We start from the raw sequence: 144,179 nt of genomic DNA, 5'->3' as shown, positions 1-144,179 counted from the left end.
TTGTACATTCAAGCAATTAGAAAAGGAAATTGCACGTTTGTTTTTATTGTAAGTGGTCTGGAGCAGATGAAGAAAGGTGTCCTGCTGCAATTGTACAGGAATGTATTGAGACCACATCTGCAAGACTGTTTACAGCTGTTGTCTCCACATTTGAGAAATGATAGAGTTGCATTGGAGGCGGTACAGATAAGGTTCACTAGATTGCCACGGGGAATGAGGAGGTTATTCCGTGAGGAGAGGCTGAGTGAATTAGGCTGAGAGACACTGGAGCTCAGAACAATCTGTAGATGCTGACTGAATGCTTCCATGACTGTCCTCTGGGCAGACGAGTCGCAGATAAAGTTCAAGTAAAGTAAAGCAAAGTAAAGTTTATTTATTTGTCACAAGTAAGGCTTGCATTGCCACTGCAATGAAGTTACTATGAAATTCTCCCGAGTCACCACACTCTGGCACACTCTGTGTGATGCTCTCTCTGTGACTCTCTCTGACTCTCTCTCTCACACACACACAATCTCTCTCTCTGACTCTCAGCTTTTCACTCTCTCTCTCTCGTTGACAACTGCAGACCTTTTGGTTGTGTTTGACAGAGGCTGTGCAGGAGGCTCACCAGTTGTAGTGACTCCTGGGCAGGGCTAATGGGGCCCTACTGCTGGAGCAGCCCATCAGGATTGACACCCATCTGGGCATCTTCTCCTCACTCACCAATTGGACACAGCTCGGCTGTGCTAAACCACGTGGCAACTTCGGCCTCTAGGCCACGAGAGGTTCCAGCAGCCGGCCTCACCCACTGAACTGTCCCTGTCCCCAACTGAGACACAACACATCCCACAATATACTCACCCAGCATTAACAACATGGCTCTGCTATTTACTGTCTGAGAGAGAGAGGGGGGGGGGGTGCAGAGAAAGAGAGAGAGAGGGGGGCAGAGAGAGGGGCATGCCGAGCGAGAGGGGGGCATGCAGAAAAAGGAGGCATAGAGAGAAATAGGGGGCATAGAGAGAGACAGGGGGACATGCAGAGAGAGGCCGGCAGAGAGGGAGGCAAAGAGGGGGCAGAGAGAGAGGGGGGGCTGCGAGAGAGAGGGGGCAGAGTGAGGGGGGACAGAGAGGGCGATGGGGCAGAGAGAGAAAGAGGGAAACAGAGATAAGGGTGCAGAAAGTGAGAGGGGGCAGAGAGAGAGAGAGCGGGGGCAGAGAGACAGAAAGGGGCAGAGAGTTAGAGAGTGAGGCAGGGAGAGAGACAGAGACTGTGAGGTCCTTCAGCAAATTGACAAAGGAAGGGATAAGGTTTAGGACATGTTGGAAGGCTTGCGTAGACAAGTCTCCAGGTCTGGATGATTGTGTCCCAAGATGCTATGGGAGGCAAGGGAGTAGATTGCAGAGTCTCTGACCCAAAGTTTGAATTCCTGTCTGACTACGGGGGAGCTGCCAAAGAACTGGAGAACAGGAAATGCACACACATACTCTCTCTCACACACACATGCTCTCACACATCTACTGTGGCACAATGGTTAACACTGCTGCCCCACAGCACCAGAGGGCCTGGTTCAATTCCAACCTTGGGTCTGTTGTGGGAAAAATCCAACAGTAGTCAGACTTCGAGATTCAGAAAATACGATTTATTAAACGGAGCTCCGTGGAGAAAAGCGCTATGTTCATAGAACACTTTTTCTCAATTGTATACCGGGAGCGGTTCAAATTTATACCCTTTACACAATGGGTTAGACCGGTCATTCGAAGATTATCACATTTACAAGTATTTAGCATTTCATGAATGGGTACATTTCCCCATATTTACAAGAATACAAACAGGTATAGACATTGAGCATTTTATGAATGGGTCTATCAATGGCTAGTTTCGTCTTGTGCGGGTGCTAATCGGTTCCCTCGCATTCATATTTTCCGCCTTCCTCTAGCATTAATCTAAGCTCTTTGTTTAGGGGTTTCCTTATCTTAAAGATGTTTCGACCCTTGGCTTTGGCTTCCTGAGGTGTTTGTTTGCTATGAGTCACTGTCTGTACTTTGTAAGTGGTTTGTCTGTCAGGATTCTGGCTTGACGTTATTTCTGAAAAGCGGGAGCCTGTGGCTGTTTTTCTGGCTTCTTTCAGTTAACCCTGTGTGTGCCAGGCAGCCATTTCAGAGTGTGCTTTCTTGTGCTGCCATTTTAAAGTGTGCCCCCCTTGTATTTTCCCCTTACAGGTCACTATCTGTGTGGAGTTTGCACGTTCTCCCCGTATCTAAGTGGGTGCCCTCCGGGTGCTCCAGTTTCCTCCCACACTCAAAGTCTGTGCAGGTGTAGTGGATTGGCCATGCTAAATTGTCCCGAACTGTCCATAGGCGTGTAGGTTAAGGAGATGGGTTTATGGGGATAGGGCCTGGGTGGGATTCTGGGTGCAGACTGAATTGGTTGCATGGCGTCCTTCTGCACTGTGGTGATTCTGCACACACTCAGAAACACACGTACTCTCCGAGACAGCGAGAGGGAGTGGAGCAGCGACATCGGCGGTGGGAAGGGAGAGTGACGGAGCGAGAGGGTGAGACAGCGACACCGGCGGTGGGAGGAGAGAGTGAGAGAGCGAGATGGAAAGCTGCAGCGACACCAGCGGTGGGAGGAGAGAGTGACGGAGCGAAAGGCAGAGAGGCAGCCGCACCAGCGGCGGGAGGAGAGAGTGAGGGAGCGAGAGGGAAAGCTGCAGCTACCCCAGTGGCGGGAGGAGAGAGTGACAGATCGAGAGGGAGAGACTGCGGCTTCTGCCCTGGGAGGCGGGAGTGACAGAGCGAGAGAGGGAGAGACAGCGACACCAGTGGTGGGAGGTGAGAGTGACATCTTGTTTTAAAGGTATAAGCCAATCAAACTTCCAATTCCTTCTCTCTGGTTCTCCGATTGCATCAAAGTGGGATTGACATGAGAGTGACCAATCCGAGCCTGACTTTAGCTGTAGCCTCACAAACCGCTCACAATGATTATTAATATAGATTAAGCTGACGGAATCTGTATTTGAGTTACAAAATTTATTTTGTTTCAACAGACAAATATTTGTCGGAATCAGAATAAATGTGACGCTTCCTCCAGAAGGTGCAGGGAAGAGTGTCGCCTGCTCTTTCTTAAACACAGTCCGTGCATTGTCACTGACAGAGTTCAGAGACACAGACGGCTCATCAGTTCCACAGTCTCACACAGCCGAAATAGTTGCAAAGTCGACAATTTTCAATCCATCAATCAAGCAGAGCAGGAGAGACAGATGTTGGGGCCATGTCACCCCCAAATCAGTACTATTGACAGGGGCATTCATTAAATCCCACTCCAGATTCTCACCCACGATCAGATAATCACAGTGTCAATCCCACAATAGAACAGACTTAGAGACTGACAGATGAGAGAATAATTCTCAAAAACAAGTTCAGTGTCAGGAGCTGAAAAATACAGACTGTCTGCTGCACTCACTCACAGGAGCTGAGTCTGAGTGATAGGGAATAAATCTGTCGCATCAGTTGTCACTGAGGGATTTAGAGAGAGTTCAAAGACACACACAGAGGGAAGCATACTCATGGAAGATAAGAGTGTGAGACTTGACAGAAAAGTATCAAATGAAACCGATAATTTCAAACAGCATCATAGACTTACACAGAGAATTAATTCCACTGACAGGTACAGAATGAACTTTGAGTTCCGCAAACAGCAGAAGGTCTCTTAAAATTGTATCTGACCGATGAATCTATATCATTGCCACACTCGGAATTACGCCCAGTCAAATTCAGACACAGAATTGTACCAGAGAAAGAAACCTTTGAAATGATTCCCACAATGACTGCGTCCTGGGCAGCCCATACATAAACGGATGCAGTGAACCATGAGGACAGAACCCACCATGTACACCACCAGGCAGCTCATTCCACCTTAATGTAATTCTGCAACGGGGCTGCACTGACCAAACAATCTCGATTGTGCTCAGAATTACACCGGCAATGTGACGAGAAGAACAGAGCATAAAAAATAAACATGTCCCATTTCAGACAGATGAGAAGGAATCTCTGCTCAGTACTTTTGTTGTGTTCATTCATGGGATTGGGCATCACTGGCTTGGGCAGAATTTATTGCCCATCCTTAATTGCCCTGGGAAAGGTGGTGCTGCGCTGTTTGCGTCAGCTGCTGCAGTCAGTAGGTACATGCACAATGTTGTCGGGAGGGAGGGGGAAAGTGGGAGGGTTAGGGTCAGAGAATAATAGAATCCCATTAGTGCAGAAGGAGGGCCTTCGACCCATCGAGTCTGCACCGACTACAGTCCCATCCAGGCTCTATCCCCACAACGCCACATATTTACCCTGCCAATCCCCCTGACATTAGGGTCAATTTAGCACTCCATCCGGATCTCGGATATATTCATGAAAGAAAAATAATTGAATCCCTACAGTGGCCAATCGACACTGCACCGAGTTCCCTGTAAACCTTTCAAAGCTGCCTTTACCGACATTGAACAAACAGATCAGCGGGAATCGCACACAACACTCAGTGAACATCGTCAGCTTAACATTGAGCGGTTGATAGTGAGCTGGTTCCACTTACTGTATTCAAACACACATCTGGTATAAGAAGTAGCCGTGTTCAGGATGTGATTCACAAACACTGTTTCTGCTCTGATATCAGATGCGTTCCTACTGGGACACGAGGTGTTTTTTTTTTAGAATTTAAATTATAAGGGACGTGCCTGTCACTGACACAGGAAGCATTTATTGTCCGAAATTAATTATCTTTGAGAATTTGACGGTCAATTCATTCTTGAATCACTGCAGTTTATGTACACACACAGTTTTGTTGTGGAGGGAGCTCCAGGATTGTTAGCCAGCCACAGAAACGGCTGGTTTACAATTATCAGGTCTGGATAGTGTGTGTCTCGGAGTGGAGTTTGCAGGTTGTCGTTGTTTCTCTGCACCTGTTGCCCTTGTGCTTCCAGGTGAGTGATTTCATGGGTTTGAATGGTGCCTGGTGCACCAAAAAGAATCGGTGTCAGGAGTGGGATTTGAACCGACATCTCCAGAGGAGACTGCGACCTGAACCCAGCGGCTTGATGTTCATGACATTTGAATCGCGATGTCCTTTTGCATTTTTCAACCCCAGCCAGATGCCTGTCTCTGAGTCCCATCCTTCCCCAAACCGCCGGTGGGTGAAGCGCTTCTCAGTGCTGCATTGTTCTGTTTGCTCAAATCAACAAAGACCCAATTCCAGCCCGACCTGTTCCTTACACGAAGATGTTGAGTGTGTAAGATCTGAGCAACGCGAATTATCCAATTGGAGAGTTACATTGACGCGACAGCAATATCTCACCACAGCTTCCTTTGGAGCTGCTGACTATTTCCAGAATTTCCTCTTTCTGATTTTGTGCTTTCAGAATAGGATTTCATTTACTGACAACACAAACTTGCCTCTAGTGCACAGCACCAGACACAGCTTTTCTGTGATTTTCTCGCAGACAAGTTCACTCTTCACTTTCCTGCACATATTTTAACTCTCAGCGCCTTGTGGCATTGCCTTCAACCCTCAGCCCACCCTCCATCCGCCCACCAGGCTCTCAGTGGTATAATTATTTCTGAGGAATTCACAAGGGCAAGGGGATCATAGTGTCAGTGTATGAATACAAGGGGTTTATTCACAGTCACAGGATAAAAATGTGTGAATCTCTATCACACACACACCCCACAAACCCCGACCCCCCCCACACACACATACACACAGACACACACAGACACACATGCACATGCAACCTCTCACAGACCAACACTCACACATCTCCTGCCACGGCAGAGGCGAAATTCGAAATCAATAAATACATCTGGAATAAATGACCTCGAATCGATTTTCGCAAAAAAAAAACAGTTCCATTACTAATGTTCTTCAGGAAGAAATTCCTACCTGGCCTGAGTTACATGTAACTCCCGACCAACAGCAATGTGGTTCCCGTCGTCGGTGGCCTCCCAAGCCACTCAATTCAGAAGAAATTTGGAGGCCTTGGCCTTGTGGTATTATCGCTGAAATCTGAAACTTAGCTATTATTCTGGGGGCCCTGATTCCAATCCCAGCACGGCAGCTTGTAGAATTCGAATTCAATTAAAAATAAAATCTGGAATTAAGAATCTCCTGATGACCACGAAACCTTTGTCGCTTGTCGTCCGAATCTATCTGGTCCGCCAGGGACAGAAATCTGCCGTTTTTCCCGGTCTGGTCTACATCTGACTCCAGAGCCACAGCAATGTGGTTGACTCTCAATTTCCCGCGGGCAACTAGAGTTGGTCAATAAATGCTGGTCAGCCGCATTTCACGTCCCATGAAATAATGAGAAAAAATATGCTGGCCCAGTCAGCGACGCTGAAAAAAAAATATCGGAGATTCAGAATGAGGAGATCCATCAACTCGTTTACAATCCCAGAGATTGCAAATGCAGAATGAATTCCAAACTAATTTACAGTTCCGAGAGCTGACTGCCAGTACAAATCCTTTGTACACGCACAGTTCCTCCAATAGAATCGGAAATATCCCAATTCTCAGACAGCAGCAGATAATGCAAAACACAGTCTGAGCCCGATACGGACATAAAGGTAAAGTCACCATAATCCCATCTGACAATCGGCTGTTCCTCATGTCAACAGGCAGAGCTTACTGGTGTTGAATTAGCCTCAGGATTGCCACACCTCAGGCTGAGATTATCTAATGTGCTATCTAATAGCACATCTGCATTTTCTTTGCAGTAAATTTGTATTAACTTCTTGCTTTCCGTTATAAAGCCGAGGATACTGTGTGTTTTATTAAAAGCTCTTATTACCGTCAATGGTTTATACACATGTCCATCCATTTCCCGCTGTTGCTACACACATTTTTGGAATGATATCCTTTATTTTATACTGTCCCTTTGTGTTCTACCCTCCAAAATGAATCAATTCATTCTTCATCAGCCACATGACCTCCCATTCCACCATCCTGTCTGTGCCCTGTCAGAGTTCTACTGGAATTTCTGTAGCTCTTTTCAGAGTAAGAAGTTTAACAACACCAGGTTAAAGTCCAACAGGTTTATTTGGTAGCAAAAGCCACACAAGCTTTCGAAGCTCTAAGCCCCTTCTTCAGGTGAGTGGGAATTCTGTTCACAAACAGAACTTATAAAGACACAGACTCAATTTACATGAATAATGGTTGGAATGCGAATACTTACAATTAATCAAGTCTTTAAGAAACAAAACAATGTGAATGGAGAGAGCATCAAGACAGGCTAAAAAGATGTGTATTGTCTCCAGACAAGACAGCCAGTGAAACTCTGCAGGTCCACGCAACTGTGGGAGTTACAAATAGTGTGACATGAACCCAATATCCCGGTTGAGGCCGTCCTTGTGTGTGCGGAACTTGGCTATCAGTTTCTGCTCAGCGACTCTGCGCTGTCGTGTGTCGCGAAGGCCGCCTTGGAGAACGCTTACCCGAATATCAGAGGCCGAATGCCCGTGACCGCTGACGTGCTCCCCAACAGGAAGAGAACAGTCTTGCCTGGTGATTGTCGAGCGGTGTTCATTCATCCGTTGTCGCAGCGTCTGCATAGTTTCCCCAATGTACCATGCCTCGGGACATCCTTTCTTGCAGCGTATCAGGTAGACAACGTTGGCCGAGTTGCAAGAGTAGGTACCGTGTACCTGGTGGATGGTGTTCTCACGTGAGATGATGGCATCTGTGTCGATGATCCGGCACGTCTTGCAGAGGTTGCTGTGGCAGGGTTGTGTGGTGTCTTGGTCACTGTTCTCCTGAAGGCTGGGTAGTTTGCTGCGGACAATGGTCTGTTTGAGGTTGTGCGGTTGTTTGAAGGCAAGAAGTGGGGGTGTGGGGATGGCCTTGGCGAGATGTTCGTCTTCATCAATGACATGTTGAAGGCTCCGGAGGAGATGCCGTAGCTTCTCCGCTCCGGGGAAGTACTGGACAACGAAGGGTACTCTGTCCACTGTGTCCCGTGTTTGTCTTCTGAGGAGGTCGGTGCGGTTTTTCGCTGTGGCGCGTTGGAACTGTTGATCAATGAGTCTAGCGCCATATCCTGTTCTTATGAGGGCATCTTTCAGCATCTGGAGGTGTCTGTTGCGATCCTCCTCATCCGAGCACATCCTGTGTATACGGAGGGCTTGAGAACCACAGGACGTTCCAAACTATTTTAATGCCGATAAAGTATTTTTGAAATGCAGTCACTGTCCAATTGCTGAACGTTTAAACTATCTGTTCGACGAAGTCAGAAATTCCCATCTGGGAATGGTGAATGAATGCTGCAGCTCTGTCTCTGTGGCGCCAAGATTGACATGTTGGACTGCTCGTCATTGTCTTGTGAGATGTTCAAAGGTTGTTGGTCCGAACCTTATCGGAGTCAGGTTTTCGGGAAAAATTTGAAGAAAGAAGGAACTGCTGTGTCAGTGTTCTCAGAGAAGTGAAACTGCCGCCTCGAACTTCATAAAACCCCACAGTGTGGAAGGAGAACACTCGGCCCCACGAGCCTGCACCGAGAAGAATCCCACCCAGCCCGTATCCCCGTAACCTCACATATTTACCGTGCTAATCCACCTGACACTACGTGCCAATTTAGCATGGCCAATCCAGGTAATACAGCAATAATTTTCATGGCTGACGATTCTGGAAAGATAAAATCTGCCACGATTGCCGCAAATGAAGCCGGTGTCTGCTTTGGAGCTTCTGAAACCACATGTGTTCAGAGTGACAAAATCCTGCCCAAAGCTGGTACCCTGATTTCAATTTTCATTTGATTGTCACATCGAGTTTCTCATGGGATTAGAATTATGGGAATATGGAATTGTGCTGGCCGACTCATCTCTCAAGACTTTGTGTCCATACTTCATCTTGGTCCCGTGAACTTCAAAACATTAAAGGAACCAACAGTTCACCCTCAATAAGGAGGCAAAGCAAATACACCACGCATGAGGTTGGGATTGTGCAGAAGACAATCGGTCAGCAGTCCATCGTTTTAACGACTCGGCCACCTCGTCACATGCACCGACCGCCATCATTTGTGATTTTAACACCCGTAAAAAAGAACAGATTACTCCAATAGGATAATGCTGTGTTTCTGCACTCTCGTTAATCTCTGTCTATCGCTGTTACTCTTCCATTCGATGTAAATCCACAGAATGTAAAGCGAAAGACAGTTCCCCTCTCTGGTGCCTATTTGATTTTGAATTCACTGAACATGGTAGTCGTGGTACACATTGGTACCAACGACAGAGGTAAGGAAGGGATGGGGATTCAAAACAGGAACTTCGGGAGCTGGGCTGGAAGCTGAGAGCCAAAACAAAACATGTGGTCATCTCTGGTACGTTACCGGTGCCACGTGATAGCGAGTTGAGGAACGGGGAGAGAGTGCAGTTAAACATGTGGTTGCAGGGATGGTGTAGGAGGGAGGGTTTCAGATACGTGGATAATTGGAACACATTCTGGGGCAGGTCGGACCTGTACAAACAGGACGTGGTGCACCTGAAACAGAGGGCACCAATATCCTGGGACGGAAATTTGATACGGCTCTTCAGGGGGGTTTAAACTAATTTGTCAGGGGAGTGGGAAAAGGAGTTGTACTCCAGTGGACAGTGTTGAGCGTGGTGAGGTATTGGGGAAGGTATCAATGTCAAGGGTGGGAACCGGGAGACAGGAAGGTGGGTTGAAGTGTGTCTACTTCAATGCAAGGAGCATTCGGAACAAGGTAAATGAACTTGGCGTGGATTGGTACTTGGGACTACGATGTTGTGGCCATTACGGAGACGTGGGTAGAACAAGGACAGGAATGGTTGTTGGACGTTCCGGGGAATAGATGTTTCAGTAAGTGTAGGGAAGCTGGTAAAAGAGGTGGAGGAGTAGCATTGTTAATCAAGGATAGTTTAACGGCTGCGGAAAGGCACTTCGAGGGGGATCTCCACACTGAGGTAATATGGGCTGAGGTTAGAAATAGGAAAGGAGCGTTCACGTTGTTAGGAGTTTACTATAGGCCCCCAAATAGTAATAGAGATGTGGAGGAAGAAATTGCTAAGCAGATTATGGATATGTGTGGGGGTCACAGGGTAGTTGTCATGGGGGACTTTAACTTTCCAAATATTGATTGGAACCTTTGTAGGTCAAATAGTTCGGTTGGGGCAGTTTTTGTGCAGTGCGTGCAGGAGGGTTTCCTGACACAATATGTGGATTGGCCGACAAGAGGTGAGGCCACATTGGATTTGGTACCGGGAAATGAACTGGGCCAAGTGTTAGATTTGGTTGTGGGAGAGCACTTTGGAGATAGTGACCACAATTGGGTGTCTTTTGTTATTGCAATGGAGAGGGATAGGGCCGTAAGGCAGGGCAAGGTTTAGAATGGGGGGAGAGGTAATTATGATGCGATTAGGCAAGAATTAGGGGGCATAAGATGGGAACAGAAACTGGCAGGGAAAGGCACGAATGAAAAGTGGAACTTTTTCAAGGAACAAATACTGGGTGTCCTTGATAGGTATGTCCCTGTCAGGCAGGGAGGAAATGACCGAGTGAGGGAACCATGGTTCACGAACGAGTTGGAATGTCTTGTGAAAAGGAAGAGGGAAGCTTATGTAGGAATGAGGAAACAAGGTTCATATGGCTCGATTGAGGGTTACAAGTTAGCAAGGAATGAGCTGAAAAAGGGGCTGAGGAGAGCTCGGAGGGGACATGAGAAGTCCTTGGCGGGTCGGATCAAGGAAAACCCCAAGGCTTTTTACTCTTCTGTGAGGAATAAAAGAATGACCAGGGTGAGGTTAGGGCCGGTCAAGGACAGAAGTGGGAACTTGTTTATGGAGTCAGTAGAGATAGGCGAGGTGATGAATGAATACTTTTCTTCAGTGTTCACCAAGGAGAGGGGCCATGGTTTTGAGGAATAGAAGGTGTTACAGGCTAATAGGCTGGAGGAAATAGATGTTCGGAGGGAGGATGTACTGGCAGTTTTGAATAAACTGAAGGTCAATATGTCCCCTGTGCCTGATGAAATATATCCTAGGATTCTTTGGGAGGCAAGGGATGAGATTGCAGAGCCTTTGGCTTTGATCTTTGGGTCCTCACTGTCCACGGGGATGGTGCCAGAAGACTGGAGAGTGGCGAATGTTGTTCCTCTGTTTAAGAAAGGGAATAGAAATTACCCTGGTAATTATAGACCGGTTAGTCTTATTTCGGTGGTTGGTAAATTGATGCAAAAGGTCCTTAGGGTTGGGATTTACGACCATTTAGAAATATGCAGGTTAATCCGGGATAGTCAGCACGGATTCGTGAAGGGCAAGTCGTGCCTCAGAAGTTTGATTGAATTTTTGAGGAGGTAACTAAGTGTGTTGATGAATGTAGGGCAGTTGATGTCATATACATGGATTTTAGTAAGGCGTTTGATAAGGTCCCCCATGGTCGGTTTATGATGAAAGTAAGGAGTTGTGGGATAGAGGGAAAGTTGGCCGATTGGATAGGTAACTGGCTATCTGATCGAAGACAGAGGGTGGTGGTGGATGGAAAGTGTTCGGACTGGAGGCAGGTTGCTAACGGAGTGCCACAGGGATCAGTGCTTGGTCCTCTGCTCTTTGTGATTTTTATTCATGACTTAGAGGAGGCGGCTGAAGGGTGGATCAGTAAATTTGCTGATGACACCAAGATTGGTGGAGTAGTGGATGAGGTGGAGGGCTGTTGTAGGCTGCAAAGAGACATAGATAGGATGCAAAGCTGGGCTGAAAAATGGCAAATGGAGTTTAACCCTGAGAAATGTGAGGTGATTCATTTTGGTAGGACTAATTTAAATGTGGATTACAGGGTCAAAGGTGGGGTTCTGAAGACTGTGGAGGAACAGAGAGATATTGGGGTCCATATCCACAGATCTCTAAAGGTTGCCACTCAAGTGGATAGAGCTGTGAAGAAGGCCTATAGTGTGTTAGCTTTTATTAACAGGGGGTTGGAGTTTAAGAGCCGTGGGGTTATGCTCCAATTATACAGGACCTTGGTGAGACCACATTTGGAATATTGTGTGCAGTTCTGGTCACCTCACCATAAGAAGGATGTGGAAGCGCTGGAAAGAGTGCATAGGAGATTTACCAGGATGCTGCCTGGTTTGGAGGGCAGGTCTTATGAGAAAAGGTTGAGGGAGCTAGGGCTGTTCTCTCTGGAGCGGAGGAGGCTGAGGGGAGACTTAATAGAGGTTTATAAAATGATGAAGTGGATAGATAGAGTGAACGTTCAAAGACTATTTCTTCGGGTGGATGGAGCTATTACAAGGGGGCATAACTATAGGGTTCGTATTGGGAGATATAGGAAGGATACCAGAGGTAGGTTCTTTACGCAGAGAGTGGTTGGGGTGTGGAATGGACTGCCTGCAGTGATAGTGGAGTCAGACACTTTAGGAACATTTAAGCGGTTATTGGATAGGCACATGGAGCACACCAGGATGATAGGGAGTGGGATAGCTTGATCTTGGTTTCAGATAAAGCACGGCACAACATCGTGGGCCGAAGGGTCTGTTCTGTGCTGTACTGCTCTATGTTCTATGTTCTAACATAACCCAGATGTAAAAGGCAGTAAGCATCGTGAGTTTTTGGCGGAACGACAGCGCGTCTGACTCCAAGATCAAAAGGTAACAGACAGAGAAAGACACACAGAAAAGGAGTAAGAGACTATCGGGACACACACACACAATGACAGACAGAAAAGGTGCCGAACAAACCAGCAAGATACTGAGATGGAAAAAACTGATTATTTGTGAAAAGATGTTTTCTATTACGCAAATACAGGCCCTGTTTTGAAATGTATTTTCTGCTGTGTAACCGTGCTCTCTGCTGTGTAATGTTCTCTCTGTTGTGGAACTGAGACTCTGCCGTTAAGAGATCTTCACTGTGATTGTGTTAAATTATTCCCTGTTGTGTTAATGTGTTCCCCGTTTTGTAAATATGATCCGTCTTGAGTGGAAGTTTTCTCGGCTCTGTAACGATGTTTTCTGTTGTGTCAAATGTTCTCTGTTGTTCTGTGAAGATGATTTCTATGGGAAAACATTCGACGGGAATTTCAATGCCGCCGTCATTGAAACTAGCTTAAAATTGCAGACTTATTTCGGCCGAATGGATAACTCCTGTTTCTATTTTATATCCATGTTTCTATGTATTAAATCAGTGAATTTAATTACATCAGCTGCCATCGTGGGATTTACTCCGCATCCCCGAAGATTAGTGCGGTCCTCTGGATTACCAGCCCAGTGACATAACCTTTCATCCCTGTCAACAAAAACAGTTCATTCAGCTAATTGTTACACCTCTTCCGAAGGAGATGGTAATTCCCTCCACAGAATTTCAATCAACCGATTGAATTAAAAAAAAGTTCTACTTAGGAACATCAATAATGTATCCCGATCAAACAGATATTGCGGAATTGTTGGCGCGGGGTGGTGGGTGGGGAGGAGGAGAAATACCGACATCTCTGAGAATTAAATTTACAAAATAACAAGGAAATACATTCTGAGAAAGAGCCCGGCAGTGCTTGGAGGAAAAGGTGTGTTTCAGCTGACGGGAAAGAACTCTGTTCCATGGGAGTTCCACCAGATTCCTGACACAAGCGACGGCGAGTGGACTCGAACCTGTAAACCATCACGAGAAAAATCGAAGTAAGACGCCTGATCCATCAGGGCACATGGTCAACGCATCGACTGCTAACCTGATGTTAGCACAATGTCATCAATGTAGTGATTATATATGTTTTTCAGTTCTATTCTTCGATCGCCCAGTTATTCCCAGATCCTCGAAAATACAAGGATAAGCTCCAGCTCCCGTAGGTAATGTTTTTCGATGTGGAAAAAGCCGTTTAATCTGCGAGTTGTGAAGACTCATGTAGCGGAAGGGATGGAGTATCAATGTATGATTGTAAGAGCAGGAAGATTCAGTTGGAGTTGGACAATGCTTTGGTGAGGCCACAGCTGGAGGATTGTGTGCATTTCTGGTCACATCGCTGTAATAAGGACATGATTGCACTGGAGAGCGTTTAGAAGCTATTCACTTGGATGTTGCCTGTTTGGAGAATATGAGCAACAAAGAGACATTGGATAGGCTCGGGTTGTTTTCTTTAGATCAGAGACGGCTGCGGGAAGACCTGACTGAGGTGTATAAGATTATGAGGCGTACGGACACGGTGGATAGGAAACAATTGTTCGCCTTACTTGCAGGCTCGACAACAAGGGGACAGAATATTGAGGTGAGGGTCAAAAAGTACAAAGCAGATTTGAGGGAACAATATTTTTTCATCCAGAGGACAGTGGGAGCCTGGATTGCACTGCTTGGGAAGATAGTAGAGGCCAGAAACAACAAAACTGTCATTACCGTCTGTAGCTTTGGATGTCGATCACCCAGTCGCAGTGTCTAAGTCAGTGCAGACAACCTCTCTAAAACCTAATTGTGTGAATTACTTCTGGACTGGAATGCCGAACAACATCAAAAAGTTCACTTCCTGCTCAGTAAAACCCCTCAGTTAGAATATAATCAATTCAATACCAAACTGCAACCTCGATTGGTTTACTGAGATAGGTTTACAGTCCGGTTACGTGGGAAAACATTCTTCAAACCTTTTCCACATTTTCTCCACGTGTGCAGTTTTGAGAAATACGCCGCAATGCGTGGCAGGTTCCAAAACCTAATCTCGAAATATGGAAACCCCGCGTCTGAAACGTAACATTTGTTTTCAAATAAACAATCGGCAGTTGGGACCAAAACTGGCAACAGGTCAGGGCTCTTCCCGGATTTGACTCTCCGACCTCTCGCACACTCATTCTCTGGGGAGACATGGCTTAAAGTTTATGTTAATTTATTAGTCATAAGAAGGACTTAAATTATCATTGCAAAGAAGTTACAGTGAAATTCCACCAGTCGCCACACTCCGGCGCCTTTTCAGGTCAATGCACCTCACCAGCACGTCCTTCAGACTGTGGGAGAAAATGTAAGCAGAAACGGGGAGAACGTGCGAACTCCGCACAGAGAGTGACCCAAGCACGGGAATCGAACCCAGCTCTCCTCGCGTTGTGAAGTAGCAGTGCTACCGTGAGGCTGCAGGTGGGAATTGAATATACCGGTGTATTCAATATTTAGGAAGGACAGAAATAAAGGAAAAAAGTGGTGGAGTGTCACTGCTGGTGAAAGAGGAAATTAGCACAATGGTGAGAAAGGATATTAGCTCTGAAGAAGGGGAAGGGTTAATTTTAATTTCGTACTCAATGTATTTTGTACCTAAAAGGTTGAACTTTGTACCTGGAATGTATCACAAATATTACCCTTCCTTATGGCTAGTTTCCCCTTTGTTTATATTGCTCCTGGGTTGTAGTATAAGCCGTTTGTTTATGTTTTTCATCTTCACCTTTTCGTAGTGTAGGCCATTTGTTCATGGTTCTCTCGCTTGTTGATATCATTCTGATAAAACGGGCAGTTAAATGTAGATATTGGGTTGTAAGTCTTGCTTTCCCGTAGGCTTGTGTATGATTTACACAAAGGAAGCAGCTGCCAAATGGTAGAGTGCGAGAATGGCCGTTTGAAGGAGGACTCCACTGGGACAGCTGCAATCGCACACAGTCACTTCAAAGGAAAGGCCGCGGGAAGAGCAGTGGACCAGAAGTTGCATCTTGATTACAACTACCAGGAGAATTGTGCTTTATGACCCAAGGACACCAGATAGTCTCTAACCATGATCCAGAGACTATCAGAAGCTGTTAAAGGAACTATAATTTATGATCAAGGACTGTTAACTTACAAATGAATGGATGTCCAACTGCAGCCAAAAACCAGCGTAAAGTGTTATTTAATTCACACTAAGCTTTCGATGGAAGATGGAAGAGGGGGGGGGGGGGTGGTGTGTGTGTAGTTAAATGTATAATGTACAAGCTAAAGCCATACAGACAGAGGGAAAATTGTGGACAGAGGTATTGCCCACTATACTGATGAGGCTGAGTTACCACAAACTGGACAACCGGATTAACCCCTTATGAATTAATGACAGAATGGGCGATGATGTAGATTCACTAAAAGATGAATTCAGGAGATATGTTTTGGAACTAAGCCCCCAACTTAAAGGGATGCGCAAATTGGTAAAAGATAATCCGGAACAAAGAGACACAGGGAGAGAGAGCTTGAAATGTTCCTTGATGGGCGGGATGTTGATTCCCAGTAAAAGCACTGCTTGACAAATCTGGGTTCGCCCCTAATTGGGAGGGCCCCTATGAGGTTAAAATTGTGTAGTATGCTTAATTCACAGATATGTGAGACAGTTGACCTCCAAGCAAGCTGAACGGGTTTGCGGGCAGTGGCGCGTGGGTGGTATAGCCTTTGGACCATTGTATAACGGTCGCGCGGGTTATTCGTTAAGTGATAGGATGATTTTCTTGCTGCTTCTCACGACCCTTGCCCTGCTAGTTACGGAGGGGAAGTATAGGTGGAATTGTATAGACTTGGGGATAGAGCATCGCAAGCATCTCTGTAACGATGATTCTGTCTATTGTAACCTTCCGACACATGGAATAAGTCCCTGGGAGGTTACCCGTAGGGACCGCTGCTCGGGATTCCTTAACCATGCCATGTTGCCAACTCTGTTGGAGGGGCGAGGTGATTGGGGTCTCCCATGCAATGTAACGTGGTGTAACTGGAATTTTTGGTGTTTAGCTGAGGGAACGGGATGGACCAGTACCCTGCATCAGCGGACGGCTCGGAAGGATGTGTACATCAACACGAGATTTGGTTGATCCAAGCGATCATTGTACCAATCCTCTAAAATCCGACCCTATCACATGAACACTTTCATGTATATGTCTCACTTGTATGTATTGCAGTCAAAATTTTGAGCAAGTGCTGGGTCTGCTTACATATTCCCATGCACGAAAGGAAGGGGGTGGGGGGAGTCCTTTATTCCCTATCCTTTTGACAACTCCGGGAATGGTAGAGGGGATTTCGAATCAGAATGGAACCCAAGATGGGACAAGGAAAGTGACATTTAAAACCCCATCAGGCATGTTGTGAAAACCCAACAAGGGGGGATCTATCTGCGTGGTAGGAAACGGAACCATACTTATTGGCCGTAGCTACTACACCCAGCAGGTTAATGTCACCAGTGGTGCCTGGGTTTGGTGCAACAGATTACAATTCATTGCCCCACGGCTGATGTCCTGGTCAGCCTCTCTTCTACTTACATGAACAGCATGATTGCATATAATGTTACCTATTTTGTATGGAAACAATGCCTACCCATGGCTTCCTTGGGATTGGGTAGGATCGTGTTATTTTGCATATGTGATACCCAATATTCACCATTAGTGAGACAGAACGGTTCTTTATGATAGCTTTCCCACTTTATGGGACAGCAAAAGCAGCACAGGAACTTGTACATATGGCCTCGACCTTGGAGAGAATTGCGAATGAAACTCGAGACGGGTTCGAGGAGGTGAGCACAGCCTTCTCTGAAGTATCAGCCGAGGTTGTAGCTATCCAGACTGTTGCTTTACAGAACCGATTGACACTTGATTATGTGTTGGCTTTCCAGGGAGGAACGTGCGCTATAATTGAACCCGAATGCTGCACATATATCCCAGATGATTAAAATATATCTCGTTTGGCAGACTATATCAAACGAGTAGCGAAGACAATACAAGATGAAGGGAGCCAATATCATAATTATAACCCTCCGGGTTGGCTGGGGCAATGGTTCGGGTCGTGGGGATCATACTTGATGCATGGGTTAATTGCATTAATTGTCATTGTTATATTTGTATTTGTATGGCATTATTGAACACTTGTTGTAAAACGGTAACAGCCTAGATTATGCCGACTGCAAGTGTGCAGGCAGAAAGGGCAGACTTCCTGACGAAAGGGGTAGACCCATATGCTGGTAACATTTGGCTCTAAATTGGTCATGAGGCCATGTTTGCACTTGGCCTCTGACCAAAAGGGGGGATTGAAGAAGGGGAAGCGTTAATTTTTTTTTGTAATCAATGTGTTTTGTACCAAAAAGGTTTAACTTTGTACCTGGAATGTATTACAAACATAACCCTTCCTGATGGATACTCTCCCCTTTGTTTATATTGCTCCTGGTAGTAGTATAAGCCATTTGTTCATGGTTCCCTCGCTTGTTTATATCATTCTGATAAAACGGACAGTTAAATGTAGATGTTGGGTTGTAAGTCTTGCTTTCCCGTCGGCTTGTGTATGATTTAAACAAAGGAAGCAGCTACCAAATGGTAGAGTGCGAGAATGGCCGTTTGAAGGAGGGCTCCCACTGGGACAGCTGCAATCGCACACAGTCACTTCAAAGGAAAGGCCGCGGGAAGAGCAGAGGACAAGAGTTTGCATCTTGACTACAACTACCAGGAGAATTGTGCTTCATGACCCAAGGATACCAGATAGTCCCAAATCATAAACCAGAGTGTATCAGTAGCTGTTAAAGGAACTATAAGTTATGATCAAAGACTGTTACCTGGACTTTGCTTCATGACTTGTATTGAGAACCCTGATGTATAAAGGTCAACGCTTCTTGTGTTCAGGGAGAACTTTGGCTTCTGCTTTCAAGGGGTCAGGTTCTCCTGCACTTTTGTGAGAATAAAGCCTGACTCTATTTTGACTCAGACCAGGCTCCGAAGTATTTTTACCTACTTCAAGTCCAAAACGTGGAGCCTGCGTGCGTAGAGTTCAGAAATACCAAGGGGCAAAAAGCATGAGTGAGTGTCATATATACACTCCCAAACTGCAGTGGTGATGTTTGGAATGATATTTAACACGAAATTAGAGATGCATGTGATAAGGGGATATCGTTGATCATGGGTGATTCTAATCTGCACATGGATTGCACAAATAAATTAGCTACAGTGCCATAGATGAAGAATTCCTGGAGCGTATACTGCATGGTTTTCTTGAAAAATATGTCGAGCAACCAACGAGAGAGCAAGTCATCTCAGACTGAGTACTGTGCAATGAGAAGGGAATCATTGCCAATCTAGCTGTACAAGCCCTTGGGGATGAGCGAACATAACATTCTGAATTTTTTTATCAAGGTGGATAGTGAAGTTGTTGGTTCGGAGACTATGGTGTTGAATCATAATAAAGGACACTATGAGGATATGAGGCTTGAGTTGGCCTTGATAGATTGGGGAGAGTTAATTAAAAGCATGTCAGGAAGGAGAGATTGCGGAGAGTTAATTAAACGGAAGACAATGACAAACATTGAAGGAACACATGGGGGAACTGTAGCAACTGATTGTTCATGTCCGGCACATAAGCAAAATGGCGAAGAGGGCCAATCCATGTCCTACAAAGGAAATTAGAGACAGTATCCAATCCAAAGAAGAAGCATACAGATTGGCCAAGAAAAATAGTAGGTCTGAGGATTAGGAGCAGTTTAGAATTCAGCAAAGAAGGACCAAGGGACTGATTAAGAAGGGGAAAATACAGTACGGAAGTAAGCTTGCAGGAAACATAAAGACTGACGCTGAGAGTTTCTAGAGATGCGTGAGGAGAAAGAGGTTGGTGAAGACAAATGTCGATCCTCTGCAGACAGAAATGGGGAATGTATAATAGGGGACAAAGAAATGGCCGAGCAACTGAATGCATACTTTGGTTCTGTCTTCACAAAAGAAGACATAAATCAAATGCCAGGAATGTTGGAGAATGCCAGATTTAGTGAGAGAGAAGAACTGAGGAAGATTAATATCAGTAGATAAATGGTGCTGGGAAAATTGAAGGGGTTAAAAGCAGATAAATCCCCCGGGCCTCATAATCTACATCCCAGAGTACTTACAGAAGTGGCTCTCGAAATAATGGATGCATTGGTGGTCATCTTCCAGGATTCTATAGATTCTGGAACAGTCCCTCTGATTGGAGGGAAGCGAATACCATTCCAATATTCAAAAAGGGAGGTAGAGAGAAAACAGGGAATTATGGAACAGGAAGCTGAACATCGAGATGTGGGGAAGATTTTCGATTCCATTATCAAGGACTTTATAACAGAGCATTTAGAAAGCAGTGGCAGGATCAGAAAGAGTCAGGATGAATTTATGAAGGGGAATTCATGCTTGACAAATCTGCTGACATTCTTTGAAGACGTAACTAGTAGAGTTGACAAAGGGGAACTAGTTGATGTGGTATATTTGAACTTTCAGTAAGCGTTTGACAAAGTGCTGCACGAGAGATTATCGTGAAAGATTAAAGCACATGGGACTCGGGGAATTATAGAACATAGAAAAAATACAGCATAAATAGGCCCTTCACGTTGCTCCGGTCACGTACCGAACTACCTTGGCTTATACAGAGGCTTCCCTAGAACCCTCAATCCTATTAAGTTCCATGTACTCATTCAGAAGTCACTTAAAAGACCCTATCGAGTTTGCCTCCACCACCACTGACGGCAGCCGATTCCACTCACCCACCACCCTCTGAGTGCAAAATCTACTCCTGACATCTCCTCTGTACCTACTCCCCAACACCTTAAACGTGTGTCCTCTCGTAGCAGCCATTTCAGCCCTCGGAAAAAGCCTCCGAGAATCCACCCGATCTATACCTCTCAACACATTGTTAACCTCTATCAGGTCACCTCTCATCCTTCGTCTCTCCAAGGAGAAAAGACCGAGCTCCCTCAACATATCCTCATAAGGCATGCCAACCAATCCAGGCAACATCCTTGGAAATCGTCTCTGCGCCCTTTCAATAATTCGCACATCCCTCCTGCAATGAGGCGACCAGAGCTGAGTACAGTACTCTAAGTGGGGTCTGACGAGGGTCTTATAAAGCTGCATCATTATCTCCCAACTCCTAAACTCAATCCCTCGATTGGTGAAGGGCAGCACACCATACGCCTTCTTAACCACCTCCTCTACCTGCGAGGCTGATTTAAGAGTCCTACGGACCCGGACCCCAAGGTCCTTCTGATCCTTTGCACTGCTAAGAATCTTACACTTGATACTATACTCCTTCATCCCATTTGACCTGCCAAAATGGACCACTACACATTTATCCGGATTGAAGTCCATCTCCCACTTCTCCGCCCAGCCTTGCATCCTATCTATGTCACGCTGCAGCTTCTGACATCGCTCCAAACTATCCACAACACCACCAACCTTCGTGTCGTCAGCAAACTTGCAAACCACTCCCTCCACTTCCTTATCCAGTTCAATTATGAAAATGACAAACATCAAGGGTCCCAGAACAGATCCCTGGCGCACTCCACTGGTGACTGACCTCCATTCAGAAAAAGATCCATTTACAACCACTCTCTGCGTTCTGCAGGCAAGCCAGTCCTGGATCCTCAAGGCAACAGCCCCTTGGATCCCATGCCCTCTCACTTTCTCGAGAAGTCTTGCATGGGGGACCTTATCGAACGGCTTGCTGAAGTCCATGTAAACCACATCTACCGCTTTTCCTTCGTCAATGTGTTTAGTCACATTTTCAAAGAACTCCACCAGGCTCGTGAGACACGATTTGCCTTTGACAAAGCCGTGCTGACTACTTTTGAGCATACTAAACTTCTCTAAATGTTCATACATCCTGTCCCTCAGGATCTTCTCCGTCAACTTACCAACCACTGAGGTTCGACTCACCGGTCGGTAATTTCCTGGGCTATCCCTATTCCCTTTCTTGAATAGAGGAACCACTTCCGCAATCCTCCAATCCTCCGGAACCTCTCCCGTCTCCATCGACGACACAAAGGTCATCTCTAGAGGCTCTGCAATCTCTTCCCTCGCCTCCCACTGTGCCCTGGGGTACATCCCATCCGGTCCCGGCGACTTATGTATCTTGATGCTACTCAAAATTTCCAACACATCCTCTTTCTTAATTTCCACATTCTCTATCTTTTCAGTCCACCGCAATCCTGTAGTACAACCACCCAGGTCTTTTGCACTGTGAATACCGAGGTAAAGTATACACTAAGCACCTCTGCTATTTCTTCCGGTTCTGTACATACTTTCTCACCTTCACATTTTATAGGTCCTATTTCTTCGCATCTCATCCATTTACTCTTCACATATTTATAGATCGCCTTAGGGTTCTCCTTAATCTTACCTGCCAAGGCCTTCTCGTGACCCCTGCTGGCTCTCCTAATTTCTATCTTAAGTCCCTTCCTACAAGCCGTACACTCATCTAGATCCCTATCATCTCCGAACTCTCTGAACCTTTTGTACGCTTTCCTTTTCTTTTTGACTAGGTTCAGCGCAGCTTTCATGCACCACGGTTCCCGTAACCGACCAAAACCTCCCTGTCTCATCGGAACGTTATCATGCAGAACTCCAGACAAACATTCCTTTTAAATCTGCCACCTTACTTCGGTACTTTTCCTCGAGAATACCTCGTTCCAATTTACGCCTCTAATTTCCTGCCTGATGGCTTCATATTTCCCCTTACTCCAGATAAACACTTTCCTTGCTTGCCTGATCCTATCTCTTTCTAATGCTCGCGTAAAGGAGATAGAGTTATGATCACTATCCCCAAGATGCTCCCCCACTGAGAGATCCGACACCTGTCCAGCTCATTAGCCAATACCAGATCGAGTACAGCCTCTCCTCTTGTAGGCTTATCCACATGCTGTGTCAGCAAATCCTCCTGAACACACCTAACAAACTCCTTCCCAACTAAACCCCTTACCTTCGGGATATTCCAATCGATGTTTGGGAAATTAAAGTCTCCCATCACGACAACCCTGTTATTACTACATCTCCCCAGGATCTGTTTCCCTATCTGCTCCTCAACATCCCTGTTACTATTGGGCGGCCTGCAGAAAACACCCAGCAAAGTTATCGACCCCTTCCCGCTCCGGACTTCCACCCACAGAGACTCCATAGACAATCCCTCCACGGCTTGCACCCTCTCTACAGCTGTGACACTATCCCTGATCGGCAGTGCCACTCCCCACCCCCTCTTTTGCTTCCCTCTTGTCCTTTCTGAAACATCTGAAACCTGGCACCTGAAGTATCCAGTCCTATCCCTGTCCCCAAGTTTCCGTAATTGCCGCCACATCACACTTCCAAGCACCAATCCACACTCTAAGCTCATCCACTTTATTCACTACACTCCTGGCGATAAAATAGACACATCTCAAACCTTCGGTCTGAGCTCTCCCCTTCTCCATCACCCGTCTATTCTCCCTCTTACAATGTTTACAATCCTTCTCTATTTGTGGGCTAACCTCCTCGCTCTCAGTCACCTCATCACGATTCCCTCCCCCCAACATTTGTAGTTTAAAGTCTCCCCAGTAGCCTTAGCCAACCTTCCTGCCAGGATATTGGTCCCCCTGGGATTCAAGTGCCACCCGTCTTTTTTGTAAATGTCACATTTGCCCCTAAAGAGTTCCCAATGATCCAGGAACTTAAATCCCTGCCTCCTACTCCAGTCCCTCAGCCACGCATTCATCCTCCACCTCACTCCATTCCTACTCTCACTTTCCTGTGGCACAGGCAGAAATCCTGAGATTACTACCTTTGCGTTCCTCCTTCCCAACTGTCTACCTAACTCCCTATATTCTCTTCTCATGACCCCTTCCCTCTTCCTACCTATGTCAGCGGTACCAATATGTACCACGACCTCTCGCACCTCTCCCTCCCACCTCAGGATTTCTCAATATTTCCATCTTGAGATTGATCGAAAACTGGTTGGCAGAGAGGAGACAAGGGGTAGGAACGAATGGGTGCTTTCCAAATTGGCAGGCAGTAGCTAATGGGGTGCCACAGGGATCGGCGCTGGGACCCCAGCTATTCGCAATAAATATCAATGGTTTGGATGAGGGAACAAATTGTAACACCTCAAAGTTTGCAGATGACACCAAGTTGTGTGGGAGGGTGACTGAAACAGACACTCATTTGATCACATCATGATTCGCATCACTCATACTTTAACCATGAGGCCACAGATGAAGTCAGGATGACTTCGAATTTCTACTAAAACTCACTGACTGGCAGAATGATATTACACACAGGACTGGTGATTCACAACCACAGGCCGACTTGGCGAGTGGTGAAAACAGATATCACTGCTTCTGACCTTCACCAGAACAGATAGTGAAATGAAACATTGTTCATTAACATCTCTGATGCGTTGAGAAAAGATAGTTGATAAACAATTGCGTTGTGAAAAGATATATGCTAAACTTTGGGATACATTGAAAAGTTGTTTTCAGTGTTTGGGTTACTGCGGGTGGCTCGTTGGTCTACGGGTATGACTCTCGCTTTGGGCGCAGCATGAAGATGCGAGAGGTCTCGGGTTCAAATCCCGGACGAGCCCCGAAAAGTTTGTTTTAAAGATAATTCTTTGCAATGCAGACGGCGACAATGAGCGAATGCCGAAGCAATGTTGAGCTCCCGTGAACACATTGCAGAGAAAATATCTCTGCAGACTCGAAAAACAACCATACAGTCTGACAGATCTGGGAATCCCACCGTCTGATTTTATTTTTTCCATGTATTAGCTTAAGTCCGGTGCTCTGAGTGAACCGCGAATACGGGTGCGTTTCAGCAGTCCTGTTGAGGAGAAATTTACAGTCAGGCGACGGACACATGAACAGAGGAAATAAGGGCAGAAGAAGGCCATTCGGCCCCACAAGACTGCCCCGCCATTCACTAAGATCATGGCTGATCTGTTTATGTTTCGATTTCCACATTTCCATCTGTCCCCGACAACCTTTGATTCTGTTGCCAAATAGGAATCATCTCCCTCCGGCTTAAAAATATTCAATATCCCCGCCTCCACCGCCTTCTGAGGCAGAGTTCCAAAGTCGCGCAACGCTCCGAGAGAACAGGATTCGCCGTCCGAAAAGAGGAAGCTCAGTTTTCTTTTAGTGCCCGTTGTTCTGCATTCACTCACACGAAGAGACATCATTTCCACGTGCAATTGTGAAGACCATTCAAGATCTGATAAGCTTTGAACAAGGTACCTCCGACTCGGAGTATCCCCGTTGCAAAGATGCCCTAACAGAGGAAATTCTTTCCTCTTCGCAATCTGGTAAATCTCCTCTGCATTGTCGAACTTTTCAAGTTATCAAACTGGTAATCTCTTCTGGACCGTTTGCAACGCATTTACATCCTTCATTAGATATGGATACCAAAACTTCAGACAATATTCGAGATACTTCACTAATGACCTAAACAACTGAAGCATAACAATATTTTCTTACATGGTTAGAATCATAGAAACCCTACAGTGCAGAAGGAGGCCATTCGGCCCATCGAGTCTGCACCGACCACAGTCCCACCCAGGCCCGACCCCCACATATTTACCCGCTAATCCCTCTAACCTATGCATCACAGGACTCTAAGGGGCAATTTTTAACCTGGCCAATCAACCTAACCCGCACATCTTTGGACTGTGGGAGGAAACCGGAGCAAACCCACGCAGACACGAGGAGAACGTGCAAACTCCACACAGACAGTGACCCGAGCCGGGAATCGAACCCGGGACCTTGGAGCTGTGAAGCAGCAGTGCTAACCACTGTGCTACCGTACCGCCCGAATTGGATTGGAGATGCCGTCATCTCCAATCCAAGTTAAATAAGAACATAAATAAGAAATAGGAGCAGGAGTAGGCCATCGAGCCCCTCGAGCCTGCCCCGCCATTCAATAAGATCATGGCTGATCTGACGTGGATCAGTACCACTTACCCGCCTGATCCCCATAACCCTTAATTCCCTTACCGATCAGGAATCCATCCATCCGCGCTTTAAACATATTCAGCGAGGTAGCCTCCACCACCTCAGTGGGCAGAGAATTCCAGAGATTCACCACCCTCTGGGAGAAGAAGTTCCTCCTCAACTCTGTCTTAAACCGACCCCCCTTTATTTTGAGGCTGTGTCCTCTAGTTTTAACTTCCTTACTAAGTGGAAAGAATCTCTCCGCCTCCACCCTATCCAGCCCCCGCATTATCTTATAAGTCTCCATAAGATCCCCCCTCATCCTTCTAAACTCCAACGAGTACAAACCCAATCTCCTCAGCCTCTCCTCATAATCCAAACCCCTCATCTCCGGTATCAACCTGGTGAACCTTCTCTGCACTCCCTCCAATGCCAATATATCCTTCCTCATATAAGGGGACCAATACTGCACACAGTATTCCAGCTGCGGCCTCACCAATGCCCTGTACAGGTGCATCAAGACATCCCTGCTTTTATATTCTATCCCCTTCGCAATATAGGCCAACATCCCATTTGCCTTCTTGATCACCTGTTGTACCTGCAGACTGGGCTTTTGCGCCTCATGCACAAGGACCCCCAGGTCCCTTTGCACGGTAGCATGTTTTAATTTGTTTCCATTGAGATAGTAATCCCATTTGTTATTATTTCCTCCAAAGTGTATAACCTCGCATTTCTCAACGTTATACTCCATTTGCCATATCCTCGCCCACTCACTCAGCCTGTCCAAATCTCTCTGCAGATCTTCTCCGTCCTCCACACGATTCACTTTTCCACTTATCTTTGTGTCGTCTGCAAACTTCGTTACCCTACACTCCGTCCCCTCCTCCAGATCATCTATATAAATGGTAAATAGTTGCGGCCCGAGTACCGATCCCTGCGGCACGCCACTAGTTACCTTCCTCCAACCGGAAAAACACCCATTTATTCCGACTCTTTGCTTCCTGTCGGATAGCCAGTCCCCAATCCACTTTAACACACTACCCCCAACTCCGTGTGCCCTAATCTTCTTCAGCAGCCTTTTATGGGGCACCTTATCAAACGCCTTTTGGAAATCCAAAAGCACCGCATCCACCGGTTCTCCTCCATCAACCGCCCTAGTCACATCTTCATAAAAATCCAACATGTTCGTCAAGCACGACTTTCCCCTCATGAATCCATGCTGCGTCTGATTGATCGAACCATTTCTATCCAGATGCCCTGCTATCTCCTCTTTAATAATGGATTCCAGCATTTTCCCTACTACAGACGTTAAGCTGACCGGCCTATAGTTACCCGCCTTTTGTCTCCTTCCTTTTTTAAACAGCGGCGTAACATTAGCCGTTTTCCAATCAACCGGCACTACCCCAGAATGCAACGAGTTTTGATAAATAATCACTAACGCATCCACTATTACCTCTGACATTTCTTTCAATACCCTGGGATGCATTCCATCCGGACCCGGGGACTTATCCACCTTCAGTCCCATTAGTCTACCCAGCACTGCCTCTCTGGTAACATTAATTGTATTAAGTATTTCTCCTGCTGCCAACCCTCTATCGTTAATATTTGGCAAACTATTTGTGTCCTCCACCGTGAAGACCGACACAAAAAACTTATTTAAAGACTCAGCCATATCCTCATTTCCCACTATTAACTCCCCCCTCTCGTCCTCCAAGGGTCCAACATTCACTCTAGCCACTCTATTCCTTTTTATATATTTATAAAAACTTTTACTATCATTTTTTATATTAATTGCTAGCCTAGCTTCATAGTCTATCCTTCCTTTCTTTATCGCTTTCTTAGTCTCTCTTTGTTGTTTCTTAAATTTTTCCCAATCACTTGTTTCTCCACTATTTTTGGCCACTCTGTACGCAGCTGTTTTTATTTTAATACTCTCCTTTATTTCCTTCGTTATCCACGGCTGGTTCTCCCTTTTCTTACAATCCTTGTTTTTTGGTGGAATATATTTTTGCTGAGAACTGAAAAGGATCTCCTTAAAAATCCTCCACTGTTCCTCAGCTATCCTACCTGCCAGCCTGCTCTCCCAGTCTACCTTAGCCAATTCATCCCTCATCCTATCATATTTCCCTCTGTTCAAACAGAGGACACTGGTTTGGGACCAAACTTTCTCCTCTTCCATCTGAATCAGAAATTCGACCATATTGTGGTCACTAGACCCAAGAGGGTCCTTCACAATAAGATCCTTAATTCTACCTACCTCGTTACACAATACCAGATCCAAAATGGTTAAATGCTTGTAACAAAGCAAACATTCCATTTACCATTTTTGTTACTTGCTATTCTCGCATACTAAATATTTGTGACTCGTACACTCGAACAACGAAATCCCTTTGCATCTGGGGAAGTTTGTAGCCCTTCTCGAATTCAGTAATAATCTGATTTTGTTCTCTTCCTGCCAAAGTGAATAACTTCACATATTCCAGTTGCCAGGTTTCTACACATGCACAAAACCTGTCTATAACTATCTCCAAGCTCCTTACCTCCTCTCCTCTCCACAAGTTACTTGACGACATATATTGTGGCTTCTGCAAATTTTGCTGTCGTGCTTTCAGCTGTGGGCTGCGATAGCTGAGCTTCTATGGAGATGACAACACCCAGACACAAAGTGTCCGATTATTTTTTCCTGCGCTGTAACTATTCTGTGTGTATGGATGTGAAAACCATTCTGTGTCCCTTGGTGTGTGATGCAGGAATTGAGAGTGGAATTCATTGTTTATCTGTCAGTCTCTGTGGGGTATATGAGTGGAAAATTTTAACAATACTAATGTTGGACGTGGTTTTTTATGATAGGTATTTTGTAACAAGCAGTTGTAATCGTTGCCTGTCCCTCGATTCAAGGATGACATCTATTCAGGGCCGTGAATTTCTGCTATGGGTCTTCATGTGAGTGAACAGGCCCATTCTCGGCCCACAGAGCTTTCTTCTCTGTTACTTTCTTCTCTGCCGCCATTTTGCCTCATAAAAGTATGCTGTAGATTGGCGGATATGTTTCGCCCATTTTCAAGCTCCTCCCAGTCATCGGCATGAATGTTACCTCGCTTCAATCTGGAGGATGTCGGGGAAGAATTACTTTTGGAATTTCCCTCACACTCTTAGGATGCGCTGATACACTGGTCGGATGTACATCATTGCCCTAAAACTACCAACCATCAATGGCATATATGAGTGAGATGCATTCTTATCTGCCCTTCTCTGGTCCCATTTGATCGAAATGATTTTTTTTCCAAATCTTTCCCTAATTTAAATCCCAGAATCAGGCCATTCCTCAGCCTTGTTATTAGAGGAGAAGAAGGGTCCAGTTTCTCAGTCCGTTACCAGGCCATTCTCTTTCCACTCAATGATTCTTCTTTTTATGGGCTGTTGGTATCGCCTGCAGGACCAGCATTTGTTGCCCTTCCCTAATTCCCCTTCAACTGAGAATGGCTTGTTTGACCATTTCAGAGGTCGAGTAAGAGTCACCCTGTTACTCTGGGTCTGGAGTCACATGTAGGCCAGACCAGTTAAGGAGGCCAGACTTATTTATCTGTAGTGCATCGGTGAATCAGATTATATTTTACAACAATCGACCGTAGTTTCAAGGCCGCCATTACTCAGACCAGCTTTCAATTCCAGATTGATTAAATAGTGATTTTAAATTTCAACAGCTGCCGTGGTGGGATTTACTCCGTGTCCCCAAAGATTAGTGCCAGCCTCTGGATTACCAGCCCCATCACCTTTCATCCCTGTAAACAGTTCACTCAGCTCATTATTAAACCTCTTCCTGAGGAGATTAGATTTTCCTCCACAGAATTTTATGAAACCATTTGCTGCAAAGCCTGTTGCTCCATTCGGGAGCATCAATAATTTATTAAGATCACACAAAAAATATTGATTTCTTGGGAGGAGAATAAAATAAAGAGATGAGAAAATTTAATGAACAGAACAAGAAGGAAATGCATTCAGAGAAAGCGCCCTGCAGTGTGTGCAAGACAATGCAGAACTTTCAGCTGAAGAAGGAAATCTCGGTTTGCCGTTCGTTCTCCCAGATTTCTGCATAAAACGACCGCGACAGGACTCGAACCTGCAATCTTCTGATATCATCAACGCATAGAACTACCGAAGTCAGACGCCTTATCCATTAGGCCACGCGGTCAACAGATGCCATGCCGTCCCAAATGTTAGCTCCATGTGAATAACTGCCGTGATTGTATTTATTTTCATTTGCGTTTTTGGATGCTTCTCTGATTCCCAGATGCCAAAAAATTGAAGGGGAATCCCCAGAGTTTGTAAACGGCCGGAAACTAAAGTCCACTTCTATCATTCTTGGCTGCCTGTTTGTGTGGAGTTTGCCCGTTCTCCCATGTCTGCGTGGGTTTCCTTCGGGTGCTCCGGTATCCTCTCATCTCCAACGATGTGCAGATTAGGTGGATTGACCAGGCAAAATTGACCCTTATTTTCAGGGGGATAAGCAGCGCAATTACGTGGGGTTACAGGGAGAGATTCTCTGTCGGAGAGTCGGTGCAGAATGTCTGGGCCGAATGGCCTCCTTCCGCACTGTCGGGATCCTATGCCTCCTCCACATCCTGTCTTAAATCTTTGATACTTGTCCCTGAATACTCCTGCTCGCAGCTAATGCAGCAACTTCCCCCTGTGTGCCTTAGTTCAATATGTTATAGTATTTTACACCTCTCGTACAGCACCACTCAATCCCGTTTGCTGCAAAGAGAGAAACTCCGAATTATCCAACATTACCTTGTAGGTATAATCCCTCATCGCTGGATCCAAAACAGTAAATCTCGTTTCCCCCCTCATAAGGACCCTCACGCACTTTCTAAGCTGTGCTTACCGCGTCTGGGTGCAATCCAGAAACAGCTGCAGTTGATCAGAACTTCATAAAGATTGAGCATAACTTCCCTGCTTTTATACTCAGTGCCTCGACTTACGAAGCCAATGATCCAATGCGCCTTCCTGACGACCCTTTCCATCAAAGGCATCTTTGAACCTCAGGTCCCCGTCAGCCTGCACACAGTCGAGAACTGGACCATTCCGTTTCTATTGCCTCTCCCCATCTCTTCTGTCAAAATGCAGCACTGTTCCTGAGTGTGGTATTAATACTGTGTCTCTGTTACAATATCACTGAGAGCTGAGGCTGCAGCTTTTGTTTCTCCAAGATAATCTTTCTGGAAAAAGCCGGAATTTACAAGGATTTTTGTAATTGAGACATTGTCTGGCCGTCTGTGTCTCACTGCCCTAACTCACTCTGTCTCTGTCTATCCCTCCACGCCCTCTCATCAACTTTATATGAAGGGGGGAATTTGTGGGTTAGTAACTGAGTGCACACAATCTGTACATTCATCTGATCAAATAGAATTCAGCTTGTGAACAAGATCATAATTTCAACCAGTTCTGGGTTCACCCAGGCACAGCTCTAATTGGCTGCAGCCCCCTGAATCTGGGGAACAGACACTGTGAGCATCGCCGGCCTCAGCGCTTTTAACAGTTACTGACCTGTGAAACTCCAACTAATGCCCGAGAATCCACAGCACAGAGCGAGGAGACGAAGTCCTGGGGCTGTCAATCTGAGACAGAGTTTGACCTGTCAATGTGCAGAGGTGAACATTGTGCCAGCGAGAGTGTGTTAAAGGGGCGGCTGGGTTAGACAAATGTTAGTGTTTGTGTGTCCGCACTCAGCTCCGGATTCTCCAGCCCTTCTTGTGTCAAATCGAAAGATTCTCTTGTCATTAGATCGTGCTGCTGTCCTGCTCAGACCTGAAGAAAGAAGTTAAGCGAAAGTTTTGGTCGATTTCAAGGTTTCAGTCGACAAACGAACTCTGAGTCAGCGCTCGACTGAGAGAGCGCGATCAATTCAGCAAAGAGACGTGTTGAAATGGAAATTGCTGCCCTGAATTCAGATGGAAATTTCTCAACGGGAAATTTTCAGATTTCAGTAATAGAAGTAGGACAGTCTGAGAATCTGGAGTGTCCAATTTTAATTGCAGTGGGAGAGTTTGTGAGGAGAGTGAAACACAGAGAGGCTGGAGGAGCCGGGAGCTGACAACAGCTTGTCTCTGCTCCGTTTGCTCTCTGCCTTTAAGCTGCTCTGTGCCGCCACCGCTAGTTTCATTTCGGATCCAGGTCTGACTCTCACAGACATTTTCCAGACATTCTTGGATATAATTTTGTCGGTCTGGGACATATTGTACCAGAAATATATCTTGTGCGTAAACAATACAACAACCGCTTTCTAAATGAGCTGCCCAGCTCGGTTCAATGTGTCAGAAATTATTGGACGATTTTAAAGCAACATCGATTTGGATGCAGAATTCTCTCATCTCTGAATATATTCCATCACTTTATCGCATGTGTTTGGAGTCCGGGGCAAAGTGACCACTTAATCCAAAGAGATTTTGAAATTAATTCAAACATGAAATTTCCTGATGTCTTCTGAATATCTATAATCCTCCTTTACTAACGGTCCGATATGATTATAATTCCCGATATTCGACATGTTCCTTCCATTCCCAAGCGATTTTAAGCAGGAATACTTAACGCCCAGTAGTGAACAGCTTGTAGCATTTTTTGAATGAACATGATATTTTATCATCGAAGCAGCACTTTGATATTCTCATTCATTCAATGTATTCTGATGAAGTGTATTTCCTACGCCGTGTGTGTCATTACATAAGAATGTTACTCTGAAATGAGACGTAGTTTTGTCCTTGTGTCCTGATTGTGCTCTTTTTCTTTCTTCCTCCGTCATGATTTTTCTCATGGAAGGGAGTTACAGCACAGACGCCATTCGGCCCATCTTGTCGATGCCAGCATAGTTCCCGATCATTATTGAAAAATACCACAGCAAATTACAACTCAATATCATGGGCTGCCCTGGAGAAGCCAATTAAACATTTCTCGTCTCAGTCACTGCGCGGACGGCTTGAACCTGCGCGTGGAAACGAGGGTTTCGAGTCGAACGCCTTAACCACTCAGCCACCGTAGCTGCCTATCTCTTAAAGTGATGTAATCGTCTCAGCAATGTTCATCTTAACTTCGTAAGAAGTCTCACAACACCCGTTTTAGTCCAACAGGTTTATTTGGCAGCAAAAGCCACTCGCTGGAGTCACATGATGAAGGAGCAGCGCTCCGAAAGCTAGTGGCTCTTGCTACCAAATAAACCTGTTGGACTTTAACCTGGTGTTGTGAGACTTCTTACTGTGTTTACCCCAGTCCAACGCCGGCATCTCCACATCATCTCAACTTCGTCAGGCACCAGGATTGTGTAGAGAACAGTGTGAGCTGAAATATGTTCCTCGTTTATTTGGTGTCCTATTCTTTGACTGAGAATTTATTTATTAGTTCAGACTTGTTCTTCTATTTCAATATTGTTTTCAGTATAAACAAATTGAAACCGATTTCTCCGTCCGAAAAAAATAAAATTAAAACGGGAAGTCCTTTTTATTTCGTTGCCGCCTATTGTTCTGTTCGAACTTTAGTTTATCCACATGCTTTGAAACGCAAGAGATGGTGGATACGGTCCGAAGTAAATTATCAAGGTGATGGCCGGGAAGCGCACTCGAGCCAACTGCTTGGAATGCAGCTATGCTCACCACTATCACACCATCTCCCGCTCTGTTTCATTAATTGTTATTTTCATTAGTTATAATTACGGAACTACCTTAGTTGCCGAATTCATCGGACACCAGGTGTATCGTAATGCAGTTTGTAGACTGAAATTGTTTACTCTCGTTTTTTGGACAGTTTAATATTGCACCTTTCTGGGGACTCAATTATTGGTTTTGAGGCCTGGTCTTTCACTTAAACAAAGTTTCCTACTGAAAGCAAATTTAGATTCCAAGTCAAGCGCCTGAACCACTCGGCCATCGCAGCTCCTTATTGGCCAGTCGATGCAACCACCGCAGTTCATATTGACTTCATCAGGATGATTGAGATCACAGTCAGGGAGGTCAACTGTGCTCGGTTCCCTTTGTTTTATATATTTATCTCTGACTGAGAATTCATTCATTAGATCAGAGACTTGTTCATCTATTTCAGTATTTGCTTTCAGTATAAAGAAACTGAAGCCGAATTTTCCGTCCGGAAAAATGAAATGCAAACGTGAAGTCCATTTTATGACATTGCCGTCAAATGCTGCGTTCTCGCTGTTTTTGTCCACATGATTTGAAACGCAAGAGACCGTGGATAAGATTCTAAAAAAAATGATGAATGCGATGGCTGGGAATCGAACCCGGGTCAACTGCTTGGAAGGCAGTTATGCTCACCACTATATCACCACCGCTTGCTCTGCTGATGGGCCCCTTATTTTCATTAGATATAATTACGCAACTTCCTGAGTTGCTGATTTCATCAGATACCAGGTGTGTCCATAGCACAGTTCATAAACTGAACTTGGCTTGTCTCCTTTTTCTGGACAGTTGAACTTACCTTTTTTTACTGTTGTTCCTGACTGAGAACTCATTGATTAGTTTTGAGATCTGTTCTTCCATTGAAACAAAGTTTACACTGAAAGCAAATTGAAGCTGGATTTTCCGTTCGTAACTCATTGATAATAAGAATATTCAGTGAATTTCATTTTAGGAGTGACCCTCTGCAGTTCTTACCTGCGATAGCTAATTAAATAAGTCACCACTGCGATGGTCAGGAACTGACTCTTGGTCAAATGCACGCACAGTCACCACTACACCACCATCGCTCACCTAAATCTGACACTCCCCGTGCATTTACGGAACGAATACACAAGCAACGAGGTGGCATAGAAATCAGAGATTAGAGAATCCTATAAACGACATTCCATTTCTGGGAGTTTTATATTTTCCGTAGATCGGGGTGTGCAGCATCGCTCAATCAGAAAATAGATCTCTGGAACATGGAATTTGGTTAATATCATTTTTTGCAATCATTTTAATTGGTAAGAATCATGTTGTTCTTCTTTCACTCCAATCCAAAAAGGTTCTGAATGAATGGCTGCCTTGTTGCACAACACGCGTTCAGCCAGCAGTGAACAATAATTTGGATTTGCTGTTTGTGTCAAGACATCGGGAACAGGAATGGAGTTGCTGCTGCCCGCGGAGCTGGGCCAAGCAAGAGGCACAGATACTGACCAACTGTACCCGCTCCAAATAGATTCACGAAATTAATGAACAAACGGAAAACAAGCGCAACTGATCTTCTAAGGAGCTACGACAGTCTCTGAAAGCATTATATTAACAACTCTTCAAGAATCAATTTGCTGTAACTACTTCAATATGAACCGTTTCAATGTCAGCCTTATTCATGGCCAGTTCACAAACAGGCATTGACTGGTTAGAAGTTTTAACGTTATCAGAAAACAGTTATCAATATTCTCAGAGAAGTGAAACAACCGCCCAAACTTCATAGAATCCCTATAGTACTGAAGAAGGCCAATCGGCCCATCGAGCCTGTGCCAACAACAATCCCATGCAGGCCCCATCCCCGTAACCTCACGTATTTAACATGCTAACGCTCCTGACCCGAAGGGGCTATTTTACATGACCATTGCACCTAACCCGGCACTAGTTTTCATGGCGGAACAGCCGATTCTGGAAAGAAAATACCTGCTACTAGGACCGCAAATGAAGCTGGCGTCTGCTTTGGAGCTTCTGAAACCACATGTTCTCATGCTGGCAAACTCCTGCCCAAAGCTTGTGTCCTGATTTAAATCGATTGCCAGCTCGAGTTTCTGATTTGGATGAAGAATATGGAATGGTGCTGGACGATTCACCCCTCAAACCTGTGGAACTCTGAGTCTTACCTTCACCTTGGTCCGTGAACCGCAAAATAAGTGTTCAGTTTACCCTCAATCAGTCAATGCGGAGGCAGAGATTTAAATGTAATAACAATAAAGATGGAATTTAAAAAATTTCGGCAGAGATTTTACAGCTTTCCCCGTGTAGTCAGAATGGCCGAGCTGTCTGAGGCCCTGCGTTCGGGTAGTAGTCTCCACTAGAGGTATGGGTTCAAATTCTGCTCCTGATGTTGGTTTTTCCTTCTCGAGGCGCACCCAAACCCAATAAATCTCTCACATGGCAGCACAAGGACAGCAGATGCAGAGAAACAACGACCACCTCTCAGTTCCATTCCGCGACGCACATCATCCTGACTTGAAAATATATCGCCGTTCCGATGGTTCGCAATCGTGGAAATCCCTCCCAAAGGGGCTTGCTTTATTTCTGCGTGAAATTGAAGATGGCTGATGAGAAGAAACAAACATCGAAACCAGTTCCCAAGAAGGAAGCGAAGAAAGTGATGAAGAAACCGGTAGCAAAGGGCGGGAAGAAGCGGCGAATGTCCAGGAAGGAGAGTTACTCCATCTACATCTACAAAGTGATGAAGCAGGTTCACCCCGACACCGGCATGTCCTCCAAGGCCATGAGCATCATGAACTCGTTCGTGAACGATATTTTCGAGCGCATCGCGGGTGAGGCTTCCCGCTTGGCCCATTGCAACAAGCGCAGCACCATCAGCTCCCGGGAGATCCAGACCGCCGAGCGCCTGCTGCTGCCCGGGGAACTGACCAAGAACGTCGTGTCGGAAGGGACAAAGGCGGTGACCAAGTACACCAATTAAAACTCCCCAATGGACTGAAAAGAACCCCAAACACAACGGCTCTTTTAAGAGCCACGCACAATCTCTGTGAAAAAGCTGTTCCATCTTTTCCCTTATTAAGTTAATGAGAGATCTATTTCTGGAGGATAGGGATTTGTCCCGTTACAGAATGCTGTGAATGGGACTTCAGACCCGCCCCTCACACACACTTTCACATTGATGGGACAATCAAACTGAACTGAGAGTGGATTATTAAACTCAGTCTGGGATTTGTGAGGGGCAATGAGGAGAAACACAATATTAGGAAGCCATTACTTAAATTTAATAATACCTATACTGAGAGCTTTAACAATTGGTGAATTAACTTCATAATACAATGATGTTTATTGATCTCTGGTGATCTCGGAGTCGCAGCCTGAACAGAAGAAAGGCGGGAATGAGGAGGTTCTTCTCGGGCTCATCTGTGTATTCCGCAGTTTTCTCAGAGGACGGAATCAGCGAGATTTGTGCACACTCAGGACCCTGAGCCCATCGTAGCGATCCCCCCCCCCTTTCCCTCCGCCCCCCCCCCCCCCACTCCCTGCAGCCCCGATTCTCCGGACACAATGCTGCCGATTCAACCGGCAGGATATGGCGGGGATTCTCTCCACACTTCCGATTGTAATATTCCCAGCCGCTTTCAGGGGAGAGGATCAGAAATCAGCCTTTCCCTCTGTCCCTGTGAAGCCTGTGTGAAGGAGTTGGCTGGGAATCTCTGTTTTTGCTTTTCCAGTGAGCTGAGATTTGCTCCGTTTTAAATTGCTGAACGGGGTCTTATTTCCGCTGGTGACAGATAACAGATTGAGAAAATCAAACTGTTCCTAAAATAGCGCCAGGATTCTGTGAGGGAAAATACAATAAACAGATTCTAAAGTGTGAGATTGAAATAGTTTCCTGAACATTCAGGCGTTCGGTTATTTTCTATTTTTCCTGCACTGAAATTGGCGGGCTTTTCCAATTTGGAAATGTAAACCAATCAAAACCTCCCATTTCTTCTCCTGGCTCTCAGATTGGTTACGAACCTGATTGAAATGATAGTGACCAATCAGAGCTGGAGTCTGGCTTCAGCCTCGCAAACCGCTCACAATGATTATTAATCGAGATTAAACTGACGGAATGTGTATTTGAGTTGTCAAATGTACTTTGTTCGCGCGGACAAATAATTGAAGGAACCGGAATAAATGTGATATTTCGTCCACGGAAGTTAAAGAGAAGAGTGTCGCCAGCTCCTTGTCACACATTCCGCATATTTTCACTGACAGAGAAGCAAACAGCTCATCAGTTCCACGTCTGAGACAGCAGAAATAAATCCAGAGGCGCATTTTCAATCCACTGCTCTAACAGCAGGAAAGCCAGATGTCGTGTTCACATCATGCCAAACTTTCGTATTAGGATGGCCGAGAGGTTAAGGCGTTGGATTTAAGATCCAATAGACATATGTCCTCGTGGGCTCGAACCCTACTCCTGGTTAATAGATTTTTTAACACGACATTCACGACACTGCTTCATTTCTCCTCCATGAACGGTATGCTTTGTCGAACCAGCATGCAAGAAACTGGAATTTTCACAGCAGAATAATACATGAGACAATAAGAAATCAAAACAAACTCAGTACAACTAACAGGGGGATTCATCAATCCCAGTCCAAATTCTCATCAATTATCAGATCATCGCTGTGTCAACCACACAATAGTGCAGCCTCAGCTCCAAATTAAATATCAGATAAAACTGACAGATGGTTTTCTGTTAAAAGTTACACAACCTGAATAATGTACTCTGAGATTCGAGTTAAATACCAGTCATATCACCAAATCAGGGGTTTAGAAGTGGTCGCAATAATCCCCACAGTCTGCCCTCACATACATTAGGTACACATTCAAATCTCAAATACATTCTCAGATTCGGATATTCTGAAAGCTAGGATACAAACACAAATGCCAGTTGAAAACTTACCCTGCTTATGAAACTAAAAGTTACAACATCAATTTGATGGCTACGAACTGAACTATAAATTATAAACTAACGCTAAATCCTCACTCACACTGTGCCAGGTGGAAGACACTACCAATTCCAGACTGGACTTCATTTTACATGCATGTCAAAATTCTTACACAGAATCAGGCTGAGTGTCACAGATCAAATCAATGTGAACAACCTGAGTGAAACTTGCATAGCAATCCAGTATCAGATTGAAGGATACATTATCTTTCACAATTGTGTTCACACTGACAGAGATTTATTGCTGGGCTGAAACTCACACACATTGTTTGCTTAGCACCTACCACATCAGTGGTCTGTTTCGGTGCTGGAAAGTTATTTGGAATTAATCCAAATTCATAAATAGTCCCAGAGACTGCAGATTATTTAATTAATCCCAAACTCATACTAAATACCAAAGATTGATAGATGAGATGATAGTTCTCACTCACATGCACTTTCAGGAGCTGAAAAATACAGGCTGCTTGCTGCACTCACTCAGAGGAGCTGTGCCTGAGTGATATGAAATAAATTGCTCACATCAATTGTATCACTGAGAGATTTAGAAACAATGCAAGACTCACACAGAGTAATGAATGCAAAAGGAAGAATAGCGAGAGAGAGAGATGTGTGACAGATAACAAATGAAACCCACAATTTTAAACAGCACCAGAGACTTACATACAGAATTATTTCCAATGATAGGACCAGCATAAAGCTGATGTTCCATAAACAGTACCACGGGAATTAACGCATATGTTCCAAAAACAGCGCCAGGGGACTTAAAATTATCGATGACCCCCACATTTATATGAAATTTACTGTTTATTCATGAGTCACAAGTACGCTTACATTAACATTGCAATGAAGTTACTGTGAAAATCGCAGAGTCGCCGCACTCTGGCACCTGTTCAGGTACACTGAAGGAGAGTTTAGTACGGCCAGTGCACCTAACCAGCGTGTCTTTGCCCTGTGGGAGGAAACCGGAGCACCCGGAGAAAATCCACGCAGACACAGTGAGAACATGCAAACTCCACGCAGACAGTGGCCCAAGCCGGGAATCAAACCCGGGTCCCCTGTGCTGTGAGGCAACAGTGCTAACTCCAGTACCACTGAGACACCCCACAGACATATCACAGAATAAAGAACCATTGACAGGTCCAGAATGATACCACACTCACACACTTTATAACAGTCCGAGACACTCACAGAAACAACACCAGACAAATTCAGATACGGAATGGTTCCAGATACTGAAAAAGGTGAACTGATTCCCACACTAATTGTGTGCCCTGGGCAGTCCATAGCTACAGGGATGCGGTGAATCACGGTGACAAATCCGACCATATACACCACCAGGCAGGTCACGACTGCATAATGTGATTCTGCAATGGGACAACACTTACTAAATAATCCTGATTGTGCTCAGAATTACACTGACAATGTGACCAGAAAAGCAGAGTTTTTTAAAAAGCAACCTCCCATTGAAGATGGAGGTGAGGAGGAACCTTTTTGATCAGTGGTTTTTTTTTTTACTTCGTCCATTCATGGGATTAGGGCATCGCTTGCTCAGCCAGGATTTATTGCCCGTCCATAATTGTCTTGGAGTACGCTGTGCTGAACTGCAATCTTCAACTGCTGCCATAAATGTCATGTAGGTACACCCACAGTGCGATTCGGGGGTGGGGGGTGGGAGGTGTTGGGGAGTGGGAAGTTTCTGGGTTCTGACCTACTGAAACTGAAGGAACGGCGATACATTTCCAAGTCCTGATGGTGAGTGCCTTGGAGGGAGATTCCCAGGTCGTATTGTTCTGATGCGTCTGCTGCCCTTTTCCTTCTCGGCCAAAGTCACGGTGGGTTTGGAAGGTGCTGCCAAATTAGCCTTTGTTAATTCAGGCAATGCATCTTGTGGATGGTACACACCGCTGCCGCTGTCTGCCAATGACAATGTAAGCCTATTTGTGACTCATAAATAAACTTTAATTTTTGGTGGAGGGAGTGAATATCTGTGGATGGGGAGCGAATGAAGGCAGATGCTTTGTACAGGATAGCGTCAAACTTTGACTGTTTATGGAGCTGCATTCACCCAGGTAAGTTACGTCTGGAAACCGAGTACTCCGGATTCCTTCCACAGTCCCAAAACGTGCCGGCTGGTTGGATTTGCCATGCTAGATTGCCTTTGGTGTGTTAAGAAGTGAAGGTAAGATAGATTAGTGGTCGGACAGACAGAGGGTAGTGGTCGAAGGGTCTTTTTCCGGCTGGAGGTCTGTGACCAGTGTTCCGCAGGGCTCTGTACTGGGGCCTCTGCTATTTGTGATATATATAAATGATTTGGAAGAAGGTGTAACTGGTGTAATCAGCAAGTTTGCGGATGACACGAAGGTGGCTGGACTTGCGGATAGCGAAGAGCATTGTCGGGCAATACAGCAGGATATCGATAGGCTGGAAAATTGGGCGGAGAGGTGGCAGATGGAGTTTAATCCGGATAAATGCAAAGTGATGCATTTTGGAAGAAATAATGTAGGAAGGAGTTATACAATAAACGGCAGAGTCATCAGGAGTATAGAAACACAGAGGGACCGAGGTGTGCAAGTCCACAAATCCTTGAAGGTGGCAATACAGGTGGAGAAGGTGGTGAAGAAGGCATATGGTATGCTTGCCTTTATAGGACGGGGTATAGAGTATAAAAGCTGGAGTCTGATGATGCAGCGGTATAGAACGCTGGTTCGGCCACATTTGGAGTACTGCGTCCAGTTCTGGTCGCCGCACTACCAGAAGGGCGTGGAGGCGTTAGCGAGAGTGCAGAGAAGGTTTACCAGGATGTTGCCTGGTATGGAGGGTCTTAGCTATGAGGAGAGATTGGGTAGACTGGGGTTGATCTCCTTGGAAAGACGGAGAATGAGGGGAGATCTAATAGAGGTGTACAACATTATGAAGGGTATAGATAAGGTGAACAGTGGGAAGCTTTTTCCCAGGTCGGAGGTGACGTTCACGAGGGGTCACGGGCTCAAGGTGAGAGGGGCGAAGTATAACTCAGATATCTGAGGGATGTTTTTTACACAGAGGGTGGTGGGGGCCTGGAATGCGCTGCCAAGTAGGGTGGTGGAGGCAGGCACGCTGACATCGTTTAAGACTTACCTGGATAGTCACATGAGCAGTCTGGGAATGGAGGGATACAAACGATTGGTCTAGTTGGACCAAGGAGCGGCACAGGCTTGGAGGGCCGAAGGGCCTGTTTCCTGTGCTGTACTGTTCTTTGTTCTTTGTTCTATTAGCGGGGTGAGTGCATGGTGCTATGGGTATAGGGCATGGATGGGATGCTCTGTCAGAGAGTCGGTGGAGACTCCATGGGCCGAATGGCCTTCAGCACTGTCGGGATTCTATGATTTTAATGCCTTTTGACTGTGTCAGAACTGCCCTGAGAAAAGGGGGAAAGCTGTGTTTGTAGCATTTACAGCAGAGAGCTCGTTGCAGCTTAAACTGTTGATTGCAAGCGAGAGTTGATGAAAATGACTGAATCCTGTAAAAGAATAGGTGAGATACTTGTGGGAAACAACCGAATGTTTTTTTTAAAAATCTGATATTGGAAACGGAAATAGCAGAAATTGGCACTGACCTATCGATCCCTGGGTTATGGGCCCAGAACGCTTCCGCTGCGCCACTCTGCTACACACTGGCGATATCGTACTTATTGTTGTCGTGCCATACAGGACAAAATTTCACTGTCGTTTACCAGGTGGATTCCTGGGATGGCAAGTCTGGCGTATGAGGAAAGATGAAGTCAGTTCGATTATATTCATTGGAACCAACAGCGAAAATGCTGGAAAATCTCAGCAGGTCTGGCAACATCCGTAAGGAGAGAAAAGAGCTGAGATTTTGAGTCCAGATGACCCTTTGTCAAAGCTAAAAGGCATAGAAAGTGGGAGATATTTACACTGCAGGGGGAGGGAATGAAAGATGAGTCCATGGAAACCAGGGGAAAAGACTGCTAATAGCTGTCCACAGAGAGAATAAAGGGTGTGAATGGCCAAACGGCAGAGAAGCTTTTATCCTGATGTTCTTTGGAGTTTAGAAGATTGAGAGGGGTCTCATAGGAACTTATAAAATTCTAACAGGACTAGAAATGGTAGATTCAGGTAGAATGTAACTGATATTCAAAGACTGAGGTGAGGAGAAATGTCTTCACCCAGAGAGTGGTGAATCTGTGAAAATAGCGAATGCAGAAAGTTAGTTGAGGCCAAAATGTGTGATGTCAAGAAGGAATTAGATATAGCTCTTGTGGCTAAAGGGATCAAGGGATATGGGTGGAAGGTGGGATCAGGAAGTCGAACTTGATCAGCCAGGATCATAATGAACGGTAGATCAGGCTCGATGGGCCGAAGGGCCTATTGCTTCTATTCGCTGTTTAAAGAGAACAAAGAAAAGTGCAGCAAAAGAATCGGCCCTTCGGCCCTCCAAGCCCGTGCCGAACATGGTGACCTAATTAAACTGAAGAAAAAACCTTCTGCCCTTCCTCAGTCCGTATCTCTCCATTCCCTCCGTAATCATGCACCCACCCTTACATGTTGCTAGTGTGCCTGCTTCGACCACCTCCTGTGGCAAACTGTTCCAGGCACCCACCACTCGCTGTGTGAAAAACCTCCCCCGCACATCTCTCTTAAACTTTCCCCCTCTCACCTTGAACATGTGCCCCCTTCCACCCCTGGGAGAAAGTCTGTTACTATTCACCTTGTCTTTGCCTCTCACAATTTTGATGATCTCTATCAGGTAACCCCTCAGCCTCTGTCTTTTCAGTGAAAACAATCCTAGTTCATGCAACCTCTTCTCCTCGCCAACAACCTCGAGACCAAGCAACAACTTTCTAAGCATGAAAGAGAGGAACCAGTGAGTGTGGAACAGAATCCACCCAGAGTCATCACCTTCAGGGGAAGGGAGACAGGAACCAGTGAGTGTGGAGCTGAACCCAATGAAAACCATTGCCTTGAGAGAAAGGGAGAGGAACCAGTGAGTGTAGAACTGAACTGCGCCAGCGCCAGCATCTTCGAGAGAGAGAGAGGAACCAGTGAGTGCATGACGGAATCCAGCCAGAGTCAGCACCTTCAGGAGAGTTGGAATAGTGAGGATAGGTAGTTGGGAAGACTGCATGGCTGCATGGATGGTACAGGAGGGAGGGCTATAGATTCCTGGGGCAGAGCGACCATTTCAGGCATAACTGGGAACGGTAAATTTGGACAGATTACATTTGAACAGGAAGAGGACCAACATCCTCCCTGGGAGCTTTGTGAGAGCTGTTGGGATGGATTTATACTAAACTGGTAAGGGGATAGGATCCTGACAGGTAGTGATAGAATCTTCAGATTTGCCAAGTGGTCACAGCCAGGACGGAGTGACTGCAGCTTAGGCAGCGAAGAGGACTCAGAGGGCAGCTGTGTCAGCCTCTACAACTAACCAATAGGTTTGAGGTTCTTCCAGCTTCTTTGGATAAGAGCGGGGGCTGTAGGATGGATGAGGTGACTGACCTTTGCACTGGAGTACGGATGCCATTCAAGTAGTGATAGAAGGGGTATAGTGAGGAGAAGTGAGACTGCTCTCTGTAGCAAGGAGCAAGAGTTCAGATGGCTGTGAGGAAGAATTCTGAGTATGAATATGAATCTGCAATTAAAAATCTAATTGTCCCTTGTCATAAAACCCTATCTGGTTTACTAATGCTCTTTAGGGAAGGAAGTCTATTGGGCAGGCGTGTGTCTGAATTGTCAAGTCTCGATGTAACAAAAGCATGGATGAGGATTTCAGGTGCGGGTGAGTTGACGTATAATCAACAATGCGTGATCTTGCACAGCTGGAAATAGGTGATCTTGGTGAAGGGACAATATGTGGTCAGAATCTCATTTCCGAGTCCAATGAGTTCCCAAGATTATGAGGGTTTGTTTCAACCTCAGACATTGACCAGTGGGAGAGATGGAGTCAGTGACTGGGAACGGAATTTGTGGTGGGAACTTTGGTTTTCCAAATATTTAATTGGGGGAATTCTCTGCTCAGCCAGTACTGGAGGTCAGAGAAGGATTCTATTAAATTAATAACAGAAGTTGGTTGTGAAGGGTGATGTTGAGGTAGAGCTGGGTGTTGTAAGCATGCACGTGAAAACGACCACTGTGCTTTGAGATAATGTCACCAAGGGGTAAGATGAGAAGTAGGACGGAGCCAAGGATAGATCCTTGGGGAATTTGGGTGGTAACAGCAGAGGAGTGGGGAGAGAAAACATTGCAGGTGATATTCTGCATATGACCAGAATGATAAGTTTGGAACCAGCTGATTGCAGTCTTACCCAACTGAACAATCCCTCCTCATCCTTCTCAACCTGTCCATGCCTTTGACATGGTTGACTGCACCATCCTAAACCAATACCTTCCCACTGTGAGGTCAGTGTTCACAGCAGATGACGGTGTTAACGTACCTGACATGCCAGGGAAACATGATGAAGAACGTCTGGGCCTCAGTAAACGAGTCAGGAGAAGGCTGGAGTTCTCAATCATCTTCGTCTCAGGCGGCAGCTCCTCCATCTCAATGTGTGGTGAGATAAGACCATTCTGCTCAGTCAGGAACACCCAGATTGACTGTCAGAGATAGAGGTTGTAATTATAACCAAACAATGTGTAACCAAGCCCCACCCAAACACAGAATCATAGAATCCCTACAGTGCAGAAGGAGGCCATTCGACCCATCATGTCTGCTCTGACCAAATTCCCACCCAGGCCCTTTCCCTCTAAACCCACATATTTACCCTGCTAATCCCACTAACACTTGGGTCAATTTAGCATGGCCAATCAACCCAAACCACATCTTTGGTATGGGAGGAAACCGGAGCACCCAGAGGAAACCCACGCAGAGACGGGGAGAACGTGCCAACTCTGCACAGACCAGTGACCCGGGGCCGGAATTGAACTTGGGTCCCTGGCGCTGTGAGGCAGCAATGCTAACCACTGTGACACCTTTCCTTTCCCAGAAAGCACCGAAGGATCCCAGTATCTCTCTCTGGCCGATGCAGATTGAGGTGCTCTAACCCGGTATGGCACTGAGCCCCACATGCAGAGCACTAGAAGATCCCAGTATCTCTCCCTGGCCTATGCAGAGTTAGGGGCTCTTACCTGGTGTGGCACTGAGCCCCACACATAGAGCACGGGAAGATCCCACTGTCTGTGCTTATTGGTCTGACTCCAGGTGGTTTGCAGCACCGTAACTGCTGAGACTGGGGAACTGCAGCGTGACAGGTTTACATAGCAAGCCGACATTGGAAGCCCTTAGCTGCGGATTGAGAGCCGGGCGGGACGGAATTCTCGATGCCAACACCCTTCACCCATCCAGAGCCCCTCCGCGGGCTCAGGATCCCGGCCCGGAGACTGAAACCACTGGCCGGACATTTGCTGCCGCTCCGTCCGGTGTCTGATGGGCCCAGGGTAAATTCCCGCCATCGACCTGTGACTGGCAGCTGGGAAAACCAATCAGAAATTGACGCATCACTGTTATTCAATGGACGGTCTGCGTCGACTGATTGACAGCTACTTTGTCCAACCTGTGAGCTCCATTCGACTGAATTAAGAAAATAATGAAAATGACGATCACGCTGCGAACAAAACACGGCCCTAATGTGATTGACATCTTCGTTAGCCAATCGCAACGCACTGACCAATCAGTGTGCGCCGAGTTTGCGCGACTCGCGGAGCGTCAATCCCAGCCCAGCGCTATTGCGTCATTCAATTCGATCCGGGGCTGATCCCAATGAGAAATCAGAGAGCCGGAGGCGGGAAGAATCCTTAAAGTGGAATCGCTCAGAGAATTATAGTTGTGCAACTATTATTTGCTGATGGCAATTGAAGAGTCAAAAGTCAGACTGTGCAAAAGATGAAACCCGCGGGAAAGGAAAGAGGAAATGAATGAACGGGAAGGAACGCAAGTGAGAAGCAGAGGCGTTTAGAGAGGGAATTCCAGAGCTGAATTTCCAGAGCTGAAAGCACGTCAATCACAGGTGGAGAGAATCAAATGAGGGTTGCTCACGAGGCCAGAATCAGATGAGCTCACACATTTCAAAGGATTCTTGGGCTGGAGGTGATGAATCATAGAAACATACAGTACAGAAAGAGGCCAATCGGCCCATCGAGTCTGCACCGACCACAATCCCATCCCAGGCTGTACCTCCATATATTTTACCCACTAATCCCTCTAATCTATGCATCCCAGGACACTAGGGGCAATTTTAGCAAAGCCAATCAACCTAACCCGCACATCTTTGAATTGTGGGTGGAAACCGGAGCTCCCGGGGAAAACCACGCAGACACGAGGAGAATGTGCAAACTCCACACAGACAGTGACCCAAGCCGGAGAATCGAACCCAAGTCCCTGGAGCTGTGAAGCAGCAGTGCTAACCACTGTGCTACCGTGCCGCCCACGGCATGAAAGGGAGGAAGAGCTGAGGACATGGAGGGATTTGGAAACAGGGATAAGAATTTTAACATTGAGGCATTACTTAACCACGAGTCAGTGTTTGTCAGTGAGCACAGGGTTGATGCATGAATGGTATTTGGAGTAAATTCTGATATGAGAAATCAATTAGCAGCTTTTTAGACCCAGCAGCACAATAAATCGGATCAGAAGTGGACCACATGGCCCCTCAAGCCTGCTGTTCCAGTAAATACGGTCATGTTTTAGATTCTCAAACCACGGAATATTTGCAATGTACTACAACCCTTTTGGCCCATCAAGTCCACACTGCCTCATTGAAACGGCATTCTACCGAATCCCACTCCCCCACCTCACAGCCCCAGAAACCCGGGTTTGTTTCTGGCCGTTGGTGACTGTGCAAAATCTGCACATTCTCCCCGTGGGTTTCCTGGGTGCTCTCGTTTACTCGCGTGGTTCCACGATGTGCAGGTTAGGTGGATTGGCCTTGCTATATGTACCTATAATGTCCAAAGTTGTATACATTCGGCATTGATTCGGTGCAATTGTGACACTCAGTTTGAAATTTTACATCTGGTTCTTGATGAACTCGGGAAGATGAAAACCTTGGTCATAATATCCCTAAAGTGCAGAAGGTGGACATTCGGCCCATTGAGTCTGCCCTGATTCTCTGACCTCTTCACGCAACCTCACATATTTACCCTGTTGATCTTTCTAAACTAAACATACTGGGACACATCAGGGAGAATTTAGCATGGTAAATTCACTTACCCTATCAATGGAGTGAGTGTGTGTGTGTGTGTGTGTGTGTCGGGGGGGGGGGGGGGGGGAGGCGGCGGGAGGAGGGGGGGGGGTTGATGGGGAGGGGGCAAGAGCACCCGGAGGAAAGCAATGTGGACACAAAGAATATGTGGAAATTGCAAACAGGCAGTCACCCAAGGCCTGAATTGAATCCGGGTCCCTGTCATTGTGCGGCAGCAGTGCTAACCACTGTGCCACTCTTCTTTTTCTTATAAAAGACCAAAAGACATAGGAGGGGAATTAGGCCACTCTGCCCATCGAGTCTGCTGCGCCATTCAATCATATATTTATCTCATTCCCATTCTCCTGTCTTTTTCCCATAACCACTGATCCCGTTATTAATCAAGAACCTATCTATCTCTGTCTGAAAAAACACTCAATCACCTCGCCTCCACAGCCTTCTGCGGCAATGAGTTCTACAGATTCACCACTTTCTCGCTGAAGAAATTCCTCCTCATCTCTGTGTTCAAGGAACGTCCCTTTAGCCTGAGGTTGTGCCCTCTGCTTCTAGTTTTTCCTACTCGTGGAAACATCCTCTCCATGTCCACTCTATCCTGGCCTCAGTTTCAATAAGATCCCCCCTCATCCTTCTAAACTCCAACGAGTGCAGACCCAGAATCCTCAACCGTTCCTCATATAACAAGCTCTTCATTCCAGGGATCATTCTTGTGACCCTCCTTTGGACTCATTCAAAAGGCCAGCACATCCTTCCTTAGATACGGGTCCCAAACTGCTCATAATACTCCAAATGGGGTCTGACCAGAGTCTTTGTCGGCCTCTGAAGTACATCCCTGTTCGTGTACTCTAACCGTCTCGACATTGCATTTGCCCTCCTAAATGCCGGCTGCACCTGCACATTAACCTTAAGAAAATCTTGAACTCGGTCTCCCAAGTCCCTTTGTGTTTCTGATTTCCGAAGCCTTTCCCCATTTAGAAAATAGTATATGCTTCTATTCCTCCTTCCATAGTGCATAACCTCACAGTTTTCCACATTGCATTCGATCTGCCACTTCTCTGCTCACACTCCTAGCCTGTCCAAGTCCTTCTGCAGCAGCCACCCACCACCCCCGCACCACCGCCCCCCCCACCCCCCCGCGCCCCACCCACCCCACGCCTGCTTCCTCAATGCCACCTGTCCCTCTACAGGTCCTCTCAGACTTATTTGCCTCATGAAAAATACCCAACTTCTCAAATCTATCTTCAATGCTGCAGGTCGTGATCAATAGAATCATTCATGGGAATCTCCTTTGCACTCTCTCCAATGTCTTCACAATCTTCTTCAATTGTGATGCCCAGAACTGGACTCACTGCTCCAGGTGAGGCCTGTCTAATGTACTTAAAAGCTCAACTTGACCTTCTTATTCATGTATTCGATCCTCCAAGAAAACGTATGATGCCATTTGCTTTATTCTCTGCTCTCTCAACATTCACAACCAACTTCAATTATTGTTGTACTTAGAAACCGAGATCCCTTTGTTCCTGCATTTCCTTAAGAGTTTCTCCCTTTCTTTCTCCACACTCTCAAAATGAATCAACTCACACTTCTGAGCATTGAACTTCATCTAATTAGGTGCATTGACGCGAACAGATCCTGGAGTATGGCGACTGGGGGAATTTCACATTAACTTCATTGCAGTATTTATTCGGCAAAATCCTTACTTATGACTAATATATAAACTTTATTTAAAGTTCACTTTACTTTACTTTTACTTTATCTGCCACTCGTCTGCCCAGAGGACAGGAATGGAAGCGTTGACTCAGCATTTACACTGAGATGTTCGCTGTTGTTGTGCAAGTGTTTCACTGTTTATACATATATTTCCTGCTGTGCTCTGTGATGTAGAGTGTTCCAGCATGGAAACAGGCCCTTCGGCCCAAAGTGTCCATGCCGCCCAGTTTTTTTTTACCTCGGAGCCATTCCCAATTAACCGCGTTTGGCCAATATCCCTCCAGACCCATCTTACCCAGGTAACTGTCTCAAATGTTGTTGAGAGCTTTTTTATCTGCTGTTGTGTAAAATCCTTCCCTGTTGTTGTGTTTCCGGCTCTGTAAATATTTTTTTCTTCTGTTCTGTTAATATTTCCCCTTCTCTTGCAAACGTATTCCCTGATGTGTAAAAAGATTCTCCGTGAAGATGTTTTTGTCAGTAAATCGTTGCGTGTTTGTTAAGATGTTCCCTCTTCTTCTGTAAAACGCTGGCTGCAGATCGAAGTTTTTTTGCGAGAAAGAGAAGCCAAATACCTGTCTTCGCCATGTTCAAGTCACAAATTATATGCGATTATCGTCATGCTACTGCACCATAAGTGTGAACATGAATAGCAGAGGATGGTTTTGATCCATCGACCTCTGGGTTATGGGCCCAGCACGCTTCCGCTGCGCCACTCTGCTACGCCACAAACCACCCTTGCTGTCTATCAATGTATCCAGGCAGATTTTCACTCCTGTATCCTTTAACAGGAATACGAGTGTGAGGAGGCATCACTGCATCACACCGAGAATACAATAGACAGAGAAAAACACACAATAGCAGCAAGAGAGACTGCTTGGATGCATGTAACGACAGACAAAGGTGCTGGGAAAACGGCAAGAAACGGAATTGCAGGATCGATCACTGATTTTTAAACGAATTTTCTGTTGCAAATCCATGTTTGTACATATATTTCCTGCTGTGTAACTGTGCTCTATGTTGTTGAGAGGTGTTTTCTGTTGTTGTGTAGCATGTCTCCCTGATGCTGTCAATGTCTTTCCGCCTGTGTAAATATGATCCATTTTGTGTCAATATTTTTTAAATATTCTGTTAATATATGCTCTGCTGCGTAAACGTGTTCCCACTTGAGTCAAAATATTCTCCGTGAAGATGTTTTCTGTTCAGCAAATGTTAATTATCTGCTCTCATGATGTTCCATACTGGGTTAAAATGTTGCAGGTTGTGTGAAGATGTTCTCTGTTCTTGCATAAAATTCTGGTTAAACTGCAACTGAAAAAGGATCGCCCAATTTCGACTGTCTTTTACCCTCTGTTAGCGAATGTGATTGGGGATTCATATTGTATCCAATACATGCATGTGAGTGAGATGTGTTCTGTATCTGTCTGTCTCCAGTTGTAGTTGCGAGTTTTTATTTATTTCGAGAGGTGGGCATCACTGACTAGGCCAGCATTCATTGCCAATCACTAACTGACCTTAAGAAGGTGGTGGTTTGTTGTTTTCTTGTACTGCTGCATTCCCTGAGGTGTCGGTACAGCCCCAATGCTGTTAGCCAAACAGTCTTTCAGGATTTTGCCACTGCAGCAGTGAAGGAGCCGCGATGTATTTCCATGTCAGGACGGTGAGTGGGTTAGACGCCGGTTTGGGGCGGGGGTGATGGGGGGGAGGGGGGGGTGGGTGCGGGGAGGGGGGGGGGGCGGTGTGGAAGCAGGAGGTGGTGGAGATTGCAGTGCTGGTGCTCGCATGTATCTGCTGCCGCTGTCCTTCGAGGTGGTAGAGGTGGTGGGTTTGTGGGTGCAGTCTAAGGAGAGAAAATGAAAAGAAATATTGTTCCAATTGGCAAAGGAGAGAAGGATGGTTTTTAATGCGCTGAGTGATTAGGACCTGGATTGCACTGCCCGAGACTGTGGCAGAGGCAGCATCAAATCAGGGCTATCAAAGGGGAATGGGTTCAGCACCTGAAGTGAAAGGATTTGCAGGGATATGAGACAAGGACTGGGAAAGGGAAGAGCTGAGTCGTTCTTGTACAGATCAGCACACAGGCAAAGGGCCGAATGGTCTCCCTTTCTTTGTTGTATGCATTCTGAGATTCTGTATGTATGAGTGTTGGACTCATTCTGTATCGCTCTGTCTCTGGTGCGACATATGTGTGTGATATTCATTTTAAATCTATGTGAGAGATTTTGCAAATCTGTACACATTCTACCCGCAAGATACCTAATTGGAACCGGGCCTTTTGTTCTAATTAGTACATGATTCCATACGATCCTCTACTCTAAATCTTCAATGTAACAGCATCTGCTTATCTCTGAAATTCATTCTCCATCGTCTTATTGCCTAGGTTTCCCTTTAGTACATTGGTGCTAGTCGACTCAACTGCTCCAGGTAATAGCAAATTGCAAGTTATATTGACTACATGGGAAAGTACATTAACATTGAATTCTCCATGGGATATAAGGCTGACATCCAATCATTAATTCCTGTTTGATCTGTCTCTGCAAAAGCGATAGTTCATGTCTTTTATCTCTGCTCTACTGCAGTTCTGTATTGCGGCCAGTAGATGTCAGCACACTCTGGTCGTCTGAAGTTTCGATGTGGAGATGCCGGCGTTGGACTGGGGTAAACACAGTAAGAAGTTTAACAACACCAGGTTAAAGTCCAACAGGTTTATTTGGTAGCAAAAGCCACACAAGCTTTCGGAGCTGCAAGCCCCTTCTTCAGGTGAGTGGGGTCTGAAGTTTAGACAGAGAGGGATACAACAGACAGGAAATGTTCACATTATATTGAACCTGGGACGGAGGAATTTCGGAATATTAAATATGTTGGCTATATCAATTCGAAATTGACCAGTACGCTGCTTTGCTCTGTATTCACCATTTAAATACCCATGAATCAGCAAGGCTATGCTTTTTAAGTATTTTTAAGTGAAAGTATTAGCACCAGTCGGTATTCTCTTTTCAACCAAGTGGCATTTTGAATCATTGTTGTTTAGCATGGTTAGAATTTCATTATGCAACGGTTTAATTATTAGTACAAACCTATTAAAGCATATATTACACAAAGTTTTATCTATTTATAATTGGGGTAGTATATAAAGAGAAACTTGCTTTTCTTGACATATATTATTGACCTATATCTGGGTGTACAGGTTTCAATCTCAAAATTTACCAGTGGTGCAAAACTTGAAAAGATTATGAACTTTAGTGAGAAGGATATTGATAATCTTCAAGAAGATATGGACAGGCTCGTGGAATGTGCAGACACGTGACATATTGCAACTTAATTAATGTAAGGAAGTGTGAACTGATACATCTTGGTCCGAAGATCAAGGAGAGACGATATAAAACAATTTATATTTCATATAAAAACATTTAGCGTTCCTAATCCGTATTGCACCTTTACCACACCAAGATGCCGCAGTCTCTCCACACATTTCAGAACCCACTGAATATCCAGCCTGGAGTCTGCATTTCACCATCTACTTGTACGGTGAACATTAAACATTTAGCACACCTACTTTCCTATGTCCCTTCACTCTGCAACGACTCCCTGCTCCATCTGACAACTCCGTCAATGTCGCACCTTCACTTTGTCTATTGCCCATGGTAGGCTTACTCTGCCCAGTATCCATTGTGTTTCACTTTGATCAGTTATATTGCCCAGATTGCATACTGTTCCAACTTTTCTATTCTCCATTAATAATGAGTGAATAAATAGAACCATCCCTTGAATAAACACTGTCACCTTTCAATGTTTTGCGGGTGAGTTTCATGAAGTGCTGTGTGTGATTCCCACCTTTATGCTTCTGTACAAATTGAGTCAAAGGAAAGTTATTCAAATATATTTTCAATTCTCCTTCTCTTTCACAAAGGACTGAGCGGGTATTGGATACAGTTTCAATCATAGCTTTAAAAAGATAGAGATTGGGTTTTCAAGTTTAAAATCCAAGGGTGACCTCAATGCCTGAAGTGATTTTCAGGGCTGTGGCGACTAGAATACCAATGCAGATTATCAATTTGAATTATTCAAAATCATAGAATGGAGCATCCATTGTTGATGAAAGGAAACTTTAAACTGTGCAGCTGTGCTCTGCTTCAGGAACTGGTTTTATGGAAATCTCCATTAATCAAAAATGTTGCCACACCTGGTGAGCATTTCCAGCATTTTTTGTGTTTCTTTCAGATTTCCAGCTTCCAGCTTTGCGTTGTGTTCTGTGCAGATGTTTCCCTGGAACAGGGAACAGGTTCTGATCAGTCCTGTGACAGATAGAGTGGAATGTGTCTCCCGACTATCAAAACCGCGAGATTAATCTCCAAGATGTACAGGAGAATGAGGAGGAGAGACAGGAGGATCATTCTGTGATGGACAGATTTCCCGTATAAAGGACACAAAGGTTTGTATTTCCACAGCCTTCTGAACAGACATAAGATGCCCCAACATGACTTGCAATCAATGAAGTTCCTCTCAACAGTTCTTGACATTTTAACTACGAGAGTTCTGAACTTACCAGTCGTTTCTACCTTGTCAAGCATCCATGTATGGACCTGAGAAGTGAATTCCTAGCGCGCGGCTCTGTGGCGCAATGGATAGCGCGTTGGACTTCTAAAAGATGGCAGCTTAGCAATTCAAAGGTTGTGGGTTCGAATCCCACCAGAGTCGAATTTTGGATCAGATTCGTAACAAACAGCTTGCTCCTTCATTGATCTGATTCGGTTTGGCACCGACATTTCCTGCTCTGCCATCTCTCCATGCTGTTTCTGTTTACTCGGCTCCCAGGGAAACCACTGACTCGAGAAGAAATCGCAATCCCCGGGGGGCTTTCTTAAAGTTTGACACAACATTCGCTGGTTGGGTTAGAAATAGTAATTTTTCAATTAGATATTTCGCTTCCTTTGGAAGATAAAGAAGATTAAAGAACACACACTGAACGACAACAACTTATAAATAACTACAATCAATAACTAAATATCAGCGCCGTGCAACCTAGTGGTATTATTCTGATGTGTCTGCTGCGCTTGTCCTTCTCGGCTGTAGTGGTCGTGGGTTTGGGAAGGTGCTGGCAAAGTAGCCTTGCTGAGTTGTGCAGTTCATCTTGTAGATGGTGTACACTGCTGCCGTTGTGTATTGGTAGCGAACGGAGTGAATTTTTATGTATGGGAAGGGAATGACGTGGGATGCTTTGTCCTGGATGGTGCCAAACTGTAGTGCTGTACAAGCTGCATTCACCGAAGCAAGTTATCCCAGGAAACCGAGTGCTCCGGTTTCCTCCCACAGCCCAAAGATGAGCAGGTTGTGTGGATTGGCCATGCTAGATTCCCCAAGGTGTCTGTATCGGTAGATTAGCGGGGTGGAAAGGTCCTGTGTGCGATTCTCTGTCGGAGAGTCGGTACAGGCCCGATGGGCAGAATGGTCTCTTTCAGCACTGTCGGGATTGTGTGATTCTAAGGCCATTTGACTGTGTTAGAAATTCCCTGAGGAAATAAAAAGGAAAACTGTCTTTGTAGAATTTACAGCATTGGGTTTATTGGAGATTATTTTTTACTGCAAAATGATGAAAATAACTGAATCGTGTAAATAAACAGTCGAGATATTCGTGGGGAGTCTCGAAATCTCTGTTTGTTTCATCTTTGTAGATCATCCACTGTAAAGGGAAAGACAATATTGACAAGCAAGAAAGGGACATTGTAACTTGAGCAATTGCAATGAACACTTGAAAGATCACCTGAAAGTAATCAAGGCACTGCTCTTGTACGTGAAACCAGGATCTACCTGTTGCTAGACATGGGCTTTAACCAACTCAGCTGCAGAGCCTGATACTGCTACTCCCGGTACAGCAGAATGCTGGAAATAAGCTCCAGATCTGTTGGTGTTTGTGAAAAAAGAGATACTGCCAGATCTGGAACGTATCTGAGAAAATAGAGGTCGTTCACATTTCAGATGCAGACCTTTCACGGGAACGACCGTTTCTCTCTCCCCAGATGCTATGGGATCTCGGATAGATTCATGAAAGAAAATAATTGAATCCCACAGTGGCCCATCGAGACTGCACCGAATTCCCAGTAAACATTTCAAATCCGCCTTTCCCCGACATTGAACAAGCACATCAGAGGGAATCGCACACATCACTCAGTGAAACTCTTCCGCTAATCATTGAGCTGGTTCCATTTACTGTTTTCAGGCACACATCTGGTATAAAAGTAGCCGTGTTCAGGATTTGATTCACACGTATAATTTACTATTCTAAAGTTGGTTATTTTTTAATACTTCATTCATACGGGATATGTGTGTCACTAGCCTGGGAAGCATTTATTGATCAATTTAAATACTTCTCAGTAATTGGCGGTGAACTCATTCTTGAGCCACTGCAGTCCATGTAGTGTATGTGTATATACACTGTTGTTCTGGATAGAGTTCCAGGATTGTGAGCTGGCCACAGCAAAGGCGATATATTTCCAAGTCAGGATGGAGTGGACCTTGCAGGTCGTCGTCGTTGTTGTTCTGCATCTGCTGCCCATGTGCAGCCAGGTGAGAGTTGCCTTGCGTTTCGAAGGTGCCTCGCGACGCAATAACCAATGTCAGGAGTGGGATTTGAACAGACGTCTCCAGAGGAGACTGCGATCTAAAGGCAGCGCCTTAGACCGCTCGGCCATCCTGCCTACACTGGAACTAGCGTAAAAACTCTGCACAAATCGATTTGAATTCCATCTTTATTGTTATTACATTTAAAACTCGATGTGTTTTTTCCATTTGTCAATCCCAGCCAGAGGCTCGTATCTGAGTCCCATCCTTCTCCAAGCCGCCGGGGGGTGAGCAGTTTCTCATTGCTGCATTGTTCTGTTCGCCCAAATCAACAAAGACCCAATTCCCGCCCTCCCTGTTCCTTCCATGAAGGTGCTGAGAGGGTCAGATCTGAGCAACATGATGTATTCAATTGGAGAGTTACATCCTGGTGACATGAATATCTCTCCACAGCTGCTTTCGGAGCTGCAGAACATTTCCAGCATTTCCTGGTTCTGATTTTGTGCCTTCATTACAGGAGGTCATTGTCTGACAACCAAAACCTGTCTCTTTTACGCAGCTCCAGATACAGCTTTTCTGTGATCTTCTCACAGACAAGTTCACTCTTCACTTTCCTACACACACGCTTTAAAATCGGCTGTTTTACACTCAGCACCCTGCGGCATTGTCTTCAATGCTCACCACACCTGCCATCCGCCCATCAGGGTCACAAGGGTACAAGTATTTTAAAAAAAATAAGAATTCACCGGTTCAAAGGGATCACATTGTTTGTGAGGGAATATAGGGGAATAATCCGCACTCACAAGCAGAATGAAAATGAGTTAATCTCTCTCTCACACGCACACTCATATAAACACTCACACATCCACCGCCACGGCAGATGGTGAAATTCGACATCAATAAAAATGTCTGGAATTCATTACCTTGAATCGATTGTCGTAGAAAAAGAAACAACAACTGATAAACTGATGCTCTTGAGGGAAGGAATTCTTACCTTGTCTGGCCTGTATGTGACTCCCGACCAACAGCAATGCGGTTGACTCTGAGCTGCCCTCAAAGGAGGCCGACCAAGCCACTCAGTTGGAGGGAATTTTGGGGGCGATGTCTTTGTGGTATTATCGCTGGAATATTGATCCCGAAACTCAACTAATTTCTGTCCGGATCCGTGCTCAAATCCCGCCACGGTAGCTGGTGGAATTTGAGTTCAATGCAAAATACCTGCAATCCACCAGGTACACGGTACATACTCTTGCAACTCGGCCAACGTTGTCTACCTGATACGCTGCAAGAAAGGATGTCCCGAGGCATGGTACATTGGGGAAACTATGCAGACGCTGCGACAACGGATGAATGAACGCCGCTCGACAATCACCAGGCAAGACTGTTCTCTTCCTGTTGGGGAGCACTTCAGCGGTCACGGGCATTCGGCCTCTGATATTCGGGTAAGCGTTCTCCAAGGCGGCCTTCGCGACACACGACAGCGCAGAGTCGCTGAGCAGAAACTGATAGCCAAGTTCCGCACACACGAGGACGGCCTCAACCGGGATATTGGGTTCATGTCACACTATTTGTAACTCCCACAGTTGCGTGGACCTGCAGAGTTTCACTGGCTGTCTTGTCTGGAGACAATACACATCTTTTTAGCCTGTCTTGATGCTCTCTCCACTCCCATTGTTTTGTCTCTTAAAGACTTGATTAGTTGTAAGTATTCGCATACCAACCATTATTCATGTAAATTGAGTCTGTGTCTTTATAAGCTCTGTTTGTGAACAGAATTCCCACTCACCTGAAGAAGGGGCTTAGAGCTTCGAAAGCTTGTGTAGCTTTTGCTACCAAATAAACCTGTTGGACTTTAACCTGGTGTTGTTAAACTTCTTACTGTGTTTACCCCAGTCCAGCGCCGGCATCTCCACATCAGTCAGGAACACCCAGACTGACTGCAAGAGAGAGAGAGGCTGCAATTAGAACCAAACAATGAGGGAGAACCACTGAGAGTAACCAAGCCCTGGCCCCAGACACAGGGCACTGGAAGATCCCAGTATTTCTCACTGGCCTATGCAGTGAGGTTCTCCAACCCGGTGTGGCACTGCGCCCCACACAAGAACAATGGAAGATCCCAGTCTCTGTGCTGATTGGTGTGACGGGGTTTGCAGCGCCGAGACTGGGGAGCTGCAGCGTGACATGTTTACACAGGAAGCCGCCATTCGAAACCCTGAGCTGCGGATTGACAGCCGGGCGGGGCGGGATTCCCGCTGCCAAAACCCTTCCCCCATCCGAAGCCCCACCGCCGGCTCAGGATCTGGGCCCGGGGACTGAAGCCACTGGCCGGACATTTACCGCCGCCCGGTGTCTGATGGGACCAGTGTGTACCCCCGCCCTCTGTCCAATCACAGCCACCGACCTGTGACCGACAGCTGAGAAAACCAATCAGAAATTGAGCCAGTTCTGTTATCCAATAGACGCTCTGCGCTGATTGAGTGATGGCTGCATCATCCAATCAGTGAGCTCAGTCTGTCTGACATGTGCGCGAACAATGGAAATGACGTTTTATTCTTGACCAATAGAGCGAAATGCTTCACGATTGACATCGACCTGAACCAATCGAAGAACGCCGCTGTAACACATACACCAATCGGAATGCGGCGCTGATGTTCGGTTCCAGCAACGTCACTCCCAGCCCAGCGTCATTGCGTCATACAATTCGATCCGCGGCTAAAACCAATGAGAAATCAGACAGCTGGAGGCGGGTAAAGTATCCTTAAAGCGACACCGCTATTAGAATTACCGTTGTACAACTCTAATTTACTTACGATAGTTGAAGCAACAACAGGATTGGTGAAAGTCAGAGCGTGAGAGAAGTAGAACTCGGGGGAAAGGAAGGAGGAAATAAATGTCGGAAACGCGATAGAAGTGAAAGGAGAGGAAAGGAAGATGGAGGCAGTGAGGTTTAGAGAGGGAATTCTGGAGCTGAGTCGCTGAGAATTGAAAGCACAGCCATCACTGGTGGAGTGAATCGATGATGTGGAGATGCTGTTTCTGGGGGTGTTTCCGAGTCGGGAATGGTGGAAATGATCTTTAGTTTTCTGCATGTTGCAAACTAAAGTCTCATCTGCTTCTCAGAAGGAATGCTCAGTGAGCTGGGGCTAAGTTTCTGAGTTAGCACCCACACAAGCTTTACCTGCAGCCTGGAGCTCAATTACTGAAGCGGGATTTTGTCTTTCTCATCAGGACGGTGCAGGCTGAACAGGTGCAGTGTTGCAGTGAGGAAAATGAAAAAGAGAATTGGTGCAATGACACAACCTTATTTGGCTGCAGTTTTTACTGAACGGGGTTTGTGTTGGTTCACTGGGTTAGGATCACTGACTGCATGTATTTGTGGAGTGTTTTAGGTTCATTTATTAACATCGCAAGTAGGCTTACATTAAAACTGCAATGAAGTTACTGTGAAAATTCCCCAGTCGCCACACTCCAGCGCCTGTTCGGATACACTGAGGGAGAATTTAACATGGTCAATGCACCTAACAAGTGCATTTTTCGGACTGTGGGAGGAAAATGGAGCACCTGGAGAACACTCATGCAGAAACAGGGAAATGTGCAGACACTGAACAGATAGTGATCCAAGCCGGGAAGCAAACCCGGGTCACTGGCGCTGTGAGGCAGCAGTGCTAACCACTGTGCAAACATGAGGAGAGGGTGCTGACACATGTCCGTGAGAAGCCAAGTCTGACGATAATAGCGAGAGTCATACAGTACAGAAGAGGCGCTTTGACCCATCACTTCTGCACCAACAAACCTACATTAAATCTACAAGTATTCCTACCTTCCAGCACTTGGCTCGTAGCATTGAAAGTTATGACATTTCAAGTGTTCATCCACATACTTTGTAAAATTAGTGAGTTTTCCCACCTCTACTACCTCTCCAGGCATTGCAATCCAGACTCTGACCATGCTTTGGATGAAATAATGTTTCTCTCAAATCCCCTCTAAACTTTCTGCCCCTCACCTTAAAATTCTGCTTCCTTGGTATCAACCCTGCAACTAGGAGGAACAGCTGCTTCCTATCCACCCTTTCCATAACCCTCATAATCTTATACACCTCAATCAGGTCTCCCCTCAGCCTTCTCTGCTGTAAAGAAAATGACACGAGCCTATATAGTCTCTCTTCCTCGTTCAAATTCTCCATCCCAGTCAACATCCTGGTGAATGGCCTCTGCACCCTCTCCAGTACAATCATATCCTTTCTCCAGTGATTTGACCAGAACTGCACTCAATGCTCCAACTATGGCCTCACCAAAGTTTTGTATAGCTCCAACATTGTCTTGCTGCTCTTATAATCATACATTAATACTCCATCCCTCATGCTTCATGAAGCTTCGCAACTCACAGAGTGAAAGGCTCTTTTATCATCAAAAAATACAATGTACGGCAGCTGGGGCTTTCCCTTGTATTTTCAGGGATCCAGGAATCAGTGGATCATCTAGAGATAGAACGAAAAGAATATTTTCACAGTATTTATTCACATGGTACTAACATCAGGTTCCAGTAGTTATGAGCCGATTGCGTGGCCTTATGGATAAAGTGTCTGACTTTGGTGTTTGTAGTAATGATATCAGAAAATTGCAGGTTTGAGTTCTGTCACGGTCATTTCTGGTGGAGCTTCCTGGGAACCGATCTCCCACATCATATTAAATCCACATTTTCTTCCAAACATTGCAGGGTGCTTTCTCAGAATGTACGTCCTTGTTATATTATTAGCTCAATTCTAAAATAATCTTAGCTCTGAACAATTCCACAATATCTGTTTGATCTGGATAAATTATTGATGTTCCCAACTAGAGCAAAATGCTTTGTATTGATTGGGTGATTGAAATTCTGTGGAGGTAATTCTAATTTCCTCAGGACGAGGTTTAATAATGAGCTGAATGAAGTGTTTTTGTTTACAGGGATGAAAGGTTATGTCACTGGGCTGGTAAACCAGAGGCCCGCACTGATCTTTGGAGGCATGGAGTAAGTCCCACCATGGCAGCTGGTGAAATTTAAATTAACTGATTTGATACACAGAATTATTGATCAAAAACAGAAACAGGAGTAGGCCATTCTGCCGAAATAAGTCTGGACTTGAAACCAAGCCTCAGAACTGGCGGCCTTGAAATTCCTGTTGATTGTTTTCCCACAGAAAACATCTTCACTGAACAACAGAGAACATTTCACACAACAAGAAACACCTTTGCAGAACAGAAAATAAAAATTCTGCTCAAGATGGCTCATATTTACATAACCAGGAATCTGGTCAGACCCCATTTGGAATATTGTGAGCAGTTTTGGGCCCCATATCTAAGGAAAGATGTGCTGGCCTTGGAAAGGGTACAGAGGAGGTTCACAAGAATGATCCCTGGAATGAAGAGCTTGTCGTATAAGGAACAGTTGAGGACTCTGGATCTGTATTCCTTCGAGTTTAGAAGAATGAGGGGGGATCTTATTGAAACTTACAGGATACTGCGAGGCCCGGATAGAGTGGGCATGGAGAGGATGTTTCCACTCGTAGGAAAAATTAGAAACAGAGGGCACAACCTCAGGCAAAAGGGACGATTCTTTAAAACAGAGATGAGGATGAATTTATTCAGCCAGAGAGTGGTGAATCTGTGGAACTCTTTGCTGCAGAAGGCTGTGGAAGTCAGGTCATTGCGTGTCTTTAAGACAGAAATAGATAGATTCTTGATTAATAAGGGGATCATGGGTTATGGGGAAAGGGCAGGATAATGAGGATGAGAGAAATATATGATTGAATGGTGGAGCAGACTCAAAGGTCCAAGTGGCATAATTCTGCTCCCATGTCTTATGAATATATTTATACAACAGGGATGAATTTGACACAACCACAGCAAAGATCTGTCAACGGCAGAGTCACAGTTTCACAACAGAGAGAACAGTTACACAGCAGAGAGTGCAGTTACACTTACATGAAATTTATTTTAAAACAAGGTCTATCTTTATGTAACAGAAGATCCCTTTTCAAACATAATCAGTTGTTCCACCTCAGTATCTTGTTGGTTTGTTCGGTACCTTCTCTGTCTATCGCTCTGTGTGTGTCCTGATCATCTCTTACTGCTTCTCTGTGTGTCTTTCTCTGTCTGTTTGATTCGGGCTGATGTTAAGTGTTATTGTCCAGCCAGGATGCGCTTCCCAACACGTGGGTCTTGTTTGAATACAAATACAATGAATAGTTTCCTCTCACCCGCGCAACAGGAATAGACAGGAAGCGGCAACGTTTCGGGGCAGAGTGGCTGGACCCATAACCCAGAGGTCGATGGATCGAAACCATCATCTGCTATCATGTTCTCACTAACATCAAATCGTAACATTCGGCTGCTGCCCAAAGGTAAATCTGGGTTTTCTCGACAGTAAATTTGTTTCATCATCTTGATTTTCATTAACTGGGAACACAGCGCATATGTCCCAGGTTCACAGGAAGTAGTCTCACAACACCAGGTGAAAGTCCAACAGGTTTATTTGGTAGCATGGGCTTTCGGAGAGTTGCCCTTTCATTAAATGGTTGGACAGCTTATTCAGCCAAAAGCACGGGATTAATTCCTGTATCGGTTGAGATTGTTCATGAAGGCCCGGCTTCGAAGCCTTGCTCCTCTCTTGACGTGTGAATCATCCTGTTAAATCGCCACAGTCAGCTGTCTCCTTTGATGACCCATAGGAACATCTGAGTCTGTGGACCTTGCTTTAATTTTGCAAGCAATGAACACCTCACAACTCTGACACATTGTTTCAGATATAAAACTGTGCAAAAACAAAACTGAGCATGCGAACCGGAAGCATCCCTAAAATATCATTTCTACCATCGTTTTGAAATTTGTCATTTCGGGAACAATCAACTTTACCAAGATACCAATTTTACCCAGACACAAAATCCGACGTAGAAAAGCTTCATGAGCCTGACGTGATTTGAACACGCAACCTTCTGATCTGGAGTCAGACGCGCTACCGTTGCGCCACAAGCTCAGACTACTTGCTGCATTTTACATCCGGGTTATGTTCGGTGAATTCAAAATCAAACTGGGACCAGGGAATGGAACTGTCTCCCTCTTTACTTTCTGTGGTTACACATCGAATGGAAGAGTAGCAGCGAACCGGATTAACAAGAAAGCAGCAACACAGCATTATCATGCGGGTGAAATATGTTCTTTGTTACGGGTGTTAAAACACCCTGGTTTGGTGAGAAGTCAAAAGAGAAAACGCTAGAAAATCTCAGCAGGTCTGGCAGCATCCGCAAGGAGAGAAAAGAGCTGACGCTTCGAGCCCTTTGTCAAAGCTTGGTGGTTATTGCGTGACGAGGTGGCCGAGTGGTTAAGGCGATGGACTGCTAATCTATTGTGCTCTGCACGCGTGCGTTCGAATCCCATCCTCGTCGGTGATGGTTCGTTCAGTGTTTTGAGGTTCCAAGATGAAGTTTGAACACTCAGGCTTGAGAGATTCGACCAGAACAATTCCATATTCCCATAATTCTCATCCTCTGAGAAACTCGATCTGACAGTCAATTCAAATCAGGGCACCCGCTTTGGACACGAGTTTGCCACCATGTCAACATGTGGTTTCGGAAGCTCCAAAGCAGACGCCAGTGGCAGATTTTGTCTTTCCAGAATCGGCAGGTCAGCCATAAAAATTAGTGCGACATTAGCTGGTTTGGCCATGCTAAATAGCCCCTTAGTGTCAGGGGGATTAGCATGGTAAACACATGGGGTCACGGGGACTCATTCTGGGTGGGATTGTTGTCGGTTTCGGCTTGATGGGCCGAATGTCCTCCAAGTTCGAGGCGGCAGTTTCGCTTCTCTGAGAAGACTGACACACCAGTTCCTAATTTCCTCAAATTTTACCCAGAAAGCTGACTCCGATGAGATTCGGACCCACAACCTTTGAACATTTCACAAGACAATGACTCGCAGTCTAACATGCTGGTACCCACTGCCGCAAACAGGTCCACAGCAGACGCCATTTCCCTGGCCCTGCACTCAACCCTGGAACACCTAGATAACAAGGCTACCTCTGTCAGACTCCTATTTATTGACTACAGCTCAGCCTTCAACACCATTATTCCCAGGAAACTCATCTCCAAACTCTGTGGCCTGGGCCTCGGCACCTCCCTCTGCGACTGGATCCTGAACTTCCGAACTCACAGACTTACCTCGAATGGACTTACTTTGCATGAAGTTGATCTTTCTCTCCACCCTAGCTATGACTGTAACACTACATTCTGCACTCTCTTGTTTCCTTCTCTATGAATGGTATGCCTTGTCTATATAGTGCACAAGAAACAATACTTTAACAATACTTTTTCACTGTATGTTAACACGTGACAATAATAAATCAAATGAAATCAAATCCAAAATGCCATTCTTTGTGCCACAGAGACATTGCTGCAGCAACTATTCCCCGTTCCCATCTGGCAATTTCTGATGTCGTCGAACAGACAGTTGAAAAGTTCAGCAATTGGGCAGCGATTACATTTCAAAAATACTTTATCATCATTAAAATATTTTGGGACGTCCTATGGTTGTGAAAAGAGCTACAGAAATTCCAGTCGAACTCCGAAAGGACACAGACAGGTTGGTGGAATGGGAGGACATGTGGCAGATGATGAATGAAGTGATTAATTTTGGTGGGAATAACACAAAGCGACAATATAAAATAAAGGATTTAATTCCAAAAGGGGGTGCAAGAACAGCAGGACATATTTGGACATGTGCATATGTCATTGAAGGTGGCAGGACAGTTTTTAAGAGCCGTTAATAAAACATACTGTATCCTCCAGTTTATAACTGGAAACAAGAAGTTTATACAAATTTACGGCAAAGAAAATGCAGATGTGCTGTTAGATATTTTCAGCCTTGCCCCTCGCCTGAGGTGTAGTAATCCTGAGGCTAAATCAACACCATTAAGCTCTCCCTGTTGAGATGGGGAACAGCGGATGGTCATTTGGGATTATGGTAACTTTACCTTTATATCTGTGCCATATTCAGAATATGTTTTGCATTATCTGCTGATTTTCGAGGATTGGGATCTTTCTGATTCTGTTGGTAGAACTGTGCGTGTACAAGCAATTTGTTCTGGCGGTCAGCTCCCGGAACAGTAAACTAGTTTGGAATCCATTCTGTATTTGCAAACTCTGGGATTGTAAACGAGTTGATGGATCTCCTCATTCTGAATCTTCAATGCATTTTTTCAGCGTCGCTGACTGGGCTTGCATTTTTTTAAAAATTAATTCATGGGACATGGGTGCCACTGGCTGACCAGTATTTATTGCCCAACTCTAGTTGCCTGCGGGCAATTGAGAGTCAACCACATTGCTGTGGCTCTGGAATCACATGTCGGCCAGACTGTGTAAAGACGGCAGATTTTGGTCCCTGGAGGACCAGATAGATTAATACAACAATCGACCAAGGTTTCATAGTCATCAGGAGATCCTTAATTCCACATATTTTTTATTGAATTCAAATTCCACTGCCTTGTCAGGATTTGAACCCGGGTCCCCAGAATACGAGCTAAGTTTCAGATTTCAGCGATGATACCACAAGGCAAGGTCTCCAAATTTCCTTTGAACTGAGTGGCTTGGTAGGCCACCTCCGAGGGCCTACAACATTGTTGTGGGTCGGGAGTTGTATGTAAGCCAGTCCAGGTAAGAATTCCTTCCCTGAAGAGCATTAGTGCTTTAGTTGTCTTTTTTTACGAAAGTTGATTCAAGGCCATTAATTCCAGATTTTTTATTGATTTTGAATTTCGCCATCTGTCGTGGTGGGAGATGTGTGAGTGTTGGTCTGTGAGAGCTTGTGTGGGTGTGTGTGTGGGTGTGTGAGAGAGAGAGAGAGTGATGGAGATTCACTCATTTCCAGTGAATGTGAATTAACCCCTTATATTCATACACGGACACTGTGATCCCCTTGCCCTTGCGAATTCCTAAGAAGTAATTATACCACTGATATCCATTGTCGTAGCGTCTGCATGGTTTCCCCAATGTACCATGCCTCGGGACATCCTTTCCTGCAGCGTAGAATGAACACCGCTCGACAATCACCAGGCAAGACTGTTCTCTTCCTGTGGGGGAGCACTTCAGCAGTCACGGGCATTCAGCCTTCGATCTTCAGGTCAGCGTCCTCCAAGGCGGCCTTCACGACACACGACAGTGCAGAGTCGCTGAGCAGAAACTGATAGCCAAGTTCCGCACACATGAGGACGGCCTAAACCGGGATGTTGGATTTATGTCACATTATCAGTAACCCCCACAGCTTTCCCCCTGATCTTGCAGAATCTTACTAGCTGTTCTGTCTGGAGACAATACACATCTCTTTAACCTGTGTTTAATGTTCCTTCCACCCACATTATCTGTACCTTTAAGACCTGGCTGGCTGTAGAGATTTGCATTCTAATTAGTATTCTGTAACTTGATTTCTGTGTCTCTGTGCACTGTTGGAGAACAGATTTTCACTCCATCTGACGAAGGGGCAGCGCTCCGAAAGCTTATGGTATTTGCTACCAAATAAACCTGTTGGACTTTAACCTGGTGTTGTGAGACTTCTTACTGTCCTTTCCCTCTGCCAGACATGATGATTCTTCACTCAGATCTCTGCACAATATGAGAGGAAATCTTTCAGGCTCCTTTTATACAGCCCGCCCCGACCTGACTGGGGAAGGCGGAGTGAGAGAGCAGAGAGGGGAGGAGACAGAGTGAAGAATAAACACAGAGCGGGAGGGAGGAGAGAGCCGGACTGACACACACACAGAATGGCCCCTGATCTTTCATCTCCACCTCCAGTTTCTGCAACCGCCAATTTCAACTCGTTTATTAACAATGGAAGCGAAACACAGCTCCCCACACAAACCCGTCACAAACAAGTGTTTCCACAAACCCGCAGCTTTGAAATATGGAATCAAAGAGAAAATGCTGCAAATAATCAGCAGCTCCGGCAGCTTTTGTGAAGAGAGAGAGAGACAGAGTTAACGTTTCGGGTCGTGACTTTGTTCTTTTGTGTTTTTAAACCTGGTCCCGTAATAATTGTAAGAAGTTTAACAACACCAGGGTAAAGTCCAACAGGTTTATTTGGTAGCAAAAGCCACACAAGCTTTCGGAGGGCTTAGAGCTCCGAAAGCTTGTGTGGCTTTTGCTACCAAATAAACCTGTTGGACTTTAACCTGGTGTTGTTAAACTTCTTACTGTGTTTACCCCAGTCCAACGCCGGCATCTCCACATCATGCCCCGTAACAATTCCCAGTCAGTCATATTCCGACCTAAACACAGTCGATTCTATAGCAATAATCTTCCTCCGCAACATCCTCACACACATCTGCTTCTCGCTGTTTGCAAACACTTTATTGAAGCTGCTTGGGGCAATCTCCTGCGTTAAAATTAAGGGAGTCAGGATGGCCGAGCGGTCTAAGGCCGCAGTCTCCTCTGGAGGCGTGGGTTCAAATCCCACTCCTGACATCGATGTTTGGCTAAGAATTGCCGTCTCACAGCGCCAGGCACCTGGGTTCGATTCCCGGCTGAGGTCACTGTCTGTGTGGAGTTTGAACATTCTCCCTCGGCTTTCTCCGGTTTCCTCCCGCACACCAAAATGCGTGTTAGGTTGACTAGCCATGCTAAATTGCACCGGAGTGTCGGGGAGTAAAGAGGGTCATGGGGATCCGGACTGGGTGGGATTGTGGTCGGTGCAGACTCGATGGGACTGCAGGGATTCGGTTAAAAATGAGGCGCGAATGCGGTGTTTGGCCGCCAGTGTTACTGAATCTACCAGACATCTTTATTATGCGAGAAAGTGGCGATTGAGCAAATGAAATTCAGCCTGTTTCGCTTTAGTCTGAATTTGAAATGATCTCTATTGAGAACGAGCCGGGCCGCGGGACAGGAATCATTTTCTTGCGCGATCAGCTCTTTCCTGAGAGATGTGAGTGGCTCTGAGAAGAGCCTTTGGGTTCAGAGGTTTACAATTTGCTCGGGTTGTTTCACTTCTTTCCTGACGCTTTCTTCGCTTTTGCTGCTTTCACTTTGGGGTTGGCCTTCGATTTAGTCACTTTTTTGACAGACTTTCCGCCCGTCACCTTCTTCACAGGAGACTTTTTCTTCAGGGCTGCTTTCTTCACCGCCTTTTTTGGAGTTGCCACCTTCTTGCTGCTTGTTTTCTTCACTGGAGTTTTCTTTGCTGCAGGTTTCTTGGCTGCGGGTTTCTTGGCTGCTGCTTTCTTTGTTGTCACCTTCTTGGCCGCTGTTTTCTTTACTAAAGATTTCTTGGCTGTTGGTTTCTTCACCTTCTTTCCCATTTTCCCCAGGCTTTCCTTCTTAGCGAGTTTGAAGGAGCCGGAGGCGCCCTGTCCCTTTGTCTGCGCCAGAGAGCCTTTCTCCACCTTCCTCTTGATAGTGAACCTGATCTGGGAGACGCGCTTCCCCACATCCACTCCACTGCCAGCCAAAGCTTTCTTTATCGCGGCCAGGGACATCCCCTTGCGATCGCTGCAACCCGCCACAACATTGAGGATCTGCTCGCCTAACTTGGGACCGGCTGCCGCAGGTCGGGGAGCCGCCTTCTTCTTCCTGGGAGACTTCACTTGAGCGGGAGCGGCTGGAGGAGCCGTTTCGGCGGCTGCAGTTTCAGTCATATCCGAGAGTGTGTGGAAAATCTGTGTGAGTCAGAACTGGATCCGAAATGAATCCAGTGGTGGCGGCACAGAGCAACTTAAAGGCAGAGAGCGGACGGAGCAGAGACAAGCTGCTGTCAGCTCCCGGCTCCTCCAGCCTCTCTGTGTTTCTCTCTCCTCACAAACTCTCCCCTTGCAATGAAATTCCGCCTCTCCAGAGATCCAGCTCACATCCTTCATGTCTCTGACACACGAATGTTTGCTGTTGAAAAGATTTCACTCGAACTGAGAACTCAATTTTCCACTGAAACCCGTTTTACTGCTGCACTGATCGCGCTCTCACACGCGATAGCTGACATGTTCTCTACTTTTCCACTGAAATCTTGAATTTAGCGAACCATTTGCCTTGAAATCTCACTTTGGGGCTCAGCAGGGGGATTAAGGGAATCTTTGATTGGAAAATTGTTTTATTTTACACAAGAGAGACTCGGTGATCTCATGATCAGAACAGACACACAAACACAGTTGGATTAGTCTGACTCCCCCGTCCCTTTCATCCACTCTTACACAATATTCACACCTACACATTCACAGGACAAAACTTTTACCAACTGTAAGGTCCCAGGACGGAATTTCTGCTCCTTTAAGCCTTTGCTCTGTATACCGGGGGCGTCGTTATAGTTTTTCGCCTCAGTAATTGTTAAACACTCTGAAGCCCTCTCCCCGCAGATTGTCTTTGAATTCATTCATGGAATGTGAGTGTCGCTGTCTGGGTCAGCATTAGTTGCCCATCCCTAATTGCCCTTGGGAAGGTGGTGATGAGCTGCCTTCTGGAACCGCTGCAGTCCATGGGGTGTACGGCCACATCTGTTAACCAGATTCCGCGGCAACAGCCAGTTATATCTGTTTTTTCAGTTATTATAGCGGTTGCAGACATCATTATGTTTCTTTAGGGTGAAGATACAAATTAACTGCTCTCGGAGTCTCTCAATTTTCCCGTTTTATTTGTTTTTCCTGCCCTGACAGGTAACAGTAAATCACAACCTCAACAACCAGTGACAGCCAGTTAAATAATCATCCCCCACTCGCTGATAATGGAGTTTCTGACAGTGGCAGACATGTTCTGACCATCCTCCGATTGGGCCCGAAGGTGACCAGATTCACTGTCAGAGCTGGATTTTCAGACTGAGGGGGTGGCAGAGCCAGGTGAGTGATGATGGTGACTGTGCGAACATTTGACCAAGGGTCAGTTCCTGGCCATCACAGTGGTAATTCATTTAATTATCTATCGCAGGTCAGAACAGTAGGTGGGCACTCCTAAAATAAAATTGATTAAAAATTCTCATCATCGCTGTGTTTCTAATGTAAAATCCACATTCAATTTGCTTTCAGCTGAAATGTTGTTTAAATGAAATTAAAGGCCTCAAAACTAATCAATGAGTTCTCAGTCAGAAACAATAGTAAAAAGAAAGGTGGCCTAAACTGTCCAGAACTACGAGACAAGCCAAGTTCAGTTTACAAACTGTGCTATGGACACATCTGGTATCTGATGAAATCAGCAACTCAGGAAGTTCCGTAATTATAACTAATGAAAATAACGGTTGTTTAAGCAGAGTGAGCGATGGTGGTATAGGGGTGAGCATAACTGCCTTCCAAGCAGATGACCCAGGTTTGATTCCTGGCCAATGCATTGGTCATTTATTTTGAACCTTATCCACGGCCTCTTGTGTTTTAAACTGAGTGGACAAAAACAGGGCGAACGAAACATTTGACAGGAATGAAATAAAATGCAGATACCTTTTTCATTTTTTGTTCGGACATAATTCTTTTTTAATGAAAAATATTGGAAGAGAAAATCAAGACTCTGACCGAATAAATGAATTTTCAGCCAGACACAAAGATTCAAAGTAAAAGTAGAGGAACAAATTTCAGCTCCCGCACTGTGCGTTGCGCAATCCTGGTGCCTGATGAAGTTAATATGAACTTTACTGAGGTGGTTACATTATTCAGACAAATAAGATCTGCCAAAAGATAAAACACTGGAAAATCTCAGCAGGTCTGACGGCATCTGTAAAGAAAGAAAAGAGCTGACGTTTCGAGTCCAGATGACTCTTTGTCAAAGCTTTGACAACGGGTCGTCTGGAATCGAAACGTCAGCTCTTTTCTCTCCTTACAGATGCTGCCAAACTTGCTGAGATTTTTCAGCATTTTCTCTTTTGGTTTCAGATTCCAGCATCCGCAGTGATTTGCTTTCATTTGTTAAATAAGCAGCTGCTGTGGCCGCGTGGTTAAGGCGTTGGATTTGAAACCCGATGGGGTTTCTCCGTGCAGATTCGAGCCCCGCTGCCAGCGCGTGTGATTGGAAATGTATGCTTTAGACAGCCACAGAGTTGCAAATCCTATTTTTTTGGAAAGAATTATTTGGATCTCCAGCATGCTTTCAGCTACATAACAAGAAGGTGAGCTTGGAAAGGACACTTGAGTGTCCTCAGTCTGGCAAGGACAAGATAGGCCGAATGGATTCCTTCTATGCTGTTACATTTCTCTGGTTCTTTCTAAGGTGACATGAGGAAAATCAAAGCATGAGCAGAATGACAAAGGCATCAACAGGGGCACAAGGACAAAACAAGGTCTCACGTCAGAGGAAGATTTTTATTAATGACACACAGAACATAAGAAATACATTTATTTAATTGAGCTGGATCCTGGAAAATGAAACAAACTTCGAACCAATCAGTGCCTATCTGAGAACTGGCAAGGAATATGGCTGACATTGATACGGTTCATAGTGAATTTGTTTATAGAATAATAGAATCATGCAGTACAGAAGAGGCTCTTCGGCCCATCGAGTCTGCTCTGACATCGAAGAAGCATCTGATCTCCAATCAAATCGCATCCACCACCACTTGACCCATAGGCCTGAATGTTATGATATGCCAATTGCTGACCACATACTTTTAAAGGATGTGAGGCAACTTGCCTCCATCACCTTCCACGGCAGCGCATTCCCGACCGTCACTACCCTTAGGTAAAAATGTTTTTCCGCACATCCACCCTAAACTTCCTGCCCCTCACATTGAACCTATGTCCTCTTTTTACTGACCCTTCAACCAAGGGGAACAGCACCTTCCTATCCACTCTGTCGATGCCCTCATAATTTTGTACACCTCGATCAGGTCCCCCCTCAGTATTCTCTGCTCTCAAGAAAACAATCCAAGCCTACCCAATCTCCCTTCAGAACTTACATGTTCCATCCCAGACAGCATCATGGTGAATTTCCTCTGCACCCCCTCCAGTGCAATCACATCCTTCCTATCTTGTGGCGACCAAAACTGCACACAGTACTCTAGCTGTGGCCCCACCAAAGTTCTATGCAACTCCAACATGATATTTTATTGCAGTCGATGCCCCGATTGTTAAAGACAAGTGCCCCATATGATTTCTTTTTTCACCATCCTACTAACATATCCTTCTACCTTCAGAGATTATGGACAGACACGCCAATGTCCCTATATTCCACAGAACTTCCAAGTGCCATGCCCTTCATTGAATACTTCCTTGCCAAATTATTCCTTCCAAAGTGTGTTACCTCACATCTTTCGGGGTTAAATTCCATCTGCCACTTATCCACCCGTTTGACTATCCTGTCTATATCTTCTTGCAGACTAAGAAACTCAGCCTCCCTTTCACCACCCAGCCAATCTTTATGCCATCTGCAAAGTCACTCATCCTACCCCGTCATTTATATTAATGATTTGGATGAGAATTTAGAAGGCATGGTTAGTACGTTGGCAACTTACACCAAGATTGGTGGCAGAGTGGACAATGAAGAAGGTTACCTCGGATTGCAGTGGGATCTTGATCAATTGAGTCAATGGGCCAATGAATGGCAAATGGAATTTGATTTAGATAAATGTAAGGTGATGTATTTTGGTGGATTAAACCACGACAAGACCTATTCAGTTCATGGTAAGACGTTGGGGTGAGTTATGAAACAAAGAGATCTCGGGGTGCAGGTTCATAGCTCCTTGAAAGTGGAGTCACATGTGGACAGGGTGGTGAAGAAGACATTCGACATGCTTGGTTTCAGTGGTCAGAACATTGAACATGGGAGTTGGGACATCTTGTTGAAATTGTACAAGACATTCGTAAGGCCACGTTTGGAATACTGTGTACAGTTCTGGTCACCCTATTATGGGAAGGAAGGATATTAAACTAGAAAGAGTGCAGAAAAGATTTATTAGGATGCTACCAGGATTTGATGGTTTGAGTTATAAGGAGGGGTTGGATAGACTGGAACTTTTTTTTCCCCTGGAGCACAGGAGACCTGGAGGTGATATAAAGAGGCCTATATCATAATGAGGAAATAGATAAGGTAGATAGCCAACAGCTTTTCCCCACAATATGGGAGTCTAAAACTAGAGAACATAGGTTTACGATGAGAGGGGAGGGATACAAAAGGGTCCAGAAGGGCAATTTATTTCACACAGAGAGTGGTGTGTGGAACGAGTTGCCAGAGGTAGTAGAGGCGGGTACCATTTTGTCTTTTAAAAAGAATTTAGACAATTACATGGGTGAGCTGGATATAGAGGGATATGGACCAAACACGGGCAATAGGGACGAACTTAATGGCAAAAATTGGGCGGCATGAACATGTTGTGCCGAAGGGCCTTTTTCCATGCTGTGAACCTCCATGACGAGATTTATTGACACACACAGCAAATCCAAATTATTGTTCCCTGCTGCCATCTCCTGGCTGAACGCAAGTTGTGCAACAAGGTCACGATTCAATCAAACCTTCATAGATTGGAGTGAAATAACATCAACATGGTTCTGACCGATTAACATGATTGCAAAACATGATATTAATCAAATTCCATGTCCCAAGGACCTTGGGCGACCATGCTCACCCCGATCTATCGGAAAGTGTAAAACTCCCAGAACGGGAATGTCGGTTATATAATTCTCTAAGCTGTGATTTCTCTGCCACTTGATTGCTTGTGTATTCGTTCTATAAATAAAGAGGGGGTGACAGAGCCAGGTGGTGTTGTGGTGACTGTGCGAGCATTTGACCAAGGGTCAGTTCCTGACCCAGAGTTTTGACTTATTTAATTGGCTATCTCTGGTCAGAACAGAAGGGGGACACTCCTAAAAAAAATCACCAAATATTCTCATCATCCATGTGTTTCTAACATAAAATCCAGCTTCAATTTCCGTTCAGTGGAAACTTTGTTCAAATGAACTGCAAATCTAATCAGAGTTATCAGTCAGAAACAACAGCAAAAAGGTGGCTCAAACTGTCCAGAGAAACGAGACAAGCCAAGTTCAGGTTTAAAAAATGGGCCAAGGACACACCTGGTGTCTGCTGAAATCAGCAACTAAGGTAGTTTTGTAATTATAACTAATGAAAATAACAACTGCTTACGCAGAGTGAGCGATGGTGGGAGAGTGGTGAGCATAGCTGCCTTGACCCGGGTTCGATTCCCGGCCATCGCATTGGTAATGTATATTGGACATTATCGGCGCCCTCTTGTGGTTTACACGCACCATTTGACTGAAATGAAGTGGACTTTATTTTTCGGATGCAGAATTCGGGTTCAATTTGATTTTAATGAAAGGTTATTGAAAAAGAATAACAAGTCTGAACTAGTGAATGAGTTCTGGATCAGAGACAAAGATACAAATTAAAAGGAGACGAACAAATTTCAACTCACACGCTGTGCTCTGCATCATTCCGGTGCCTGATAAAGGTCTGTGAATGTTGCTAAGGCGGTTACATCATAACAGCAAATAAGCAGCTGCGATGGCCGAGTGGTTAAGGCGTTGGACTTGAAATCCAATGGGGTTTCCCCGCGCAGGTTCGAACCCTGCTCGCAGCGGGTGCGATTTGAAATATTAAATCTCCTGCTTCAAGGCAGTCACTGGCTCAAAGAAGGTTTGCCAAGTTTTGGCATTTAGTATTTGGATCTCCATCGTGCATTCAGCTGCATGGCTCCGGGCTGGGTGCAGGAAGATGGGCTTGGAAAGGACACCTGGGTGTCCTGATTATTTTGTAAATTGAATTTGTGTCTTTATATGCCCTGTTGTGAATAGAACTCCCACTCACCTGATGAAGGAGCAGCAAGCTTTGTTACCAAATAAACCTGTTGGACTTTCACCTGGTGTTGTGAGACTTCTCACTGTGTCCTTGGACTGGCATGGGAGGATAGGTTCAATGGCTTCCTTCTGTGCTGTTATTTTTCTATAATTCTTCCTGTGGTTCGATGAGAAAATTCATAACATGAACATTTTCTTTTAAAAGCAGCATCAAGGCACAAAGGCAAAATACGGTCTCATGTCAGAGGAAGATTCTTATGCAATGGCATAAGTTTGCACATTCTCCTCGTGTCTGCGTGGGTTTCCTCTGGGTGCTCCGGTTTCCTCCCACAGTCCAAAGATGTGCGGGTTAGGTTGATTGGCTAGGTTAAAAATTGCCCCTTAGAGTCCTGGGATGTGTAGGTTAGAGGGATTAGCGGGTAAATATGTGGGGGTAGGGCCTGGGGGGGATTGTGGTCCGTGCAGACTCGATGGGCCGAATGGCCTCCTTCTGCACTGTAGGGTTTCTATGATTTCTATGAATGCACACAGAGCATAAAAATACATTTCATCAGAATACATTGAATGAATATTTCAAAATGCTGCTTCGGTGATATCACATCATGTTCATTCAAACACATTGCAACAAGCTGGTCATTACTGGGCGTTCTGTATTCCTCGTTATAACAGTTTGGGAATGGAAGGAGCAGGTTCACATCTGCACATTGACAGGGTCAAACTGTCTCAGATTGACAGCTCCCAGGACAGGCTTTCCTCTCCTCCCGCTCTGTGCTGTGGATTCTCAAGGATTAGTTGGAGTTTCCCAGCTCAGTAACTGTAAAAGCCTCTGAGGCCAGCAATGCTCACAGTGTCTGCTCCCCAGATTCAGGGGGCTGCAGCCAATCAGAACTGTGCCTGATTTAACCCAGAACTGGTTGAAATGATGATATTGTTCACAAGCTGAATTCTATTTGATCAGATGAAGATACAGATTGTGTGCACTCAGTCACTAAGCAACAATATCCCGCCTTCATATAGAGTGGATGAGAGTGGGTGGAGGGAGAGACAGAGACAGAGTGAGTTAGGGAGGTGAGACACAGACGGCCAGACAATGTCTCAGTGACAGAAATCCTTGTAAATTCCAGATTTAGCCAGAAAGATTCTCTTGGAGAAACAGAAGCTGCAGTATCAGTTCTCACTGATACTGTGGAAGAGACACATTATGAATCCCACACTCAGGAACGGTGCTGCCTTTTGACAGAAGAGATGGGGAGAGGCAAAATAAACTGAATGGTCCAGTTCTAAACAGTGTGCAGGCTCAGAGGGAGTAGGTTCAGGAAGATATTTGAAAGTGAGACAGTTTAGGACAGTCGCTTGCAAAGTGGATGGGATCCTTGGCTTCACAAATGGAAGCACTGAGTATCCATTGGATCCCGCATAATCCACAGTGTAAAAGGAGGCCATTTGCCCATTGCATCTGCACTGACTCTCTGGAAGAACATCTTTCGCCCATGGCTAACCCTCTTACTCTACACATCTTGGGTCACTAAGGGGCAATATATCATGTCTAATCCATTTATTCTGCACATCTTTAGTCTATGGGAGGAAACTGGAGCACCTGGGGAAACCCATGCAGATACAGGGAGAATGTGCAAACTCCACACAGACAGTCAGCCATGGAGGAATTGAGCATGGGTCTCTGGCGCTGTGAAGAAGCAGCGCTAACCAGTGCCACTCTGCTGGTGTAACTTTAACAGTCCAATTCCTTTCTGAATGCCTCACTTGAAGCTGCATCACCACATTGTCAGACAATGCATCCCAGAGCTGAACTACTCACTGCGGGAAAGGGTTTTCTCATTGTGCTTCAATCACTAATGAAGGGTCAGTAAATTGGTCCACGGGGGTGAAAGGGCTTCATATGATGTGACCCTTCGTAAACTGGGTCTGTATTCTCTGTGATTCACAAGCATGAGAGGCAAAACATTAAAACATACAAGATTCTGAAGGGGTTTGATTTTGTGGACATTGGGAGATTGCGGAAGCTGGCTCAGTGTAAGGATCAGATCATTTCGCACTGACATGAGAATAAATTTCTGCACTCATTGACCCAAGATGTGTAGAGTAAGAGGGTTAGCCATGGGCGAAAGATGTTCTTCCAGAGAGTCAGTGCAGATGCAATGGGCAAATGGCCTCCTTTTACACTGTGGATTATGCGGGATCCAATGGATACTCAGTGCTTCCATTTGTGAAGCCAAGGATCCCATCCACTTTGCAAGCGACTGTCCTAAACTGTCTCACTTTCAAATATCTTCCTGAACCTACTCCTTCTGAGCCTGCACACTGTTTAGAACTGGACCATTCAGTTTATTTTGCCTCTCCCCATCTCTTCTGTCAAAAGGCAGCACCGTTCCTGAGTGTGGGATTCATAATGTGTCTCTTCCACAGTATCAGTGAGAACTGATACTGCAGCTTCTGTTTCTCCAAGAGAATCTTTCTGGCTAAATCTGGAATTTACAAGGATTTCTGTCACTGAGACATTGTCTGGCCGTCTGTGTCTCACCTCCCTAACTCACTCTGTCTCTGTCTCTCCCTCCACCCACTCTCATCCACTCTATATGAAGGCGGGATATTGTTGCTTTGACATGCTCCATTGTTGAATACACGAGTGGTGGCACAGTGGTTAGCATTGCTGCCTCAAAGCACCAGGGAACCGGGTTCAATTCCACCTTGGGTGATTGCCTGTATGATGTTTGCACATCCTCCCCATGTTTGCGATTCATCCCATTCTCCAAAGTTTAGATGGATTGACCATGGTAAACTGCCTGTTAGTGTCCCAAATATATTGGTTAGGGGGATTAGCAGAATATGTGGGGTTACCGGGATAGGTTCTGGGTGGGATGCTCTGTCAGAGAGTCAGTGCAGATTCAATGGATCAAATGGCCTCCATCTACACTGCAGGTTATGACAGTCTATGACAATTAAGGCTGAGATAGACAAATTTTGGTTTCTCAGGGAATCAAGGGAGTGAGGAGTAAAGTGGAGTTCAATCCCAAGATCTGAAACTCCATAAGCAGCTGGTATGCCCACACCTGGAGTCTGCATCCACAGTTTGGAACCCACACTTTCAGAAAGATATACAGCTGATAGAAAGAGTGCAAAGCTGTGTAACCAGGAAAATGGAAGGCATGAGGGGAATACTTAGTGAGGCATTAAGAATTATTGGATTGCAACCTTTCAAGAGGTTGATTTATGGTTTAGTTCAAATTTATAAATTGATACATGACCTTATTACCCAAGCTTGAAAAGTTCTTTATTCGGAGTTACCATATTTTTGGTGATCGTCAGTATCAACTACAGAAATTTGATTCACATCTTAATAGTCACAGTTTGTTTGCTCCCCAATAGAACTGCTGATATTTCAAATGATTTTGTTAGGAATGCTGAAAATGTAGTGACTTTTTAGAAAACTTGTCAGAAATATAGTGTGATTTCTATCTATGTATTGTCTGATGATGTTGCTGTTCTTGTTTCAATACTGTGCCTATGTGCTTTGCACTGTATGGCAATAAAGACACATAAACCATAATTGTTTTGAATGGTTTAACATTATTGATGAGCCACATAGTAAATGTCTGCCCTTATTTCCTGTGTTCTTGTGACTGGACAAGACACAAGCATGGATACTGAGGGGGAAAAAAGGGTGGAAATTGCAGAGGCAATGGTTAAAAGTTTTCTATCCGAGCTAGTTATATGGGTGGTGCCAGAGGACTGGAGAATTGCAAATGATAAATACACTTCTTCAGAAAAGGCTGTGAGGATAAGCCAACAAAAGTCCAATCAGTTTAACCTCAGCAACGTGAAATATTCTCCAAACACTGGAGATTAAATTAACACTCACTTGTGCTGATGTACATAAAGGAAAACACATACATAATGATTAAAGGGGAATCATATTTTACTTGCTTAAGATTTTATTGAGGGTAACAGAAAAGGTTGATGAGGGGAATGTGGTAAATGTGAACATGGACTGGCAAAAAGCATTTTATAAATAAAGGGGCACACAGCAAACTTGTGGTAACATTTGGAGCTGATAGAATAAAAGGGACAGCAGCAACATGGATAGGAATCTGACAGAGTGACAGGAAACACAGCAGTGGGAAATGTTTTTATTTGGAAGGAGGTCGGTTCAAGTGGGATTCCAGGAGGGTTCGTGTTAGGAATCCTGCTCTTCCTGATACATATTAGAGACATCGGCAATGCTGCACTGAGCACACATTCAAAATTGTGGTAATTACACAATACGTGACAGCATTGTGAACTGTGAGGGGGTAGTGTTGAAGCTCAAAGTTACTTCGACAGCTTGTGGATTAGTGAGACAAGACCAATTTAAAGCAGAGAAGTGTGAAATGATTTATTTCAGTGGGAAGTAAAGGGAGAGACAATATGAAAAAACTGATACAATTGTAAAGGCATGCAGGAACAAGGGACTTGTGATTAAGTGTGACACTAATAATTGCTGTTTGGGTGACAGGTTGAGAGTGTGGTTACTGAAGTATTTGGGATTGTGAGCTTTATACATAGGGGCACAGTTTACAAGACCAAGCAAGTTATGGGAAAGCTGTATAAAACCCTGGTTTGGCCTCAGTTGGAGTATTGCATTATCTGCAGGACAGCACTGTTTAGAAAAGAGGGGAAGGCATAAAAAAGGTTGCAATAAATCACTGGGCGAGGGTCCAGGGATGAAGAAGTTCAGTTGCATCGGGAGATTGGAGAATTTGGGTCTTTGGTGAAGAGAAGGTTGAGAGGAGATTTGATAGAGGTGTTCAGAATTGTGGAGGGAAGTGGAAAGAGCTGACAGGGAGAAGCTGTCATGTCCCAATCTTCCTCTGTCAGGAAGTGTTCCCCAAACTGAACGAACAGGGCACTGTTCCTGGTTACACTTCTCTGGCAATGCTAAATATTCCGAGTATTTGTTTTAATGTGTAATATTTAAGATAATTATACAAACACAACAAATTGTTTAGAGTAAAGAGACATTAAAAGTGAAAATTCATGTTGACATCTCTCTGCTGGGCTTTGAGTCTTTCCAGTATGGGCCACTGATCTGATTAATCCAATGATGCTTTTCCCAGTCGCCTGCGTAACATGGCTTGAATCCTGGACTTTCAGTTTTTGAACTGCACAGCAGAGCGTTTAAGAAAGTATTGGGGCTGAATGGCCTCATCTGTGCTCCAGTCCTCCTTCCGTCTGGTGAGCTGATCTGACACCCACCCCAGAGTGGAGTTGCTGCACAGATTGCCTTAAAAATGGTCTCTCAGCTGAGGGAATAACTGTGAATCTCATCACCACTTCCATCCTGACTAATTTCCTCCACTTCAAACCGTCCATCAATGCCAGAAGGAGTCAGAACTGGAGTAGGAGTCTCCACCAATGATTCAGTCCCATCTTTGACCACTCGAGCATCCTGCCTTGCCTCACATCTTCTCTGTTCTCCAGCAGCGATGATGTTCCAGGGTCTTGGCTACTCTGAGTGGCCTGTTCGAGGATCGCCTTGCTCCAAAGCAGCTGCCTTTTGATGTTTGTCAGCAAGTTGTTGAAACTTGGCTCCTCTTCACCTCCAACTTCAGACCAATCGGGGACTTCCATCTTCCAAGCTTCTGGGGCTGGTTGAGCAGAAACAACAATAATTGAGGATTTTGCAGTGTTGCCACATTCGAGCAGATTTCCACCTGGGGCATTTCATTAAACACCGGCTTTTTCACTTCATTAACAACTGTAGCAATGGCAATGCAATGTATTGGCCCATTTATCCTCACATAGGATTTCGCACATCATGTTGAAGTTGCACAAGACATTGGGAAGGCCACACTAGGAATACCGTATGCAGTTCTGGTCACCCTATTATAGAAAGACCATTATTAAATTTGAAAGAGTGCAGAAATGATTTACTAGGATGCTACCGGGACTTGATTGTTTGAGTTATAAGGAGAGGCTGAATAGACTGGGACTTTTTCCCTGGAGTGTAGGAGGCGTGGGGTGATGTTATAGAGGTCTATAAAATAATGAGGGCCATAGATCAGCAAGATAGTCAATATCTTTTCCCAAAGATAGGAGAGTCTAAAAGTGGAGAGCATAGGTTTAAAGTGAGGGGGGAGAAACACAGAGGTTGGAGTCTGGGACGAGCTGTCAGAGATAGCAGCAGAGGTGGTTACAATTTTGCCTGGGCGGCATTGATGAGTTGGGCTGAATGGCCTGTTTCCAGCTGTAAATCTCTGTGCCAGTATGACGATGACTCCAGCCCTATCCGGAAACGATGCAGGTTGTCACTATCATTGCTGTAAGTGGAGGTGGACAGTGCTCATTCACAACATCTGTATTCCGTATGAACAGCTGGCAGGTAGAACACCAAATCAATGGTAAATATTCTGTCAACATCCAGTGAAACTGGGGAACTATGTTAACGGGTCGGTATATTGACAGCACAGGACTCTGTGACAATAGCTTCATCCCCAACAGGGTGATGTCACCACATCCACAATTTCCCCAGTTTGGAGATTCCAGTCAGGAAGCAAGGAGCAAAGTGTAAGACACCAGAGAAAAGACAAGAGATCTTCATTTCTATCAAACAAATCATTATGTCAGGAGTTCCCAAAGGACAGCCAATGAATGACTTCTTTAAGAGGTCATAGTCATAGAATTTTACAGCACAGATAGAGGCCATTCAGCCCCTCGTGTATGTACTGGCCATCAGCATCTATCTATTCTAATCCCATTTTTCAGCGCGTATTCAAACATGTACGACCTGATGAGGGAACCAAACGTAACATTTCCACATTTGCTGACAACACAAAACTGGCGGAATTGTGAGTTGAAGGAGAATGCATGGAGGCTTCAAGGTGATTTGGACAACTTGAGTGAGTGACCAAACACATGGCAGATGCAGTACAACGCGGCTAAACGTGAAGTTCTACATTTTGGTGTGAAAAACAGAAAGGACAGGATGAGAGGAGATCTGATTAAAACATAAAATTCTAACAGGGCTGGACAGATTAGCTGCAGGAAGGATGTTTTCCTTGGTTGGGGAATGTAGAACAAGAGGACACAGTCTTAGGATACGGGGTTCACCATTTAGGAAGAAGAGGAGGAGAGATTTCTTCACCCATAGGGTGGTGAACCTGTGGAATTCTCTACCTCAGAAGCTGTGGAGACCAAGTCACTGCATATATTCAAGAAGGAGAGAGAGGTTTTTTTTAGATTTTACTGGCATCAAGGGGTATTGGGAAAAATGGGAACATGGAATTGAGATAGAGGATCAGCCATGATCACATTGAATGATGGAATAGACTCGAAGGGCTGAATGGCCGACTCCTCTTCCCAGTTTCTATGTTTTCAAGTTCTGATGAAAGGTCACAGACCTGAAACACTAACTCTGTTTCTCTCTCTAAACAGATGCTGCACAATTTGCTGAGCTTGCTTTTCTGCTTTCATTTCAGATTTCCAGCTTCCGAACAGAACCCAGCCAGAGTCAGCACCTTCAGTAGAGAGGGAGAGAGGAACCAGTGAGTGTAGAACTGAACCCAGCCAGAGTCAGCACCTTCAGGAGAGAGAGAGAGGAACCAGTGAGTGTAGAACTGAACTCAGCCAGAGTCAGCACCTTCAGTCGAGAGGGAGAGAGGAACCAGTGAGTTAGAACTGAACCCAGCCAGAGTCAGCACCTTCAGGGGAGAGAGAGAGGAATCAGTGAGTTAGAACTGAACCCAGCCAGAGTCAGCACCTTCAGTAGAGAGGGAGAGAGGAACCAGTGAGTTAGAACTGAACCCAGCCAGAGTCAGCACCTTCAGTAGAGAGAGAGAAACCAGTGAGTTAGAACTGAACGCAGCCAGAGTCAGCACCTTCAATAGAGAGAGAGAAACCAGTGAGTGTAGAACTGAACCCTGCCAGAGTCAGCACCTTCAGGAGAGAGAGAGAGAGGAACCAGTGAGTGTAGAACTGAATCCAGCCAGAGTTAGCACCTTCAGTGGAGAGAGAGAAACCAGTGAGTGTAGAACTGAAGCCAGCCAGAGTCAGCACCTTCAGGAGAGAGGGAGGAACCAGTGAGTGTAGAACTGAACCCAGCCAGAGTCAGCACCTTCAAGAGAGAGAGAGAGAAACCAGTGAGTGCAGAACTGAACACAGCCAGAGTCAGCATCTTCAGGGGAGAGAGAGAGAGAGAGAGAGAGAGAGAGAGAGAGAGAGAAACCAGTGAGTGCAGAACTGAACGCAGCCAGAGTCAGCATCTTCAGGGGAGAGGGAGGAACAAGTGAGTGTGGAACTGAACCCAGCCAGAGTCAGCACCTTCAGAGGATAGAGAGGTAACTAATCTAAACCCTGTATTCAAGAACAGATGATGTGGAGATGCCGGTGTTGGACTGGGGTAAACACAGTAACAGCTTTAACAACACCAGGTTAAAGTCCAACAGGTTTATTTGGTAGCAAATGCCATTAGCTTTCAGAGCGCTGCTCCTTCGTCAGATGGAGTGGAAATCTGCTCTCAAACAGGCCACAGTTTGCCCTGTTTGAGAGCAGATTTCCACTCCATCTGACGAAGGAGCAGCGCTCCGAAAGCAAATGGTATTTGCTACCAAATAAACCTGTTGGACTTCAAGAACAGAGGCAGAAAAGAAAGAGGGAACCAATGAACAGTGAGCTGAACGCCGGTCAGCGGGCAGTTGCTGGAGTCCATCATCAAGCATTTGGAAAGCAGGGTTATAATCAGCATGGATTTAAGGGAGGAAAATCACGCTTGACAATACTACTGGAATTCTTTGAGGATGTAACTCGTAGAGTTGACCAGGAAGAACCTGTGGATGCGGTTTATTTAGACTTTCAGAAGGCTTTGGACAAGGTCTCACATGACGTTTTTAAGTTTTAAAGGTTAATTTGTTTTTTAGTGTCAGAAGCAGGTTTACATTAACACTGCAATGAAGTTATTGTGAAAATCCCCCACTCGCCAGACTCTGCTACCTGTTCAGGGAGAATTTAGCATGACCAATATACCTAACTAGCACATCTTTCAGATTGTGGGAGGAAACTGGAGCACCCAGAGGAAACCCACATAGATGCAGACGTACATAGATGTACGTGCAGACTTCACAGTGACAGTGACCCAAGCCAGGAGTCGAAGCCGCGTCCCTGGCGCTGTGAGACAGCAGTGCTCACCACTGTGCCACCTCTCTACTATATAGTATTAAAGTACATGGGATTGCAGGTAGTGCCTTGTGATGTAAAGAAAGCTGGTGAACAGACAGGAAGCAAAGAGATGGCATAAATGGGTATTTTTCCAATTGGAAGGCAGTGATTAGTGGGGTACCGCAGGGATCTGCGCGAGGACCCCAACTGTTCATATTATATATTAATGATTTGGACACGGGAGCTAAATGTATTATCTCCAAATATGTAGATGATACAATTGTGTGGGAGGGTGAGCTTTGAGGGGCATGCAGAGATCCTCCAGCGTGATTTGGACAGGCTGAGTGTGTGGGCATCTACATGGCAGATGTAGTATTATGTGGATATTATGGCAGATGATGAAATTTGAATTCACTATGAATCTGCAATCAAAAATCTAATTGTCGCTTGTCATTGAACCCCATCTGGTTTACTAATGTCCTCTAAGCAAGGAATTCTGCTGGGCCAGAGTGTGTTTGAATTGTCACGTCTAAAGGTAACAAAAGCATGGATGAGGGTTTCAGGGACGGGTGAGTTGAGGTATTACAAACACTGTGTGATGTTACACAGCTGGAAATAGGTGATCTTGGTGAAGGAACAGATATGTGGTTGGAATCTTATTTCCGAGTCTGATGAGGTGCCAAGATTATGAGGGTTTGTTTCAAACTCGGACATTGACAGTGGGAGATGGACCCAGTGACTGAGAACAGAATTTGTAGTGGAAACATTGGTCTTCCAAATATTTAATTGGGGGAATTCTCTGCTTAGCCAGTACTCGAGGTCGGAGAAGGAGTGTAATAACTTAATAACAGGGGATTGGTTGTGAGAGGTGATGGTGAGGTACAGCTGGGTGTTATCAGCAGACATGTGAAAACTAACACTGCTTTCAGATAATATCACTGAGGGGTAAGGTGTAGATGAAAAATAGGAAGGAGCCAAGGATATATCCTTGGGTGATTTCGGTGGTAACAGAACAGGATGGGAAGAGAAACCATTGCAGGTGATACTTTGCATATGACCAGAAAGATAAGAATGGAACCGGCCGAGTGCAGTCTTACCCAGATGAACAATCCCTCCTCATCTCCTCATCCTTCTCAACCTACCCACACCTTTGACATGGTTGACTGCCCCATTATGCTCCAATACCTTCCCACTGTCAGGTCAGTGTGCACAGCAGGAGAAGATGTTAATGTACCTGACATCCTGGGAAAACTAATGATGGATGAAGGCCCACTCAGTAAACGAGTGGAGAGAAAGCTGGAGTTCTCAATCATCTTCATCTCGAGCGGCAGCTCCTCCCTCTCAATATGTGTGGTGAGATCAGGCCATTCTGCTCAGTCAGGAACACCCAGATTGACTGTAAGAGAGAGAGAGGCTGTAATTAGAACCAAACAATAAGGGAGATTCACTCAAAGTAACCAAGCCCCATCCCAAAACAGAGCACAGGAAGATCCCAGTATCTAACCGTGGCCTCTGCAAAGTGAGCTGCTCTAACCTGCTGTGACACTGAGCCCAACACACAAAGCACGGGAAGATCCCAATTTCTGTGCTGATTGGTCTGACTCCAGGGAGTTTGCAGTGCCGCTATTGCCCTCTTTTTAGGGCAGTGCCGCTCTTGCTGAGAGGGGGGAACTGCAGCGTGACATGTTTACACAGGAAGCTGCCATTGGAAACACTAAGCTGCGGATTTAAAGAATCCGACAGTGCAGGAGGAGGCCATTCTGCCCATCGAGTCTGCACCAACTACAATCCCACCCAGATTCTACCCCCAGCACTGACCCGAGCTGGTCCCCATGAAACGAAGGAGCAGTTTAGCATGGCCAATCCACCTCACCCGCACATCTCTGGACTGTGGGAGGAAACCGGAGCACCCGGAGGAAATGCACGCTCCCCACGCTGTGAGGCAGCAGTGCTAACCACTGTGCCACCCCATTTACAGCCGGGCAGGATGAGATTCCCGCTACCAAAACCCTTCACCCATCCGGTGCCCCGCTGTGGATGGATCCGGGCCCGGGGACTGAAGCCACTGGCGGTACATTTGCTGCCGCTCCGCGCGGTGTCTGATGGGCCCGAATCCCCGCCATCGGCCTGCGACCGACAGCTGGGAAAACCAATCGGAAATTGACGCATCGCGATTTTCCAATGGCCGCTCTGCGCCCACTGAGTGACAGCTGCGTTATCCAATCAATGGGTTCCATAGTCAGAAGTTCGAGACCATTGAAAATGATGCTCCCAATTGTAACCAATCGCAGACCGCGTTGCTAACAACAACAGCCCCACAATGTGATTGACATCTTGTCTAGCCAATCGTAACGCAGTGTCCAATCGGACTGTGCCGCTCGTGCGCGACTGCCGGTCCGATGGTCGTGGGTTATCGTTGATATTTGCCCTCTTTTTAGGTCAAACCAAATAAACAAACTCGTGAGCGTCACTCCCAGCCCAGCGTCATTGCGTCATTCAATTCGATCCGGAGCTGAAACCAATGAGAAATCAAAGAGCTGGAGGCGGAAAGAATCCTTAAAGTGGAACCGCTCACACAATTATAGTTGTACAATTATAATTCGTTGATGGCAGTTAAAGCGGCAAAAGGACTGCGGAAAGTCAGAGGATGCAAAAGCTGGAACCCGCGGGAAAGGAAGGAGGAAAGAAATGAAGGGAACAGGCGACAGAAATGAACGAGAGGAAAGCAAGCTGGAAGCCAGGGGCTTTTAGACAGGGTATTCCAGAGCTGAAACCCAGAGAGCTGAAAGTACGAATATCACTGGTGGAGTGAACCAAGTAAGAAGTCTAACAACACCAGGTTAAAGTCCAACAGTTTTATTTGGTTGCAAAAGCCACTAGCTTTCAGAGCGCTGTTCCCTCATCAGGTAAGTCAGGTAACGTGATGAAGGAGCAGCGCTCCGAAAGCTCGTGGCTTTTGCGACCAAATAAGCATGTTGGACTTTAACCTGATGTTGTGAGACTTCTTACCATGAGGGCAGAATCAGTGGAGCTCAGATATCTCAGAGGATTGTTACGCTGGAGTTGATGAAAGGTAGGAAGAGCTGAGGACATGGAGGGTTTTGGAAACACGGATAAGAATATTAACATTGAGACATTGTTTAACCACGAGTCAGTGTTTGTCACTGAGCACAGGGTTGATGCATGAACGGTATCTGGAGTAAATTCTGATTTAATGATGAGAAATCAATTAGCAGCTTTCTGGACACAGCAGCACAATAAATCGGATCAGAAGTGAACCACTTGGCCCCTCAAGCCTGCTGCTCCATTCAATAGGATCATGTTTTAGATTCCAAACCACAGAATCTTTACAATGCCGTAACAGCCCATTTGGTCCATCAAGTCTACACTGCCTTATTGAAATTGCATGCTACCTAATCCCACTCTCCCGCCTCACAGCCCCAGAGACCCGGGTTTGCTCCTGGCCTTTGCTGACTGTGCAAATTTTGCACATTCTCCCCCGTGGGTTTCCTCTGGGTGCTCTGGTTGACTCCCACGATTCAAAGATGTGCAGCTTAGGTGGATTGGCCATGTGAAATGTTCATTTAGTTTCCAAAGATGTGTACATTAGGAACTGAATCTGTGCAATTTTGACACTTATTTTGAAATTTTCCCCCTTGGTTCTTGATGAACTCATGACTGGAACATAAAAAACTCTATCATTGAATCCCTACATTGCAAAAGGTGGCCATTCGGCCCATTGAGTCTGCACTGATTCTCTGATCTATCCACGCAACCTCACATATTTATCCTGTTAATCCTCCTAATCTAAACATACTGGGAGACATAAGGGTAAATTTAGCATGGTAAATCCACTTACCCTATCAATGGAGTGTGGGGGGAAACCAGAGCACACAGAGGAAAGCTACGTGGACATAGAGAAAATGTGAAAAATACGTACAGTCACCCAAGGCCTGAATTGAGTCCAGGTCTCTGTCATTCTGCAGCAGCAGTGCGAAAGCCACCCTTACTTCTCTTCCATAAGACCATAAGACATAGGAGCAGAATTAGGCCACTCAGCCCATCGAATCTGTTCCGCCATTTTTCTCATTCCCATTCTCCTGTCTTTTCCCCATAACCCCTGATCCCCTTATTACTCAAGAATCTATCTATCTCTGTCTTAGATACACTCAACGACCTGACCTCCACAGCCTTTTGCAGCAAAGATTTCCATAGATTCGCCACTCTCTGGCTGAAGAAATTCCTCCTCATCTCTGCTTTAAAGGAACGTTCCTTTCGTCTGAGGTTGTGCTCTGGTTGTAGTTTTTCCTACAAGTGGAAACATCCTCTCTGTGTCCACTCTCTCCAGGCCCCCCAGTATCCTTTAAGTTTCAATAAGATCCCCCCTCATCCTTGTAAACTCCAACGAATACAGACCCAGAGTCCTCAACCGTTCTTCATACAACAAGCTCTTCGTTCCATGGATCATTCTTGTGAACCTCCTCTGGACCTTTTCCAAGGCCAGCACATCCTTCCTTAGATACGGTGCCCAAACTGCTCACAATACTCCACACGGTGTCTGACCAGAGCCTTTGCCAGCCTCAGAAGTACATCCGTGCTCTTGTATTCTAACCCTCTCGACATTGCATTTCCCTTCCTAACTGCCGACTGAACCTACACGTTTACCTGAAGAGAATCCTGAACAAGGACTCCCAAGTCCCTTTGTGCTTCTGAGTTCCTAAGCATTTCACAATTTTAAAAGTAATCTGTGCCTCCATTCCTCCTTCCAAAGTGCGTAACCTCACACTTTCCCACATTGTTTTCCTTCTGCCATTTCTCTGCCCACTCTCCCAGCCTTTCCAAATCCTTCTGCAGCACACCTGCTTCCTCAATGTTACGTTTCCCTCTACAGGTCCTCACAGACTTCTTCCGTGAGGAAAAATACCCAACTTCTCAATCGATCTTCATTGCTACAAATCTTTGTCAACAGAATCATTCATGTGAATATCCTTTGCACTCCCTCCAAACTTCTTCAAGTGTGGTGCCCAGCACTGGACTCAGTGCTCCAGGTGAGGCCTATCTAGTGTATTTAAAATCTCAACATGATCTTCTTAATCATGTATTCAATCTTCCAATAAAACATAGGGTGTCATTTGCTTTATTACCTGCTCTCTCAACATGCCCAACCACCTTTAATGACTTTTCTACTGAGAAACCGAGATCCCTTTTTTCCTGCATTTCCTTAAGTGTTTCTCCATTTATTTCTCCACACTCTCAAAATGAATCAACTCACACTTCTGTGCATTGAACATCATCTAGTTAGGTGATTGACTCGCGCAGGTGCCCGACTGTGGCAAATTGGGGAATTTCACAATAACTTCATTGCAGTGTTAATGTGAGCCTTACATGTGACTAATAAACTTGACTTTAACTTTACTTTTCTTTACTTTTACTTCATCTGCCACTCGTCTGCCCAGAGGACAGCAATGGAATCATTCACTCAGCATCTACACATTGTTCTGAGCTCTAGGGTCTCTCAGAATAATTCACTCGGCCTCTCAACATGGAACAACCACCTCATTCCAGGGGGTAATGTAGTGAACCTTCTCTGTACCGCCTCTAATGCAAGCTTATCTTTTCTCAAATGTGGATACCACAGCTGCACACAGCATTGCAGATGTGGTCTCCATAAACTCCTGTACAATTGTAGCAAGACACTTTTCTTCATCTCCTCCAATTCACGTGCAATAAAACCAAACATGCCATTTGCCTTTGTAATTGCTTGAATGAATAATCCAGATTGTGCTCCGAATTCTCGAGAACATTTTAAATCCGTCACATTTCAAACTCTCCTCAACTCTGAAGAAGAGTCACGGACACCAAAAGCATTAACTCTGTTTCTCCCCCGATAGATGCTGCGAGACCTGCATGAGGTTTCTTGCATTTTCTGTTTTTATTTCAAATTCCGTCACTGTGCCATCCTCATCTCCTTTCAGACACATATTTGTAATTTTTTAACTCTCCAGTGACTTAGGCCACCAACTGTCTTGTCATTTAATCAGTGCTGCACTTCTACTTGTTGAGAAACGACAAGGGAACAGTTCACACTCGATTCAGTGATGAATGATGAATGAGAAATTATGTGAGGAGTTGTGACAGAAAATGAGCATCTCCGCCTTCTCCCTGTAACGCGGCAGATAACAATCTAATTCCTTTGGAACGTTTCAATTGAATCTGTATCCACCGCACTTTCCAGCAGTGTATTCCAAACTTTAAGCACTCACTGTGTGAAAAATGTTTTCCTCGTCTTCCTATTCCTTCCTTTGCTCATGATGTTCAATCTGTTCTCTCTCATTCTTCATCATTCCACAAGTGGGAACAGTTTGTCCCTATCCATTCTGTCCAGACTTCTCATGACATTTAATACCTGTAAGTGGAACCCCTGATGGAGTGGTAAGATATTTAAACCAGTAGACATTAAGCCATGGATACAACTCGCAGCATTCAGTTAAATGACTTTTAAATACGTTTATGAGCTAACAAGAAGCAATGTGAGATGCAGTAATTTCATTCAAATGAGTAATTATGATTGTAAAATACATATGCGGATATTTTGAATGGATTATTATTGACTTTAAGGAAGTTACCAATTGGCAGTAAACCAATCCAGATAACCCTTTGTCAAAGGGTCATCTGGACTCGAAACACTAGCTCATTTCACTCCTGACAGATGCTGCCAGACCGGCAGAGATTTTCCAACATTTTCTCTTTTGGTATCAGATGACAGGATCCGCAGTACAAAGAACAAAGAACAAAGAACAATACAGCACAGGAACAGGCCCTTCGGCCCTCCAAGCCCGCGCCGCTCCCCGGTCCAGGATTGAATCCTGAATCCAGGATCCCCGCCCAATTTTCCAGCCTATCTACATACCAATATCCTATCCACCGAGCTGTCCCCCACAGCTACGATGCTTTGTTCATTACAACCTATTAACTCAACCCCACCCCCCCATTCCAGACCATGTGATCTCCAGGGAGAGGCGAAAACCCAGAGTGAAAAACCCCAGGGCCAATATGGGGAAAACAAAATCTGGGAAATTCCTCTCCGACCCCCTGAGGCGATCGAAACGAGTCCAGGAGATCACAATGGCCCTGATCGGAAAATGCTTCCCAACCCTAGTCATTTCCACTTCCACGAGAAACAAGGAACAATTAGCCCGCGCCGCTCCCTGGTCCAAACTAGACCACTCTTTTGTATCCCTCCATTCCCACTCCGTTCATATAGCTGTCTAGATAAGTCTTAAACGTTCCCAGTGTGTCCGCCTCCACCACCTTGCCCGGCAACACATTCCAGGCCCCCACGACCCTCTGTGTGAAATATGTCCTTCTGATATCTGTGTTAAACCTCCCCCCCTTCACCTTGAACCTATGACCCCTCGTGAACGTCACCACCGACCCGGGGAAAAGCTTCCCACCGTTCACCCTATCTATGCCTTTCATAATTTTATACACCTCTATTAAGTCTCCCCTCATCCTCCGTCTTTCCAAGGAGAACAACCCCAGTTTCCCCAATCTCTCCTCATAACCAAGCCCCTCCATACCAGGCAACATCCTGGTAAACCTCCTCTGTACTCTCTCCAAAGCCTCCACGTCCTTCTGGTAGTGTGGCGACCAGAACTGGACGCAGTATTCCAAATGCGGCCGAACCAACGTTCTATACATCTGCAACATCAGACCCCAACTTTTAAACTCTATGCCCCGTCCTATAAAGGCAAGCATGCCATATGCCTTCTTCACCACCTTCTCCACCTGTGACGTCACCTTCAAAGATCTGTGGACTTGCACACCCAGGTCCCTCTGCGTCTCTACACCCTTTATGGTTCGTCCATTTATCGTGTAGCTCCTCCTTACATTATTCCCACCAAAATGCATCACTTCGCATTCATCAGGATTGAACTCCATCTGCCATTTCCTTGCCCAAATTTCCAGCCTATCTATATCCTTCTGTAGCCTCTGACAATGTTCCTCACTATCTGCAAGTCCTGCCAGTTTTGTGTCGTCCGCAAACTTACTGATCACCCCAGTTACTCCTTCTTCCAGGTAATTTGGTGTTATGTTAGAGTTGTACTATTGCACCTCATTTAGAGTTGTAGGACTGAGAAACGTTACTAATGAAATGGATTCGATACTTTGGAACTGTTTTCCTTTTACTTTTCATTGTCTCTCTATAATCTTCCTACCAGAATGAATCACTTCACAATTCTCAGCTTTGAATTTCATCTGTAACTTGTCCACGCATTCCGTCAACTTGCCGATGTACTTTTTGAAGTTTTACACCAGGCTCCTCACAGGTCACGATGCTTCCAAGTTTCACATTGTCCACAAATTCTGAAATTGTGCCCTGTGCACCATCACCTCTGTCTAATATATCCTGGTGCATGTTCACAGTATCTACACCTTGTGTGCATATCAAACTGGGTTGAGGCTTATAACAGAAAAGAGGAGCCAATGCAGATACCTGCCTGCATATTCCACGTAAATGCTGCAGAATTGTAGTCAAGTGGTTTTGTTATTATTGTTAAGAGGAAGTAACAGAGGATGGTTTCGATCCATCGGCCTCTGAGCTATGAGCCAAGCACTCTTCAGCTGCGCCACTCTGCTACAGAAAGTCCATCTTCGCTTCCACCCGCCCCCCCACCCCCGCCCGCCTCCGCTCCCCAGTCTCCGCCCCCTCCCCCCTCCCCCCTCCCCCACGACCCCTGTCCCCTTCTCCCTCCCCCTCCCCCTCCTCCCCCGTTCCCCCTCCTTCCCCTCCCCCTCCACCTGCCTTCCCCTCCTCCCCCCTCGCCCTCCCCCCTCCCCCGCCCCCTCCTCTCCCCTGCTCCCTCCCCCCTTTCCCCTCCCGCTCCCCCTCCCCCTCCCATCTCCCCCTCCCCCTCCCTCTCCCCCTCCCCCTCCCCCTCCCCCTTCCACTCCCCTCTCTTTCTCCCCATCCCCCCTCCCTCCTTCCCACTCCTCCCTCCCCCCTCTCCTCCTCCCCCTCACCCTACCCCCCACCCCCGCTGCCTATCAATGCAATCAGTCAGATATTCACTTCCACACTTTTGTTTAACACCATCACCAGTGTCAGGAGGCTCAGTCTGGCTACACAATTCCACTGCATTACACCAAGAATAAAGGGTCAGAGAAAGACACACACAAAAGCAGCCAAATAGGTTGTTTGTTCACGTGTAAAGACAGTCACGGAATTGATCACTGATGTTTGAAAGGAGTTTTCTCTTGTAAATATGTTTATAAATATATTTCCCGCTGTGTAGCTGTGCTCTCTGCTGTTCAAAGATGTTCACTGTTGTTGTGCAAAGTGTTTCACTGTTTATCCTGCTGTGCTCTATGATATAGAGGTTTACAACATGGAAACAGCCCCATCGGCCCAACCTGTCCATGCCGCCCAGTTTTTTACCACCGAGCGATTCCCAATCGCCCGTGTTTGCCCCATACCCTCCAGACCCATCTTACCCATGTAACTGTCTCAATTGTTGTTGAGAGATGATTTCTGCTGTTGTGTAAGATGCTCCCCTGTTGTGCTTCCGGCTGTGTAAATGTTTTTTCTATTTTGTTAATATGGCCCCTGCTCTGCAAATGTGTTCCATGTTGTTTGAGAAGATTCTCCGTGAAGATGTTTCTGTCAGTAAATTGTTGCATGTTGTGTTAAGATGTTACCCGTTCGTATGCTTTCTTGCATATAAAATTGATTCACTGCAGATTGAAGTTTTTTGGAGAAAAGAGAAGCCGCTGTAAATACCTGTCTGCCGACTCCACGGAAAAGCCACAAGTCGTTTCATTGTCAGTGATAATAGGAATCGCAGAGGATGGTTTCGATCCATCGACCTCTGGGTTATGGGCCCAGCACGCTTCCGTTGCGCCACTCTGCTCCGGCAAGGGGCATTGCTGCTGCCTATCAATATAGTCAGGCAGATTTTCGCTACTGTATCATTTAATCCACGTTCCAGTGTCAGGACGCTCAGCCACTGCATCAAAGCGAGAATAAAACAGAGAAAAACACACAATAGCAGTAAGAGAGATTGGACACGTAACGACAGGCAAAGGTGATGGGAAACCGGCAAAGTACGGAATTGGAAAATCGATCTCTATTTTTAAAGGAATTTTCTGTTGCAAGTACATATTTGTAAATATATTTCCTGCTGTGTACCTCTGCTCTCTGTTGTTGAGAGGTGCTTTCTGCTGTTGTGTAAAATGTTTCCCTGATGCTTTCAATATCTTTCCGGTTGTATAAATATGATCCATGTTGTGTACTTTTTTAAAATGTTCTGTTCATATATGCCCTGCTCTGAAAACGTGTTCCGTGTTGTGTGAAAATATTCTCCGTGAAGATGTTTTCTGTTCGGCAGAAAGATGATTAACTGGTCTCATAATGTTCCATATTGGGTTAAAATGTTGCACGTTGTGTTAAGATGTTCTCTATTCTTGTATAAAACTCTGGTTAAACTGCAACTGGATAACGATCGCCCAATTTCGACTGTATTTTACCCTCTGTTAGTGAATGTGATTGGGGGATTCAGATTGTATCCAAACATGCACGTGAGTGAGATTTGTTCTGTATCTATCTGTCTCCGGTTGTAGTTGCGAGTGTTTATTTGTTTTATTCATTTCGAGAGGTGGGCATCACTGAAGGGGCCAGCATTCATTGCCAATCCCCAACTGACATTCGGAAGGTGATGGTTTGCTGCTTTCTTGAACGGCTGCAGTCCATGAGGTGTCGGTACAGCCACAGTGCTGTTCGCCATACAGTCTTTCAGGATTTTGCCACTCTGACAGCGAAAGAGCCGCGATGTATTTCCAAGTCAGGATGGTGAGTGACTTGAGGGGGAGCTTGCAGTGCTGGTGTTCCCATGTATCTATTGCCGCTGTCCTTCGAGATGGTAAGAACATAAGAAATTGGAGCAGGAGTAGGCCATCTAGCCCCTCGAGCCTGCCCCGCCATTCAATAAGATCATGGCTGATCTGATAGTGGTTTAGTTCCACTTAGCCGCTCGCTCCCCAAAACCGTTAATTCCCTTATTGATCAGAAATCTATCTACCTGTGACTTAAACATATTTAACGAGGTAGCCTCCACTGCTTCAATGGGCAGAGAATTCCAGAGATTCACTACCCTCCGAGAGGAGAAGTTCCTCCTCAACTCTGTCCTAAACTGACTCCCCCTTATTTTGAGGCTGTGTCCTCAAGTTCTTGTTTCCTTTCTAAGTGGAAAGAATCTCTCTGCCTCTACCCTGGTAGAGGTGGTGGGCTTGTGGGTGCAGTCAAAGAAGAGTAGATGAAGAAATATTGCTCCCATTGCCTGAGGAGAGAAGGATGGCTTTTAATGTGCAGAGTGTTTAGGACCTGGGATGCACTGCCTGAGAGGGTGGCAGAGGCAGCATCAAATCAGGGCTGTCAAGGGGGAATGGAATCAGCACCTGAAGTGAAAGGATTTCCAGGGTTATGAGACAAGGACGGGAAAGGGATGAGCTGAGTTGTTCTTGTACAGACCAGCATAGAGACAAAGGGCCGAATGGTCTCCCTCTCTTTGCTGTATCCATTCTAAGATTCGAGGTGTATGAGTGTTGGACTCATTCTGTATCGCTCTGTCTCTGGTGCGACTTATGTGTGTGATGTTCATTATGAATCTCTCTGCGAGACTTTGCAAATCTGTACACATTCTATCTGGAAGGTACATAATTGAAACAGGGCCTTTTGTTCTAATTAATACATGATTCCACACTATCCTCTACTAAAAATCTTCAACGTAACATCATCTGCTTATCTCTGAAATTCATTCTCCATCGTCTCATTACCGAGATTTTCCTTTCGTACATCTGTGCTAGTCGACTCAACTGCTCCAGGTAATAGCAAATTCGAAGTTATACTGACTGCATTTAAAAGTACATTAATATTGATTTCTCTATGGAATGTAATGCCGATATCCAATCATTAACTCCTGTTTGATCTGTCTCTGCAACAGCGACAGTTAAGATGCATTTTTCCGCTCTACTGCAGTTCTGTATTGCGGCCAGTGGATGTCAGCACACTCTGGTAGGCTGAAGTTCAGACATCAGAGAGGGACACAGCAGACAAGAATTGTTCACATCATATTGAACCTCGGACTGCGGAATTTAGAAATACTAAATCTTTTGGCCATTTCATTTTGAAATCTACCAGTACGCTGCTTCCCTCTGTATTCGTCATTTAAATCCTGATAAATGAGCAAGGCTATGCTTATAATTGAATGTATTAGTGCCGGTTGGCATTTTATTTGGAACCAAATGGCATTTGAATCATTAGCTTAGTTAGAATTTCATTCAGCAACAGTACAAACCTATTAAAGCATATTTTTCAGAAAGTTTTACCTATTTCTGATTGGGGATATTATATAGAGAGAAATTTGCTTTTCTTGATATATATTACTGACCTACATCTGGGTGCTTAGGTTTCGATCTCAAAATTTGTCAGTGGTGCAAAATTTGAAAATATTATGATTTTTAGTGAGGAGGATATTGATAATCTGCAAGAAGATATCGACAGGCTGGTGGAATGGGCAGACACGTGACAGATACAATTTAATTAATGTAAGGAAGTGTGAAGTGATGCATTTTGGTCCGAAGATCGAGGAGAGGTGATATAAAATAAAGGATACACCTTTACCCGTCCTAATTCCCATTGCACCTTTACCATGCCAAGATTCCACAGTCTATTCACCCATCACAGAACCCATTGAATATCCAGCCTGCAGTCTACATTGCACATTCTACTTGCACATTCATCATTCAACATTTTACACTCCCATTTTCCGATGTACCTTCACCTTGCAACATCTCCCTGCGCCGTCTCACAAGCCAGCCAACGTCGCACCTCCACTCTGTCCATTGCCCATGCTAGGCTTATCCTGCCCAGTCCGCATTGTGTTTCACTTTGCTCAGTTACAATGCCCAGATTGCACAACGTTCCAACTTTTATATTCTCCATGAATAATAAATGAAGAAATAGAACCATCCCTTGATTAAACACTGTCACTTTTTAGTGGGTGAATTTCATGAAGTGCTGTGTGTGGTTCCCTCCTTGACCTTGATGCTTCTGTACAAATGTAGTCAAAGGAAAATTATCCAAATATATCTTCAATTCTCCTGCTCATTCACAAGGAAATGAGCGGGTGATGGATACAGTTTCAATAGTAGCTTTAAAAGATAGAGAATGGATTTACAAATTTAAAATCCAAGGGAGAGATCAATGCCTGGAGTTGTTTTCAGGCTGTGGCGACGAGAATAACAATGCACATTTTCAATTTGAATTGTTCAAAATACTAGAATGGAATATCCATTGTGGATGAAAGGAAATTTTAAACTGTGCAACTGTGCTGTGCTTCCGCGGCTTGTTATATAGTCATAGCGGTTAACAGCATGAAAACAGGCCCTCGGACAACTTGTCCATGCCGCCTTTTTTTCAAAACGCCAAAGCTCGTCACAATTGCCCGCATTTGGCCCATATCCCGCTATACCCATCTTACCCATGTAACTCTCTAAATGCTTTTTAAAAGACAAATTTGTACCCGCCTCTACTACTGCATCTGGCAGCTTGTTCCAGACACTCACCACCCTCTGTGTGAAGGAAATTGCCCCTCTGGACCCTTTTGTATCTCCCCCTCTCAACTTACAGCGATGCCCTCTAGTTTTAGGTTCCCCTACCTTTGGGAAAATATATTGACTATCTAGCTGATCTATGCCCCTCATTATTTTATAGAGCTCTATAAGATCACCCCTCAGCCTTTGACAGTCCAGAGAGAAAAGTGCCAGTCTATCCTGCGTTTCCTTATAACTCAAACCATCAAGTCCTGATAGCATCCTAGTAAATCTTTTTTGCACTCTTTCTAGTTTAATAATATCCTTTGTATAATAGGGTGACCAGAACTGTATACAGTATTCCAAGTGTGGCCTTACCAATGTCTTGTACAACTTCAACAAGACGTCCCAACTCCTGAATTCAATGTTCTGACCAATGAAACCAAGCATGCCGAATGCCTTCTTCACCACTCTGTCCACCTGTGACTCCACTTTCAAGGAGCTATGATCCTGTACCCCAAGGTCTCTTTTACAGGAATCTCCATTCATCCATCACCTGCTGAGCATATCCAGCATTTTCGGTTTTTGATTCTGGTTTCCAGCTTCCAGCTTTGCGTTGTGTTCTGTGCAGGTGTTTAACTGGAACAGGGAACAGATTCTGATCAGCGCTGTGACGGATAGAGTAGAATGTGCCCCCGACTATCAAGCCTGTGAGATTACACTCCGAGCTGTCCACGAGAATAAGGAAGAGAAAGAGGGAGGATCATTCTGTGATGGACAGATTTCATGTACAAAGGACAAAATGGTCTGTATTCCCACAGCTGTTTTAACAAACATGAGATGTAGCAACATGACTTGCAATCAATAAAGTCCCTCTTCACAGTCCTTGACTTTTTAACTACGAGATTGTTGAACTTTCCACATTGTCAAAAATCCATACATGGACAAGTAAAGCAAACTTCCAGCATGTGGCGCTTTGGGTAGCGCGTTAGACATCTAAATAATGGCAAGTCAGCCATTCAAAGGTTGTGGGTTTCAGTCCCACCAGAATCGGACTTGGGGTCCGATTAGTAGAAAGCAGGTTGCTGCTCCGTGGATGTGATTCAGCTTCGGCACCGACATTTCCTGCTCTGCCATCTCTTCATGCTGCTTCTGTTTATTGGCTCCCAGGGAAACCACTGACTCAAAAATAAATCGCAAACCCCGGGGGCTTTCTTAAAGTTTGACACGACGTTCGCTGGTTGCGTTAGAAACAGTAGCATCTTTTTCAATTAGATATTTCGCTTCTTTTGAAGATCACGAAGATTAAACAACACACACGTGCAACAACAACAACTTATAAATAACTACAATCAATAAATAAATATCAGTGCCCTGCAACCTGGTGGTGTTATTCTGTTGTGTCTGCTGTGCTTGTCCTTCTAGGCTGTCGTGGTCGTGGGTTTGGAAGGTGCTGGCAAAGGAGCCTTGCTTTGTTGCTGCAGTGCATCTTGTAGATGGCGCAAACTGCTGCCATTTTGTGTCGGGAGTGGAGGGAGTGAAGCTTTATGCATGGGAAGCGAATGAAGTGGGATGCTTTGTCCTGGATGGTGCCAGGTTTTTGCAGTGCTGTTCTAACTGCATTCATCCAGGCAAGTTATCTCAGGAAACCAGGTGCTCCGGTTTCCTCCCACAGTCCAAAGATGAGCAGGTTGGGTGGATTTGGCCATGCTAGATTGCCCCTTGGTCACCAAGGTGTATGTATCGGTAGTTTAGCGGGGTGGATGCGTGGCTCTGCGGGAATAGGTCCTGTGTGCGATTCTCTGTCGGAGAGTCGGGACAGACTCGATGGGCAGAATGGTCTCCTTCACCACTGTCGGGATGGTGTGATTCTAAGGCGATTTGACTCTGTTCGAAATTCCCTGAGAAAACAATGGAACGCTATGTTTGTAGAACTTGGAGAATTGGATTTATTGCAAATTAAATGTTTTTTTACTGCAAGATGATGAAAGTACCTGGATCACGTCAATAAATAGTCAAGATATTTGAGGAGACTCTCGAACTATGTTTTTTTTTATCGTTGTAGATTATCCACTGTGAAGGGAAAGACAACATTGACAAGCAAGAAATGGATACTGCGACTTACGCAGTTGCAAAGTTCACTGGAAAGGAATCCGAGGATCTGAATCCAGAATCTTCTAGTTTAGTAAATCGGTGCTTTAACCGACTAAGCCACAGAGCCTGATACCGCTCTTCGTGGGTACAGCAGAATGCTGGAAATACATTCCAGATCTGGTGGTATGAGTGAAAAAAGAGATATTACCAGATCTGTAACGTACCTCTGAAAATAGAGATAGTTCACATTTCAGATGCAGACCTTTCACGGGAATGACCGGTTCTCTCTCCACAGATGCTATGGGATCTCGGATAGATTCATGAAAGAAAAATAACTGAATCCCACAGTGGCCCATCGAGACTGCACCGATTTCCCTGTCAACCTTTCAAATCCGCCTTTCCCCGACACCCGCCCACCAGGGTCTCAGGGGAGGTGCTCCTTAGGAATTCACAAAAGAAAGCACATCAGAGGGAATCACACAAATCACTCAGTGAAACACTTCCACTAAACATTGAGAGTTTTATCGTGAGCTTGGTTCCACTTACTGTTTTCAGACACACATCTGGTATAAAAGTAGCCGTGTTCAGGATGTGATTCACACACAGTTTTCTGCTCTGAAGGCAGATGTGCTCCTTCTGTGGCACGAGGTGATTTTTAAAAAGTACTTTATTCATACGGGATATGTGTGCCGCTGGCGCGAGAAGCATTTATTGTCCAAATTAATTATCTTTGAGTAATTGGCGATGAATTCATTCTGGTGCCGCTGCAGTCCATGTGGTATGTGTGCATATACACTCCTGTTCGGGAGGGTGTTGCAAGATTGTGAGCCAGCGAGGGGAACGGTGATACATTTCCAAGTCAGGATGAAGTGTGTCTCGGAGTGGAACTGACAGGTGGTCGTTGTTTCTCAGCATCAGCTGCCCTTGTGTTGCCAGGTGAGAAATTTCGTGGGTTTGGATGCTGCCTGGCGAACGAAAAATCACTGTCAGGAGTGTGATTTGAACCCACGCCTCCAGAAGAGACTGCGACCTGAACGCAGCGCCATAGACCGCTCGGCCAACCTGACTACATCATCAAAGCGCAAAATTTCTGCACAAGTCGATCTGAATTCCACCTTTATTGTCATTACATTTATCACTCGATGTATTTTTCTATTTTTGAACCCCAACCAGAGTCCTGTATCTGAGTCCCATCCTTTCCCAAGCTGCCGGGGGCTGAGGACCTTCTCATTGCTGCATTGCGCTGTTTGCTCAAATCAACAAAGACCCAATTCCCGCCCTACCTGTTCCTACCACGAAGGTGTTGAGAGTGTCAGATCTGAGCAACGTGAAGTATCCAATAGGAGAGTTACATCCTGGCGACAGGAATATCTCTCCACAGCTGCTTTCGGAGCTGCTGAATATTTCCAGCATTTCCTCTTTCTGATTTTGTCCCTTCATTACAGGAGTTCATTTACTGACAACCCAAAACTTGTCTCGAGGGCGCAGGTCCAGACATACCTTTTCTGTGATCTTCACACAGACAAGTTCACTCTTCATTTTCCAACACACAAGCTTTAAAATCGGCTGCTTTCACACTCAGCACCCTGCGGCATTGCCTTCAAACCTCACCCCACCGTCCACCCGACCACCAGGGCCTCAGTAGTACAAATGCTTCTTGGGAATTCACAAAAGCAAGGGGATCACAGTGTTTGTGAGGAAATATAAAAGGTTAATCCACACTCACAAACGGACTGATTATGTGAGAATCTCTCTCTCTCACGTACACACGCACAGACACGCACACACACACACACACACACACACAGACCACCACCACCACCAAGGCAAATGGTGAAATTTCATCAATTAAGGACATCTGGGATTAAAAGTCTGACGACCATGAATCGATTGTCAAAAGGAAGACAACTGCTTCACTAATGTCCTTTAAGGAATGAATATTTTAACTGGTTTGGACCTAAACGTGGCCCCCGGCCCACAGCAACTTTTGTGACTCTAAGCTGCCCTCTGAGGTGACCTATCAAGCCGCTCAGTTCAAGGGCAATTTAGGATGGGCAATAATGCGGGCCCAGCCAGCGACGTCCACATCCCAGGAATGAATAAACAACATCAATCGGTGAGTCATAATGAGGGGATACAGAAACTCAGTTGCAGTACCAAAGGTTGTCAGAGACAGAATTAATTGAGAAACCATGTTTCAGTTCCGGAAGCTGACAGTCAGAGCAAGTCACTTCGACACGCAGTTTAACTGATAGAATCAGAAAGATCCCAATCTTCATTGAGCAGCAGATAATGCAAAACACATTCTGAATACAGACAGATGCACCAGAAAAAGCATTCCTTCTGGTTGCATCACAGCTTGGTGCGGCTCCAGCTCTGTCCAGGACCGCAAAAAATCTACAAAGTGTCCTAAACAAAGCCAGTACATCACGCAAACCAGCCTGCCATCCATTGACACGTCGCGTTGCCTTGGAAAAGCAGCCAGTTTAATCAAGCAGCCACACACCGTAGACAGACTATCTCCCACCGGCTTCTGTCGAGAACTGGATACAAAAATCTGAGGGCAGGCACGAACCAAGTAAAGAACAGCTTCTTCCTTGTTACCATCAGACTTTTGATTGGACCTATCTCGTATTAATTTGATCTTTCTCTACATGTTGCTGTGACTGTAACTCTACATTGTGCGCTCTCTCCTTTCCTTTGCTATGTATGGTATGCTTTGTCTGCGTAGCATGTAAGAAACAATACTTCTCACTGTGTACTAATGCATGTGACAAGAATAAATCAAATCAAATAAAATCAAATAATATGACACAGATATAAAGGTAAAGTCGCCGTAGTTGCAAATGACCACAGGCTGCTTTCCCCCTCAAAAGGGAGAGCTTACAGGTGGCGATTTAGCCCAAGGGTTACCACACCTCAGGCGACAGGCAATGCTTGGAATATCTAATGTGCGATCTAATAGTACATCTGGATTTTCTTTGCAGAAAATTTGTATCAAAATCCTGATGTTGTTTTTAAATCCGGGGATAATATACGGCTGTTACAAACTGCCCTGCCACCTTCAATGATTTGTACACAGGTCCATATATTTCCCGCTGTTCCTGTTTCCCCTTTTGGAATTATATCCTTTATTTTGTATTGCCTCTTTGCGTTCTTCCCACCAAAATGAATCACTTAATTCTTCATCGGCCACATGTCCTCCCATTCCACTAAGCTGTCTGTGTCCTTTCAGAGTTCGACTGGAATTTCTGTAGCTCTTTTCAGAACCAAAGGACGTCCCAAATCATTTCACTGATAATGAAGGATTTTTGAAATATAGTCATTGTCCAATTGCTGAACTTTTGAACTGTCTGTTCGATACGTCAGACATTCCCATATGGGGATGGGGAATAAGTGCACCAGGCGTGGCTCTGTGGCGCAACGGATAGTGTGTTAGATTCCTCGTCATTGTCTGGCGAGACAATCAAAGGTAAACTTTGAAGATATCAGCTGTTCATAAACTGGTTCGTTCGATGTTGATTATAGTTGCGACGACCGAATTGTTCAGGCGTTTGATTTAAAATCTAATGTGGTTCACCGCGCGGGTTCGAGGCCCCAGGGGTTCGAGAGTGGATGATACTGTTCATTTTCTTTAATCACCTCCAGAGGGCTGATCACTGACTGGAAAACTGATCGCCATTCCTGTTGGATTTTGTGAAGATATCGACGAAATATTGAGTGAACAGATGGAAAAGAAGACGATAACAATGTCTGTTTGATTTCTGTATTTTGGGAGCCGATCGTGGCTCTGCGAGGTGAAAGGGGTGAGCTCAGAGGTGCGGGAGATGAATAGGGCACGGTTGAGCGCCCAACCAAACACTGAGGGTCGGGGTGGAGGCACCTTGCTTTCAGGAAGTTGGAGTCCATGTCAGGAGCGCCGATTTGGAAAGAGGCATCAGGGGAACAGTTCCGACTGAGGTGAACAAACTAGGAGAATGGGGATGGCGTCCTTACAGGGAGCGGGGTATGAGGATCTGTACTCGGCGTGTGAGTCGGTGGGGCTTTAATTACTGGTGGTCAGTCTATCTAGAATTGGAGGCAGACAGGTCAGGGAAGGGTAGGGAAGTGTCGCATTTGGACCATGCGAAAATGCGAGGGTAGAAAATGGAAGCAAAATAGCAATTTTTTCCAGACGCAGATGAGAGCAGGAAGCAGCACCGATACAGTCATCGATGTAACGGAAAAAGAGTTGGGCGGTGGGAAGAGCGGGTGGCGGGGGTGGGGGGGGGGGGGGGGCGGATGGGGGGTGGAGGCGTTGGCGGTGGCTGAACAGGATTGGAACAAGAAATATTCCACATACGCCACAAAAATCACTCACTTTCAGGCGCGTAACCGGAGCCTAACGGTGCCTTTTGTGATGTTATCTGAAGATTACAGTTTCCAACCGTCACTTTGTACAGAAATCTGATGGAACCTCCTGAAAACCGAGCCTGTTAACTGAAATCCACTATTTCTTTCAGAAATTGCAGGGAGCTGTCTCAGAATTACTTCCCTTGTAACTTTGTCCATTTAATTCTCACTTATCTTAGAATTTTTAATCCGAACAATTCCACAATATCGGTTTGATCTGGATAAATTATTGATGTTCCCAACTTGAACAAAAAACTTTGTTATCAATCGGCCAATGGGAATTCTGTGGAGGGAATTCTAATGTCCTCAGGAAGAGGTTTAATAATGAGCTGAATGAACTGTTTTTGTTTAGAGGGATGAAAGGTTATGTCACTGGGCTGGCAATCCAGAGGTCCGGACTAATATTTGGGGACACGGAGTAAATCCCACCACGGCAGCTGGTGAAATTCAAATTCACGGATTTAGTACATAGAAACATGGATAGAAAACAGAAACAGGAGTTGGCCATTCGGCCCAAATAAAGCTGGAATTGAATGCAAGCTTCAGAAATGGTGGCCTTGAAATTTCCGTCCATTGTTTTCCAGAGACAACATCACAGAACAACAGAGAACATGTCACACAACAGGACACGCCTTTACAGAACCGAGAAAACTTCTGCTCAAGATGGATCATATTTACACAACAGGGAACACATTTACACAACAGGGAACACATTGACACAACAGGGAATAATTTGACACAACCACAAGGAAGATCTGTCAACGACAGAGTCACAGTTCCACAACAGAGAGAACAGTTACACAGCACAGAACACAGTTAAACAGCAGGAAACACATTTCAAAACAGGGCCTAGCTTTGTGTAACAGAAAACAGCTTTTCATAAATACTCATGTTTTCCATCTCAGTATCTTGCTAGTTTGCTCGGCACCTTTTCTGTCTGTCATTGTGCGTGTATCCTGATAGTCTCTTACTGCTTTTCTGTGTGTCTTTCTCTATCTGTTACACTCGAGGTGATGTGATGTGTTATTCTCCAGCCAGGGTGTGCATCCCACCACGGAGGGTGTTGTTTTAAATCAATAGTTGTCGGACTGCCGCGCAACAGCAATAGGCAGGAAGCGATTACGTTTCGGAGCAGACTGTCGCAGCGAAAGCGGCCCGTAACCCAGAGGTGGACGGATCGAAACCACCCTTTTCTATCGTGTTTTCTTTCGTATCAAAAAGGCATATTCGGCTGCTGTCCAATAGCAACTCTGTATTTTCTCGGCAGCAAATTTGCTTCGTCATGTTGATTTGTGTTACTGTGGGTGGCACAGCGCATTTGTCCCAGGTTTAGTTCAGTTGGCTGGATAGCAGATTCAGCCAACGGCTCCCGTATCAGTTGAGATTATTGATACAGGCCCTGCCTTCTCAGCCTTGCTCCCCGCCTGAGATGTGAATCCTCCGGTTCAATCACCAGAAGTCAGTTCTCCCCTGAGATGTCCGCTGAATCATCTCGGACCGTGGACGTTGCTCTCAATTTACAAACAGCAAAAATATGACCTGCTCGTGGAAACCGGAGGTGTCCCTAAAATATCATTTCATCATAATTTTGAAATGTATCATTTCGCGAACATTTGCAAACAATCAACTTTCCCCGGATGCAGATTCCAAAGACCAACTGCAGAAATCCTCCAGGAGCCTAACGTGAATTAAACACGCAACCTTCTGACCTGGAGGGACCTGAGCAATTAACTGTCTCCCTCTTTACTTTCTATGGATTTACATCGAATGAAAGAGTAACAACGAACCGAGATTAATGAGAGAGCAGGAACACAACATTGTCCTGCGGGAGAAATGTCTTCTTGTTACGGGTCTTAAGAGCACAAGAGCTGTTTTGGGGCAATGTAAATGCATGACGAGGTGGCCGAGTGGTTAAGGCGATGGACTGCTAATCCATTGTACTCTGCATGCGTGGGTTCGTCGTAGATGCATTTTCTCCGTCTTCGTATTGACCCAGAGATTGAGGGTGAACTGATGACTTATTTTGAGGTTTCCGAACAACCGTGAAGTTTCGACCGAGTTCTGCAGGTATGAGGGGTGAATAATCCAACACCATTCCATATTGCTCATCCAAATGAGAAACTCCAGCTGGCAATTGATTCAAACTTTGAGCAGGAGTTTGCCACCAGGAGAACATGTGGTTTCAGAAGCTCCAAAACAGACTCAAGCTTCATTTGAGGCACCAGTTGCGGATTTTGTCTTTCCAGAATCGGACGTTCCGCCATGAAAATTAGTGCCGGGTTTGGTGGAATGGTCTTGTTCAATTGCCCGTTCCTGTCACGAGCATTAACATGTTAAATATGTGGGGTTACGGGCCTGCATGGGATTGCTGATGGCGCAGGCTCGATCAGCCGAATGACCTCCTTCTGTACTGTAGGGATTCTATGAAGTTCGGGGCGACAGTTTCACTTCTCTGAGAATATGCCCAACTGTTCTCGCATAAGATATAAACTTCTAACCAGTCAATGCCTGTTTGAGGACTGGCAAGGAATAGGGCTGACATTGAATAGGTTCATATTGAATTAGTTACAGCAAATTGATTCTTTAAGAGGTGTTGGTGCAATGCTTTCAGAGAGACTGTCATAGTGCCTTTTTTTGTTCAGTAATTTTGTTAATCTACTTGGAGCGGGTGCAGTTTGTCAACATCTGTGCCTCTTGCTTGGCCACCTCTGTGGGCAGCAGCAGCTCCAAGAGTCAAGTGGGCGATGGTGGTGACTGTGTGAGCATTTGATCAAGGGTCCTGGCCATCACATTGGTGACGTATTTAATTCGCTATCGCAGGTCAGAACAGAACAGAACAGGACATCTGAAATGAAATTCATTCAAGATTCTCATTATTCATGAGTTGTTCATGGAAATATTTCTTCAATTTGCTTCCTGTGTAAACTTCGTTGCAATGAAAGAATAGGCTTCAAAGCTATTCAATGAGTTCTCAGTCAGAAACAACAGTGAAAAGGGGGGTTAAACTGTGCAGAAAAACGCGACAGCCAAGATCAGTTTACAAATTGTGTTAGAGACACACCTTCGTGAGCAACGAAAGTACTTCCGTAATTATAACTAATGAAAATAACAATCACTTTAACAGAGCAAGCGATGGTGGTGTAGTGGTGAGCATGGCTGCTTTCCACGCAGTTGGCCCGGATTCGGTTCCCGGCCATAGCACTGGTCATGTATTTAGGTCCTTATCCACGGCTTCTTGCGTTTCAAATCGTGTGGTCAAAAACAGTTCAAACGCAGCATTTGCTGGAAATGAAACAAAAAGGACGTCCCTTTTAATTATTATTTATTCGGACGGAAAATTCCGCTTCAAATTCTCTCTGCAGAAAAAAAATATTGAAACAGAGGAAGAAGTCTCTGTGTTGATGAATGAGTTCTCAGTCAGAGACAAATATATAAAGTAACGGGAACCGAACACAGTTGACCTCCCTGACTGTGATCTCAATAATCCAGATCAAGTCAATATGAACGTGACTGAGGTCGTTGCATCGACTGGCCAATAAACGGCTTCGATGGCAGGGTGGTTCAGGCGTTAGACTTGGAATCTAAATTTGCTTTGATTGGAGACTTTTTTTAACTGAAAGAACAGGCCTCAAAATTATTCAATGAGTTCTCAGGCAGGTACAATGTTAAAATGTAGGCTTAAACTGTCCAAAAAACAAGAGTGAACAATTTCAGTTTACAAAATGTGCGTCAGGACCACCAGGTGTCTGAGGAAATCGGCAACTAAGGCAGTTCCGTAATTATAACAAATGTAAATAACCATCACTCAAACATAGCGAGTGATGGTGGTATCGTGGTGAGCATAGCTGCCTTCCAAGCAGTTGACCCGGGTTCGATTCCCGGCCATCGCATTGGTAATGTATTTATTACTTTATTTTGTGTTTCAAGGCATGTGGACCAAATAAAACTCGAACGTGGCAATTGCCTATAAATACGCTTCCCGTTCTAATTTTATTTATTTCGGACGGAGAATTCGGTTTCAATTTTTTTATTCCTGAAAACAATACTGAAATAGAAGAATAATCTAATAAATGAATTCTCAGTCAAACATAAGGACACCAAGTAAAAATAGAGGAACACATGTCAGCTCACACACTGTTCACTGCACAATCCTGATGCTTGATGAAGTTAACGTGAACATTGCTGAGGTGATTACATCATTTTGAGAGATAAGCAGCTGCGATGGCCGAGTGGTTAAGGCGTTGCACTCAAAACCATCGTTTCCTCGCGAAGGTTCAAACTCTGTGCGCAATGAGCGAGATTGGAAATGTGTAATTCGCTTCTCCAGGGCAGCCCGTAATATTGAATTGTAATTTACTGTGGGCTCTTTCTATAAAGACCGGGCACTCTGCTGGCATCGACAATATGGGCCGAATGGCTTCTGTGCTGTAACTTGGCTGAGGAACTGGTGCAGGGGGCAGGGTTTCCAATTCTTGGATCATTGGGACATCTTCTGGGGCAGGTGGGACGTGTGCAAGAGAGACGGGTTACACCTAAACTACAAGGGGACCAATATACTTGCAGGGAGATTTGCTAGTGTTATTGGGGAGCGTTTAAACTAGATTTGCAGGGGGATGGGAACCAGAGTGCCAGAGCAGATAGTGGAGCAGGGGTAAAAAGACAGGTTAGTTCAAGCAAAATCACAAATGGAGGGGTTGAGTGTGGTGGAAATAATCTTTTGAGGTGTGCCTATTTCAATGCCAGGAGTATTGTGGGGAAGGCAGATAAGCTGAAGGCGTGGGTAGACACATGGAAATATGACATTATAGCCATTAGTGAAACTTGGCTACAGGAAGGGCAGGACTGGCAGCTCAATGTTCGAGGGTTCCAATGTTTCAGGCGGGATAGAGGCAGAGGGATAAAAGGTGGGGGGGGGGGGGTGGCATTGTTGGTCAGGGAAAATGTTACAGCGGTACTCAGGCTGGATAGATTAGGGAGCTTGTCTACAGAGGCCCTATGGGTGGAGCTGAGAAACAGGAAAGGTATGACCACATTAATGGGCTTGTATTATGGACCACCCAATAGTCAGCGAGAATTGGAGGAGCAAATCAGCGGAGAGATAGCTGACAACTGCAAGAAACACAAAGTTGTGATAGTAGAGGATTTTAATTTTCCACATATAGATTGGGACTCGCATACTGTTAAAGGTTTAGACGGGGTAGAGTTTGTAAAATGTGTTCAGGAGTAGTTGTGAAAAAAGAGATACGCCCAGATCTGGAACGTAACTGTGAAAATAGAGACAGTTCACATTCCGAATGCAGACATTTCACGGGAACGACCGTTTCTCTCTCCACAGATGCTATGGGATCTCGGATAGATTCATGAAAGAAAAATAATTGAATCCTACAGCGGCCCATTGAGACTGCACCGATTTCCCCGTAAACCTTTCAAATCTGCCTTCCCCTGACATTGAACACATCAGAGGGAATTGCACACATCACTCAGTGAAACTCTTCCGCTAAACGTTAAGCGGTTTATCTTGAGCTGGTTCCATTTACTGTTTTCAGACCCACATTTGCTATAAATGTAGCCGTGTTCAGGGTGTGATTCATACACACAGTTTTCTCCTCTGAAGGCCATTCTGTGGCGCGAGGTGATTTATTTAAAATACTTCATTTAAACGGGATATGTGTGTCACTGACCCGGGAAGCACATATTATCCAAATTAATTATCTTTGAGTAATTGGCGATGAATTCATTCTGTAGCCACTGCAGTCCAAGTGGTGTCAGCACATGCACTGCTGTTCGGGAGGAATTTCCAGGATTGTGACCCATTGGAACAGCAATATGTTTCCAAGTCAAGTTGATGTGGTTTCGGAGTGCAACTTAGAGCGGGTCGTCGTTTCTCTGCGTCTGCTGCCTTTGTGCTGCCAGGTGAGAGATTTCTTGGGTTTGGATGGTGCCTCGCCAATGAAAAATTAAGGTCAGGAGTGAGATTTGAACTGTCGCCTCCAGCGGAGATTGTGACCTGAGACCGCTCGGCCATCCTGACCAGCGACGTCAATGTTTAATATCTCTGCACAAATCGATTTGCATTCCATCTTTATTGTTATGACATTTGAAACTCTGTCTCCGACGTGACTGATTGAGGGTGAACTGATCACTTATTTTGAGGATCAGGGACCAAGTGAAGGTAAGACACAGAGTTCCACAGGTTTGAAGAGTGAATAGTCCGGCACCATTCCGTATTCTTCATCCAAATGAGAAACTCGAGCTGACAACCGATTCAAATTAGGACACCAGCTTTGGGTAGAAGCTGCCACTATGAAAACATGTGGTTTCAGAAGCTCCAAAGCAGACTTGGTTTCATTTGCGGCACTAGTGGCAGATTTTGTCTTTCCAGAATCGGCCGTTCCGCCATGAAAATTAGCGCCGGGTTAGGTGGAATGGTCAAGTTATATTGCCCTTAGTATCAGGAGCATTAGCATGTTAAATACGTGGGGTTACTGGGATAGGGCCTGCATGTTGTTGGCACAGGATCGATGGGCCGAATGGCCTCCTTCTGTACTGTTCGTATTCTATCAAGTTCGGGATGGCAGTTTCACTTTCCTGAGAAAATTGATGACTGTTCTCTGATAACATTAAAACTTCTCACCAGTCAATGCCTGTTTGAGAACTGGCCATGCATAGGGCTGACATTGAAACGGTTCATATTGAATTAGTTACAGCAAATTGATTCTTGAAGAGATGGTAATATAATGCTTTCAGAGATTCTCATAGCTCAGTTGCGCTTGTTTGTTCAGAAATTTTGTGAATCTATTTGGAGCGGGTGCAGTTGGTCAGTATGGTGGTATAGTGGTGAGCATTGCTGCTTTCCAAGCAGTTGACCCGGGTTCAATTCCCACCCATTGTATTCATCATTTGTCACCTTATCCACGGCTCCTTGCGTTTCAAAGCATGTGGGCACAAACAGTTCGAAAGCAATGTTTGCCGGTTGTGAATTAAAATGGACTTAATGTGTTTTTTTTTCGGATGTTAAATTCGGCTTCAATTTCTTTATACTGAAAAAAAATATTGAAATAGACGAAATGTCTCTGAACTAATAAATGAATTCTCAATCAAAGATAAAGACACCAAAAAGAGGGAGGCGAACAGGTTTCAGCTCACACACTGTGCTCTGCATAATCTAGATGCCTGATGAAGTTACTATGAACGTTTCTGAAGTGGTTCCATCATTCGTTCAGATAAACCGCTGCGGTGGCCGAGCAGTTAAGGTGTTGGACACACGAGAATAAATCGTGATTTTCATGGGTTTTTTTCTATGAAGATCTGGATCTGTGCTATGGGCCGGGTCCAGGAAGTTGGTATTGGAATGGGCGCCAGGGTGTTCTCAGCTGGCATCTACAAGATGGGCCGAATGGCTTCTGTGCTGTAACTTTCATGAGAAAAATCATGACGTGAGAGGAAAGAAACAGAGCAGCATAAGAGCAAAACAAGGTCTCATGTCAGAGTAAGATTCTTACGTAATGGCATAAGAAATGCATTTCACCAGAATACATTGAATGAATGAGAATTTCAAAATGCTGCTAAGATGAAATGACATCGTGTTCATTCAAACATATTGCAACAAGCTGGGCGTTCGGTATTCCTGGTGATAACAGTTTGGGAATGGAAGGAGCACGTGAAAAATAGGGAGGAATAGTCATATTGGAACGTTAGTGAAAGAGGATTCTTGAGAATAATAAGACATCAGTGGAAATTCCATGTTAGAATTGACTTCAAGATGTCTGGATTAAGTGCTCACTTTTCCCAGGATTCCATACACAAGCGACAAATTGATGGTATATATTCAGAGATTAGAGAATATTGCAAATAAACCGATGTTGCTTTAAAAGACGTCCAATAATTTCTGACAGATTGAACCGAGCTGGACAGCTCGTTCAGAAAGCAGTTGTTGTCTTGTTTACGCACATGATATATTTCTGGTACAATATGCACCAAGCCGACAAGATGACAGGGTCATAGAGTCATAGAGGTTTACAGCAGGGAAACAGGCCCTTCGGTCCAACTTGTCCATGCCGCCCTTTTCTTTAAAACACCTAAGATAGTCCCAATTGCCCGCATTTGGCCCATATCCCTCTATGTCCATATTGCCCCTGTAACTGTCTAAACGCTTTTTAAAAGACAAAATTATACCCGCCTCTACTACTACCTCTGGCAGCTTGTTCCAGACAGTCACCAACCTCTGTATGAAAAAAATGCCCCTCTGGACCCTTTGGTATCTCTCCTCTCTCAACTTAAACCTATGCCCTCTAGTTTTAGGCTCCCCGAGCTTTGGGAAAATGTATTGACTATCTAGCTAATCTATGCCCCTCATTACTTTATAGACCCCTATAAGATCATACCTCAGCCTTCTACGCTCCAGAGAAAAAAGTCCCAATCTATTCAGCCTTTCCTTATAATTCAAACCATCAAGTCCCGTTTGATAGAACATAGAACAGTACAGCACAGAACAGGCCCTTCGGCCCACGATGTTGTGCCGAGCTTTATCTGAAACCAAGATCAAGCTATCCCACTCCCTGTCATCCTGGTGTGCTCCATGTGCGTATCCAATAACCGCTTAAACGTTCCTAAAGTGTCTGACTCCACTATCACTGCAGGCAGTCCATTCCACACCCCAACCACTCTCTGCGTAAAGAACCTACCTCTGATATCTTTCCTATATCTCCCACCACGAACCCTATAGTTATGCCCCCTTGTAATAGCTCCATCCACCCGAGGAAATAGTCTTAGATGCTAGTAAAGATGCTAGTAAAATTTACAAGGATGCTAGTAAAATTCTTCTGCATTCTTTCTAGATTAATGATATATTTTCTGTAATAGGGTAACGAGAACTGTACACAGTATTCCAAGTGTAGGTTTACCAAGGTCTTGTACAACTTCAACAAGGCATCCCAACGCTTGTATTCCATGTTCTGACAAAGAAACCAAGCATGCTGAATGCCGTCTTCACCAATCTGTCCACCTGTGACTCCAGTTTCAAGGAGATATGAACCTGTACCCCGAGATCCCTTTGTTCTGTAACTCTCCCCAACGCCCTACCATTAACTGAGGAAGTCTTGTCCTGGTTCATTCTATCAAAATGCATCATTTCGCATTTATCTAAATTAAACTCTATATACCATTCGTCAGCCCACTGGCCCAATTGATCAAGATCCCGTTGCAATCCGAGATAACCTTCTTCACTCTCCACTATGCCACCAATCTTGGTGTAATCTGCAAACTGACCAACCGTGCCTCCTCTATTCTCATCCAAATCATTAATATAAATAACAAATAACAGCGGACCCAGCATCGGGCCCTGAGGCACACCGCTGGCCACAGGTCTCCAGTTTGAAAACAGCTCTTTACAAGCACCCTCTGGTTTCTGTCATCGAGCCAATTTCGTATCCATTTAGCGACCCTGGAATCCGTGAGAATAAACCTGATGCAACAACCGATCATGTGGTACCTTGTCAAGGCCTTGGTAAAGTCCATGTAGGCAACATCAAGTTCACTGTCCTTTGTTACCCCTGCAAAAAACTCAATCAAATTTGTGGGACATGATTTTCCACTCACAAAGCCATGCTGACTGTCCCTAATCAGTCGTTGCGTCACTAAATGCCTGTAGATCCTTTCTCTCAAAACACCTCCCAACAACTTACCCACCACAGATGTGAGGCTCACTGGCCTGCAATTCCCAGGCTTTTCCCTGCAGCCCTTTTTAAACAATGACATCCGAGAGTGTGTGGAAAATGTGTGTGAGAGCCTGAACTGGATCCGAAATGAAACCAGTGGTGGCGGTACAGAGCAATTTAAAGACAGAGAGCGGACGGAGCAGAGACAAGCTGCTGTCAGCTCTCCGCTTCTCCAGCCTCTCTGTGTTTGTCTCTCCTCACAATCTATCCCATTACAATTAAAACTTGACACTTCACATTCTTTGACTGATCATTTCTGTGACTGAAATCCGAATATTTCCTGTTGAGAAAGTTCCATCCGAATTCCGGGCAGCAATTTCCATTTCAACCCGTCTCTTTGCTGCATTGATCGCGCTCTCTCAGTCCAGCGCTGACTTATTCTCCGTTTGCCAACTGAAATCTTGCAATCGACGAATATTTTCCATTAAATTTTCCCTTCAGACCTGAGCAAGGGAACAGCGCGATCCTATGCCAGGAAATCTTGCGATTTGACACAAGAAGGACGGCGAAATGCGGCGCTGAGGGCGGACACACAAACACAGTAACATTAGTCTAACCCAGCCGCCCCTTTAGCACACTCTCTCTGACACAATATTCACATTTGCACATTGACAAGTCAAACTGTGTCTCAGATTGACAGCTCCCAGGGCAGGCTTTCCTCTCTCGCTCTGTGCTGTGGATTATCGGGGATTAGTTGGAGTTTCCCAGCTCAGTAACTGTTAAAGCCTCTGAGGCCGGCGATGTTCAACGTGTCACTTCCCCAGATTCAGGGGGTTGCAGCCAATCAGAGCTGTGCCTGGGTTACCCCGGAACTGGTTGAAATGATGATCTTGTTCACAAGCTGAATTCTATTTGATCAGATGAAGATATATATTATGTGCATTTAGACGCTAAACAATGTTCAGCCTTCATGTAGAGTTGATGAGAGGGGATGGAGGGATAGACAGAGACAGAGTCTGCTCGGCTAGATAATGTATCAGTGCCAAAAATCCTTGTAAATTCCGGTTTGGAGAAACAGAAGCTGCATTCTGAGCATTATTCATTAACACATTATTCATCTCACAGTCAGGAACAGTGCTGCATTCTGATAGAAGGGATGGAAAGAGGCAACAGAACATAGAACTCCTGCAGTACAGAAGGAGTCTGTACTGACTACAATCCCATCCAGGCCCTATTCAAATAACCCCACACATTTACCCGTCTCATCCCACTGACACTATGCATTCAATCCATGGTCAATCAGCCTAACCCGCACATATTTGGACTGTGTGTGGGAATCCAGGGAGGAAACCCATGCAACATGGGGAGAAAATGCAAATTCAAAGCAGACAGTGAACTGAGGCCGGAATGGAACCCGGGACTAATTATGTGAGGCAATATGCTAACCACTGTGTCAATCATTGTGCCACCCTGCCACTCTGAATGGTCCAGTTCTACACAGGATTGCAGGATCAGAGGGACCTGAGGTTCAGAGAGATCTTGGAACGTGAGAGGAGATCTTGGGAGAGTCGTTCGGGAAGTGGATTGGATCTTCGGCTTCATCAATGAATATAAAAGCAGGGAAGCTATGCTCAATCTTTATAAAGCTCGGATCAACTGCGGCTGTTTTAGAATCACGAGACCTGGTAACCATACTTTAGAAATTGTGTGAGGGTCCTTCGGAGGGAGAAAAGGAGATTTACTGGTTTGGATCCAGCGATGAGAGATTTTAGCTACAAGGTTTCGTTGGATAATTTGGAGTGTATTCTCTTTGCAGCACATGAGATCGAGTGGTGTAAGAGACATGTAAAAAACATATTGAACTAATGTACATAGGGGAAGTTACGACATTAACCCCTAGGGTTCCAATGTTTCAGGCGGGATAGAGGCAGAGGAGGGTTCCAATGTTTCCGGCGGGATAGAGGCAGAGGGATAAAAGGTGGGGGGGGGGGGGGGTGGCATTGTTGGTCAGGGAAAATGTTACAGCGGTACTCAGGCTGGATAGATTAGGGAGCTTGTCTACAGAGGCCCTATGGGTGGAGCTGAGAAACAGGAAAGGTATGACCACATTAATGGGCTTGTATTATAGACCACCCAATAGTCAGCGAGAATTGGAGGAGCAAATCAGCGGAGAGATAGCTGACAACTGCAAGAAACACAAAGTTGTGATAGTAGAGGATTTTAATTTTCCACATATAGATTGGGACTCGCATACTGTTAAAGGTTTAGACGGGGTAGAGTTTGTAAAATGTGTTCAGGAGAATTTATTACATCAGTATACAGAGGCCAACTAGAGAGGATGCGATATTGGATCTCCTGTTGGGAAATGAGTTAGGGCAGGTGATGGATGTGAGTGTGAGGGAACACTTTGGATCCAGTGATCATAATGCCATTAGTTTCAACCTGATCGTGGATAAGGATAGATCTGGTCCTCGGGTTGAAGTTCTGAACTGGAAAAAGGGCAAATTTGATGAAATGAGAAGGGATCTGGGAAGTGTGGATTGGCACAGGCTGTTCTCTGGTAAGGATGTAAATGGAAAGTGGGAGGCCTTCAAAGGAGAAGTTTTGAGAGTGCAGAGTTTGTATGTTCCTGTCAGGATTAAAGGCAAAGTAAATAGGAATAAGGAACCTTGGTTCTCGAGGGAGATTGTAACACTGATTAAGAGGAAGAGAGAGTTGTATGAAATGTACAGGCAGCAAGGAACAGATCAGATGCTCGAGGAGTATAAAAAGTGCAAGAAGCTACTTAAGAGGGAAATCAGGAGGGCGAAAAGAAGACATGAGGTTGCTTTGGCAGACAGAGTGAAGGAAAATCCAAAGAGCTTCTATAGGTATGTTAGGAGCAAAAGGATAGTGAGGGATAAAATTGGTCCTCTTGAAGACCAGAGTGGTAGACTGTGTATGGAACCAAAAGAGATGGGGGAGATACTAAATGATTTTTTTGCATCCGTATTTACTGAGGAAACGGGCATGGAGTCTACGGAAATAGGGCAAACTGGTAGGGAGGCCATGGAACCTTTACAGATTAAAGGGGAGGAGGTGCTCGCTGTCTTGAGGCAAATCAGAGTGGATAAATCCCCAGGACCGGACAGGGTATTCCCACGGACCTTGAGGGAAGCTAGTGTTGAACTTGCAGGGGCCCTGGCAGACATATTTAAAATGTCAGTATTCACGGGGGAGGTGCCGGATGACTGGAGGGTGGCTCATGTTGTTCCGTTGTTTAAAAAAGGTTCCAAAAGAAATCCGGGAAATTATCGGCCAGTAAGTTTGACGTCGGTGGTGGGCAAGTTATTGGATGGTGTGATACGGGATAGGATGTACAAATATTTGGATAGACAGGGACTTATTAGGGAGAGTCAACATGGCTTTGTGCGTGTTAGGTCATGTTTGACCAATCTATTAGAGTTTTTCGAGGAGGTTACCAGGAAAGTGGATGAAGGGAAGGCGGTGGATGTTGTCTACCTGGATTTCAGCAAGGCCTTTGACAAGGTCCCTCATGGGAGGTTAGTTAGGAAGGTTCAGTCGCTGGGTATACATGGGGAGGTAGTAAATTGGATAAGACACTGGCTCAATGGAAGAAGCCAGAGAGTGGTTGTGGAGGATTGCTTCTCTGAGTGGAGGCCTGTGACGAGAGGTGTGCCGCAGGGATCGGTGTTGGGTCCATTGTTGTTTGTCATCTATATCAATGATCTGGATGATAATGTGGTCAATTGGATCAGCAAGTTTGCTGATGATACAAAGATTGGAGGTGTAGTGGACAGTGAGGAACGTTTTCAAAGCTTGCAGAGGGATTTGGACCAACTAGAAAAATGGGCTGAAAAATGGCAAATGGAATTTAACGCAGACAATTCTGAGATATTTTACTTTGGAAGGACAAACCAAAGAAGAACGTACAGGGTAAATGGTAGGACTCTGAAGAGTGCAGTTGAACAGAGGGATCTGGGAATACAGGTACAGTATTCCCTAAAAGTGACGTCACAGGTGGATAGGGTCGTAAAGAGTGCCTTTGGTACATTGGCCTTTATAAATCGGAGTATCGAGTATAAAAGTTGGAGTGTTATGGTAAGGTTATATAAGGCATTGGTGAGGCCGAATTTGGAGTATTGTGTACAGTTTCGGTCACCTAGTTCCAGGAAGGATGTAAATAAGATTGAAAGAGTGCAGAGAAGGTTCACAAGGATGTTGCCGGGACTTGAGAAGCTGAGTTACAGAGAGAGATTGAATAGGTTGGGACTTTATTCCCTGGAGCTTGTTGGCCGCGTGGCCTAATGGATAAGGCGTCTGACTTCAGTAGTCATCATGACGATGACTTCAGAAGATTGCAGGTTCGAGTCATGTCGCGGTCGCTTTATTTTTCTATGGTTCTATTTTAAGAAAAACTTGGACGGGTTCATGGATGAGAGGGGTGTGGAGGGATATGGTCCAAGTGCAGGTCAGTGAGACTAGGCATAAAATGGTTCGGCACAGACAAGAAGGGCCAAAAGGCCTGTTTCTGAGCTGTAATTTTCTATGGTTCTATGGTTCTAAGATTGAGGGGAGATTTGATAGAGCTGTATAAGATTTTGATGGGTAAAGATAGAGTGAATGCAAGCAGGCTTTTTCCGCTGAGGCGAGGGGAGAAAAAAACCAGAGGGCATGGGTTAAGGGTGAAAGGAGAAAAGTTTAAAGGGAATATTAGGGGGGGCTTCTTCACGCAGAGAGTGGTGGGAGTGTGGAATGAGCTACCGGATAAAGTGGTAAATGCGGGGTCACTTTTAACATTTAAGAAAAACTTGGACGGGTTCATGGATGAGAGGGGTGTGGAGGGATATGTCCAAGTGTAGGTCAGTGGGACTAGGCATAAAATGGTTCGGCACAGACAAGAAGGGCCAAAAGGCCTGTTTCTGAGCTGTAATTTTCTATGGTTTTCTATGGTTCTATTAACTGCGAGCATGGAGATTCGGGAATAGGTGTTGAATGTTTAAGGCAGGCTGTGTAGGAGGCAGAGGATCCCTACAGTGCGGTAGGAGGCCATTCTGCCCAGTGATTCTGCGCCGGCTCTCTCACAGAAAATCTCTCCCCAACCCTGTAACCACAACGTAATTACCCTGCTAATCCCCCTGACACTAAGGGTCAATATAGTCTAGCCAATCCACCTCATCTGCACATTGTTGAAACTGGGAGGAAACCGGAACACCTGAAGGAAACCCAGGCAGAAACGGGGAGAACGTGCAAACTCCATACAAAGTGTCATCTGGATTCGAAACGTCAGCTCCTTCTCTCCTTACAGATGCTGCCAGGCCTGCTGAGATTTTCCAGCATTTTCTCTTTTGATTTCAAATTCCACACAGACAGCACCCAAGAATGTTAGAAGTGGACTTTAGTTTTCCGCAGGTTAGAGAAGCTGGAGTTTTCCCTTCAAGTTTCTGGTATCTGGAAATCAGCGGAACATCCAAAAATAGAACTGACAATGAATATAACCATGGTAGTTATTCACATGGCGCTAACGCCCGCTGCATTAATGCATGTGCTGATCGCGTGGCCGAATGGACAAGGCGTCTGACTTCGGTGATCATGATGATGATGATATCAGAAGATTGTACGTTAGAGTCCTGTGGCGGTCGCTGTATACAGAAAAGATCCGGAAAACCACCATGTTACTCATCAGCTGTAAGTTATGCATTTTCTTGCAAACATTGCAGGGCGCCTTTTCAGGAAGTATTTCCTTGTTGTTTGGTTCATACAATTTTCTCATATCATTAATTTATTGAGCTCCTAAGAAATCAATCGCATCTGTGTAATCTTAATAAATAATTGATGCTCCCGAATGGAGCAACAGGCTTTGCAGCAATAGGTCTAATAGAATTCTGTGGGATGGGGAATCTATTCTCCTCAGGAAGAGGTTTAATAATGAACTGAATGAACTGTTTTTGTTTACAGGGATGAAAGGCAATGTCACTGCGCTGGTAATCCAGAGGCCCGCACTAATTTTTGCGGACACAGAGTGAATCCCCCCATGGCAGCTGGTCAAATTTAAATTCACTGATTTGATCAATCTGGAATTGAAAAACTGGCCTCAGTAATGGCCGCCTTGAAACCACCGTCGACTGTTATAAAACCTCATTTGATTCGCCAGTGCACTTTAGATAAATAAGTGTGCCCTCCTTACCTGGTCTGGGCACATGTGTCTCCAGACACAGAGCAATGTGGGTGACTCTTACCTGCCCTCTGAAATGGGCGAGCAAGCCACTCTCAGTTGAAGGGCAATTCGGGAAGTGCAACAAATGTTGGTCCTGCAGGTGAAATCCACAGCCCATAAAAAGAAGAATCATTAAGAACAAAGGAAAGGCCTGGTAAAGTTTTGACTGTTTGCATCTTTCTTTTCTTGTAATAACAAGGCTGAGGGGTGGCCTGATTCTGGGCTTTACATTAGTGAAAGATTTTGAAAAATTTCATTTCGATAAAATGGGCCAGAGAAGGGCAGATAAGAATGTATCTCACTCTCTCATACATGTCGTTGACAGTTGGTGGTTTTAGCACAATGAGGTAACTGTTCCAGTGTATCAGAGTGTCCTAAGTGTACGAGAGGAATTCCACCAGCAATGCTTCCCCGACGTCCTCCAGGTTGAAGCGATTCATTCATGCTGATGACTGGGAGCAGTTTGTTAGTCATCGTTCAAAATGGCCAAAATCTGTCCCCCAAGCTGCAGCACGCTTTGAGTCACAAGATTTAATGATGAGGCAGAATGGCGGCACAGAAGAAAGTAACAGGAAGCTAATTCTGCGCTCCTGATCCCACTACCTCGCGGGACATCCTGTCCCATGTGTCCAAAGATCTGTGAGCCGAGAATCGCCCCGTTCACTCACATTCCATAGGAGAAACTTACGGACCTGAGTGGATGCTATCCTCGAATCGATGGACAGACAACGACAACAAATGTTTGTTACAAAGTAAATGTCATTAAAAGCCACGTTCAATATTGTTGCTGTGGAGAAAGGCAGAGCTGTGACTGGTGACAGGATTTTTGGGGTAAGAATTAGTTTTAAGTACTTTTCCGCGGGTGTTATTTATTTATTTAATTTAGTTTTAAATTTTGGCGCGCAACCGGCAGTGGCCGCGGGGTTTACTGGGAAGGGTCAAAAGTTCTATATAAGTCAGTTAGTTGGGAGGTTAGTCCTCTTGTTGCTGTGGAGAAAGGCAGAGCTGTGACTGGTGACAGGATTTTTGGGGTAAGAATTAGTTTTAAGTACTTTTCCGCGGGTGTTATTTATTTATTTAATTTAGTTTTAAATTTTGGCGCGCAACCGGCAGTGGCCGCGGGGTTTACTGGGAAGGGTCTCTTGAGTTTTTTTTTAGTGCACAGGAGGTTTAAAAGGCAGGTCCCACTATCTAGCGGGCAGCGGAGTGAGACGGAGCTGAGTGAGAACTGAGGGGCTTTGGCTCATCGGGCTTAGGCAGAAAGGGCGAGCAGGGGTGAGTTTCTTATTTTTAAAATTTTTTATTTATAAGTTACTTTTCTCCGGGTACCTTGGTAGAAATAATTTGGAACAGAGAGGAATAATCTTCATTCACTTTTTCCCTGTGTTTAAAAGGGCAATTATGACTGTCAGGCCAGTATGTTGTTCCCAATGTAGGATGTGGGAGGTCCTGGAGGCTCCTAGCCTCCCGGACGACCATATCTGTGCTGGGTGTGTTGAGCTGCGGTTCCTAAGGGACCATGTTAGGGAACTGGAATTGCAGCTCGAGGACCTTCGCCGGGTTAGGGATAGTGAGGAGGTCATTGACAGGAGCTATCGGCAGGTGGTCACACCGGGACCACGGGAGGAGGGTAACTGGGTAACAGTGAGGAAGGAGAAAGCTCGGGTGATGGTGAGCACCCCGGTGGATGTGCCCCTTAATAATAAGTACTCCTGTCTGAGTACTACTGGGGTGGACAGCCCACCTGGGGGAAGCAGCGGTGGCAGTGTCTCTGGAGCTGAGCCTGGCCCAGTAGTGCAAAGGGGTAAGGAAAGGAGGGTAGTGCTAATTGGGGACTCTACGGTGAGAGGGTCAGATAGGCGTTTTTGCGGACACAGACGGGACTCTCGGATGGTGGTTTGCCTCCCTGGTGCAGGGGTCCGGGATGTCTCTGGTCGAGTCCCAGAAATTCTGAAGGGGGAGGGAGAGGAGCCCAAGGTCGTGATGCATATAGGTACTGCTGACATCGGTAGGAAGAGGGAAGGGGTCATGAAAAGAGAATATAGGGAGTTGGGTAGACAGCTGAGAAAGAGGAATGCAAAGGTAGTAATCTCGGGATTGCTGCCTGTGCCGCGGGAGAGTGAGAACAGGAATCGGTGGAGAATTAATGCGTGGCTGAGGGACTGGAGCAAGGGACAAGGATTTGGGTACTTGGATCATTGGGACCTCTTTAGGGGCAGGTGTGACCTGTTTAAAAAAGACGGGTGGCACTTGAATCCCAGGGGGACCAATATCCTGGCGGGAAGGTTGGCTAAGGCTACTGGTGAGACTTTAAACTAGAAAGGTTGGGGGGAGGGAATCGAAATGAGGGGACTGAGAGCGAGGAGGTTAGCTCGCAAATAGATAAGGAATGTAGACAGGGTAAGAGGGAGGTTAGACGAGTGAGGGAGAAGGGAAGTGCTCAGGCTGAAGGTCTGAGATGTGTCTATTTTAATGCCAGGAGTGTAGTGAATAAAGTGGATGAGCTTGGAGCGTGGATTGCTGCTTCGAATTGTGATGTGGTGGCCATTACGGAGACTTGGATGTCTCAGGGACAGGACTGGGTGCTTCAGGTGCCAGGTTTTAGATGTTTCAGGAAGGACAGGGAGGGAGGCAAGAGAGGGGGGGGAGTGGCACTGTTGATCAGGGATAGTGTCACGGCTGTAGAGAAGGTGGACGCCGTGGAGGGACTGACTACGGAATCTCTGTGGGTGGAGGTTAGGAATAGGAAGGGGTCGGTAACTTTGCTGGGTGTTTTCTATAGGCCGCCCAATAGTAACAGAGATGTTGAGGAGCAGATGGGGAAACAGATCCTGGAGAGATGTAGGAATAACAGAGTTGTCGTGATGGGAGATTTTAATTTCCCAAACATAGATTGGAATATCCCTAGGGCTAGGGGTTTGGATGGAGAGGAGTTTGTTAGGTGTGTCCAGGAGAGTTTCCTGACACAGTATGTGGATAAGCCTACTAGAGGAGAGGCTGTTCTTGATCTGGTGCTGGCTAATGAACCTGGACAGGTGGAGGATCTCTCGGTGGGTGAACATCTTGGGGATAGCGATCATAATTCTATCTCCTTCACGATAGCATTGGAAAGAGATAGGGTCAGGCAGGCTAGGAAAGTGTTTCTCTGGAGTAAAGGGAAATACAGTGTCATCAGGGAGGAAATTAGACGGGTAAATTGGAAGGAGGCATTCTTGGGGAAAAGTACCGAAGGAAAGTGGAGGATTTTCAAGGAATGTTTGTCTGGAGCTCTGCATGACAACGTTCCGATGAGACAGGGGGGTGTTGGTAGGGTACGGGAACCGTGGTGCACGAAGGTTGTGATGAACCTGGTAAATAAGAAAAGAGAGGCGTACAGAAGGTTCAGAGAGCTAGGAGGTGTTAAGGATTTAGAGGAGTATACGCGATGTAGGAAGGAGCTTAAGAAGGAAATTAGGAGAGCGAGAAGGGGTCATGAGAAGACCTTGGCGGGTAAGATTAAGGAGAATCCCAAGGCTTTCTACAAATATGTCAAGAGTAAAAGGATGAGATGTGAAGGCATAGGACCCTTAAAAGGTGAAGGGGGAAAAGTTTGTGCGGAACCGTTAGAAATGGCGGAGGTGCTTAATGAATACTTTACCTCGGTATTCACGGTGGAAAGGGATCTGGGTGGTTGTACTGCTGGATTGCGGAGGACAGAAAGAATCGAGCATGTGGACATAAAGAAAGAGGATGTGTTGGAACTATTGAATGGCATCAAGGTTGGTAAGTCGCCGGGACCGGATGGGATGTACCCCAGGTTACTGTGGGAGGCGAGGGAGGAGATTGCGGAGCCTTTGGCGATGATCTTTGCATCGTCGATGGAGACGGGAGAGGTTCCGGAGGATTGGAGGATTGCGGATGTGGTCCCTATATTCAAGAAAGGGAACAGGGACAGCCCGGGAAATTACCGACCGGTGAGTCTAACCTCAGTGGTTGGTAAGTTGATGGAGAGGATCCTGAGAGACAGGATTTATGATCATCTAGAGAAGTTTAGTATGATCAAAAGTAGTCAGCACGGCTTTGTCAGGGGCAGGTCGTGCCTTACGAGCCTGGTTGAGTTCTTTGAAAATGTGACCAAGCACATTGACGAAGGAAGAGCGGTGGATGTGGTCTATATGGACTTCAGCAAAGCGTTCGATAAGGTCCCCCATGCAAGACTTCTTGAGAAAGTGAGAGGGCATGGGATCCAAGGGGCTGTTGCCTTGTGGATCCAGAACTGGCTTGCCTGCAGAAGGCAGAGAGTGGCTGTGGAGGGGTCTTTCTCTGCATGGAGGTCAGTGACCAGTGGAGTGCCCCAGGGATCTGTTCTGGGACCCTTGCTGTTTGTCATTTTCATAAATGACCTGGATGAGGAAGTGGAGGGATGGGTTGGTAAGTTTGCTGACGACACCAAGGTAGGTGGTGTTGTGGATAGTTTGGAGGGATGTCAGAAGTTGCAGCGAGACATAGATAGAATGCAAGACTGGGCGGAGAAGTGGCAGATGGACTTCAACCCGGATAAGTGTGTAGTGATCCATTTTGGCAGATCCAATGGGATGGAGCAGCAGTATAAAATGAAGGGTACCATTCTTAGCAGTGTAGAGGATCAGAAGGACCTTGGGGTCCGGGTCCATAGGACTCTTAAATCGGCCTCGCAGGTGGAGGATGCGGTCAAGAAGGCGTATGGCGTACTAGCCTTCATTAATCGAGGGATTGAGTTTAGGAGTCGGGAGATAATGCTGCAGCTTTATAGGACCCTGGTTAGACCCCACTTGGAGTACTGCGCGCAGTTCTGGTCACCTCATTACAGGAAAGATGTTGAAGCCATTGAAAGGGTGCAGAGGAGATTTACAAGGATGTTGCCTGGATTGGGGGGCATGCCTTATGAGGATAGGTTGAGGGAGCTTGGTCTCTCCTCCCTGGAGAGACGAAGGATGAGAGGTGACCTGATAGAGGTTTACAAGATGTTGAGGGGTCTGGATAGGGTGGACTCTCAGAGGCTATTTCCAAGGGCTGAAATGGTTGCTACGAGAGGACACAGGTTTAAGGTGCTGGGGGGTAGGTACAGGGGGGATGTCAGGGGTAAGTTTTTCACTCAGAGGGTGGTGGGTGAGTGGAATCGGCTGACGTCGGTGGTGGTGGAGGCAAACTCGTTGGGGTCTTTTAAGAGACTTCTGGATGAGTACATGGGATTTAATGGGATTGAGGGCTATAGATAGGCCTAGAGGTGGGGATGTGATCGGCGCAACTTGTGGGCCGAAGGGCCTGTTTGTGCTGTGACTTTCTATGTTCTAATATTAGTGTTGCTAAAACTTCCCATCGCCAACAGAACATGAACAGGTGTTGTGTGTTTGTCCCTCTCCAATACGTGAGCTTCGTTCTCCCCGAGTGTGCTGGCATCTCGTGGCTGAAACCAGAACTTCAACAGAGGGAAGGTATTCACACCAAGTTTCGATATTGCAGGAACAGGTCAAGATGAAGAATTAACAATGGGATGGGATAGGACAGACCTCGTACTTTAATCAATAAATCCACTCTAAAAATCACTATTAAATTATCATTGAATCGGCAGCATTTGCCATTTGCTATCGTCTGGAACATTGGAGACGATTAGCGCAGCTGTAATTAATGGAAATCTGGAAAAGTGTTGGAGGGAGAATGGATTTCAGAGACAAACAGATAACGTTACATGAAATAGTCTGGATGGAGGGGTGTGGCGAGTAGTTTATCAAATAGAACTAATTGACCCAATTTCATTTCGGTATATTATTTATTGAATTACTCCAGATTTACAAAGTATCTCAGAGACTGGGAGATAACTAATAACTCCCCACTCACATTGTGAACAAAAGACAGAGTGATACAGAATGAATCATTCACTCATACACACCCACAGTGACTGACAGATAGACAATCAATTCCACACTCAAATCCTGCACCACACACCAAGTGACACAGAATGACTCCTGCACCCATACACATAGAATAGTTACAGCACAGGAAAAGATCATTCAGACCTTTGTGTCTGGGAGTTGTCTTTCAATAGAAGCTCAGCTATCCCAGTCCACAGCATGAAAGCATAGGAGCAGAATTTGCAGGAGACACAATACATCTGGGAAAGTAAGTTGTGAAGAGGACAGAAGGAGCATGCAGCTAGTTATAGACAAGTTCTGTACATCGATAGAAACCTGGCAACTGGAATATAATGTGAAGTTATTTATTTTGGCAGAAGGAGTACAAAATCAGATTATTACTCAAATATAGAACGGCTGTGGAATTCGAAATTGTAGAGGGATCTCGGTGTTCTCGTGCATGAGGCGCAAATAATTAGTATGCAGGTACAGCAAGTAATAAAGAAAGTTAATGAAAGAAACGAATGTTATGTTTCAGCTGTACATGTCATTTGTGAAGTATCTTGACCATTGTCCGAAATTTTGGTCTCCATATTCAATGAAGGATGTAATTGCGTTAGAAACGGTCCAGAAAAGATTTACTAGTTTGATAATTGACAGTGCAGTGCAGACGAGATTTACTCGGCTGAAAGGTAACGCAAACTGGGTGAATGTGAGGTAACTTGCTCGATGTACATCAGATCTTGAATGACCTTCACAAGGTACACTTTGTGGGTGAATCCAGAACAACAGACACTTAAAGAAAACTGATCTTCCGCTTTTCGGGCTGAGATGAGGAGAATTCTGTTCTCTCGGAGCGTTGTGCGACTTTGGAACTCTCTGACTCAGAAGGCCGTGGAGGCAGGGTACTAAATACTTACTAAGGCAGAGATGGATAGATTCTTGTTAGGCAACATAATTAAAGGTTATCGGAGGTAGATGGGAATGTGGAACTTGAACCACAAACAGATCAGCCATGATCTTATTGAATGGCGGAGCAGGCTCGTGGGGCCGAATGGCCTACTTCTGTTCCTGTTTCCAATGTTCTTGTGTATGTATCCTAATTGTTAATTTCCCCTGAACTGGATTGCTGAAACGCACCAATATTCACGGTTTCGTGGGAGAACCAGAGTAATACCAAAATGTGGAAAAAATTTAAACAAAACCGTGGGATTGCCAACTCTGTCAGACTGTATGGTTCCTTCTCGAGACGTATTCTCTGCAATGATTTCTCGGGAGATGAGCTCTGCCCCAACTTTTGTTTATTGTCGCCATCTCCATTGCGAAGAACCTCTTTTTTTAAATTGCACCTGGGATCGTGCAGGATTTTAGGGGCGACACGGTAGCACAGTGGTTAGCACTGCTGCTTCACAGCTCCAGCGTCCCGGGTTCGATTCCCGGCTCGGGTAACTGTCTGTGTGGAGTTTGCACATTCTCCTCGTGTCTGCGTGGGTTTGCTCCGGTTTTCTCCCACAGTCCAAAGATGTGCGGGTTAGGTTGATTGGCCAGGTTAAAAATTGGCCCTTAGTGTCCTGAGATGCGTAGGTTAGAGGGATTAGTGGGTAAATATGTGGGGGTCGGGTCTGGGTGGGATTGTGGTTGGTGCAGACTCGATGGGCCGAATGGCCTCCTTCTGCACTGTAGGGTTTCTATGATGATTTCTATGATTTGAACCCGACACCGAGCGCATTGTAATGCTATTGCCCTAAGCATGAATCATGCCCTCTGGCCAGTGAGCCAGCCACTACATTAATGCGCACTGGAAACATATTTTGATTGTCTCCTTAAGCTTATCAACCAACGAAATTGTAAAATCAGAAATGTTAATGAACAATTGTCAAAATGCTGGAAAATCTCCCGGATCTGGTAGCATTTGTAAGGAGAGAAAAGAGGTGACGTTTCGAGTCCAGCTGTCCCTTTATCAGAGCTAAAAGGCATAGAAAGTGGGAGTTATTTATACTGTCGGGTGAGGGAATGAGTCACAGAAGGTGACCTGCTGGGATGGAAATTTCCTCTCTTTTGCAGCAGCTACGTTTCCAACATATTCCATCTCGCTGGACATCCAGGAGCGATGGTGAGGGTGACCTTCTTCCCCAAACATTCATGGATCGGAAATCAAATGGATGGAGACCTTTTTCCAAGCTCCTGGGTGACTGAGGAGATGGCCGAGCGGTTTAGTGATCGTCTACACGGGTGACTTTAAAACTGACTCTCATCATTAATCTACGGAACTTTTAATAAATAGATTCCCTGTATTTGAACACACGTAGCTGCGGTCTTCCACACTTTGCTCATATCGGTTCTTCACAACAATCTTTGAACTGACGCGATGGGAATTTCTTTCGCTGAGAGACACTACAATCCCAACATTGAACATCTGGTTCATTTTCAGGGTCTAAGACAAAAAGGATCACATTTCCCCGTGAGTCTGCTGTGTTTTTCTTCAATTTTCCATGGTTATGACATCGTCTGTGAAGACAGCTAGTGAGCAGAAGTGTATTGGCTGAGCAGACTACTTGCCAGCGGCTCGTTGGTCTAGTGGTATGATTCTCGCTTCGGGGATTTCGTTGTCTGATCATGCGAGAGGTCCCGTGTTCAAATCCCGGACGAGCCCTCACTTGTTGCCAGTTTTGGTCCCAAATGCTGGTTGTTTATTTGAACAAAATACGTTGCGTTTCAAATGGCGGGATTCACACATCTCGAGATCAGGTTTGAAATCCTGCAACACCTCGCGACAATTTTCTCAATGCTGCACATGGAGAAAATGAAACGTTTTCAAGAATGTTCACCCACGTAACCAGACTGTAAACTTATCCCAATAAATCAATCAGGGCTTTCCATTGCTTATCGCGTCAGGGATTCTTGCATCGTGTGTTCTATTGTATTTTAGTCAGAAAGAAATTGCAGTCTGACAAAGCTGGGGGTCACAGTTTGGTTTTGAATTGATTATATTTTAACTATGCTCCAGGCGTTTCACTGAGCAGGAAGTGAATCTTTGTGATACTGTTCGGCATTCCACTCCAGAGGCAATTAACTCAGTGAAGAGGAGATTTGGAGAGGCTGTCCGTATTTGATTAGACACCAGGACCGGGTGACATGCATCGAAGGATACTGAAGGAAATGATCTGGAATTGCGAAGAAATTGGAAATAACTTTCCAATTTCGGATTTAGTAAGGTAACAATGTTTTCAACTAACTATCTTGAGTATTTTGAAGTGGTAACCGAGAGTGTTGATGAGGGTAATGCTGTTCATGCGGTTTACATAAACTTCCAAAAGCATGGGAATTTTTAATACGGCAGATTAAATTAAATGTATCAAAATGTGAATTGATCTGTTTTGAAGGAAGAACCCAGATTCAAAACATAAAATACATGGTACAATTCTAAAGAGGCAAACAAGTACATATATCTCCCAAGTTGACAGGGATTGGCATAGAGGTTAACAGCATGGAAACAGGCCCTTCGACTCAACTTGTCCATGCCGCCCTTTTTTAACGACTAAGCTAGTCCCAATTGCCTGCGTTTGGCCCATATCCCTCGATAGCCATCTTACTCATGTAACTGTCTAAAAGACAAAATTGTCCCCGCCTCTATGACTACCTCCGGCAGCCTTTTCCAGACACGCACCACCCTCTGTGTGGAAAAATTGCCCCGTTGCACCCTTTTGTATCTACCGCCCCCACCGCCCCCCCACCCCCCTCCCGCGCCCCGCTGCACTCACCTGAAACATATGCCCTCTAGTTTTAGACTCCCCTACCTTTGGGAAAAGGTATTTACTATATAACTAATCAATGCCCCTCATGATTTTGTAGACCTCAATGAGATCACCCCTGAGCTCGAGAGAAAAAAATCACAGTGTATCCAGCCTCTCCTTGGAAGTCAAACCATCAAGTCCTGGTAGCATTCTCGTAAATCTTTCCTGCACTCTTTCTATTTTAATAATATCCTTTCTGTAATAGGGTGACCAGAACTGTACACAGGATGGTGAGGAGAGTGATTATAATAAATCAGACGATGCCCTGCTTTTTATTAATGGGGCACAGAGTACAAAAATACAGAAACTATGTTAAGCCTGCATTTAAATTGAATTCGGTTTCAAGTGGATATTGCTTCCATTTTCTGGAGAGCAAATTTAAAAAACAATATAAAAGATTTCAGAAGGTAGCAGAAATGTTTCACCAGAATAGTTCAATTGATGAAGAACTTTAGTTACTGAGAATGTTTGGATACGCTGCAACTTCTCTACTCGGAGAAGGGAAAGTTCAGAGGAGAATTGGGAAAAACATTCAAATCCTCATGGGTCTGGTCTGAAGATTGATAGAAATTTGTTCTCATTGTTCGTAGGATCGAGACCCAGAGGGCAGATATTGGAGCTAATTTTCAAAACAAGCAAGGAAATGCTGCCTGAGAGAGGGTCATGGCAGGTTCACTTGAATTTGATTGTTATTCGAAAGGAAAATATGCAGGCTAACAGTTAACCGACATGGCAGTGAGACAAGGGGCCCGCTGAGAGCTAGCAGAAACAGATAGGGCTGAATGGCCTCCCTTTAAGTCGTTTTATTTTTTTAACAGTATTTGGGCGCCGCAGGACAGGCTTCATTTCTTGAAAATCCATAGCTGTACTTGAGAATGTGGTGGTGCGTTTGAGTCTCTGCAGTCCCGGGGGTGTAGACATACACATAGTGTTGTTCGGGAGGGAATTCCTGGACATTGAACTAGTGACAGTGAAGGACGGTGATATGCTTCCAAATCAGGATGGTGAGTGACTTGGAGGGGAACATTTGGGTCGAGGTGTTCCCAAGCATCTGCTCCTCTTGTTCTTCTTGATGGACACGATCGTGGGTTTAGAAGCTGGTGTTTAAGAGTTTGGGGACTGGATAAGAAAGTAATTCCACTGACAAATTAGATACCTTTTGCAGCAAGATGTTTGTTTAAATCACAGTTTAAAACCAACTGTAACAAATGAAGCAACTTAACTATGAACAATTGAACAATATTTAAAGAAGAATGTAAACAACTGGAATTACTAATTTTCATTGTTTTAGTCCCAAATATGCAACGTTCCTCTTAAAAGTATAAAATTATACGTTACAAACAATTAGCACCCACAAACATATTTGAAACATAGAAACATAGAAAACTACAGCATAAAACAGGCCCTTCGGCCCCACAAGTTGTGCGGAACCATATCCCTACCTTTTAGGCCTACCTATAACCCTCCATCCTATTAAGCTCCATGTACTCATCCAGGCGTCTCTCAAAAGACCCTATTGAGTTTGCCTCCACCACCATTGACGGCAGCCGATTCCACTCACCCACCACCCTCTCTGTGAAAAACTTCCCCCTAACATTTCCCCTGTACCTACACCCCAGCACCTTAAACCTGTGTCCTCTCGTAGTAACCGTTTCCACCCTGGGATAAAGCCTCTGAGAGTCCACCCGACCTATGCCTCTCAACATCTTATATACCTCTGTTAGGTCTCCTCTCACCCGACGTCTCTCCAAGGAGAAAAGACCGAGCTCCCTCAGCCTTTCCTCATAAGGCATGCCACTCAATCCAGGCAACATCCTTGTAAATCACCTCTGCACCCTTTCAATTTTTTCCAGATCCTTCCTGTAATGAGGCGACCAGAACTGAGCACAGTACTCCAAGTGGGGTCTGACGAGGGTCTTATATAGCTGCATCATTATCACCGGACTCCGAAACTCAATCCCTCGATTGATAAAGGCCAGCACACCATACGCCTTCTTAACCACCTCCTCCACCTGCGGGGCCGATTTTAGAGTCCTATGGACCCGGACCCCAAGGTCCTTCTGATCCTCTACCGTACTAAGAGTCTTTCCCTTTATCTTGTACTCTTTCACCCATTTGACCTGCCAAAATGGACCACTACGCATTCATCTGGGTTGAAGACCATCTGCCACTTCTCCGCCCAGTATTGCATCCTATCTATGTCCCTCTGTAACTTCTGACATCCCTCTAGACTATCCACGATCCCACCAACCTTCGTGTCGTCGGCAAACTTACCAACCCATCCCTCCACTTCCTCATCCAGGTCATTTATGAAAATGACTAACAGCAAGGGTCCCAGAACAGATCCCTGGGGCACACCACTGGTGACCGACCTCCATTTAGAAAAAGACCCATCTATACCCACTCTCTGCCTCCTTTAGGCAAGCCAGTTCTGGTTCCACAGGGCAGCAGCAGCTTGGATCCCATGCCCTCTCACCTTTTCTAGAAGCCTTGCATGGGGGACCCTATCGAACGCCTTGCTAAAATCCATATAAACCACATCTCCCGCTTTCCCTTCGTCAATGTGTTTAGTCACATTTTCGAAGAATGCCACTAGGCTCGTAAGGCACCTCCAAAAGGCCTTTGACAAAGCCATGCTGAGTATTCTTGAGCATACTAAACCTCTCTAAATGCTCATAAATCTTGTCCCTCAGGATGTTCTCCATCAGGTTACCAACCACTGAGGTTAGACTTACCGGTCGGTAATTTCCTGGACTATCCCTATTCCCCTTCTTGAAAATAGGAACCACATCCGCAATCCTCCAATCCTCTGGCACCTCTCCCGTCTCCATCGACGACGCAAAGATCATCGCCAGAGGCTCTGCAATCTCTTCCCTCGTCTCCCACAGTAACCTGGGGTACATCCCATCCGGACCCGGCAACTTATCTATCCTGATGCCATGCAAAGATTCCAGCACAACCAATTTGTTAAAGTCCACATACTCAATCTTTTCAGTCCACCGCAAGCCCACAGTACATCCACCCATGTCCTTCTCCTCTGTGAAAACCGAGGCAAAATACTCATTCAGCACCTCTGCCATTTCTACTGGTTCCGTACTGATTTTCCCGCCTTCACCTTTTATAGGGCCTATTCCTTCACGTCTCATCCTTTTACTCTTCACATATTTAGAGAACGCCTTCGGGTTTTCCTTAATTCTCCTTGCCAAGGTCTTCTCGTGACCCCTTCTGGCTCTCCTAATTTCCTTCTTTAGTCCCTTCCTACAACACGTATACTCATCGTGATCCCTATCTTCGCCAAACTCTCTAAACCTTTTGGTGACTTTATTTTAGAGTGTTTTGAAGCTTCAAGAGAGAACTTGGTTTTCGGAGCATCTTGTAGAAAATCTCTGCCTTCAAAAGCATGATGAAGGAACTGAAGAAAATCCTTATTAGTCAGGAAATTGTATTGTAGGAACCACTCGGATTAAAACACGATAAATCCCCAGGGCCTGATGCTTTGCATCCCAGAGTACTTAAAGACGTGGCCATAGAAATTCTGGATGCATTGGTGATCATTTCCTGTTTTGAATCGACTCTGGAAGAGTCCAATGGATTGGCGGTTCGCTAATGTAACTCCCCATTCCCATAGAGGAATTTCTGACGTCGTGGTACAGAAAGTTCAAAAGTTAAGCAATTGGACAGTGATTACATTTCAATAAATACTTTATTATCAATGAAATATTTTGGGACGTCCTGTGGTTGTGAAAGGTGCTACAGAATTTCCAGTGGACCTCCGAAAGGACACAGAAAGGTTCGTGGAATGGGATGACATGTGGCAGATGAAGAATAAAGTGATTCATTTTGTTGGGAAGAACACAAAGAGGCAATATAAAATAAAGGGTAGAATTCCAAAAGAGGATGCAGGAACAGCGGGAATATTGTGGACGTGTGCATCAATCGTTGAAGGTGACAGGACAGTGTTTAAGAGCCGTTAATAAAGCCTAAAGTATCATTGGCTTTCTAACTGAAAGCAAGAAGTGAATACAAAATTGCAGTGAAAAAAATGCAGATGTACTATTAGATAGCTCATTTGCTCTTCTTAGCCTTGCCCCTCGCCTGAGGTGTGATAATCATTAAACTAAATCTTCACCAGTAAGCTCTCCCTGTTCAGAGGGGGAACAGCGGATGGTCATTCGGGACTAAGCTGACTTTACCTTTATATCTGGGTCATCTTCAGTAAGAAGTCTCACAACACCAGGCTAAGTCCAACAGGTTTATTTAGAATTTATTGAGTCAACTCACCAGTTGAAGGAGCAGCGCTCCGACAGCTCATGATTCCAAATAAAATTGTTGGACTTTAACCCGGTGTTGGGAGACTTCTTAATATGCCCACCCCTGTCCAATGCCGGCATCGCCACATCAGGGTCATAGTTAAACGGCGTTTTTCATTATCTGCTGCTGTGTGGGGGTTGGGATCTTTCTCATTCTGTCTGTGGAATTGTGCGTGCACAAGCGATTTGGTCTGACCGTCAGCTCCCGGAGCTGTAAATTAGTTGGAATTCATTCTGAATTTGCAAGCTCTGGGATTGGAAACGAGTTGATGTATCTCCTCATTCTGAATCTCCGATATATATTTTTCAGCGTCGCTGACTGGGCCAACATTTTTTTTGTGTGTTCATTCATGGGGCTTGGGCGTCACTGGCTGGCCAGCATTTATTGCCCAATCACAGTTGCCCGAGTGCAGTTGAGAGTCAACCACATTGCTGTGGCTCTGGAGTCACATGTAGGCCAGACTGGGCAAGAACGGCAGATTTCGTTCCCTGAAGGGCATTGGTGAGCCAAATGGTTATCCCGATAATCGACAATGCATGAAAGCATAAATAGATTCTTGATTGCAGATATATTGCATTGAATTCAAATGCCACCAGCTGCCGTGCTGGGATTTGAGCACGGATCCCCACTGAAGTCAGTTGAGTTTCGGGATCAATATTCCAGCGATAATACCACCAATTCATCGCCTCCAAATTTCCCTCCAACTGAGTGGCTTGTTAGGCCACCTTTGCTGTTGGTCGGGAGTCACATACAGGCCAGACCAGGTAAGAATTCGTTCCCGAAAGAACATCAGTTTATCAGTTGTTTTTTTTCTACGACAATCGATTCAAGGTAATTAATTCCAGACACTTTTATTGATGTCGAATTTCACCATCTGCCGTGGCGGTGGATGTGTGAGTGTTTATGTAAGTGTGCGTGTGTGAGGGAGATTAACTCGTTTTCATTCTGCTTGTGAGTATGGATCAATCCCCTATATTCCTTCACAAACACTGTGATGCCTTTGCACCGATGAATTCTTATTAAAAAATACTTGTCCCCTTGTGACCCTGATGGGCGGATGGGAGGTGTGGTAATGTTTGAAGGCAATGCCGCAGGGTGCTGAGTGTTAAACAGACGATTTTAAAGCATGTGAGTAGGAAAGTGAAGAGTGAACTTGTCTGTGAGAAGATCACAGAAAAGCTGTATCTGGAGCTGCGTCCAAGAGACAAGTTTTGGGTTGTCAGCAAATGAACTCCTGTAATAAAGGCACAAAATCAGAAAGAAGAAATGCTGGAAATGTTCAGCAGCTCCGAAAGCAACTGTGGAGAGATATTCCTGTCGCCAGGATGTAACTCTACAATTGAATATTTCATGTTGCTCAGATCTGACACTCTAAACACCTTCATGTAAGGAACAGGTAGGGCGGGAATTGGGCCTTTGTTGATTTGGGCAAACAGAACAACGCAGCAATGAGAAACTGCTCACCCCCCCCCCCCCCCCCCCTCCCCCGGCGGCTTGGAGAAGGATGGGACTCAGATATGGGCCTCTGGCTGGGATTGACAAATGGAAAAATACACATCGAGTTTTAAATGTAATAACAGTCAAGATGTAATTCAAATCGGTTTGTGCAGAGTTTTTCCACAAACTCCAATGTAGTCAGGATGGCCGAGCGGTCTAAGGTGCGGCGTTTAGGTTGCAATCACCTCTGGAGAGGTCTGTTCAAATCCCACTGTTGACAGTGATTTTTCCATCGCGAGGCACTTTCTGAACCCAAAGCATCTCTCACCTGGCTGCACATGGGCAGCAGATGCAGAGAAACAACGACGACGACCTGCAAGGTCCACTCCATCCTGACTTGGAAATGTATCGCATTTTGCTTCCCGCTTGAGGAGGGCGGACAAGGTCTGGTGTGCCTCCGCACTCAGATAGCGCCTCCAGGCCCTGCAGAGGTACCTTTACATTGACCCCCCTCCACAATGGTGTGCCATGGCAACGTATTTCTTCCGCCACTGGCACGGCCTCAATTATGACGTGCAGCTCCTGCATATCGAACTGGGGCGTGCTTCGACTGCCCTGCAGGAGTTGCCCGTCTTTTACCAGGACCTCCTCACTGTCTGGAACAAGGTCACCTCGCGGCGCAGCTCTCCCCCGTCAGGAGTAGCGACCCTCGTGCGAGAGCCGCTGCTCAGGAATCCACTCCTCCAGCCGTATGACTTCAGGTGGCTGGCGGAGAGGAGGGCTGTGGACGCCGGGGTGACCAGAATCGGGGACGTGCTCGATGGCGGAGGGGCGGGCTGGATGAGTCCCCGCGTGCTGGCTGAGCGCACGGGAACGACCGTCCGGTTGTGCTCGGCCCCGAAACTGCACGCAAACTTGAGGCGGCGCAGGCGTGCGGTGGGATCCCGCCCGAGCGTTCCCCTGTTCGGACGGAATTCCACATTGGCCCAAAACCTCAACCCCCCTCCCTGGGTGAAGTGCCCCACAGCCTGAGCCGCCTCGCGGAAATGTCCTCCGTGCCTTTTTCTACCGCGCGGAGGCGTTTCCTGTGCGGGCTGCTGCTGCACACCTTCCACTACCGCCTCCTCGCCTGTCACCCGGATACACCTTGGCGGGCCTTGTTGCCGCCGGGCGGCGGAGGTCCCCGCTGGAGGTCCCTCTCCGGAGGGATCTCCCCCAATTACGTCGGGGACCTGGGGTGGAGGGTGATGCATGCAGCAGTGCCGCACAACCGTAGGATTCACTGGTTCACGGGCTCCGAAGATTGCCCTTTCTGTGGCCTTATGGAGTCCGTGGACCATATCTATGTTGTGTGTCTTAGGCTGCACTCCCTTTATGTTTTCCTAAAGAACCTTTTATTGATGTTTTGTTTGCACTTCAGTCCCACGCTCCTGATCTATGGACACCCGGTGCGGAGAGGGGAGGGTCGGGATGGCGACCTCCTCGTGAACCTGCTCCTGGGCCTGGCGAAATGCGCCATTTACCGGTCCAGGCAGCGGGCGATCGAGGGGGCCGTCCATCCTGACTGTCTGCCCCTCTACCGCGGCTACGTTCGCGGCCGGGTGTCCCTGGAGAGGGAGCATGCGGTGTCCACAGGCACGGTTGACGCCTTCCGCGCCCGCTGGGCACCGCCGGGGTTGGGGTGCGTTATCGACCCTAATAATCACATTTTAATTTGATGTTTTTAAGTTTCCTTTGTATTTTGATTTCTGTTCGGGCTGTTCCCCCTCCTTTTTGGGGAGCTGCCCCTTTTACCTTGTCCCGACTTAATCTGAGTTTTTTTTTTTGGTTTGACCTAAAAAGAGTGCCAATGAACTCCTGTAATGAAGGCACAAAATCAGAAAGAGGAAATGCTGGAAATGTTCAGCAGCTCCGAAAGCAACTGTGGAGAGATATTCCTGTCGCCAGGATGTAACTCTACAATTGGATATTTCATGTTGCTCAGATCTGACACTCTAAACACCTTCATGTCAGGAACAGGTAGGGCGGGAATTGGGTCTTTGTTGATTTGGGCAAACAGAATAACGCAGCAATGAGAAACTGCTCACCCCCCTCCCCCCCCCCCCCCCGCCCCCGGTGGCTTGGAGAAGAATGGGACTCAGATATGGGCCTCTGGCTGGGATTGACAAATGGAAAAATACACATCGAGTTTTAAATGTAATAACAATCAAGATGTGATTCAAATCGATTTGTGCAGAGTTTTTCCGCAAGCTCTAATGTAGTAAGGCTGGCCGAGCGGTCTAAGGCGCTGCGTTTAAGTTGCAGTCTCCTCTGGAGACGTCTGTTCAAATCCCACTGTTGACAGTGATTTTTCCGTCGCGAGGCACCTTCTAAACCCAAGGCATCTCTCACCTGGCTGCACATGGGCAGCAGATGCAGAGAAACAACGACGACCTGCAAGGTCCACTCCATCCTGACTTGGAAATGTATCGCATTTGCTGTGGCTCGCTCGCAATCGTGCAACTCCCTTCGGAACAGCAGTGTATTTGCACATACACCACATGGACTGCAGTGGCTCAAGAATGAGTTAATCGCCAATTACTGAGAAGTATTTAAATTTAACAACAAATGCTTCCCGGGCCAGTGACACACATATCCCGTATGAATGAAGTATTTTTAAAAAATCTACTTTCGAGCAGTCAACTATGTGTGTGCATCAAATCCTGAACACGGCTACTTTTATACCAGATGCGTGTCTGAAAACAGTAAATGGAACCAGCTCACGATAAACCGCTCAATGTTTAGCGGAAGAGTTTCACTGAGTGATGTTTGCGATTCCCTCTGACGTGCTTGTTCAATGTCGGGAAAGGCAGATTTGAAATGTTTACAGGGAAATCGGTGCAGTCTCGATGGGCCACTGTGGGATTCAATTATCTTCTTTCATAAATCTATCCGAGATCCCATAGCATCTGGGGAGAGAGAAACGGTCGTTCCCGTGAAAGGTCTGCATCTGAAATGTGAACTATCTCTATTTTCTCAGATACATTCCAGATCTGGTAGTATCTCTTTTTTCACAGACACCACCAGATCTGGAGCGTTTTTCCAGCATTCTGCTGTACCAGGAGTAGCAGTATCAGGCTCTGCAGCTGAGTTGGTTAAAGCGCCTGTCTCGTAACAGGTAGATCCTGGTTTCACGGACACGAGCAGTGCCTTGATTACTTTCAGGTGATCTTTCAAGTGTTCATTGCAATTGCTCAAGTTACAATGTCCCTTTCTTGCTCGTCAATATTGTCTTTCCCTTTACAGTGGATGATCGACAAAGATGAAACAAACACAGATTTCGAGACTCCCCACGAATATCTCGACTGTTTATTTACACGATTCAGTTATTTCCATCATTTTGCAGTCAAAAAAATATTCTGCAATAAACCCAATGCTGTAAATTTTACAAACACAGTTTTCCATTTTTTTTCCTCAAGGAATTTCTAACACAGTCAAATGGCCTTAGAATCACACAATCCCGACAGTGCTGAAGGAGACCATTCTGCCCATCGAGCCTGTACCGACTCTCCGACAGAGAATCGCACACAGGACCTTTCCACCCCGCTAATCTACCGATACAAACACCTTGGGGACCAAGAGCCAATCTAGCATGGCCAATCCACCCAACCTGCTCATCTTTGGACTGTGGGAGGAAACCGGAACACTCGGTTTCCTGAGATAACTTGCCTGGGTGAATGCAGCTTGAACAGCACTACAGTTTGACACCATCCAGGACAAAGCATCCCACTTCATTCGCTTCCCATGCATAAAAATTCACTCCGTCCACTATCAACACACAACGGCAGCAGTGTGCACCATCTACAAGATGCACTGCAGCAACTCAGCAAGGCTCCTTTGCCAGCACCTTCTCAAACCCACGACCACCACAGCCGAGAAGGACAAGCGCAGCAGACACATCAGAATAACACCACCAGGTTGCAAGGCACTGATATTTAGTTATTGATTGTAGTTATTTCTAAGTTGTTGTTGTTCCGTGGGTGTTCTTTATCAGACTTTATCTTCTTTAACTTTATCTAATCTAAGATTAATTCTTTATCTTCCAGAGGAAGCGAAATATCTAATTGAAAAATTACTATTTCTAACCCAACCAGCGAATGTTGTGTCAAACTTTAAGGAAGCTCCCGGGGTTTGCGATTTCTTCTCGAGTCAGTGGCTTCCCTGGGAGCCGAGTAAACAAAAACAGCATGAAGAAATGGCAGAGAGCAGGAAATTTCGGAGCCAAAGCTAAATCATATCAATGAAGGAGCAAACTGTTTGTTACTAATCTGATCCAAAATCCGGCTTTTGCTACCAAATGAACCTGTTGGACTTTAACCTGGTGCTGTTAAACTTCTTACGGGATTTAAACCCACAACCTTTGAATGGCTAACATGCCATCATTTAGAAGTCCAACGTGCTACCCATTGCGCCACAGTTCCACGTACCAGAAATTCACTTTACAGTTCTATACATGGATTCTTGACAAGGTAGAAACGACTGGTAAGTTCAAAACTCTCGCAGTTAAAATGTCAAGAACTGTTGAGAGGAACTTTATTGATTGCAAGTCATGTTGGGGCATCTTATGTCTGATAAAACGGCTGTGGAAATACAAACCTTTGTGTCCTTTATACAGGAAATCTGTCCATCACAGAATGATCCTCCCTCTCTCTCTTCCTCATTCTCCTGTACAGCTTGGAGACTAATCTCGCGGGTTTGATAGTCGGGAGACACATTCTACTCTATCTGTCACAAGGCTGATCAGAACCTGTTCCCTGTTCCAGGGAAACACCTGCACAGAACACAATGCAAAGCTGGAAGTTGGAAATCTGAAACAAAAACAGAAAATGCTGGAAATGCTCACCAGGTGAGGCAACATTTTTGATTAATGGAGATTTCCATAAAACCAGCTCCTGAAGCAGAGCACAGCTGCACAGTTTAAAGTTTCCTTTCATCAACAATGGATGCTCCATTCTATGATTTTGAACAATTCAAATTGATAATCTGCATTGTTATTCTAGTCGCCACAGCCTGAAAACCACTTCAGGCATTGATGTCACCCTTGGATTTTAAATTTGTTAACCCATTCTCTATCTTTTTAAAGCTACTATTGAAACTGTATCCATCGCCCACTCAGTTTTTTGTGAATGAGAAGGAAAATTGAAGATATATTTGGATAACTTTCCTTTGATTAAATTTGTACAGAAGCATAAAGGCGGAATCACACACAGCACTTCATGAAACTCACCCGCTAGACATTGAAAGGTGACAATGTTTATTCAAGGGGTGGTTCTATTTATTCATTTATTATTAATGGAGAAAAGAAAAGTTGGAACAGTTGCAATCTGGCGAATGTAACTGAGCAAGGTGAAACGCAATGGGGACTGGGCAGGATAAGCCTACCATGGGCAGTGCACAAAGTGAAGGTGCGACGTTGACTGAGTTGTCAGGCGGAGCAGGGAGTCGTTGCAGAGTGAAGGTACATAGGAAAGTGGGAGTGCTAAATGTTTAATGATCTCTGTACAAGTAGACAGTGAAATGCAGACTTCAGGCTGGATATTCAATGGGTTCTGAGATGGGTGAATAGACTGCGGCATCTTGGCATGGTAAAGGTGCAATACGGATTAGGAATGCTAAATGTTTTTATGTAAAATATAAATTGTTTTCTATCGCCTGTCCTTGATCTTCGGACCAAGATGTATCACTTCACACTTCCTTACATTAATTAAGTTGCATATATGTCACGTGTCTGCACCTTCCACCAGCCTGTCCACATCGTCTTGAAGATTATCAATATGCTTCTCACTAAAGTTGATAATATGTTCAAGTTTTGCACCACTGACAAATTTTGGGATTGAAACCTGGACACCCAGATATAGGTCATTAATATATATCAAGAAAAGCAAATTTCTCTCTATATACTACCCCCAATCAGAAATAGGTAAAAGTTGGTGTAATATATGCTTTAATAGCTTTGTACTAATAATTAAATCTTGTATAATGAAATTCTAACCATTCTAAACAACAATGATTCAAAATACCACTTGGTTCAAAAGAAAATACCTATTGGTACGAATACTTTCACTTCAAAAGTACTTAAAAAGCATAGCATTGCTGATTTATCGGTATTTAATTGATGAATACAAAGGAAAGCAGTGGTTTCCCTTGGAGCCGAGTAGACAGAAACAGCATGGAGAGATGGCAGAGCAGGAAATGTCGGTGCCAAAGCTGAATCACATCAATGAAGCAGCAAACTGTTTGTTACTAATCTGATCCAAAATCCGGCTCTGGTGGGCTCAAACCCACAAACTTTGAATGGCTAACGTGCCATCATTGAGAAGTCCAACTCGCTATCCATTGCGCCACTGGTAGATTCCAAATTGACATGGCCAACACATTTAGTATTTCGAAATTCCCCCGTCCCAGGTTCAGTGCAATGTGAACATTTCCTGTCTGTTGTATCCCTCTCTGATGTCTAAAGTTCAGTCTACCACAGTGTGCTGACATCTACTGGCCGCAACACAGAACTGCAGTAGAGGGAAATAAATCACATTAACTGTCGCTGTTGCAGAGACAGATCAAACAGGAATTAATGATTGGATGCAGCACTAAATCCCATGGAAAATTCAATATTAGTGTACTTGCCCATATAGTCAATATAACTTGGAATTTGCTATTATCTGGAGCAGTTGAGTCGACTAGCATCGATGTACTAAAGGGAAATCTAGCAAATGAGACGATGGAGAATGAATTTCAGAGATAAGCAGATGATGTTACATTGAAGATTTGAGTAGAGGATCGTGTGGAATCATGTACTAATTAGAACAAAAGGCCCGGTTTCAATTAGGTATCTTCCGTTTAGAGTGTGTACAGATTTTCAAAGTCTCTCACATAGATTTATAATAAATATCACACACATTTGTCACACCAGAGACAGAGCGATACAAAATGAGTCCAACACTCATACATATAGAATCTTAGAGTGAATACAACAAAGAGAGGGAGACCATTCGGCCCTTTGTCTCTATGCTGGTCTGTACAAGAACAACTCAGCTCATCCCTTTCCCAGTCCTTGTCTCATAACCATGGAAATCCTTTCACTTCAGGTGCTGACCCCATTCCCCTTTGACAACCCTGATTTGATGCTGCCTCTGCCACCCTCTCAGGCAGTGCATCCCAGGTCCTAAACACTCTGCACATTAAAACCCATCCTTCTCTCCTCTCGCAATGGAAACAATATTTTTTCATCTACTCTTCCTAGACTGCACCCACAAATCCACCACCTCTACCATCTCGAAGGACAGCGGCAGCAGATACATGCGGGCACCAGCACTGCAATCTCCTCCGCCTCCCGCCCCCCCCCCTCCCCCCGCCCTCCCCCGCCCCCCTCCCCACCCCCCGCCCTCCCCCGCCCCCCTCCCCACCCCCCGCCCTCCCCCGCCCCCCTCCCCACCCCCCGCCCCCCCTGAGTGGATCTCCCTGATTGTTGGTTCTAATTACAACCTCAATCTCTTACAGTCAGTCTGGGTGCTCCTGACTGAGCAGAATGGCCTGATCTCACCACATACATTGAGATGGAGGAGCTGCCGCCTGGGATGAAGATGATTGAGAACTCCAGCCTTCTCCAGACTTGTTTACTGAGGCCCAGCCGTTCTTCATTATGTTTCCTCCGGGTGTCATCTCCATCTGCTGTGAACAATGACCTGACAGTGGAAAGATATTGGAGTAGGATGGTGCAGTCAACCATGTCAAAGGCATGGATAGGTTGAGAAGGATGAGGAGGGATTGTTCAGTTGTGAAAGACTGCACTCATCTGGTTCTATTCTTATCTTTCTGCTCATATGCAGAATATCACCTGCAATGGTTTCTCTTCCCACTCTTGTGTTGTTATCACCCAAATCCCCCAAGGATCTACCCGTGGCTCCCTCCTATTTCTCATCTAGACCTTACCCCTTGGTGACATTATCTGAAAACACAATGGTAGGTTTCATGTGTATGCTGATAACACCCAGCTCTACCTCACCGTCACATCTCACAACCAATCCCCTGTTATTAATTTATTAGACTCCTTCTCTGACCTCAGTACTGGCTCAGCAGAGAATTCCCCCAATTAAATATTTGGAAGACCAAAGTTCCCACCACAAATTCCATTCCCAGTCACTGACTCCATCTCTCCCACTGGTCAATGTCTGAGGTTGAAACAAACCCTCATAATCTTTGGGACCTCATTTGACTCAGAAATGAGATTCTGACCACATATCTGTTCCTTCACCAAGATCACTTATTTCCAGCTGTGTAACATCACACATTATTTGTAATACCTCAGCTCACCCATACCTGAAACCCTCATCCATGCTTTTGTTACCTCGAGGCTTGATGATTCAAACACATTCCTGCCCAGCAGATTTCCTTCCCTAAAGGACATTTGTAAACCAGATACGATTTTATGAATAGCGACAATTAGATTTTTAATTGCAGATTCATATTCACACTCTGAATTCTCCCTCACAGCCATCTGAATTCTCGCTCCTTTCTACAGAGAACAGTGTAACTTCCCCTCACTATACCCCTTCTACCAATACTTGAATGGCATGCTGTACTGCAGTGCCAAGGTCAGTCAGCTCATTCACCCTGCAGCCCCCACTCTCATCCAAAGAAGCTGCAAGAACCTCAGAGCTATTGGACAGTTGCAGAAACTGACATAGCTGCCCTCTGATTCCTCTTAGCTGCCTCAGCTGCAGTCACTCCCTCCTGCCCCTGACCACTTGGCAAAACAGAAGATCCTATCACTACCTGTCAGGATTCCATCCCCTTAGCAGTTTAGTATAAATCCATCCCAACAGCACTAACAAAGCTCCATGGGAGGATGTTGGTCCCGTCCCTGTTCAGATGTAATCTGCCCAACTTGTACAGGTCCCAGCTCAGCCAGAAATGGTCGCAATGCCCCAGGAATCTAAAGCCATCCCTCCTGTACCATCTCTGCAGCAATGCAGTCATCTAATCTATCTATACTCACTATTGCATCTCCTCTGAAGGTGCTGACTCTGGCTGAGTTCCATTCTACTGGTTCCTCTCCCTTTCTCCTGAAGGCAATGACTTTGATTGGGTTAAGCTCCACACTCACTAGTTTCTCTCTCTCTTCCCTTGAAGGTGATGATTCTGGGTGGGTTCAGTTCCACACTGACTGGTCTCTCTCTCTCGTAC

The 144,179-nt window shown here is 45.4% G+C and overlaps 2 protein-coding genes, 1 long non-coding RNA gene and 9 other non-coding genes across 13 annotated transcripts; 6 read left to right on the top strand and 6 right to left on the bottom strand.

Annotated features, from left to right (window-relative positions):
- Positions 1 to 29,704: 29,704 nt before the first annotated feature.
- trnar-ucg (transfer RNA arginine (anticodon UCG)) lies at positions 29,705 to 29,797 on the bottom strand. The gene is made up of 2 exons: positions 29,761 to 29,797; positions 29,705 to 29,740 (listed from the first exon to the last, which is right to left on the bottom strand). It is a non-coding gene; the product is annotated as a tRNA-Arg (tRNA).
- Positions 29,798 to 33,865: 4,068 nt separating this feature from the next.
- On the bottom strand, positions 33,866 to 33,937 carry trnag-ucc (transfer RNA glycine (anticodon UCC)). The gene has a single exon. It is a non-coding gene; the product is annotated as a tRNA-Gly (tRNA).
- A 1,919-nt stretch (positions 33,938 to 35,856) lies between these two features.
- On the top strand, positions 35,857 to 36,246 carry LOC144483490 (histone H2B-like). Its single transcript, XM_078202183.1, has one exon. It carries the CDS (start codon positions 35,866 to 35,868, stop codon positions 36,244 to 36,246), a length of 381 nt encoding a protein of 126 aa, XP_078058309.1. The 5' UTR covers positions 35,857 to 35,865.
- A 13,566-nt stretch (positions 36,247 to 49,812) lies between these two features.
- On the bottom strand, positions 49,813 to 49,884 carry trnam-cau (transfer RNA methionine (anticodon CAU)). The gene has a single exon. It is a non-coding gene; the product is annotated as a tRNA-Met (tRNA).
- A 3,885-nt stretch (positions 49,885 to 53,769) lies between these two features.
- trnar-ucu (transfer RNA arginine (anticodon UCU)) lies at positions 53,770 to 53,860 on the top strand. Its single transcript is given in 2 exon segments — positions 53,770 to 53,806; positions 53,825 to 53,860. It is a non-coding gene; the product is annotated as a tRNA-Arg (tRNA).
- A 4,527-nt stretch (positions 53,861 to 58,387) lies between these two features.
- Positions 58,388 to 68,374, bottom strand: LOC144483471 (uncharacterized). The gene is made up of 4 exons (XM_078202162.1): positions 67,766 to 68,374; positions 61,956 to 62,154; positions 60,145 to 60,197; positions 58,388 to 58,432 (listed from the first exon to the last, which is right to left on the bottom strand). The coding sequence occupies exons 1-4, from the start codon at positions 68,372 to 68,374 to the stop codon at positions 58,388 to 58,390; spliced, it is 906 nt and encodes a 301-aa protein (XP_078058288.1).
- Positions 62,660 to 62,731, bottom strand: trnaw-cca (transfer RNA tryptophan (anticodon CCA)). Its single transcript has one exon. It is a non-coding gene; the product is annotated as a tRNA-Trp (tRNA).
- trnas-gcu (transfer RNA serine (anticodon GCU)) lies at positions 63,059 to 63,140 on the top strand. The gene has a single exon. It is a non-coding gene; the product is annotated as a tRNA-Ser (tRNA).
- A 5,776-nt stretch (positions 68,375 to 74,150) lies between the features above and the next one.
- Positions 74,151 to 74,232, top strand: trnas-uga (transfer RNA serine (anticodon UGA)). Its single transcript has one exon. It is a non-coding gene; the product is annotated as a tRNA-Ser (tRNA).
- A 3,487-nt stretch (positions 74,233 to 77,719) lies between these two features.
- LOC144483492 (uncharacterized) lies at positions 77,720 to 85,698 on the bottom strand. 2 transcript variants are annotated; one of them, XR_013496014.1, is made up of 3 exons: positions 85,600 to 85,698; positions 84,831 to 84,992; positions 77,720 to 80,091 (listed from the first exon to the last, which is right to left on the bottom strand). It is a non-coding gene; the product is annotated as an uncharacterized LOC144483492 (long non-coding RNA). The 2 variants fall into 2 exon arrangements; XR_013496013.1 differs by having other exon boundaries at positions 77,722 to 80,091; positions 85,415 to 85,693.
- Positions 85,699 to 107,490: 21,792 nt separating this feature from the next.
- trnag-ucc (transfer RNA glycine (anticodon UCC)) lies at positions 107,491 to 107,562 on the top strand. The gene has a single exon. It is a non-coding gene; the product is annotated as a tRNA-Gly (tRNA).
- Positions 107,563 to 127,978: 20,416 nt separating this feature from the next.
- On the top strand, positions 127,979 to 128,068 carry trnap-cgg (transfer RNA proline (anticodon CGG)). Its single transcript is given in 2 exon segments — positions 127,979 to 128,014; positions 128,033 to 128,068. It is a non-coding gene; the product is annotated as a tRNA-Pro (tRNA).
- Positions 128,069 to 144,179: the final 16,111 nt, after the last annotated feature.

Source organism: Mustelus asterias, unplaced genomic scaffold (genome assembly GCF_964213995.1).
Source record: "Mustelus asterias unplaced genomic scaffold, sMusAst1.hap1.1 HAP1_SCAFFOLD_74, whole genome shotgun sequence".
NCBI lineage: Eukaryota > Metazoa > Chordata > Chondrichthyes > Carcharhiniformes > Triakidae > Mustelus > Mustelus asterias.
This window is presented reverse-complemented; position numbering and strand designations above follow the sequence as displayed.

Excerpts from the sequence above, each read along its gene's own strand:
- LOC144483490 (XM_078202183.1), top strand. The coding sequence starts at position 35,866 with ATGGCTGATGAGAAGAAACAAACATCGAAACCAGTTCCCAAGAAGGAA.
- LOC144483471 (XM_078202162.1), bottom strand. The coding sequence starts at position 68,374 with ATGACTGAAACTGCAGCCGCCGAAACGGCTCCTCCAGCCGCTCCCGCT. Across the intron at positions 62,155-67,765 it reads AATCGAAGGCCAACCCCAAA|TTAATGAAAATCAAGATGAT; the intron begins GTGAAAGCAGCA and ends CTGTGTTCCCAG. Across the intron at positions 58,433-60,144 it reads AAGGGAAAGCCCCAGCTGCC|CCGCGGATCGAATTGTATGA; the intron begins GTACATTGTATT and ends CATTGGTTTTAG.